General features: G+C 52.7%; 11 protein-coding genes and 2 long non-coding RNA genes across 29 annotated transcripts in view; 7 read left to right on the top strand and 6 right to left on the bottom strand.

Moving 5' to 3' along the window:
• STX1B (syntaxin 1B) overlaps positions 1-9,079 on the bottom strand; it is a 14,236-nt gene extending 5,157 nt beyond the window's left edge. The window contains exons 1-4 of the mRNA XM_034670092.1: positions 9,019-9,079; positions 846-920; positions 533-632; positions 333-407 (exon numbers count right to left, since the gene is read on the bottom strand). Of these exons, the coding sequence (XP_034525983.1) occupies positions 333-407; positions 533-632; positions 846-920; positions 9,019-9,048 (280 nt within the window). The 5' untranslated portion in view covers positions 9,049-9,079. The remainder of the gene's footprint in view (positions 1-332; positions 408-532; positions 633-845; positions 921-9,018) is intronic.
• Positions 9,080-20,904: 11,825 nt separating this feature from the next.
• On the top strand, positions 20,905-25,941 carry STX4 (syntaxin 4). Of its 2 annotated transcripts, none has more exons than XM_034670088.1 (11): positions 20,905-21,194; positions 21,382-21,483; positions 21,574-21,695; positions 21,831-21,905; positions 22,408-22,478; positions 23,920-24,028; positions 24,101-24,177; positions 24,394-24,531; positions 25,298-25,408; positions 25,504-25,602; positions 25,698-25,941. In XM_034670088.1, the coding sequence occupies exons 2-10, from the start codon at positions 21,386-21,388 to the stop codon at positions 25,582-25,584; spliced, it is 882 nt and encodes a 293-aa protein (XP_034525979.1). In that variant the 5' UTR covers positions 20,905-21,194; positions 21,382-21,385; the 3' UTR covers positions 25,585-25,602; positions 25,698-25,941. The 2 variants fall into 2 exon arrangements, with proteins under 2 accessions (XP_034525979.1, XP_002924802.1); XM_002924756.4 differs by having other exon boundaries at positions 20,909-21,194; positions 21,596-21,695; positions 25,698-25,923.
• An 11,925-nt stretch (positions 25,942-37,866) lies between these two features.
• On the bottom strand, positions 37,867-47,210 carry ZNF668 (zinc finger protein 668). Of its 2 annotated transcripts, none has more exons than XM_011231741.3 (3): positions 47,094-47,210; positions 40,534-41,214; positions 37,867-40,027 (listed from the first exon to the last, which is right to left on the bottom strand). In XM_011231741.3, exons 2-3 carry the CDS (start codon positions 41,190-41,192, stop codon positions 38,815-38,817), a joined length of 1,872 nt encoding a protein of 623 aa, XP_011230043.1. In that variant the 5' UTR covers positions 41,193-41,214; positions 47,094-47,210; the 3' UTR covers positions 37,867-38,814. The 2 variants fall into 2 exon arrangements, with proteins under 2 accessions (XP_011230043.1, XP_034525973.1); XM_034670082.1 differs by having other exon boundaries at positions 40,534-41,209; positions 47,094-47,178.
• Positions 47,211-47,231: 21 nt separating this feature from the next.
• Positions 47,232-56,185, top strand: ZNF646 (zinc finger protein 646). Of its 4 annotated transcripts, none has more exons than XM_011231739.3 (3): positions 47,232-47,357; positions 49,331-54,747; positions 56,039-56,185. In XM_011231739.3, exons 2-3 carry the CDS (start codon positions 49,413-49,415, stop codon positions 56,152-56,154), a joined length of 5,451 nt encoding a protein of 1,816 aa, XP_011230041.1. In that variant the 5' UTR covers positions 47,232-47,357; positions 49,331-49,412; the 3' UTR covers positions 56,155-56,185. The 4 variants fall into 4 exon arrangements, with proteins under 4 accessions (XP_011230041.1, XP_019660999.1, XP_002924801.1 ...); XM_019805440.2 differs by lacking the exon at positions 47,232-47,357 and adding an exon at positions 47,572-48,047; XM_002924755.4 differs by lacking the exon at positions 47,232-47,357 and adding an exon at positions 47,572-48,136.
• A 196-nt stretch (positions 56,186-56,381) lies between these two features.
• Positions 56,382-62,094, top strand: LOC109490483. The gene is made up of 5 exons (XR_004628399.1): positions 56,382-56,519; positions 56,930-57,164; positions 60,371-60,568; positions 60,680-60,769; positions 61,305-62,094. It is a non-coding gene; the product is annotated as an uncharacterized LOC109490483 (long non-coding RNA).
• PRSS53 (serine protease 53) lies at positions 56,827-63,009 on the bottom strand. Of its 5 annotated transcripts, XM_002924776.4 has the most exons (11): positions 61,679-61,752; positions 60,729-60,749; positions 60,460-60,622; positions 59,865-60,130; positions 59,584-59,738; positions 59,212-59,431; positions 58,265-58,415; positions 57,934-58,178; positions 57,696-57,841; positions 57,251-57,467; positions 56,827-56,966 (listed from the first exon to the last, which is right to left on the bottom strand). In XM_002924776.4, exons 1-11 carry the CDS (start codon positions 61,734-61,736, stop codon positions 56,947-56,949), a joined length of 1,662 nt encoding a protein of 553 aa, XP_002924822.3. In that variant the 5' UTR covers positions 61,737-61,752; the 3' UTR covers positions 56,827-56,946. The 5 variants fall into 5 exon arrangements, with proteins under 5 accessions (XP_002924822.3, XP_011230038.2, XP_011230037.2 ...); XM_011231736.3 differs by lacking the exon at positions 61,679-61,752 and adding an exon at positions 62,588-63,009 and having other exon boundaries at positions 59,584-60,130; XM_011231735.3 differs by having other exon boundaries at positions 59,584-60,130.
• Positions 63,010-63,155: 146 nt separating this feature from the next.
• Positions 63,156-65,353, bottom strand: VKORC1 (vitamin K epoxide reductase complex subunit 1). Of its 2 annotated transcripts, XM_002924754.4 has the most exons (3): positions 64,971-65,277; positions 64,107-64,216; positions 63,156-63,614 (listed from the first exon to the last, which is right to left on the bottom strand). In XM_002924754.4, the coding sequence occupies exons 1-3, from the start codon at positions 65,141-65,143 to the stop codon at positions 63,406-63,408; spliced, it is 492 nt and encodes a 163-aa protein (XP_002924800.1). In that variant the 5' UTR covers positions 65,144-65,277; the 3' UTR covers positions 63,156-63,405. The 2 variants fall into 2 exon arrangements, with proteins under 2 accessions (XP_002924800.1, XP_034525977.1); XM_034670086.1 differs by lacking the exon at positions 64,107-64,216 and having other exon boundaries at positions 63,509-63,614; positions 64,971-65,353.
• A 4,708-nt stretch (positions 65,354-70,061) lies between these two features.
• On the top strand, positions 70,062-74,367 carry BCKDK (branched chain keto acid dehydrogenase kinase). 4 transcript variants are annotated; one of them, XM_002924753.4, is made up of 12 exons: positions 70,062-70,204; positions 70,781-71,160; positions 71,282-71,350; positions 71,442-71,552; positions 71,866-71,913; positions 71,994-72,113; positions 72,196-72,294; positions 72,489-72,562; positions 72,872-73,000; positions 73,092-73,181; positions 73,663-73,821; positions 73,913-74,367. In XM_002924753.4, exons 2-12 carry the CDS (start codon positions 70,966-70,968, stop codon positions 74,055-74,057), a joined length of 1,239 nt encoding a protein of 412 aa, XP_002924799.1. In that variant the 5' UTR covers positions 70,062-70,204; positions 70,781-70,965; the 3' UTR covers positions 74,058-74,367. The 4 variants fall into 4 exon arrangements, with proteins under 4 accessions (XP_002924799.1, XP_019660997.1, XP_019660996.1 ...); XM_019805437.2 differs by lacking the exon at positions 70,062-70,204 and adding an exon at positions 70,234-70,531; XM_034670085.1 differs by lacking the exon at positions 70,062-70,204 and adding an exon at positions 70,510-70,624.
• Positions 74,368-77,538: 3,171 nt separating this feature from the next.
• On the top strand, positions 77,539-87,788 carry KAT8 (lysine acetyltransferase 8). Its single transcript, XM_034670081.1, has 11 exons — positions 77,539-77,766; positions 79,082-79,156; positions 79,235-79,410; positions 83,095-83,148; positions 83,249-83,413; positions 84,199-84,288; positions 86,475-86,615; positions 86,714-86,807; positions 86,903-87,053; positions 87,193-87,347; positions 87,609-87,788. The coding sequence occupies exons 1-11, from the start codon at positions 77,556-77,558 to the stop codon at positions 87,671-87,673; spliced, it is 1,377 nt and encodes a 458-aa protein (XP_034525972.1). The 5' UTR covers positions 77,539-77,555; the 3' UTR covers positions 87,674-87,788.
• Positions 87,789-88,472: 684 nt separating this feature from the next.
• On the bottom strand, positions 88,473-91,756 carry PRSS8 (serine protease 8). The gene is made up of 6 exons (XM_011231732.3): positions 91,672-91,756; positions 91,373-91,390; positions 89,739-89,901; positions 89,143-89,414; positions 88,886-89,052; positions 88,473-88,781 (listed from the first exon to the last, which is right to left on the bottom strand). Exons 1-6 carry the CDS (start codon positions 91,754-91,756, stop codon positions 88,473-88,475), a joined length of 1,014 nt encoding a protein of 337 aa, XP_011230034.1.
• A 2,677-nt stretch (positions 91,757-94,433) lies between these two features.
• On the bottom strand, positions 94,434-105,007 carry PRSS36 (serine protease 36). Of its 2 annotated transcripts, XM_034670079.1 has the most exons (15): positions 104,795-105,007; positions 104,493-104,528; positions 104,250-104,285; positions 103,863-104,025; positions 103,171-103,451; positions 100,567-100,733; positions 97,783-98,032; positions 97,545-97,674; positions 96,945-97,201; positions 96,703-96,863; positions 96,087-96,324; positions 95,816-95,957; positions 95,299-95,564; positions 95,102-95,223; positions 94,434-94,936 (listed from the first exon to the last, which is right to left on the bottom strand). In XM_034670079.1, exons 1-15 carry the CDS (start codon positions 104,829-104,831, stop codon positions 94,658-94,660), a joined length of 2,565 nt encoding a protein of 854 aa, XP_034525970.1. In that variant the 5' UTR covers positions 104,832-105,007; the 3' UTR covers positions 94,434-94,657. The 2 variants fall into 2 exon arrangements, with proteins under 2 accessions (XP_034525970.1, XP_034525969.1); XM_034670078.1 differs by lacking the exons at positions 96,945-97,201; positions 97,545-97,674.
• LOC117804142 lies at positions 103,065-108,060 on the top strand. Of its 3 annotated transcripts, none has more exons than XR_004628397.1 (4): positions 103,065-103,117; positions 104,254-104,319; positions 104,725-104,861; positions 107,178-108,060. It is a non-coding gene; the product is annotated as an uncharacterized LOC117804142 (long non-coding RNA). The 3 variants fall into 3 exon arrangements; XR_004628398.1 differs by lacking the exon at positions 103,065-103,117 and adding an exon at positions 103,194-103,306; XR_004628396.1 differs by lacking the exon at positions 103,065-103,117 and adding an exon at positions 103,308-103,442.
• A 19,737-nt stretch (positions 108,061-127,797) lies between these two features.
• Positions 127,798-132,883, top strand: part of FUS (FUS RNA binding protein) — a 12,675-nt gene continuing 7,589 nt past the window's right edge. The window contains exons 1-6 of the mRNA XM_034669551.1: positions 127,798-127,931; positions 129,479-129,503; positions 129,597-129,748; positions 130,651-130,795; positions 131,007-131,197; positions 131,385-131,510. Of these exons, the coding sequence (XP_034525442.1) occupies positions 127,919-127,931; positions 129,479-129,503; positions 129,597-129,748; positions 130,651-130,795; positions 131,007-131,197; positions 131,385-131,510 (652 nt within the window). The 5' untranslated portion in view covers positions 127,798-127,918. The remainder of the gene's footprint in view (positions 127,932-129,478; positions 129,504-129,596; positions 129,749-130,650; positions 130,796-131,006; positions 131,198-131,384; positions 131,511-132,883) is intronic.

Below are 132,883 nucleotides of genomic sequence, written 5' to 3'. Positions count from 1 at the left end.
AGCCCACCTACTGGGTGCTTAGCGCTATGCCCGGCACCTGTTCTGGAGAAATCAGGATTTAATGAAACTGAAGCCACTTGGAACGTTGTGGTTTCTGGTGGACCTTCGTGCCAGTGGACTCAGCAGAGCTCAGACGCCGCTTGGACAGAAACCCTCGTCTCCCTCATTTCTTTGTCATGTATCTTTCTCCAAAGCATCTGGGGTTTTGTGCTTTCTCACTGTTTAGGAATCTGGGTCCTGGAAATTTGTAGACAACTCCTGATAGAAAGGCATGTTTGGTCCAATGAGGGCAGAGTTGTTTTTCTCCTTAATCTGGGGATTGCATTCCTCACCTTTCAACTTGGACCGAACCTTGTTGGCCGTCTTCTTGATATCGGCAGTGAGGTCCTCCAGCTCCTGTTTGGTCTCTGAGGGGAGAGCCACAGCAGATGAGAGGTCTGGATGGGAGCCCAGACCCCATCCCTCCCCTCCCCCCACACATGCACACCGTCCACCCCCGTCCCCCTCACGGCCTCGCAGGAGCAGAACTCACTCTCGTCTGGGTTGGGGGCAGCCAGGATGGCACTATGCTGTTTTTTCACTTGCTCCACATCCTCTGACAGCTTCTCAATGCAGCCCCGGATCTCTTCCACCTGGGGCAGCAAATCAGCCATGCCCAGCCAAGTCGCTGAGCCAAGCAAGGGGCCCTGGGGGCTTAGTCAGGGCTCGGGTAAACGGGCCAGAGGTGAGGGACGGGTAAAAGGCCAAGAGGGCGTAGGAGTGGAGAGCAGGGGTGGGAAGAGGGCGAAGGAAGTCGGTGGCTGGGGGCCAGCTTCTGGGTCTGGGAGCATGGGAAGCTCCGTTACCTGTTCAAAGAACTCATCCATGAAGTGGTCCCGATCCACATGGACCACCTCCTCTTCATCATCACTGTCTTTCGCCTGGGAAGCAAGGAAAGGGAGAATCCATGAAAAGTCCCTAGCCTGAGTCTGATGCTCCCAGCTCTAGGCTCGGAGCAGAGGTCTGGGGAGAGGGTCATCTGCAGGGGGCAGGTTATTCGCAGGTCACATGCAAGGGCCCCAAGCGGTCGGGTCCAAATGAACACCGCAAGTCTTGTGGAACAGGGTCCTGGAGGCCAGGTAGCTGACAGCCCAAAGGACGCCTCCCACCTTGGAGGGAATGAGCAGAAGGCAACCTTTCAAGGGCAGAAGTGGTCCTGAGAATGCAGTCACCCTGGAGGTGCGTGACACCCAGGACAGCTGCGCCTTCACCGGTATTGTACCCACCAGCTAAATGTCAACCCTGCAGGAATGGGCTCTGGGCTCCCAGAAGGGGTCTGGAATGCAGGCCCGGGAGGCTGACCCTGGCCGCTATCTCCCCAGCCGCTCCTGTCCCGGCCTCACTTTGCTTCCCTTCTCTTCCCTTCCAGCCTCCGCCCCACCGGCCACGTCCCCGGTGCAAGGTGACTTCGCTGCCAGCAGCGGGGGCCAAGTTGAGCAAGCACAGTCAAGCCCAGGGAGGGCTGGAGGAGAGACACGGGCAGCACCCCGACACCCCCTCTCCCCGGCTCCCCGCGCCTGCCTCCTCCCGCTGCTTTCACCCCCTCCTCTGCTCTGCCCCTCTCGTGTATTCACTTGCTTTCATCTAGCCTCTCCCAACTTCACACCCACCTACTCTCACTTGCCTGGATTTCCCAGTTGCAACCAGCAGCTGCTCAGCCCTCCACCCCCAGGGCTCAGAGACACAAAGGGATTTACCCACCCACACCGCCACCGCCACCGCCACCGCCAGACAGACCAGTGACACAGACAGAAGGGCTGACACACAAGGCACACAGAAATAGGCCCACTGACACCCACGCGGAGATACACTGACACGCTGACGTTCACCCACACACGGCCCCATGGCAAAGCTGCTTGCTGCCACGCGTGGCCACCCAGACGTGCACCCGCACCCCCGGGGACATTCGAGAGGGCCCTGTGGGCCTGTTCTCCCAGCCTCTCCAGTCAGGAAAGAAGACAGGGGATGGAGGGGGCTCCCCACTGCTACACGCTCCTGACTTGAGCCTCTTCTCCGCTTGGGGCCGAAGTCTGAGGCCAAAAGCTAAGCCCATCAAGCTGAATTACATGCAAGCCCTCATCAGCCCCCGTGGAAATTTAAGGAGACTTCACCCCGATTTCCGGAAAGAACCTAGCTCAAACAGCACAGACTTGGACGCCCAGAGCCTGAACGATAATCAGGACAGGATCCGAACGTGTCGGCCTGGAGCACAGCCAGTTGGGATCCGAAGAGAGGAGCTCCCGTGGAACCTTCCACAGGGTCCGAGCAGATCGCAGACAGGACCCGACAGAAACCAGACAGGCTCAGACCCAACTTAGACTCAGGGCAGACAGATCCCAGACAGCTCAGATCGAACCGAGACACAGCCAGATGGGACCAAGAATCTAGGCAGCCAAGTGAACTCGGAATCAGCAGAGCCCCGACAGCCCCGGGAGGAGCCCGCAAGCCTAGGGGAGCCCTCCAGCTGCACACTCTCCATGCACCCCCCCACCGGCTTCCTGCCCAAATGGAACGCAGGGGATTCTCCCCACAGACGCTGCACCCCCCATGTCAGAAAATGTTTTCAGCACTTCCATAGAATTTCCAGACAATCCCAAACATCCCCTGGGAAAGGGAGGCTCCTGCCTCTGCCCACAGCTGCCCCCGGAAGGAGAGGTGGCACGGGTGGCATGTGGGTACTCTGACAGGACTTCTGGCTTCTCGAGTCTCCACCAGACCAAGGGCTGCCCCGATAGACCTTGGCTCTGGGAGGCTCAGCTCATCTCGGAGGAGCCACCGGCTTGTCCTGATGCCCTGTCCTCAAGCCAGCTGCCCCACGGGGTCTCCTTCCCCCAGAGCCAAAGCCGTTCCTCTGACCCTTCTCTGACTTCGGCCGCCTGACCAGCTGCCCACAGGTCATGGGGCTTCTCTCTGGTCCGGATGCCTGCGAACTTTCCTGTTCTCCGTCCCTTCCCCAGGCTGACTTTGGGCTTTCTAAAGTCTGATTTCCCTCTCTCCTGTCAGTACCCAGAGCCAAGTTCCCTTAGCTTCTGCCCTGGGGCATCGCTGGCTGCCTGTTTACTTGTCCTTGACAGAGGAAGAAAGGTAGAGGCCCCACTATGACTTATTGGGTATAATAATTACAGGGAGCTGAGAGCTGATAATCCTCTCCAGTTCACCAGCACTTTTACATCCATAATCCCTTTTGATCCTCACCACACAGCCCTGAAAGAAAGGCCGAGCAAATATCATTGTCCCCATTTCACAGATGAGGGAACGGGAGGTCAGAGAGGGGGAAAGCGAAGTGACCTGTTCAAGGGCGCCTAGCCTGAATGGGCTAGAAATCATGAGCATTCTAAGACAGACTCCCCCACAGCCCCTTCTGAGGCTCGAGGCCAGGCCACCTCCTTCCAGGGGCTCTGCCCCTAGCTGTTTTCCCTGTCAGCTCAGCTCCTGCGAAGGCCCCATCTGGTGGGGCTCCATGCCCCGAAATCCTAGGAAAACATTATCTCTTAACAGCATCTTCTATGTGGGTCTTACATTCTTGTTATCTCACTGAATCTTTATTTAAACCCTGTAAGGGCCACTGGCCAGCATAATTATAATTATGGCAAACATTTACACAGCATGTGTTAATGAGCTGGGCCCCGTTCTATGCCCTTTGTGTAGATTTGTCCATTTAATTCTTATAAAAGCCTCCTGAGGTAGGTATTATTATAGCTCCGTTTTATAGATGGGGAAACTGAGGCACAGAGCGGCTAAAGAATTTGCCCAGGCTAGCAGCTACAAGGCCACACGATTCCTGGCCTCTGAACTTCAGCCTCTGCCTTGGCCAAACGGCAAGGATGTCTGCCCCAAATGCTGGGCAGGTGGAGGCAAGGAGGCCAGGCAAGCAACATGCCTAATTCTGCCAGAAAGACGCAGTGTGTAGACAGGGTTGCCTAGTGCCCCCTGCCCCTCCCGGGTTACAGATGAGGAAATAGGCTCAGAGAGGTTGCCTGACCTGCCAAAGGCTTCACAGCAAAGCAGGACAGAAGTGGGACCTGAACTGCCTAGTGCTGAATCCCAGGCTTCCCCCCACCCCCACCCCATCCCTCTCAGCTTGTCCCCAGTACTGCCGAACTCCTGTGGCCCAGAGAGAAAACCAGGCGGACGGGGCCAGGCTGCAGGAGGAGCCCAGGTAGGAAGCCAGGCGTTCTACCTCCCCTCGCTCTGCTCTGTGATCCGAGGCAAATCTCAGCCCTTCTCTGTGCCCCAGTTCATCTGCGGGAAGGGCAGGCTGGTGCACCGAGGGCCGTCCCTGCTCTGAGGGCTGCACGTTTAATAATGAGCGCGGCCTCCATTTCTGGAAGAAGCTGGCCAGCCTAAAAGAATGCAGGCTGTGGGCAAATGAGATCATCCAGAAAAAGATGATCACATGCGCCCAATCCACTTTATGGACAATTCAAGCCTCAGTTTCCTCATGGGCAACATGAAGAAGAGAAGAAATCTAACATGTATGTACTGATTACCGTGAGCGGGGCCCTGTGACAAGTGTTTTGTGTGTCTCATGTAAGCCTTATTAGCACTCCTTGAAGCAGACACTATTCTTACACCCATTTGACAGAGGAGGAAACTAAGGCATGGAGCGATTAAGTAACTTGCTTCAGATGATACAGCGGGTACTGTATGGGGCGCTGGCAGGGGGGCACCTGGCTTTGAACCCAGGCCCCCTGCTCTTCCTGCTTGCCAGCTCCTCAAGCCCTTGCGAGGACTGCGTGAGAGACTGCAGGGGTCCTGGGCCCCGTGGGGTTCTGCCTTGGGCAGCGGGGGCATCCGATCCAAGCCTCCAGCTGCAGTCTTTCCCATCAGAGACGCCGGGGGCCCTTGGGCGCGTCGGCGCGGAGGGACAACACAGACAGATGTGTGGATGGAAGGAGAGGGACACAGTGAGCCTGCAAGTCAGGGACCAGAGACAGATGGTGAGAAGGTGACTAACACAGAGGCGGAAAGAGCCTGGTGTTGGGTGACAGAAAAGTCAGAGAGTGTGTGCGTGTGTGTAAACACACACGCACACCCATGCACACAGCACGCACGTGCTCATGCGTGCTCCTCGGGGGTGCAAGCTTCATTTGATCTAGAGGCTGTAGCTTCTCTCCACCGCACCCCGCGCCGGTCCATCTGTCTCCCTGACGGGGCCTTTCCGCCCTCCCGGCACCCAGCCTTGCCCTCCCATCCGCACCTTGCCACTCTGCCCTCCCTCCTCACCCACCTACTCCCTTCCTTGTCCTCCCTCCGCGCCACTGAGTCATTCATTCACCTAGTGGATCCAGATCCGAGTGAGCGGAGCCAAGTTCTCTGGCTGCCGCTGAGAAGACAGTGGTGGACGAGACAGGAGGAAGGTCCTGCCTCCGAGGAGCGAGGAGCGGAGGGAGGTAAGAATGAACAGGACGGATTCAGCCTGTGCTCACTAGCCTAAGGGAGAGGAACCTCCAGAGAAACGCCTATCGGGGCTGGCTGTTTACAGGATGGTCTGGGAGGGTCTTTCCGGGGGTGGGTGACATTCGACGACACAGAATTTAAAGCACAGGAACAGCGGTCCGGGTGGAAGGAAGAGCATTCAAAGCAGAGGGACCCACAGAGGGACTGGCAAGGGCCAAGGCCTTGCTGCAGGGGTGAGCTTGGTGTGTTTGCAGGGCAGAAAGGAGCCCTGCGCAGCTGGGGGACAGCAGCCCGTCACCAGCAACCATCTGCTGGGCCCTGCCCACTCACAAGGGGAGCTCTTCCCCGCTGTCATTCAGGGGTCCCATCTAAAGCCCTCTCTGTGCCTATCCCATACCTGAGTGCTCCCCAGATGACTCAGTCCCTGCCATCAGGGTGCGTGGCTTGTCCCATAACGGCCCCGACACCCACCCGGCCTCAAATTTGAGCCTCCCTTACCACAGGCCTCATCTCCACGCCCCCCCGCAAGGCCACGCCACAGTCCACAACACGACCCCACATGCTTCTCTCTCTGTGATCCTCCTCTCTATCCTTCTCTCTACCCCGCTTGCCCCCCTTCTCGCCTCTTGAGCCCCGTCCCTGGCCCCGCCCCCTTGGACCCCGGGACACCAATCCGGCTGATGAACTCCACTCCAGCCCAGCACATCCCAGCTCGCCCCCAGAGGTGCTTGCTGAACTGGAAAACAGAAAACCCTGGTTCAACACCAGCTCTGCCCTTACCAGCTGCATGACCTTGGTCAGGTTGCCTCTCTGGCCCTCAGTCTACTCCAAAATAAATTAGGGGTCACATCCCGCCCATCCCAGGGCACTGATGTGAGGTTCAAGGGAAATAAGCAAGTCAGTTGTGGAATAACAAACACTCATGCTGTGTCCAGGCGCCTTCTGGGCACTTTTTGCAGATTACCAAGTTCCAATCCTTAGGACAACCCTGCGAACAGGTACTATTATTACTCCCAATTCACACATGCAGAAACTGAGGACCAGAGAGGTGAAGAAACTTAGCCAAGGTCACACAGGAAGTAGCAGCTAGGATTTGAACCCAGACAGTCTGAGTCTCAAATCTGTGCCCTCACCGGCTATGTGATAAACAGATCTGAGAACCCTCGCGGAACTCTGAAGTACTTCTGGAAAGATGATCGGGTCCCTCGAGCTGACATCGCCTCCCGCCACTGCCCCCCATCCCTCTCAGCATCTCAGAGACCTCTTGAGCAGGCCTCTCCCACACCCTGCCTGGTCTCTCCCGCCTCCCAGTCTCCTCGCTCTCAACTCTGGTGGGGAGACCCTTGCACTCCTTGCATCTGGCAGCTTCTTTCCGCCCTACCCACCCCCTCCCAAATCTCCAGTCTCTCTGAGCCGTGACTAACACCAAAGCCATTTACCCAGCCCCCTTTACCCCTCTGTGCCACCTCCTACCTCTCCACCTGACTGCCCAGCCCCTGAAGCCCCAGCAGCCAGGACTCCTTGCCTCTGGGCAGGGGTTCCCTGGTCCTCTCGGAGGAGGACGCCATGCCCTGCCTCCCCCTCCATCCGTGTCTTCGAGTTTTCCCTCCCTCTCTCTAATTATACCACAATTTTGCCACCACCTCACCTCCGCTGCTTTCCATTTCTCTGGGTTTCGGAGCCATGGAATAGTCTCGGCAGCAGGGGATCTGGGTTCAAATCTGGATTCCTCACTTGAGAGCTGTGTGACCTTGGGCAAGTTATTTAACCACTCTGGGCCTCAGTTTCCTCAGCTTTAAGATGAGGTAGTCTCTCGGGCTACAAACCTTACCAGGAGGTCAGTGAGGGTCTAATGAGATTATGGATGGCAACCTGCTTTGAAAACCACGGTGAAAGAAGGGGAGTTTAGAGCACCAATGCCGGAGCCAGCCCGCTGCTGGCCTTTTACTGCCTACATGACTCTGATCAAGTTACTTAACCTCTCTGGGCCTCAATTTCCTTACGTATGAAATGGGACCATACTAGTACCAGGGTGGCAGTGAGGACCAAAATGAGTAAATATGAATAAAACACTTAGGACCGTTCGTGGCCCTGGAGAGTTGATTCTTTTTATTATTGGCATTTAGTGGATGCCTGGCCCCAGATTCAGTGAAAGCTGAATACAGAAACCTTCAAAATTCCCTCTTTCAACCACCAGTTTCTCCTCTCTTCCCATTTGCCAACACATCTTTCCCCCGGAGACGACAACAGTCACTTTATCTTCCAGCCCCTTCCTCCTGTCTTTCTGTAGCCAACAGTCACTTTATCTTCCAGCCCCTTCCTCCTGTCTTTCTGTAGCCGGGTTTCCCACGCTCATATCCCCCGGGGGCTCTGCAAGGACGGAGTTTTTTTACCCCCAGCTCTGTTCCAAAGATCAAAAAAGCAGAGACCCATGTCAACTTGCCAGACTGGAAACCCAGATTCCAGTCTGACCCTCCCACCCACTTGCTTGGTGACCTTGGGCAAGCTCCTGCTATCTCCAGACCTCAGCTTCCTCATCTGTCAAATGGGGTAATAACCTGGAAGCGGGGTGGGAGCGGGGAACAGCCAACAGGCTCTTCGTGGAGAGACCCAGGGCATCTGGATACATGAACAAACACCACAGGCCCTGGGCACACAGCAGGCCGTCAGCTTCGCCTCCTCGGCCCCCAGGTCATTTCTACAGATCCCCCAACATTCTCCCTACCCCAGAAACCATTCTCATCGAGCCCCCTCTCGCCGGCCCCTCCAAATGGCAGCCTCCACTGCGGACATCAGTGCCGCCCTCCTCCCCCTGTCACCCAAACACAAACTGCCTGGCCAGACTCTTGGAGCTGGGCCTCTCCGGGCCTGCAAACCGGGGGGCCACATCAACCCACCCCTGACTGTTCAGGATGCCCCACTTCCCCCCAGCAGAGCACAGCCCATGTCACACAAACCAGTTCCACGGCCCTGTGCATGACCTCCTCCCCATCTCCTCTGCAACCCATCTCCCACCTCTGGGGTCACCCCATCTCAAACCCTGGCCCTCTGGCTGTCTCTGAGAGGCGCCCCCTCCCCACAGGGAGCAACACACGCGAGTGCACACACACACACACACACTGGCAGGTGTTGGCATCACTGTCCCAACCTGTGTCCTTCCCCATAGCACCCCCCAAATCTTGGTCCCGCTAGACTCAGCCTGGCCCAGTAACCGCCCCCATCTTCCTAATTCCGCAAATCTGCCCAGGGGATGACAGTACCCTCCAAATCTCTCCTGCTATTCACTCTTCCCCAACCCCGGATTAGACCCAGGGGCCCTCCTGGGAATGTAGGCATCCAAAGCCCCTGAAACCTCTCCTGCCCCCTTGAGTCTTAATGGCCTCCCACCTCTTCCAGCCACTGTCCCCAAAATGCAGGTTCATTGGAGACATCAGGTGCCTCCAGATACCGAGGTGCCCCTACCACCAACCTCCAGTCCCATCATTTGCCCCCATGTCCCAGCACCTCCCCCACTCCACCCCCATGCGCTCCCCCAATATTGGGGTCCCGCCCCCCCATTTCCCCCACCCCCAAGCTCACACTCCGCAGCTCCTGAGTCCGATCCTTCATCCTGCGACGGCTCCTCCTCCTCCTCGTCCGCCTCCTGAAAAAAAAAAAAAAAAAAAAAAAAAAAAAAAAAAAAAAAAAAAAAAGAGCCCCATGGTGCCCAGCTGCGCAAGACCAAGGACCTGGCCCGCTGCTCCCTGCGCAGAGTGCGCTCCTCCCTGCGCTCCCAGGCTCTCCCCAGGGAGCAGGTAAGTGCCCCCGTCCTCCCGTCCACTCCCCCGGTCCCGCCTTCCTTCCCTCCTCCTTTCTCAGCTCACCCCCCTGCCCCATCTACAAGTCTACATGGTTAGTCCCCTCCTTTCCCTCTTCCTTCCTCCTTCCCTCCAAACTCCTCTGCTCCCTCTGCCGCCTGGNCCGGCAGGTACAGGTAGATTTTGTGTTTGGTGTCTGCGAGTGTCTGTGTGAGCCTGTGTAGACCACCTCTGTGTGTGTCACCGGCAGGAGAACCTCTGGACGCTAGAAATAGCAAAACTGACCCTCTAGGTGGCTTTTGTGAGGCAAGGAATCAGCCAAGCCTGAGAAGGACAGGGACTTGTTTGTTTGGGGGTTTATTTTGCACAGCCTTCCCAACTCTGTGACAATCTCTGGGCAGCAAAGGGTCTCAGAGCTCTGCTTGTCTACCTCCAGGGACAGGGGGCTCACTCCCTTTCCAGACCTCTTGGCCTATCTTTACATGACTCTGACTGTTGAAAAGGAAATTTGTCCTTATTGGGAGACAAATGCTGGTACACCAGAGGGTCCAAGTACCCTCCATCCCTCTCTTTGATGCCCACCTCTCCTCTCCGCATCTCCATATTTTAACATCACATCAACTACTCCACCCCTGCAATGGGGCTTCGGCCCCCAACAGGCCTTGAACCTGCTACTGGCAACTTACCCGATGCCCTCCTGGATGCCAGATCCATTGGCCACTGGTCAGGCCTTACCCTTCACGATCTTTCAGCGTCATATGACCCTGATGACCTCTCTCTTCTTGAAACCCTCCCCTCCCTGGCTCCCAGCCAGCCTCCCTCCTCCCTTCCCCCTCCCCACCCCCAGGCTCTGAATGTTGTTTTCCAGCCTCCTTCCAGACCTATCCTTTCTCCCACAACCGCTCTATATCAGGGTTCCCTGGGCCCCACCCTGGGTTCTCTTCTCTTCTTTCTTTGCCTTCTCACTTCCCAGGGTCAACTGCACCTACTTGCCCACAATACCCACACGTATACCTACTCTGAGCCTGAGCAGTGAGCTGGGCACTGAGAACACAGAGGCAAAAATGTCATCAGAGACTTGAGTAAACCCATAACTAGAGTGAGGGAGGCCAGGGCTCTGATGGAACTTCCGAGACTGTGGTGGCCTTGCCCACTCCTCCCAAAGCCCTCCTTCCTGTGTTCTCCATCAGAGCTGGCATCACCGTTAGCCGGTCATTCAAAGCAGACAGAAAACTGACCTTGGCCCCCTCCCCCGTCCCCATAATGCTGCCATGTTCTGAGCGTCCACTGTGTCTGAAGTGCCATGCTGAGTAACTCCTGGAATCTTCCCAACCACGTAGCTGCTACGGCCGTTATGCCAAGTGCACAGATCAGGAAACTGAGGCTTGGAATGTTTAAATAATGGACCTAAGTTCCCAAGGTTAGTAAAGGACAGGGCTCGGGCTCTCGCAGGCATCCTTTGATTACAAAGCCTATTCTTATAAAACCACAGCGTTACAGCTCTTCCCTCAACTGCCAAACCCAGAGCCGCCTCCTGGGTCCTCTCCCTCCTCACCACCTTGGGTCAGTCTAGGCCCTCATTGGCTTTCACCTGGACCATCACAATAGCCTCCTCTCTGCTCCCCCCACCCGCAGCCCCTTCCCTGCATGTCCGGTTTTCTCCCCAGGTGTCAGTGTGATTGTCCCCTAAACAAATGTGATAATACCCATCCCTTGCACCAACGACTCCACCTCCCCCTCATGGCCTCCCAGATTACACTCAGTAGCTGCTCTGGCGTTTGAATCCCACCACCCCCACCTCATCTCTCCTGCCACTTCCCTCCCTGGGCCGCAGACCCCAAGCCTTAACCACACCACGGGATCCCGGACCCCGGACCCTCCGAGTCTTTCACTGTGCCATCTGTCCTCTGCCCGGTACTCTGTCTTGCCCCTTCTTGGATAGTCAGACTTCCCATCCCTCAAGCCTCTCCCAGCAGTCTAGGCAAACAACCTCATGAGGTGTGGGCTGAGTCAGCTTCTCCACTAGACCAGACCGGGCCTGACTCATGTCTGCTTCTCTCCAGCAACCAAGGTCAGGTGCAAAGCAGATGTTCACTAAAAATCTGAATGAAGAAATGAACGGATGAATGAATGAATGAATGGCATATTCCTTCACACCCTTACCCGGGCATAAGGATAAAGGAAATAAGGTCCACGAAGGGAGGGACTTTTGTTTGTTTTGTTTATGGCTGGTTCTCCAGGGACAGGAAAGGCACCCAGCACATAGAAGGTATCCAAATATTTGTGAAATAAAGGAATGAGTGAGAGGTGTGCATCTCTAAACCGGCTGCAGCTGTAAAGATGGACATAGAAACACACAACCTGGTAACAATCAGAATTCCTCTCGTTGTTCAGGGATTCTTAAAGCCCACCCGATAACCCTGTGAGATGGGCCACGTGGACCATGGCCCGGCCTCCTGTGCCATCTCCCCACCTGACTGGCCTTTCTAAAGCATCAGCATGACCAGGCTGGCCCCTGCCTGGAAGGCCTCGCCATGTCCCCTCTGCTCATGAGATAAAGCCCAGACCACCTACCCTTGACTTCCTGCGTCAGCCCATACCCCCGTCACTCATGGACTCCGGTTCCAGTGACATGCTGTTCCCTGCATTTCCCCGCCCCCGGCTTTTCCTCATGTTCCTTCCGACCCCTAGAACACCCTTCCCTCTCACAACCCCAAGCCCCACTCCTACCCTTCCTTCCAGGTTAGCTGCTCAGTCTTTCTCGACCCTTCCGAAGATGGAGGGGAAAGTCTGTTAAATGTACAGGGAGCTTGCCTGGAAACTCTGATTCGGCAGATCTGTGTTGCAGCCCAGGAATCTGGGTTTTGAGCAACTACCTCTAGAAATGCTTACATTTGGTCAAGTTTGGGAACACCAGTGTATCTAGGCAGTGCCAAGGCTAGGTTATGCTATGTAACAAACATCCCCCAGAGCTCAGGGATTTAATGCGACCGAGGCTTGTTTCTGGAGTGTGCTTGGGTTCCTTCCTGTCCTTGAAGGAAGATTCAGTACTTCAGGTAGAGAAACTTCTATAAGGCTATCAGCCCAGTGGACTCAGAGTGCCTCATGCTCAAGGACCCCATCTGATTAATCTCTCCCCCCACCATGGTCCCTGGCACAGGACCTATCTATCACACCGGCTGTGCTCAGGAAGGGAAGAAGGAATACCCATTTGACCTATTCATCCATTAACCAGTGAGTAGTTATGGAGACCCTATTCCTTGTGCCGGGACTATGGTCCTGCAGGGACAGTGGTGAGCAAAACAAACGTCAACCTGTCCATTTCCATGGAGCCAGTAACCTAATTTCTCTAAGCCCTAGGTCCCAAATCTGTAAAATGGGCCGTAATATTCACCACCACCCCCTCCCCAAGGCACAGCGTGAGGATTTACTGAGAAAACGGGCATGGAAGCCATTTGTAACTAGAAAATCTCCATTCAAGCAGATGTGAAAGAACATTGTTGTCCCGTTCTTTATCCCTCACATCCAGCTTTCAGGTTTTATTCTTCACGGCCCTGGAATTTGGCCGCACGGCCTTCTCCCTATTTCCACTGTCCACTCAAACCATCGTGAACCTGTACAGTGAACATGTCAATAACATGGATAATAGTAGTGACGGTGATAGTTAAATCTGACATAGTGCTGATCATGTGTGAAGCCCTGTTTTACCTGTTTTATTTGTATTATTCGATCTTCACAACAACCTTCTGAGGTTACCACCATTATCTCACAGACAAGGAAACGGAAGCACAGAGTATAAGTAATTTATTCAAGGTGGAGCTAGGATCCAATCGCAGCAGAAATCCTGGACTTTCGAAACATTCTCTTAGCTGATTCGTATCTGGCTGCCCGAGGGCCTCATTCCAGCCCTTCTCTTCATCAGAACCAGGGTCCATGTCATGCAGCAGAAACTGGGTCATGGCGCTGACTTTGGAGATATATTTTGGAAGAACTGATGTCGTTACAATATTGACATCTTCCTGTTCATTTACATGGTATATCTACACATTAGCTTTGGATTACTGTAAAATCTTTTTCAAAAAGATTTTATCGGGGCGCCTGGGTGGGCTCAGTCGTTAAGCATCTGCCTTCAGCTCAGGGCGTGATCCCAGGGTCCTGGGACATCAGGCTCACTCCTCCGCTGGGAAGCCTGCTTCTTCCTCTCCCACACCGCCCGCTCGTGTTCCCTCTCTCACTGGCTGTCTCTCTCTCTGTCAAATAAATAAATACATAAAATCTTAAAAAAAAAAACCAGAAAAAAAATAAAAAGATTTTATCCATTTATTAGAGAGAGAGAGAGAGTGCTCGCGGCAGGCAGAGGGAGAGGGCGAAGCAAGCTCCCCACTGAGCAAGGAGCCCGATGAGGGGCCTGTCCAGACCCCTGGGCTCATGACTTGAGCAGAAGGCAGACACTTAACGACTGAGCCACCTGGGTGCCCCTGGATTTCTTTAAAATCTTTTGATAAAATGTAAAATGTTCTCTCATGGGGCGCCTGGGTGGTTCAGTTGGTTGAGCGTCTAACTCTTGATTTCGACTTGGGTCATGAGCTCAGGGTCGTGAGATCGAGGCCCAGCAGGCTCTGTGCTCAGCAGGAGTCTGCTTGAGATTCTCTCTCCCTCTCTGCCCCACCCCCCTCTAAAATAAGTAAATAAAATCTTTAAAAAAAGTAAAATGTTAAAGATAGTAACACATTTTTAAAAGGTTTACTCAGGCATTATATATTTCTATAAATAGTATTTTTACATTTCCTAATAGTCTGTTGCTGTGATTTATAAAGGCAATTTATTTTAAACAATTTCTCTTACTCCAGCAAACTGGCCTCCACATATAGCAAGAGCCAGATATCCAGGGGTGATCTAGGGCCCTCATCCTCCCTTCCCAGTTTTCCCAATCCGCCATCATGTCTGATAGATTCCGTCTCTTTAATGGATGTTCCATTCCCACCTCCAGGCCTCATTATTTGCTACTGATTTCCCAATCAACCTTCACCTGGCCAGGGCACCTGCCGACCGACCGACCGACCGTTACTGCGCCTTTGTGCAAATAGAGAAAGGTGTCCCTTTCACATGACACTCTACCTCCATCTGTCAGACAATTGTAATAAATATTCAAATATGCAGATTTCCACGATGCAGTTGGTGCCTCTCTCGTGTGATAGAGCCCATTGTGCCCGCAGTGCACAGCCGTCTGTCACGTGGGCCACCAAAAAGTTCGATCACAGTATTCTGTTACAGGCTGAATGTCTGTGTTCCTCACCACCACCAAATTCATATGTTGAAGCCCCAACCCCCACTGTAATGGTATCAGGGGGTGGGGCCTTTGGGAGGCAAGGAGGTTTAGAAGAGGTCACAAGGGTGGAGATCCTGATGGGATGGTGCCCTTATAAGAAAAGAAAGAGACACCAGAGCTTTCTCTTTTTGCCTGGTGAAGATGCAGCAATCCATCTGCAATCCAGGAAGAGACCCCCAAGAACCAAATCTGCGGGCACGTTGCTCTTCTTCTTCCAGCTTCCAGAACTGTGAGAAAAAAAATGTCTGTTGGCTAAGCCGGCAATCTGTGGTATTTTGTAACAGCAGCCCAAGCTGACTATGACATATTTCTTTGTTTGAAATTCTTCAAAGGTACCTTCTTTCTTTGATACAGTTATTTAAAATAGGTAATACTTTGACATGGTTCAAAAATCTAAATAATATGAAAGGTTCACAGTGGAAATTCTTAACTCTTGACAACTGGGCTTACCATCTTGTTCTCAGGAAACATCTGGAGGGAACCAGTTTTATTAGTCTCTTCGGCAACTTTTCAGGATGTGAGGATACGAGCGCACACACACGCACACACACTTTTTTTTCTTTTACCACAGTACTCATTCTACACCTTGATATTTGACTAACAAGATATTTTAAAGCACTCCCGCATTTGATGTAATGAACATTTTCTGTTTTTTGACAGCTGCTTACCGGCTGATTGACAAATTTGCTCACAAAATCAACGAATAACAGTGATGTATATGTCATTTCATACATGGGCAGATAGAGTGAGTTAAAATTCGGTTTCTCTCCTCCTTGGCAGCTGGCATGGACTAATTGAATATGGCAGAAGTCATGTCACCCAACTTCTGAGCAGGGCCTCAAGAGACCTTGCAGCTTCTCCTCTCCCCTTTTGGAACCATGAGGACACTATGCTATGAAGAAACTCAGGCTGGGGGCACCTGACTGGCTCAGTCAGAACATGCAATGCTCGATCTCAGGGTTGGGAGTTCAAGCCCCACATTGGGCACAGACAGACAAACAAATTCAGGGTGATGTGCCACATGGAGAGAGTGACTCAGCCCTCCCAGCTGACTAGTGAGCATGGCAGCCATGACGGGCCATCCAACCGCAGCTGAGGTGCCAGGTGACCGTCATCACTAGAGCAATCTCCGATCAGATCAGCAGAAAAACCACCTGACCGTCCTTAGAATCTGGAGAAACAATAAATCATTGTTGTTTTATGCCACTGAGTGTTAAGGTGGCTTCTTGGGAAACAAGAGCTACCTGATACAGGCAGATGTTCAGATAGATTTTCACCAGCGAGGATGCTGGCTCAAAGTGCATAGATGTTTATAATTTTGATAAATACTGTCTGGTTTGTATCATTTTGCATCCCTACCAACAAGGGGTGAAAGTCCCTGTTTCCCCACAGTTTTGCCCAAAGAGTGTTTTGACAGACATATGGGTTATTGCTAATGCAATAAAGGGGAAAAGGTATTTCAGTATTGTCTTTTCATTTCTCTCATTATGTGCGAAGCTGAACATCTGCATATGTGTTTAAGGCCTTATGTATTTTCTCTTTTGTGATCTGGCGTGTTCTTCACCCATTTTTTAAATTGAACCGTTGGTCTTTCTTATCAATATGAGGAAGCCCTTTAAAAGTGGAGAGATTACCCTTTGTGTATGATAAGAACTGCAAATACAGGGGTGCCTGGGAGGCCCAGTTGTCAAGCGTCTGCCTTCGGCTCAGGGCCTGATCCCAGGGTCCTAGGATCGAGCCCTACATCAGGCTCTTCTATGAGCCTGCTTCCTCCTCTCCTACCCCCCACCCCCGCTTGTGTTCCCTCTCTTGCTGGCTGTCTCTCTCTCTGTCAAATAAATAAATTAAATCTTTAAAAAGAAAGAAAGAAAGAAAGAAGAACTGCAAATATTTTTTCCTAGTTTATTGTCTTTGGATTTTGCTTTGATGTTCTTTTTTTTGCCAGGCAGAACTTTTTCCATGTAGACAAATGTATTAATCTTTTATAGCTTCTGAATTTTGAGTTGGAGTTGGAAAGGCTTCCTCACGCCAAGAGTTATAAAGGATTTTGCCCGTATTTTCTTCCAGTATTTTAAGGGGAGCTTATCCTGACACATTGTGTGATCCATCACTTTTAAAATGAAGCTCAAGGCCAAGGTTATAGCACACGTGATCAGAAGCAACCCACACGGAGAGGCAACAGGAGACATAGAAGCTTGTTTAAGAGATTCTCGGGGGGCGCCTGGGTGGCACAGCGGTTAAGCTTCTGCCTTCGGCTCAGGGCGTGATCCCGGCGTTATGGGATCGAAGCCCCACATCAGGCTCCTCTGCTGTGAGCCTGCTTCTTCCTCTCCCACTCCCCCTGCTTGTGTTCCCTCTCTCGCTGGCTGTCTCTATCTCTGTCGAATAAATANGGCAAGGGATATCCAGGAGACATGTGGATTTAGGGATCTGGAGCTTGGGAGAAATTTTGGGCCTGGAGATACGAATTTGGGAGTCAGCATATGCATGCCAGTTAAAGCCACAAGGGTGTGTGTAGCGTGTGCAGAGAAGAGGTTCTCCGATGGAACTCTAGGGAGTGGTCAAGGTCAGACCACAAACACAGTCATCAGGAAAGAGCTGTGGGGGCTTCGTCTCTGCGGGCCCTGGGGCTTGGCACAAAAACCGCCTCAGAGACTTGCAGGATCCACAGAGGCTCTTTATGTAAAACATGCATGGATATCTTTGGCTCCTGGGGGCAGAGCAAACAGGGAGTGGGAAGAGACAGACGATCTCCCCTCAGTCAGCTCCCCCCCAGGCAAAGTCTTCCCCCTACTCCCCACAGATGACTTAAAGCAGGGCATCAATACGAGGCAGCAAGTTCNAATACGCGGCAAAGTTCCTAAAAGTAGGTAGACACAGGGAGCCTCCCCGGCCCATGTTTTCCTTGGATCACAGAGGAGTGGACAAGAGACTGAACTGGGTTCAAATCCCAACTCTCTCCTTCGCTAGTGTGTAAACCCTGGGCAAGGTTTACACCTTAACACCTCTGTGGCTGTTTCCTCCTCTGCAAAATGAGGACAATGACAGTACCTGTCTCATAGAACTGCTATGAAAATTAAATGAGTTAATATTTACAAAGTGCTTAGACTGGTGCTTGGCACATAGTAAATGCTATATAAATATTAAATTAAAAAACAATAATTTCATTCATTCATGAATATTGATTGGCCAGCTACCATCTGCCAGGCCCTGTTGGAGGTACCGGGGACACAGCAGTGAATAACGCAGGTGAACATCCCTGTCCTCATGGAGCTTCCATTCTGGTAGGTGGAGAGGAGGGGTGAAGACAGACAATCTATAAAATAAATATAAATAATATAAAAAATGTATGGTGTGTCAGATCCAGATGGAGACATGAGAGACGTGAGAAGCTGGCAAGGTCTTTAGCCTCGTACCTGACGCACAGTGGGGCGCAGGAGATGGAAAGCAGAAGGAGACCTTGGACAAGCAGCAGAGTGTAATCCCTGCGGAGACACTAGGGCTGCTCGCACCCTCGGGGTAACAATCATCATCATCATCACTGCCCTATAATAGCAGCAAACGCTTATACAGCATTTTTTCCGTACCAAGCCCTGTTCTAGTCACTTTATATGTATCATCTCATTTAATCCTTCTGGCGATCCTATGAGGTTGGTACTGTTATTGTTCCCATTTCCCAAATGAGGGAACTGAGGCATAGCAAGGTTACGTAACTTGCCTTACAGAGTTGTATGATGAGGTGAATGAGCTGGGATTCCAGCCCATGGCGTCTGGCTCCGGTATAGGCAGAATGTTGGTAGGACGGACCAGCAGGTGGAGGGAACAGGACCAGCTGCCATGCCTCGGGACTGGGGAGGGCCTGACCTCCTCACAGACTGGAAGGAACACACACAGCCCTAATGCCTACACATCCAAGACCCAACATACTTAACACACACTTCAAGGTTGTTCAGAGGGCCCAAAAGGAATAACCCCCAAACCATGAAATAGAGATAAGGACTCAGCTCTGGAGAACTCCATCCCCAGAGCCATTCTCCCTATGTGGCCCCTGCTCACCACTCCACGAGGCTTGAAGCCCAGCCTCCTGTGACCTTAAGTGACCATTCCGAAGCCCTGTGATCCCACCCAGAGACCACAAACACAATAATGAATATCGTAATCCTGGGAAATTTAACAAAGGTGCCAACAATTCCAGACCACAACTGGGAACCACGAAGGCAAACCATCAAGGGCTAACAGAGAGGCAGGTGGGACTGGTGACGCGAGAGAGCGCTGGAACCCACAGTCGTACAGGCCCACAGGGGGGCAACTCTCGACAGTCTGCAAGACCCTTCCATAGTCTTTCTCACCTCACTTGATATTGTTCAATTCTTACCTTAGACAAGGCAGAAATTACCAGACCAAGTTGTCAAGTGGAGAAACTAAGTCCCAGAGAAGAGCAATGAGTTCTTCAAGACCACATGCAGGACTGGAAGTCAGATGTCCAAAAGCCCTTCCACTGTCCCACTCAGAGAGACAGGGTATGAGAGAGAGAGAGAGAGAGAGAGAAGGAGAGGGAGGCAGGGAGGCAGAGGTTGATATAGAAGACCCAAGAGTGGAGAAATCCTTTTTCGTGATCTCCAGGAGACCCCAAGGGGGCAGAGCTGGGCCTCCTAAAAAACCCTCCATTCCTTCATTCCTCCCGTAGGTTGATCAGAGCAGCATACCATCTTCACTCCTTCGTTCCCAACCCCAGGTGAGCTGGGTTCTGAAGGGAAGAAAAGAATCAAAGCCCTTCGAGTAGAATCAGACAGCCTTTTACAGTTTACAACCTCATAACCAATGAACTTTAGAATGGGGAATACCTATAAAGATGATCTCCCCATCCCTCTATTACACCCATTGTATAGATGGGAGATTGAGGCCCAGAGACAAGGAAGTCATTTCCAGAAATCCACAGCGACTCGGTCACAGGAATCTAGATTTCCTCACCGGAGAAGGGCTACTCTTTCCTTTGCTTGAACCTTCATGTAAGTCCCCTGGAAAAAGCCCTGGAATCCAGGAGAACTGATTTTTATTCTGGCTATGCTGAGACTCACTGAGTGGCCTTGGGCACACCTCTTACATAATGTTAAGTTTCATAAGTGAAAGGTGTTTTGTCTATTAGGCCCTGATTTATCTCTGACCCCTAGAACAGTCTCTGGCCCATAATAAGTGCCCAATAAATATCCATTGAATGAATGACCGTCTAGAGGGCTAGGGCAGTGTCACCACGAGAGGCTGAAGCCTGAAAGACAAAACCAGGGAATCACGAGCTTTATCCTCAGATACACGAAAGGCTAAAGGTCTGTCCACAGATATTTACTGAGGGCCCATATGTGCTGGGTACTTAGACACTGGAGATTCGGGTAAGAACAAGACTGCCCTGCCCTGCCCTCAAGAGCTCACAGTCCACTATAATGTGGAATGTGAGCAGATTTTTTTTTGTGGGCTTCAGGGGGTAGACCCAGATGCTAGGTAGGGAGTTAGATGTAAGTGGCAGACTGCTCGATGTAATACAGACACTTTTCTCAGCTTTAGTTGCCCTGAAATGGTCTTATGCTCAGAAGGTGGTGAGTGCGGCGGAACTGCAGTGTTCAAGCAGGGCGCCAGCCGCCCACCTGTCAGAGGCTGCGCCAGGAGTATGCGGGAGAAGAGATTTCTGCCTTGGGTGAGGTCACTTTCCACCCCCAGATTCTCTGCCTACAAAACCCTGCAATTCTCTGACGCTGGATCTTATTATTTTCTGAATTTCAAGGTCCCATGATGCTGACAGCCATGAATTCTAAGTTCTCTGTCTGCCCACAGCCCCCGACCCAAAAGAAATGAGGCCGAAATCAGCAAGGGTCCTACCACCCACTGCCTCAAAAGGTCTCTGGGAAAAGTCAGCAGCCCCCTCCCCGCTTCGTGGGGGCTGGAAGGGTGTAGCTTGGGCGCCAGGGTTCCGGAGACGTCGTGGGGAGAAGGGTGTTCCAGAGACGGAGTTGACAGCGCCGAGACACGTGACATCCAAAGCGTCACGTTCTGTGGTCCGCGAAGGTGGGACCGGGCCGGTCATGTGACGTGGGGGGGGCACCATGGGGTGATGTGAGATGCAGGGCCTCTCAGATTACGCACCAATGACGCATTCCCACCCGGTTTGGCAACTAGATTTCCGTTGGAAGATGCGACAGTTCCGGCAAAGGGGGCGGGTTCTCACGTCCTGGCAGCTTTGCTTCCGTTCGGGGCGCTACAGCTTCCGACCTCAGCCTCTCCCTCGGGCGAGGAAGAGACGCGACCCCGTGCGCATGCCCCGATCATCCCAGAGGGGCGGGGCCGAGGCTAAGGGAGCGAGAGGGGGGGCAAAGAAAAGGGAATTCCAACCTGTGGAATCTTGGGGGGTCCCCGAGGTCAGGTTCTTCCCATTGACTGTGGATGGTGCCCGGGACAGAGCCTCTGGTGGCTCGTGGGGGGCTTGGGGGTCCGCAGGGTGAAGGCGGAGGGGAGTGTCAGTGTCAGAGTGTGAGTGGGGTACGGGAGTTCCAAACTTAGTCTTGAGGCCCTCGGGGCTCCGGCGCCGGGGAGAGGTAGCTCGGGCCGCCATGCGCGACAGGACCCACGAACTGAGGCAGGTGAGAAGTGGGGGCTGCAGGGTTGGGGCCGGGCGGACGGGTCGGGGTCTGGCTGGAATACAGGACTCCGGGTCTTCGGGCAGGGACGGGTGGCTGAGGGCTAGGAAGGAAAGACCCGGAAGTCTGTGAGTCCTGCGGGGAGAGAGCAACAGCAAAGTACTGATGCTAGTGACCCTGGCCCTGGCAGGGGGATGACAGTTCGGACGATGAGGACAAGGAGCGGGTCGCGCTGGTGGTACACCCGGGCACGGCACGGCTGGGGAGCCCGGACGATGAGTTCTTCCAAAAGGTAAGAGGCTGGGGTCTCTGCCTGTCTTCGCGAGGGGGCTAGATGACCCGAGGAGCAGCGCGGTCTGGAGTACCCCCATATCTCCTTTAGCCCTCTCGGTCACCTTTCCCAGGTCCGGACAATTCGACAGACTATTGTCAAGCTGGAGAATAAAGTCCGAGAGTTGGAGAAGCAGCAGGTCACCATCCTGGCCACGCCCCTTCCCGAGGAAAGTGAGTGAAACCCCAAGTGCAAACGCATGCTCAGCCAGAGGGATTGTGGGGATTGTAGTTCCATGCAGGTGGTGGCCAGGGAGGTTTATTGAGATAGGGGCTGCTGTTTGGGAGTCATGGCTTTCTCTTGTTCAGGTATGAAGCAGGACCTGCAGAACCTGCGTGAGGAGATCAAACAGCTGGGGAGAGAGATCCGATCGCAGCTGAAGGGTGAGCTCCTAGGAACTCAGACATATCCCTGCGGTCCTGACCAGCTCCTGGCATATCTGGGGAGTATGTGGCCCAGAGAGGCCAGTGATGTATCTAGGTCACACAGCAGGCCTAGGCCTAGAATCCCTTTCTTCATAGTACTTTCCACAGCACGTGTCTGCCTCTCAAGTTCCTTTATTTGTAAGGAAACCATTTACTCCCACAATTCTTGCTGCCCAATGTGCATTCTTTGGACAGGCAGATGGGGGTTTCTCAAGAGGCCTCTGCATACCTGTGGGAATTCTCTGATGAATTGCAAAGAAAAATACACTTTCTCCCATCAGAGGCTCGGAATTAGTCATTTATGATAAATTATAATTCCCAAAAGAGTCCCATGGAGATAAGCACCTCTCTATTTTATGGAAGGGGTATGGCCCTGGCCCTGTGTCCTGGCCTCCACACGATTTTCTGAAGCCACAGATCAGATCCCCTTACCCACCAATACCCTTGTGTCTTCCCACAGCCATAGAGCCCCCGAATGACGAAGCTGATGAGAATTATAACTCAGTCAACACACGGATGAGAAAAACCCAGGTGGGTTATTATTCCCAGAACTAAGACATTTCGCAAGGGTTTCACAGATCGTTAGATGGCAGAACTAAGGAGGAAGGGCCGTTAGAGATCAAGTCCAATCTGATGATTTTCAAATGGGAAAACTGAGGCAGAGAGAAAGGAACCACCCAAGGTCAAGACTCCCAGTCCACTTAACATCCTGTCACCTTCTCCATTCAGTGAGAAGTTGCTGAGTCCCCAGATATGATCTGGGCTTGGCTGTGGAAGTCATGCTTTCTAGAAACCAAGATGGGGAGTCAAGCTTGAACAGGTGACAAAGACATTACTCAGGTAGGGTTTGGTAGCTAATATCCCTGCCCAGGGAAGAAGGGGGAACAGTCATAAATGACTGGGAGGTTTCCTGCCCATGTGACAGGGATATCCTCTGCCCCATGGGCAGAATTCAAGAAGTCAGGAAGAGGAACTTCCCTGGAGGAGGAAGGTCACTGAATCAACATCTTCGTAAGGAGATTTGAGGTCATCTAACCGCTCCCCTGTGGGTGCCCAGTGAGGAGTAATTTGGACTTCTTGGAAGTCAAAGTTGGAGTAGGTGGGCCCAGAGCTCAGCGAGTCCCCAGGTTGAAGATAGGGCAGTTTGGGCATCTTGTAAGGGTGTAGCTGAAGGCAGGAGAGCACATATGTCTCTGAGGAAGGAGCTCCAAGGAATGAACACATTGAAGGTGGCCGGAGAATGGACAAGATGAGAGGACATTTCAGGGGGAGCCTGTGGCGGTCATTGGAGTGAGAGGCTGAGGGCCCAGCTGAACCTGTAAGATAGGCAATGGGCTGACCTCCAGGCATACCAGCACACCTTTAGTCTAAGCGGTGAGGCAGGTGTTCAGCAAACATTCATGGGTATTTATTGAGTGCCTGCTGTGTGCTAGATCCATTTCTAGCTGGGAAACAGCAATGAACCAAAGAACCCTATCCTCATGGAGCTTACGTCGTGGTGGGGAGAGACAAACACCATAATAAATACGTACATTATTTTAGAACACAGTTAAGTATTAAGGGAAAAACTAAGGAGAGGAGGGATTGAGAGTGCTGGGAGAAGGCAGCTTGCAGTTTTGGTAAGCTAGAGAGAACTTCATTCAGAAGGTGACCTCTGTGGGGCATGAGCATTCTAGGCCCAGGGAGCAGTGAACGCAAAAGTCTGAGGTGGGGTGGCTTTGGTGTGGGAGGGGGGAGGAGTCCACCATGGTTAGAGGGAGTGAGTGAGGGAACAGCTGGAGGAGGTGAGGTCAGGGGGGGATGGGGGAAGGGAAGGTCATGTAGGGCCTTATCAGCCCTGGTAAGGGCTTTGGCTTTTACTTCTAGAGAATGGGGGTCAAGGCGGCAGGCTTATGCTGTTTGCTCACTGTACCCGTGGGGATGTTGAGGCCAAATCCTTCCAGGGTGCCCAGCCTCTATTCTCTACCACCAGCACGGGGTCCTGTCGCAGCAATTCGTGGAACTCATCAACAAGTGTAACCTGATGCAGTCCGAATACCGGGAGAAGAACGTGGAGCGGATTCGGAGGCAACTGAAGATCAGTGAGTGCTGGTGTCTGGCCTACAGCCTCCGGTGACCCGACCCAGCTCTGAGTCTGGCCTTTCCCTTCACAGCAAATGCTGGAATGGTGTCTGATGAGGAGCTGGAGCAGATGCTGGACAGTGGGCAAAGCGAGGTGTTTGTGTCCAATGTGAGTGGCCACAGCTAGCCTCCCTCGTCTGGGGCTCTCGTCTTCTCTGAGGCCTGGCCCTTTGTGATGGAAGGAATCTGGAGGCCCGGAGGGGGAATGAGTTAGCATGCCCAGAGGCACTCTAGGCCCTAGGGCGCTAGTCCCAGTTCGACAGGAACTTCTGACCTGCTGGCGGGTTCCCTGTGACCTGTCTGTCCCTTCCTCTCCACTCCCCAGATACTGAAGGACACACAGGTGACCCGACAGGCCCTAAATGAGATCTCAGCCCGGCACAGTGAGATCCAGCAGCTTGAACGCAGTATCCGTGAACTTCATGAGATCTTCACTTTTCTGGCTACTGAAGTGGAGATGCAGGTGGGCACCCGAGACAGCCGGCTGGGCTTGATGTGAGGCCGTGTTCAGCCAGAATCCCCGCTGTGACCGTCAGCCCGTCTCCACGCTCAAGCTTCTCTCCCCGAGACTTTCGTCTCCCCCCTCCCCAGGCTGGTCCGTGCCCCCAGGTTGGCCCTCACTCCTCCAAGGTCCTGCCTCTGCAAATCTGCCTGAGGTTGGGCTGGGAGGTGGTGTTCTTCCGCTGGCCCTGCTCGTGTGGGGTGAGGTAAGCCTCCGGCCCATCCTGGAGGAGCTGAGTCACTGGTGCTGGAGCCAATGACCTTGTGCAGCTGGGAGTCGTGGGGAAGGGATTCCATTCAGTAGGAGCAGCAGGACCTGAAGGCTGGCGGTGCCATGAGGAGGCAGGGATGGGGAGGGCTTCACAGCTGTTGAGAGGCAGGCCTAGAAGAATGGGCAAATTCAGACACATCTACGAAGGGACAAAAGTTCACCCTCTGTGGAAAGGTACGAGCCGCTCGAGCACTCGGCTCCAAGCCACCACTGCAAACGACGGGTACAGGGGGTCGGGGAGCAGGCCAGAAGGGACCACGTGAGGAAAGGGAGCCTGGAAGCCGCCCTCAGGCGTTGTGAACTCCTGGCAGAGGTGGTCCTGCCCCACAGCTTTGTTAGTGCCGTGTTTGCGGCTGGAAAGCGTCCTGCGGGCGGCTGGGCTGGGCAAACAGAGGAGCTGCTGGGCCTTCCACCCGAGTCATCCCTGCCTGCCTGAACCACCCCCTCCTCTGAGCAGGGGGAGATGATCAACCGGATTGAGAAGAACATCCTGAGCTCAGCAGACTATGTGGAGCGCGGGCAGGAACATGTCAAGATTGCCCTGGAGAACCAGAAGAAGGCTCGGAAGGTGAGCCTCTCCTCCCCTCTCTTCCCCTCCCGCCCCCTGCCCTGGTGGCCTTCCCTCTACTCTTAAGTGAGTTTCTCTGAACTCTTCCCCCACAGAAGAAAGTCTTGATCGCCATCTGTGTGTCTGTCACCATCGTCATTCTGGCAGTTATCATTGGTGTCGCCACACTGGTTTGAGAGCATCGCGCGTTCTTGGTGAGATACTGTGGGCCTTCCCCCTGGCCTGCCTCATCCCAAGCCCCAGCCTTTCCTCCTCCCCTCAGACCCTCTTCTCCCCCCTTCCCTTGCAGGCACTAAGAGACCCAGGTCTGCCTTCTCTCCCAGCAGCTGAGGGGGGAGGGCAGGACAGAGCCTCCAGCTGGACCCCCTTCCACACACTGGCCCTGTGCAGAGGGGCAGATGGTTTTGCTGAAGTTGGCAGCCGCTCATTCATGGGGGCTTCCCTACTCAGGCCACAATGCCTGGGGGAAGGCCTGCAGCATCCTGTTTGGCTGGGACACACGGTTTTGTAAGAAATTAAAAAAAAAAAAAAAAGAGTTTGGAGACTTCCCTGTGCATGTGCGTTCCTGGAAGGGCTGGCCCAGGGCCTTCAGGTACCCAGGCTCCCCTTTTCCTGGCCATCCTTGGGGCCAGACCCAGCCCAGGGAGACTCAAATCAGACTGTTCTAGGTGCTGTGACCACAGCAAGTTGGTACTACCCTTCTACTGTCCCATAGGAATAGGTGGGACAGGGAGGGGCTAACACCCACATCTGGCTCAGTATTGCCCAGTAAAGCTGGGCCAGGCCAGGCTGGGACATAGGTGAGATGTGTTTGGGCATCGGTGGGCATTCCTGAGGCCAAGAAGAGGCACTGTGGGTAATGGAGGCTGTTACTTCAGATACAGTGAGCAGGGAAAGGCCTGTCTCAGAAGGGGTGACATTTGAGTGGAACATTAATGAGGAGCCAGTTATGGGCAGAAGCAGGGGCCGAGTTGCCAGGCAGCGGGAGCAGCCCTGTGCCCAGAAAAAAGCATAGCCTTTGACATAAGAGTTTAGCCTGGAGAGCCAGAACTCCGATCAACACACCTGCTTATTAAGGGGTTATGTGGCGGAAGCAGTGGAAGAGGCAGGGGAGCCTGACCCCTGGTTTCTATGAGGCACCTAAGCTCCAGGCCCCAACTCTAAATTTCTAAGAGTTCCGAGTCCAGAAGCCTGGTTTCCAGAGCTGGGTGTGGCACCTGTCCCCAGACACCTGGTTTCAGGGGTAAGCTAGCTCCTGGCTCCGAAGCCTGGTTGGAGTCGGGCGGCACTTGACCCCCACCAAGGTCTGGGGCCCAGGTTCCAGCCACCCTGTCCCATCCCACTTTCGATCCCGCAGACCCCTGCTGCTGCTGTCGTTGCTGCTGCTCCAAGATGCCCCTGCCCAGCGCATCCGACCGCAGAACCGCTTGCTTCGGCTGCCGGGTGTGGGGCACACACGTGGATGCTGGGGTGATGCGAGTCATACAAAGGCTGGACGGGATGTCCTTGGTGCAGTCTCGGACCCCGCCCCTGGACCTGGCCTGGGGGAAGAGCCAGAGGGCGAGATGAGGCCCCAGTGACCCCTGCCTGCTTCGCCTCTATCCACCTGGGCACCCGCCTACAGCGCCTCCCAGTGGCCCTAGAGGGACTCTGGCTTGGCAGTTGCAAAGCGCCTGCGCCAGGTCCGAGTGTTCGCTTGGCCCCGAGTGTAGGGGGCGTGGCCTGGCCGCAAGCGGAAAACGATTGGCCCGCGGAAGTAAATGTTGCTCCTAAGGAGCATCAGGATTGGTCTGTAGGAAGTCCCTGGAACTCCTGGGGAGTGAGCACTGGGTATTAAGCCACAATTAGTTTTGTGCGGATATGGGAGGGGCCTCAGCGAGTCTTCAGTCGCACCCGAAAGCGATTGGATCACAAGGCGGGGCATGAGCAAACCTCTAAAAGAGACGGAGGGGGCACGGGGTCGCGAAAGCGTGACCAGAGTCGACAGGTAGAGGGTGAGTCAGGGACTTCACCCGAGAAGGCGAGGCGGGGTCCCTGTCCCTAGCCGCTGAACTTGGCAGCTGCACGAGTCTGGGAGGGTACCCACGCCTTCGTCCTGCCTGAGATCATGTGTCGTGTGTACAGACGAAGTTCTAGATACCTCAGGAAAGAGCTCCTCATTCTCACCAGTGTGCAAACACAATCTGGACGTCCAGTCGATGGGAAAACTGCGGGGCCAGACGGATCCTGCCCCAGTAGAAGACTGATTTGGATACGGGGCCTCCGGTCTTCCCTGTTCTCCGTCTTTTCCCCTGCGGCCTGCATCTTTAGCGGAATTCTGTCTTATTGGTCGCCTTTGTCCACCCCCTCACCTTTCTGCCTTCAGAGGAAAACTGCACGACCCGTGGCACCTACTGGGATCTGATAGACTATCAGGTCTATGCCGAGACTCCGTCACATCTACGCACCTGGGTGTCAGTGTGCGGTATGTGACTTCGGATTGGCTTTGCTGGACGGCGCCACCCCTGAAAGCCTGCTTACCTGCCTGTCTCACCCAGGAAATGGTCCAGAACCTCCTGAAAGACCTAACTAGATGGCCGAGTGAGGCCTTGGATGCCAGGCCCAGTAGTTTGAACTTCTCTTTTGGGCAAGGGGGCACATGGAAGGTTTTTGAACAGGTGAGTGGCAAGTTTGGGGCAGACCTAGCAGTCAGGTGGACCCACGCATTGAAGACTTCACAGGCTCCCCTGTGGATACCCTTTCCCTGGGGGAAACGGACCTGAATGAGGAGTTAAGGGCAGGTTTTGGGTACATCTGCATGAAACAGAGAAGCTAACCACGGCTTAAACAAGGTAGGAGTTTATTTCTTTCTTGTATAAAAGTCCAAATTAGTATGGTGGTTCTTTGCACGAAGTCATCAGGACCAATGCATGATAATTAAAAAATAATAATAAATTCTTTTTTTTTAAGATTTTATTATTATTTTTTAACACACAGAGAGAGAACACAAGCAGGGGGAGTGGCAGGCAGAGAGAGAGGAAGCAGCAGGCTCCCCGCTGAGCAGGGAGCCTGATGTGGGGCTCGATCCCAGGACTGTGGATCATGACCTCAACTGAAGGTAGATGCTTAACTGACTGAGCCACCCAGGCACTCCCATAATAAATTCTTTTATTTATCTTTTTGCTGTTCCATCCCTGGGATATTGCCCTCACCCACATAATCTAAGATGGTCCACCAGCACTTCCACAGTTTAGCCCTTGTGAAGCAGAAAAGTGAAGGAGATGCCTTGCCCTTTACCTTAAATTGCAGAAGTTGTACCCAGAATTTCCGCTCTAATCCTATTGGCCAGAATGTAGTCACATGGCCAAGAAATAGACTCTTCACCCTGGGCAAGCTTTTTGTCCCAATAAAAGTTCTAGGGAAACTGGGGAACTAGTCCCAGGAAACAGGCTAACTTTGGAAGGATGACTATTGGGGGACATTCAGCAGTTACAGGCACACACTACCAGTGTAACCCATCCCGATTGTATTAGTTTCCTATTACTCCTGTTACAAAGTACCACAAACATAGTGGCTTAAAACAACATGCATTTATTCGTTTACAGTTCCGGAGATCAGAAATCCAAAATTAGTTTCACTGGCCTAAGTCAAGGAGTTGGCAGGGCTGGCTCCTTCTGGAGGAACCGTCTGCAGGCATCCAAGAGAAGCCTTCATTCCTTGACGAGTGGCCTCATCCTCCACTTGAAAGAACATTATTCCATTCTCAGCTTCCATTGTCACATCACCTCCTGCTCTGATTTGTACCTTCCTGTCTCCCTCTTAGAAGGATTCTTATGATTACTTTGAGCCCACCCAGATATTCCAGGATAATCTCCCATTTTACAATTCTTAATTACATCTGCGAAGTCTCCTTTGTCCTATAAGGTAATATTCTCAGGTTCTGGGATTAGGATATGGCCTTTGTTTAGCCTCATTCCACATTTAAGTCATTCATTCATTTATTCGTAAAATATTAAGCAAGAATTACATACCTGATATTTTGTAAAGTGCTGGAGAAAAAGAGGTGAAAATACAGACAAGGTCTCTGACTTTCATGGAGTTTATATTATAGTGAAAAGGACAAGGAAATAACTAAGATATTCTAAAACCATGACATGTATTATTAAAAATTAATCAGCATGCTGTGACAAAAAATGACAAGGAGTTGGAGATGGCTGTGCTAATAGGTAGTCAGGAATGGCTTCTTAGAGAAGGTGACAAAGGACAGACCTGAGAGCTCAGGGCAGAACAGAGCCATGGAGGATTCCTTCTAGGCCTGGAAACCTAAGGGAATTTACTTAGCTGGCTTTTGGAATCACTTTGATCAGTGACTCCTTTTTACCTTCCATTTCTCCCCATTTTTTAAAAAAAGATTTTATTTATTTATTCAACAGAGATAGAGACAGCCAGCGAGAGAGGGAACACAAGCAGGGGGAGTGGGAGAGGGAAGAAGCAGGCTCATGGCGGAAGAGCCTGATGTGGGGCTCGATCCCATAACACCGGGATCACGCCCTGAGCCGAAGGCAGACGCTTAACCGCTGTGCCACCCAGGCACCCCATTTCTCCCCATTTTGAACCAGAATGTCTGTAACTATTATCCTATGTATGTCCCACCATTGCATGTAGGAAGCACATGACTTGTTTCTTTAGTGTCGTAGGTCCACAGATGGCAGGAATTGTGCTCTAGGAAGGATTATACCCAGGGCCTCATCAACATCTACTTTCAGATAATGAGACTTAGGACTTTGGACTTGATAGGATTTGTATGAGATTTTTTTGGACTCCAACTTGATGCTGTAATGGGATGAAACTTTTAGGGACCTTGGGAGGAAGTGAATGTATTTTGCGTGTGAAACAGACATAAATCTTTGAGGGCCAGAGGGCGAACTGTAGTAAGGAGAGTAATGGCCCCCCAAGATTCCATGCCCTAATCTCTGTCAATACGTGACCTTACATGACAAAAGGGATTTTACACAGGTAGTTAGGTTTACTAATTGGTTGACCTTAAGATAGGGAGAGTATCGGGAGTTATTCAGATGGATCCAGTGTGATGGCATGAACTCTGAAAAGCAGAGAATCTTCTCCAGCTAGCAACAGAAGAGGAAGACAGGAGTCAGAGAAATTTGAAACAGGAGGATTTGATGTGCCATTGCCAGTTTCGAAGGGCCCGCAGCCAAGGAATGTAGATGGTCTCTAGAAGCTGAGATCAGCCTCGGACTTACAGCCAGCAAAGAAACCAGGGACTTGAGTTCTACAGCCAAATGGAACTGAATTCTGTTAATAACCTGGATAAGTCTGGAAGTGGACTCTGAGAGAGCCTCCAGATAAGAGCCCGGACTGGCCAAGACCATGCCTCCAGTTTTGTGAGACCCTAAGTAGAGGACCCCGCTGAGTCAGCCTGGACTTCTGACCCATAGAGCTATGAAATAAGAAATGGGTGGGACGCCTGGGTGGCTCAGTTGGTTAAGCATCTGACTCTTGATTTCAGCTCAGATCATGATCTCAGGGTCCTGAGATCGCACTCAGTGGGGAGTCTATTTCTCCCTCTGCCCTCCCCCCAAGCTGGCATGCTCTCTCTCTCTCAAATAAATAAATAAATCCTTAAAAATGGGTGTCATTTTTAAGATGCTAAGTTTGTGGTTATTTAATATGCAGGAATAGAAACCCAATACAGTAGGACTGGAGCTGAGACTTGAATGAAGAGAAAGATCATCGTGGGTGGGCAACTCTGGGGTAGTGTGTTCCATCCCGAGAGAGGAGCAAGTGCAAAGGCCCCAAGCCTGGGAAGAAACAAACAAATGTGTTTGTTTGCTAGAGCCTGCTGAGTAGCAGTAGGTAGATTAGGTCAGAACAGGGGATAGGGACTGAAAGGAAGGCAGGCTCCAGGTGGAGAGATTTCTGTTGAGAGGGGACTGTGTGTAGATAATTGAGAACTGGCCTCCAAAACTTGGTTGAATCCAGCATGACTGCCCCACCTACAAAGCTTGCTGCCTTCCCCTATCTACGCCTCAGCCCTGGCCCTGGAGCATTCTTCTGCGAGAAGCCCATCATTTATCCAGCCATTTGGCTGGGAAGGGGGGGATGACTGTAGTCTATGGTACAGACTGACGAGTACCAGCTGCTGCTCCAGCAGCAGGGCATGCAATCTGGCACTCCCAAGATGTACTCACTACCTGGGACAGTCCTGGTAGAGAGCCAGGGAGGTAAAGGAAGTTAGAGCAGAAGAAAAGTGAAGGCCAGAAGTTAGACCAGACATTATCCAGATAATCAAACTGGAAAAAGACATCACAAGAAAAGAAAACTACAGGTATATTTCTTACAAAAATCCTCAACAAAATAATAACAAACCAAACCTAGCAATATATAAAAATTATTATACAGCATTACCGAGTGGGATTTTCCTCAGGAATGCAAGGTTGGTTTAATGTCCAAAAATCAATTAATGTAATTTTTTAGTTTTAATTAAGTAATCTCTACACCCAATGTGGGGCTTGAACTCATGATCCTGAGATCAAGGTTGAATGCTCTTCCAGCTGAGCCAGCCAGGCATCCTTCAATTAATGTAATTCTGAATATTTTAAAAAGATTTTATTTATTTATTTGAGAGAAAGAGCACAAGCGGGGTGGGATATAGGAACAGAAGGAGAGGGAGAAGCAGACTCCTCACTGAGCAGGGAGCCGGACCCAGGGCTCAGTCGCAGGACCCTGAGATCATGGCCTGAGCTGAAGACAGATACTTAACAGACTGAGCCACCCAGGTGCCCCCTAATTCTGAATATTAATAAATAACAAGAACCATATAATCATGTCAATAGGAGATACATTTGACGGAATCCAACATCCCTTAATTACGACAATTAAAAAAAAAAGCTTAAGAAACTAGGAATAAAATGAAACTTCCTTAACTTGCTAAGTATCAAAGGGCATCTACAAAAAATTCACAGTTAATATCATACTTAAATGGTGAAAGACTGGATGTTTTCCCCCTGAGATCAGGATGTCTGTTCCCTTTCTCATTGTACTGAAAGTTCTAGCTGGGGCAATTAGGCAAGAAAAAGAAACAAAAGTCATCCAGATTGCAAAAGAAGTAGCCAGATGACATGATGTTGTATAGAGAAAACCCTTCGGAATACACACACAAAAACTATTAGAGCTAGTAAAGTAGTTTAGTAATGTTGCAGAATGTAAGAATGATACACAGAAATCTGTTGTATTTCTCATTGCTAGCAATGAAACAATCCAAAAATGAAATAAGAACAATGCCATTTATAATAGAAACAAAGGGAATAAAATACTTAGATATAAATTTAACAAAAGAAGAGTAAGATTTATGTGCTGGGGGGCGCCTGGGTGGCACAGCGGTTGGGCGTCTGCCTTCAGCTCAGGGCGTGATCCCGGCGTTATGGGATCGAGCCCCACATCAGGCTCCTCCGCTATGAGCCTGCTTCTTCCTCTCCCACTCCCCCTGCTTGTGTTCCCTCTCTCGCTGGATGTCTATACCTCTGTCAAATAAATAAATAAAATCTTAAAAAAAAAGATTTATATGCTGGAAATGACAAAAACACTGTGGAAAGAAATTTAAAATCTAAATAGATTTTTTAAAAAGATTTTATTTATTTATTTATCAGAGAGAAAGAGAGAGCACAAGCAAGGGGAGTGGCAGGCAGAGGAAGAAACAGGCTCCCAGCCGAGCAAGGAGCCCGATGTGGGACTGGATTCTAGGACCCTGGGATCATGACCTCAGCTGAAGGCAGATGCTTAACTGACTGAGACACCCAGGTGTCCCTAAATAGATTTTTTAAAAAAGATTTTATTTATTTATTTGACAGAGAGAGAGACAGCCAGCGAGAGAGGGAACACAAGCAGGGGGAGTGGGAGAGGAAGAAGCAGGCTCACAGCGGAGGAGCCTGATGTGGGGCTCGATCCCATAACGCTGGGATCACGCCCCGAGCCGAAGGCAGACGCCCAAACGCCGTGCCACCCAGGCGCCCCCCTAAATAGATTTTTTAAATCCCAAGTTCATGGGTCAGAATATTTAATATTGTTAAGGTGGCAATACTTCTTAATTTTATCTACAGATTCAATGCAATCCCCATCAAAATCCCAGCTTCTTTTTTTTTCCCCACAAAAATTGGCAAGCAGATCCTAAAATTCATATGGAAACACAAGGAATTCAGAAAAACTTGAAAAAGAAGAAGAAGTTGGAGGAATCACAGGTCTTGATAAAACTTACGACAAACCTACAATAAGCAAAATAGGGTGGTACTAGCATAAAGAAAGTAGAGAGAGAGAGAGAGAGAGAGAGAGATCTTCATGGAATACAATTGAGATTCCAGAGATAAACAATGTGTATAGTTTATTTTCAACAAGGGTATCAAGAGAACTCAATGGAGAAAGAACATTCTTTTTAACTAATAGTGCTGGGATAATTAGACATGCATGTTCAAAAGAATGAAATAGGACCCCTCTCTCAAACACATACAAAGATTAGCTCAAAATGGATCAAAGATCCAAATATAAGAGCTTTTACCTATAAAACATTTATAGTTTACAAAAAAATGTATATATTTTTTAAAAAGGATTTATTTACTTTTAGAGAGAGAAAGAAAACATGGGGGGGAGGGGCAGAGGGAGAGGGAGCGAATCCTCAAGCAGACTCGTGCTGAGCAGGGAGCCAGTTTCGGAGCTCCATCCTAGGACCCTGAGATCATGACCTGAGCCAAAATCAAGAGTTGAACGTTAAACCGACTCAGCCACCCAGGTGCCCCATAATTTTTCTAAATTTTTTAAAAAAGATTTTATTTATTTATTTGACAGAGATAGAGATGGCCAGCGAGAGAGGGCACACAAGCAGGGGGAGTGGGAGAGGAAGAAGCAGGCTCAAGCGGAGGACTGATGTGGGGCTCGATCCCATAACGCCGGGATCACGCCCTGAGCCGAAGGCAGACGCTTAACCACTGCGCCACCCAGGCGCCCCTAATTTTTCTAAATTTTAAGCTGATAAGTTTATAATTAGGTTGTAAACTTTATAAATGTTTCTAACACTCTTAGATAAAACCATAGGCATTAATCTTCATGACCTTGGGTTAGGAAATGGTTTCTTAGGTATGGCTCGCAAAGCACAAGCAATTAAAGAAAAAAATAGAGAACCAAGATATCCTCAAAATTTAAAACTTGTGCTTCAAAGGGCACCCAGAAAGTAAAAGGACAAGCCACACAATGAGAGAGAATTTTTGCAAATCACAGGAAACTTCTGTCTAGAATACAGAGACAATTTCTGCCACTCAACAGGAAAAAGTCAAACGGCCCAATTAAAAAACGGGTAAAGAACTTCAATACACATTTATCCCAAGATGATGCATGAATGGCCAATAAGCACACAAAAAGATGTTTAACATCAGTTTCCATCAGGGGAATGCAAATCACAACCACAAATTCACACCCACTAGGGTGGCTATAATAAAAAGACAGATAATAGCTGCTGTCGGTAAAGGTATGAAGAAATTGGAACCGTCATACGCTGTTGGTGGGAATGTAAAATGGCGCAACCACTTTAGAAAACATTCTGACAGTTCTTCAAACAAGAGAATTGAAAAACATGTCCAGGGACACCTGGGTGGCTCAGTCGGTTAAACGTCTGCCTTCAGCTCTGGGCATGATCCCAGGGTCCTGGGATCAAGTGCCACATCCCGCGCTCCCTCTGCCTGCTTCTCCTGCTAGTTGTGCGTACGCTGTCTCTCTGATGAATGAATAAATAAATTAATAAATAAGAAAAACATTTCCACATAAAAACTTGTACGTGAATGTTCATAGCAGCATTATTCACAGTAGACAAACAATGGGAACCCAAATATCCATCAAGTGATGAATGGATTAGAAAATAAATCTCCATGAGGTGCCTGGGTGGCTCAGTCGGTTAAGCGTCGGACTCTTGATTTCGGCTCAGGTCATGACTCAGGGTTGTGAGATCAAGTCCTGGGTTGGGCTCATGGGCTCATTCACTGGGCATGGAGCCTGCTTAAGATTCCCTCTCCCTCTCCTTCTGCCCCTCCCCTTCCCTCCCTCCTGCTCATAAATAAATAAATAAGTAAATAAATAAATAATAAATGAAAAACATGTATCTCCATACAATGGAGTATTTTCAACAATGAAGAGGAATGGAGTACTGTTGCGTGCTACAGCATGGCTGAACCTTGAGAACATTGTGGGAAGTGAAAGAGGCCAGTTGCAAAGACCACATATTGTATGATTCTGTTTGCATGAATTGTCCACAAGACACAACTCCAGAAACATAGAAAGTAGAGTAGTGATTGACCAGGGCTGAGGGAAAGGAGTTGGGGTTGGGGGCAATAGGGAGTGACAGCTAGTGGGTGTGGGGTTTCTTTCAAGCAGATGAAGCTATTCTAAAATTAGATCGCAATAACCCTGTGAATATGCTAAAAACCACTGAATGGATACTTTAAACGGGTTCATTGTACGGCACGTGAGTTATATCTTAATAAAGCTGTTAGAATAATTTTTTTAAAAAGGCTGTCTGTGTCGTTAGGGAGAAGAAACTGGGGTATGGGATGCCTGGGGTATCAGAGAAGGGGGACCAAGGGATGGGCGTGCTGTCTGGTCTCAGAAAGGGAGCAGAGGCTGTGGATTCCTTCTAAACGTCGATGGGACCCACTTCATCCTTCATTGTAGATAGATACCCATGGGTATTTATTGATTAGGGTATATGGTATCTTGGCACCAATTTTAAAAAGGTGCCCCGTCATTCCTAACATAAACCATCTTGCTCAAGGTCACAAAGCAAGTTGGTATTAACAAAAATCCCCGTTTCCAAAATCCCTGTTTCCAATACCCCAGTCCGGTCTGTTTCTTTCCTGGACCCTGTCAGTCTTTGGTTCCAGCCTGCACAGGCAGAGAGCCTGGGATCAGTGCTTGTCCTGCTTTGGGCAGTGAGTGTTCTTGACCAAACTGGTGTCTCTTCCCGCAGCCATGACACCCTGGTCCCTGCTGTTGCCATGTGGCCCCCTTGTCCTGCTATGGAGAGCAGGAATAAGAACGCTTCTAAAGCTAATGTCTGAGGACCGGGCGTGACCTCAAGGGGCTAATGATACTTCTGTTCCTGGAGCTACCTGGTGTTAACAGTCCTGACTTTGCCAGCTGCAAAGTCCCCTATGACTGGCACGTGGGCCTGGAGAGGGGCTGCACATTGGTCACTGCCTGAGGCTGCCAACTTGGTCTAGAGTTGGTAAGAGTGAGTCTAGAGATATAAGAGCATGGAAAGGAGGATCTGGCTCACTCTGACCTTTGGCTTCATTTTGACTGATAAATTGGGAAGGACCTAGTGGCTGGACTTTATAATCCAAAATCAGTTCTTGAGTGTCCTTCTAAAAACATTCTATAGAAATTTGAATACTAATGTGTAATTAGGCCCAGATGGGAGGATACTAATCACACTGCTTTGCATCTTATTTTTTTCACTTGACATATTTTTGGGATATCTTTCAACATGGGTTAATAAATTTTATTTTTTTTAAGTAGCTATATATTTTACAGTGGCTAGCCTTATTTAATCAGTCCTTTGCTAATGGGCATTTAGGGTATTCTTGGTTATCACAAATTTTGCTGCACTGAAAGTCTTCGATTTTGTTGTGGAAGTGGAAAAAGAACTCTGTGGTGTAAACTCTTTGACGTATGCTTGCCAAGTCATAGGGTACGTGCATTTAACTTTTTAATAAACATGATCAAATCATCTTCCCAAAAGGTTATACCAATTTACACTAAACGTGGGGCTTCATTTTCTCTTTAAAAAGTTGTGTAGCCTTCCAGAATATGGATAAGACTATAGTTTAACAGGATATCTTTCCCCACCGATTTGAAAATTCACATTTATCGTAAGCTAAATTCCCAGAAATAGGGCTGTTTCTAAACCTTTGCCCCCACTCCATTGGCTAATTTATTCTTATGCCCAAAATAACCTGTTCTAACTTCAGGGCATTGCTGTTTTATCCAGTATGTCATAGACATCACCTCCATTGGTTCTTAAAAATCTATTACATAGAATTTTGCGTTTTCAAGTTTTGTTAAAAAACCTTTTTGGGGTGCTTGGGTGGCTTAGTCTGTTAAGCCTTCAACTCTTTTTTTTTTTTTTAAGATTTTATTTATTTATTTGACAGAGATAGAGACAGCCAGCAAGAGAGGGAACACAAGCAGGGGGGAGTGGGAGAGGAAGAAGCAGGCTCATAGCAGAGGAGCCTGATGTGGGGCTCCATCCCATAACGCCGGGATCACGCCCTGAGCTGAAGGCAGACGCTTAACCGCTGTGCCACCCAGGCGCCCAAGCCTTCAACTCTTGATTTAGGCTCGGGTCACAATCTCAAGTTCGTGGGATCGAGCCCCAAGTCAGGCTTCACACTCAATGTGGAGTCTGCTGGAGATTCTCTCCTCTCTCCTTGCCCCTCTGCCCCTTCCCCACTCATGCACACTCTCTCTAAAATAAACAAACAAATTTTAAAAACAACAACAACAACAACAACAACACAACCCCTTTTTGGATGACAGTGAATCTAAGGATTAAACTAGGAAGAATCAACATTTTTAATAATGTCTTTCCATTCAGGTACATGGTATGTCTCCATTCAGTTAGGGCTTATAGCCGTCAGCACAGCAATACCATTTGCTTCATATATGTTTTGCATGTTTCCTGTGAGGTTTATTCCTTTATAGTTTATGGGTTGTGTTGTTCCTATGAATGGAATCCCTTTGTCCTCCAAGTGGATTTTCTAGTTTGTTACTGCAATATACAGGAAATATACTAATTTTGGACCTCAGTGTATTATCTGTAAAAGGAAAAAACTACTCAGTAAAAGGTTTCCATGATGAAATAACAATAGGCTAAACAAAGATAAACAGATTTGTTCATTTTTGGACTTATCAATGACTTGAATACACTTTTGATCACCAGCAATCCCCAAGAAGGGCACAGGGTATTTCCTGTACTTCCTTGACCAGGGAACCCTTCGTCAAGACATTCTGAAAATATACATTGGGAAACAATGCAGCCAAAGACCCTTCTGGTTTTTGATGTTAACCCAGGGGTCTCCACTGAACTTTACCCATGCCCAAACGCCTACTGTTTCCCCCAACCAAAACACAGAAGACAACCCAGTGTCAAAGTGAATGCTTTAATGAGTCTTCCTCAGAGCGACACGTGTCTCTCAACAGCTGCTGCCCGCCTCCATTGTCCCCAGCTCTTTGTTGGCAAGGAGAGCTAGCCGCCTGGGGGGGCAGGGATCTGGAGTCTAAGAGTGAGCTGGGGCAGAGAGGTTCAGGAGGCACCCTGTGAGTGGGAGTGCGCATGGGCTCCTGGGAGTGAGGTGGAGGGGGCTTGGGCCTCAAGCTGGTCCCTCTTCGGGCATTCCTAGCAAAGCCACAAGGGGCTCAAGGGGCGTGGGGGTCCCGATGGGCACGGGGTGGGTGCGCTCGTGCTTGCGCAGGTCGCTGGCACTCAGAAAGGCCTTGGGGCAGTGGGGGCAGGTATAGGGGCGCACAGAGCTGTGGGTGCGGCTGTGTTTGCGCAGCCCCGCTCGGTCAGAGAAGCTCTTGCCGCACTGGGTGCAGGGAAAGGGCCGGAGCTCTGGGTGTGAGCGCTCATGCCGTCGCAGCAACGTCAGTGTGGAGAATGACTCCTTGCACTCCCGGCACACAAACTGCGGAGGCTTCTCATCAACCTCCTCGCCCCCCACCTCGCCCGCTCCCCCCAAGGGACCAGGAGCCTCCCCAACCCCAGCCTCTTGGCACTCCACATGTTCCACCGTCATGCCCACCACTTGCCACTGGGTGGCCATCACACCACCTGATTCCGGGGGCAGCCCTAGCAGCCCTGCTGGGGCATCCCCTAACCCTGCCCCTGCCGCCGGGGCCGTGGAGCCCTCGCCTGCCACGCTGACTGGCAGTGCCAGCCCCACGACCAGCTCCTGCTGTGGGGGAGCCCCTGCGGCCTCGCTGCTTCGATGGGTCCGCTCGTGCTTCCTCAGGCTTGATGATACCACGAAGGACTTCCCGCAGGCATTACAGTGGAAGGGGCGCTCGCCCGAGTGCACCCGGCTGTGCTTAGTGAGACTGGCTCGCTCGGCGAAGGCTCGCCCACACTCCTCGCAGCGGAAGGGCCGCTGGCCCGAGTGCACCAACGCGTGGCGCTTGAGGTCCCAAGACGCCACGAACGTCTTGTCACACTGCAGGCACTTGAACGGCCGGTCACCCGTGTGCACCCGCCGGTGCATGGCCAGGTCTGCGGGCTGCCGGAAGTCTTTGCCGCACTTCTCGCAGCGGTAAGGCTTCACGCCCTCGTGTGCCCGCTGGTGGCGCCGGAAGCTTGAGGGATCGGAGAACATGCGGCCGCAACGCGGGCACAGGAAGGGCTTCTCGCCGGAGTGAGTGCGCTCGTGGCTCTGGTAGGAGCTGAGCTGCGTGAAGCCCTTGCCACAGGCTGGACAGCGATAGGGCTTCTGTGCCGCGTGGATGCGCTGGTGGCACGTGAGCGAGGATGAGCGCGAGAAGCTCTTCCCGCACTCGGAGCAGAGGAAGGGGCGCTCACCCGTGTGGGACCTGCGGAGTACAGAGGACCAGACATGAAGGTGGCAGGCCTACCACCTGAGCCCTGGTGCCTGTCTACACGGTACGGTAGGGGCTCCTAACATCCCTGGGGACCTCAGGGCTGCACCCCAGAGTAGAGAACCTTCAGGCGGGGTGTCTAGATCCCAGAGAAGACCCCTCTCTGCACACCAAAGGCCAGAGATCCTCTGGGGGGCACAACTTCCAGCCCTGCCCCCTTTCCAGCTGTCCAGGGACCCAGGCCAATTGGATCCCAGCGCAATCCTCCAGGGCTCCCTCCCAACGCGGTCTGCCCCGCCCCCACCCAAGAGGGGGTGTACCCGCTTCTCGCCTTGGCTCAGCTCTCCCTACAGTCCCGCCCCCCTCACTTTCCCATTAGCTCTTTTCACTGTTTGAGACTCAACCCCAGGTGCCATGGGTCACAGGGCAGCCTTGGCCTGCCTCCGCCCCATTGCCCTGCTCTTCCAAGCCAGGATCCCCCCACAGCGCAGCGCGCTCACCGCTCGTGGTTGCGTAGGTCCTTGAGCTCCGCGTAGGCCTTGCCGCAGCGCTCGCAGCCGTAGGGCCGCAGGCCCGCGTGCGTGCGCCGGTGTTTGCGGAACACCGACGGGTCCGCGAAGCTCTTGCCGCAGTCGGCGCAAGCGTAGGGCCGCTCGCCCGTGTGACCACGCTGGTGAATCTTGAGCTTGGAGAGCGCGCCGTAGGCCTTTGGGCAGTGAGCGCAGCGGAAGGGCAGCTCTCCGGCGTGCGAGGCCAGGTGCACGCGCAGGCACACCGGCTGCATGAAGCGGCGGCCACACTCGGGGCAAGGGAAGGGCTTTTCGCCAGTGTGGCTGCGACCGTGACTGCGCAGCTCGGGGGCCGTTTTATAGGCCTTGGGGCACAGCGGGCATGCATAAGGCCGAGGCTTAGCCGATGCACCTGACACCTTCTCCCCGCCAGCATCCTCTGCTTTGGGGTCTGTCTCCGGCTTCAGCTTCGCTTCCGCTACCTCCTCTGTGCAGTCTACAGGACCATGTGTGGCAGCGTGACGCGCTGCCCTAGGTGCATTTGGAAATGTCTTAGTACAGGACAGGCACTTGTAGCGGCGGCCGGAGCGCTTGTAGCCGGGAGCGGGGGCGGGGGCGGAGGACCGGGCCTCCGGGGACTCCACCTCCATGGCTTCAGTGCACGGAGCTTCTCTAGGAAAGAGCCAAAGTTAGACACAAGCCACATCCCTTGGTGGTTCTCTAAGGCCTCGCCTTGCTAAGGCTTCAAAGGGGAACTGTCTTATCTGCATTTATCTCATCAGGGATGGCCATATCTTTCCTTCCAAACATTCCTGGCTCTTACACTCTGTACTCGAGTTTCCGCTGTCTGTTCATCGTGAAAGAAGTTGGCCCAGGTAACCTCAGAGGGGCCAAGAGAGGAGATTGGCGTCATCAAAATGTCCACCTGTACTTCTCTCCCTGGCCTCTGGGCTTCTCTAAACGCCGTAGCATTCCCAGAAGGGCCGGGTTCCATCCATCTCACCATCTTCCTTCTTCGGCTTAGTGTCTAAGGCCCGTGCCAGAGCACAGGGTCCTATGCAAGGCTGCGGACACAGAGGCTACCTGGATGTGGGTCTGGCCTGAAGGTTGCCAAGTGCCCAGGGAAGACAGAGGTCGGTCCAGGAGAAGGCAGAACTAGTGGGCTAACTGGTGACTGGCACTGTCTGTCTGAAGTGTTAAGTCGTCCCCCCCCCCCCCCCCCCCCGTTAGTCAGAGGCAGCAACTGTTTGCACAGAATTCTGGCCTTGCACGGCTGTAAGGGACTCCACCCCAGACAGGAATCCTGGTCCACCCTCTGCCCTGGAATTGCTGTTGGGCTCCTGTTCCATAGCTCTGGCAATGGGGAACTCATTACCCTCAGGGCGGCTTGAGAAGCGTCTCAGTCATAATCAATATATCTGATTTGGCCTGGCCTCCTGGGGCACCCGCTCTAGCTGAGGCCCCTTTATTCTCATTCAGTGCCAGGACACCCTCCACCCAGCTGCTCCTGGGGATCATGGCTGGGAGGAAATAGGATTAATGGCTGCATTAGTCTTAACACCAGCTCATCCTCCCCAGGGGATGAAAAGAAGAGGATTAGAGGCAGATCCACTTAGGGAGTACTCAGCAGCAGCTGCTGGGGGCGGCCAGTGTGAGGGGGTAAGGATGCTGCTATAGGCTGGGGGCGGGGGGAGCTAGGTGGGTCCAGAAACTGGGCTGGGAGGAAGGAGGCCTGAGTCTTGTGCTGCTTTCTAGGCCTGTTTCCTCATCTGTATACCTCAGGGGTTGGTGGCTTCCAAGTAATGACCCACAGGAGCCCTTGGGGTAAGTGGCAAGGGCTGCATCTTTAGAGTCAGTACCCTTCTGTCTAGTGGCCCTGCCCCAGTCCCCTACCCCCCAAGACATATAATATGTTATGTGTACAGGCAGCCAGAATCTTCTCCACAAAGTATCATGTCATACTTTTCCCCTGCTCAGTAACTTTCCATGACTTCCATCACACCATGCAAGCTCCCAGATCCTTCTTGGCTGTTACAAATCCCATCAATCCTTCCTTTGAGCCCCCACTTCCCCAGGAAGCTCTTCCTGCATCTCCCCTGTGGTTTTTGGCCCCAATCCCACACAACTCTGTTCCAACCTTAGCTTGTTCCCCGCCCCCCCCACTTTTCCCACTAAATGCTGGGGCTGGAAGGTTGAGTTAAAGGGCATGAGGCCTAACCTTCCCTGTGGCTTGAATTCCCCCTAGAATTTCCAGGAGATCCTTCCCTATCTCTGGATGAGGCAGTCACTACCTCCTTTCCAGACCATCTCTGGACAGTCTGACTAATAAAGTCCCCCTTTAATCAAAATGATAGCTCCTATTTACTGAGCACTTGCTAAATAAAAGGCAGTATCCTAAGCTCTTTACATGTATTAACTCAAACTCCATGTCAACGCCACGAGAAGAGTTCTATTATATAGATTCCTTTACAGAGAAGGAAACTGAGGCCCATGGAAACAATGTAACATTGTGGTTAAGCGTCCCATCTCTGAAGCCAAACTGCCTGGCTTCCAATCTTGCCTCACTCACTTCCTAGCTGTGACCTTGTGCCATTTACTTTATGCCACAGTACCTTGGTTTTCTCATCTGAAAAATGGAGGTAATAATAGTATTTACTTCACAGTGTTGTTGAGTTATATCAACAACTGCCCTCAATTACTGAGAGTCTTCTTAGAGCCAGACCCTTTGCTGAGCGTGCTACGTTATTTAATTCTCTCACAGCTTCCTGAAATAGAGATTCTTGTCCTCGTTTTACAAACAAATGAACTGGGGTTCCAGGAGGTGTAGTGACTAGCCCGTGGTCACCAAGTTAGGCTCACAGCTGGGACCTGAATCCAGGTGTTTTACTTGCCTTGAGTTGCTGGGCTCTTGCTTAGTTGTCTGCACCCTCCCAGACTTGTCTGCTGCCTGGGCCCTACACTGACCAGAACCCAGAGTTCAGGCCACATCTTCATGTTCTCTCATCCCTGTGGGGCTGCCTTGAGACCACAACCAGCACACTTTACCTTTCTGTTTCCCTCTCAGAGGGCTCAAGCCCTGGGTTCCAAGCTCTGGGCTTCAGCGTTCCTATCTGTGAACCAGAAATCACACAGCTGGAGGTAGACATCTCTCTCCCTAAAGCACTTCCTGGGGGGGAAAGGTGGGGGAGCACCAGGTCAGGGGCAGCAGGTGCCCAGCTCCATGAAGAGCAGGGGACCATGAAGGCGAGGCCCCTATCTAAAATCCCACCATTAGTGCCTCACTTCGTTGTCTACCAAGGACTCTTCCAGCCACCACTCCCTAGGCAGATGTTTCTGCAAGTCAGGTCTGTGAACCCCCTGCCTGAGAACAGTCATCCAGGGAGTATGGGGTTGGTCTCAGAAGTCTGTACTTTAGAGGCGCCTGGGTGGCACAGCGGTTCAGCGTCTGCTTTCGGCTCAGGGCGTGATCCCGGCATTGTGGGATTGAGCCCCACATCAGGCTCCTCTGCTATGAGCCTGCTTCTTCCTTTCCCACTCCCCCTGCTTGTGTTCCCTCTCTCGCTGGCTGTCTCTATCTCTGTCAAATAAATAAATAAAATCTTAAAAAAAAAAAAAAAAAAGAAGTCTGTACTTTAAACATGCTCTTGGGGTCATGACAGCCAACACTTAACACTCAAGAACCACAGACACATCCTTAGGTCTTCACAAAGCTTCTAGAAGAGAGGCATTTTACTAGGCCTCTCTTTCAGATATGGAGATTAAGGCACCCCTGTAAAGGAAAACACCTGTGCAAGGACCCCTAGCTAATCAAGAGGCCCAGACTCAAATCCAAGTCTTCGGGCTGCTGGGCTGGGTTCTGTCTCGACCAGTCTGTATTTTCTTCAGGTTTATGAGTCAAATCAGGAGACCTTCCACGGCTCCTAGGACAAAGGCCTGTAGCTTTCCCATGACTAGCAAGGCTACCTCACCTCCCACTCCTCTTTATGGTCTTACGAAGCTCCACCCACACAGGCTCCCTTTCCTTTCCAAAAAGAGCTAAATTCCTTCCCACCTCAGGGCCTTTGTATTAGTAGTTCCTTCTGCCCGAACCACTGTTCCCCAAGGATTGTTGCGTAGCTGTCTCTTTGATTTCATCTGGGCCTCAGCCCCCTGTCACCTCCTCAAAGAAGGCTTTCCTGACCACCTTTCTTTTTTTTTTTTTTNTTTTTTTTAAGATTTTATTTATTTATTTGACAGAGATAGAGACAGCCAGCGAGAGAGGGAACACAAGCAGGGGGAGTGGGAGAGGAAGAAGCAGGCTCCTAGCAGAGGAGCCTGATGTGGGGCTCGATCCCACAATGCCGGGATCACGCCCTGAGCCGAAGGCAGGCGCTTAACCGCTCTGCCACCCAGGCGCCCCCTGACCACCTTTCTTAATGTTGTTTACATTCTTGGTAATCACTATCCCCTCCTCTTTAGTTTCCCATGTGGTACTCATCTGGATAACATTCCTTGCAAGCTTACCATGGGCCAGGTATCGTTCTATGCATTTTGCGGGTACTGCTCAAGCTAAGCCTCACAACTGCCTAGAAATTTCTTACGAACTGAATGCGCGCATGCCTGGAGAAGGCCATGTGAGGATATAACAAGAGGGTCGACACCTACAGGCCAGGAAATGAGTCCTCACCAGGAACTGGATTGGCCAGCATCTTGATCTTGGACTTGCAGCCTCCAGAACTGTGTGAAATAAATTTCTGTTGTTTAAGCCCCTCTGTCTGTGTGGGGTTTTTTTGGTTGTTGTTGTTGTTGTTATGCTTAGTCTGAACAGACCAAGTTAAATAGTATTATTTTCCCCCATTTTACAGACAAGGATACAGAAGCACGCAGATAGGAAGTCGTGGCCACAGCTAGTATTCAAAGCCAGGTGGTCCGGCTCTCAAATTTCTGCTTTTTGTCCTGATTGTGGCTTTGGGAGCACTTACACATTTTATGGCTGGATTATTCATTCTCTGTATGCAGCACCAGCGTCTAGACTGGCAAAGAGCCAGGAACCTTTATTATTTTGTATCCTCTCCACCTAGAACTGTGGCTGATGCCCCAAAACAAAGTGAATGAATCAACCTCTGAGACAGAGTTCAAACCAGGTCCATCGCCTCTGACTCCGCCATAGTAGGGGTTTGTGAGAATATCTATCAACAACTATTTATTAACTGAACTTCTCTGCCTTTCCAAGTTCACAAGGTCCAGATATCACCAGTATCCCACAGTGGGTTCATTGCTCTGGTGAGGGAGGTTTACCTTTGCTTCTCTACTGGCTTAGGAGGGAGATGCAGGCCTGCTACCGGAACAGGCTGTAAATGCCAGAAATGCACTGCTTTAATTCCCAGACAGCTCAGGCTAGGACCCAGAGAGCTGGGATGAGGTAAAAAAAAGGAATTCCCTCTTTTTATCCCCTCTGCACCTTGGTCTCCTCATGTGTCAACACGTAGACATCAATAAGGCCTCACCGGCCACGGGACCTGGTGAGCTGGTGAATGGGGAACTGGAAACCGTGCAAAAGTGAAGGCTGATCACCTAGGCCTCCAAGCTGGTCAGTTCACAACCTAATCCTAACCTACTTTTTCAGCCTCCGCTCCAGCAGCAGTGCCCCCTCCCAACAGCAAAGTAAGCCCCAGCCTCAATTCTCAAACTTTCTCACCTAAATGCATCTCCCTCCACTTGCAGTTCTCTCTGCCTCGGGAGCCCATGCTTGCCTTCCCCCACGGGAAAACTCTTTTGCATCCTTCAAATACCCCCTTCCTCGGAGCCCTCAATACTTAATAGGCAGTAGAGGTAAGGGCGCCACGGCGCTCTGGGCCTCAGTTTTCTCATCAGTAAAATGGGGTCTCTGAGGTACGTGGGACTTTGAAGGGCTTTAGGGCCTAGGAGACGCGCTGAGGAAGGGGCCTAGAGCTGCAGAAACCCTGCGCCTCCCGCTCCCAGCAACTATCTACACGTCGGCGCCCCCACCAGACAGCCCCGCGGGGCAGAGCCCTGGGCCGACTCATCTCGGAAGGCTGGGAAAACGTGGCCTCGGAGAACGAGTCGAGAAGGAGTGAGCGAAGAATGAGAGAATGAACAAATGAATGGGCCAAGGGCCTGACGCCGGACAAAGGCCTGCAAGATGGCGTTCTCTAGGACCGCGGGAGGGGCAACCAGGACCTCGGCCGGGGAGGGGTGCCGCAGGCGCCGGGGACCTTGTTAGGCGGGCCGCGCGCCTGGGACAAAAGCCCGCAACATGGCGGGCTCTAGGACCCCCAAGGGCCGCACCGTGCGAGGCGGGCAGCCGCGCTGGCCGAGCCCAGGAGTCCGCAGCAGCCGGCCCGCGGGGACAGCCGGCGGGTTCTAGGACCCGCTGGGCCGGAGCCCGCCGGCGCCCTCCCGGGGCCGCACTCCTCCCGCCCCGCCCGCGCTGCTAGCGCCAGGCCAACCCCATCCGCCCTCTGCACCCACAGGGAAACTGAGGCCCCTCGGACTGCGTCCGCGCTTGGGCCGCCCGGTGGTCCCCGCGGCTTTCCGCCGGCATTTCCTACCTTAACGAACTTGGGTTGGCTCCGTGGCGTCAGCGGCAGCTGCTCTCGCCGACGGAGCCCGGGATACTGCCAGGGAGGGGCAGGCGCTAGGACCCAGCGGGGGGGAGGGGGTAGGCGGGGCCGACAAGCGGAAGTGGGCGGGAGCTTTGCGCGCCCGGGAGGAAGGCAAAGTTTACCCGAGCAATGCAGGCGAAGGTGGAGGAGAAACATCTTGCAAGGGTTCTCTGTGGGTGCTAATGACAGGGGACGCCAGACAGGTTAACGGTATATACCGGGCTATTGGTAGCTTGGGGCCAGATCACCAAGAACTGGAAGGCGGGGGGACAGAAGGGCCATGGCAAGCTTTGTAGTACCCAAATCCGCTTATATTCCACCAGATTTCCCTCCATAGCAAGGAGTGAATGAAACTCCCTCCATCTGTCTTGGGAAGCTTTTCAGGGAGCCCCACGAAAGGTGTCGCTAAAGTACCGAGGCCAGAGCAGCAGAACGCTTTTTTTCCTCTTCTGCTTTCAGCCAATATGTGCCGGAGCAATTTTTGCAGCTCTTGCCGGAAGTGTGGCTAAGACTAGTGCAAAACAACGCCGCCTTTGACCCTCCTGGGCGGGGTCAGAGTCGCTTTCGGCTACCTCTCCCTTAGCCCCGGAAGTGTGTCTGTGTAGAACTGCTGCTTGGAGGCGGCACAGGAAGTGTTCTGGAGGCAGAGGTTTCGAGGGGAACCTTTTGCGGCTAGGACACTTCCTGTTTCCTAGTAACAATAGGAAGTGTCCGCGGAGCTGGGGGTAGACTCTGGCTCCGGCCAGCTGCGCCCTCTCTCCTCTACCTCTGTCCTTATTCCTTTTCTCCTTTCCTTCTTTCCCTCCCTTCCCGCCTCCCAGGAGCCCTGGCGAAGTGTGCGTGTGTGGGAGCGCGAGAGCCCCCCACAGCCACCCCTTGGGGCGCGCGGCTGCAGTTAGGGTGAGGGTCCCAGTGCGCAGGCGCGCTCCCGTTCGCGGTCCCCAACGGACTCACCCGCGGCGGGAACGAAAAGGGGCCACCCGAGCGAGGTAGGGGTCCTGAGAGGAAATTGGCCGAGGAGATGAGTGAGGCGAGAAGACCTGGTTGGTGGTTGATCAGGAGAAGGGGGTCGAGCGAAGGGGCTTTGTGAGGCGAGAAGTCGGGGAGCAGGTTCAGTGAGGGGGTTTAGATCCGCAGATAGGAGTTGTATGGATAGAGTTCCCATGGGAGTGAAGAATCAAAGTCAGCGACGGCCAAGGTGATGGAGGAGGCATAGGGGTCTGCTATGGAGAGAGTGAGGGCTTCGGAAAGAAGATTGCCCGAGTCATCGGGTTTGCTCCTGTGTAAACTGGGGTAACAGGCGCTGCAGTGTGTTTCGAGGATTCAGTGACACAACGAATATTCTTTACTTAGCACAGTGCCCCGCACATGGTAATGCCCACTTAGCATGCGTTGATGCCATCTTAAATATTTTAAGAGGAGACAGGAGAAAAAATGAGAAAGGTATAATGAAGAGGTGTAAGAAAGAAAAAGGTAGGGGGTGAAGAACAAACAGAAACGAGTTGGAATTTCCAAGATTGACAAGATAATGGTTCAGGGGAAGTAGGTGAAGGAAGTGGCCAAGAGAGTCTTTTAGAAAAGAAACCTTGTGACCCTGAAAGGAATAGGGGAGGTGGGGGAACAAGCCAGCCCTTTCTCTGAAGAAGGCTCTAACCCTACCTCTCAGGTCCTCAGCTGTCAACTGGAGAAAAAGGCTGCTTTTCAGTGTCTCTAGGCTACTCTGTTTAGCTGACGGGTCAAGGAGAGAGGATTGAACTTCTCACATTGAAGGTCCTAGAAAAGGTTCAGGTTTCCTTTTAAGAGGTCACAGGAGATAGGCTGGTTGGTTGTTTCAGAATTATACAGAGGAGAGGGTTAGAGACAGCAGATTTTTTGAATCTGGTCTGTTGAATAGAGGTAGGTAGGTCTGTGATCAGAGATAGGTTGCATTCCTCTAGACTTTAGTTCCCTTATCTATATCTCTAGGGATGAGTTAGGCCTAGGGGAGCTTCCATATTTGGGGAGCTTGTGTGCAGCGAGGCCTTAAATGATGGGTGCTTTCAGATTAGATTTAACAGCAAGCAGGTCCCTGGGTATTACTACTTGGGGAACATCTCTGTGACCTCTGATGAGCTTGTTGCTTACAAAGCCAAGAGGCAAAGTAAACTCAGGCCTTCCTTCTGACCACCGCCTCCTCTTCCTAGGCCTTGGTCCCACCACCAGAGGAAGATGCTGCTGCCACCTGCCTGGTCTTCCTGAACCTCCAGGTCTCTGCCACACTGCCCCATGGAGGACACGCCCACCTCACTCAGCTGTTCTGACTGTCAGCGCCACTTTCCTAGTCTCCCGGAACTGTCCCGGCACCGCGAGCTGCTCCATCCATCTGCCAAGCAGGACAGGGAGGAGGCAGACGGCATCCCTCGGCCCTACCGCTGTCAGCAGTGTGGGCGGGGCTACCGTCACCCAGGGAGCTTGATCAACCACCGTCGGACCCATGAGACTGGCCTTTTCCCCTGTACCACCTGTGGCAAGGACTTCACCAATCCCGTGGCCCTCAAGAGCCACATGAGGACTCATGCTCCTGAGGGCCGCCATAGGCGCAGGCCTCCCCACTCCAAGGAAGTCATTCCACGCCTGCGGGGGGAAACAACATCTTCTGACTCTAGGGACCAGAGGCTCAGCCCTGGGGAAAGCTGGACGAGCCAGAAAAAACATGCTGAAGAGACATCTGGCTGTGACTCTGGGCCTGACCCTAGGGCAGCTCAGAGCACCTGGGAAGATCCACCCACCAGACAAAGAGAAGGCTGGGAAAGCCAGCCAGATTCTGAGGAGGGTGCAGAGGGCTGGGGGCCCACTACCAATTCTGCCAGAGCCACCCCGCTCCCCACCCCAGCCAGCAGCCTCCTTAGTAATTTGGAACAGTATTTGGCTGAATCAGTAGTGAATTTCACAGGGGGCCAGGAGCCCACTCAGTCACCTCCTGCGGAGGAGGAACGGCGGTACAAGTGCAGTCAATGTGGCAAGACTTACAAGCATGCTGGGAGCCTCACCAACCACCGCCAGAGCCACACCCTGGGCATCTACCCTTGTGCCATCTGCTTCAAGGAGTTCTCTAACCTCATGGCTCTGAAGAACCACTCCCGACTCCATGCCCAATATCAGCCTTACCAGTGTCCCCACTGTCCCCGTGCCTTCCGGCTCCCCCGAGAGCTGCTGGACCACCAACAGTCCCATGAGGGTGAAAGGCAGGAGCAGCTGTGGGGGGAGAAAGGGATGCCCACCACCAATGGGCACACAGATGAGAGCAGCCAGGACCAGCTCCCGACTACACAGATGCCGAACTGCTCCGGGGAGCTCAGCACCTCTGGGGAGCTGGAGGACAGTGGCCTGGAGGAGTACCGGCCTTTCCGCTGTGGGGACTGCGGCCGTACTTACCGCCACGCTGGGAGCCTCATCAACCATCGCAAGAGCCACCAGACAGGGGTCTACCCCTGCTCCATCTGTTCCAAGCAGCTGTTCAATGCAGCTGCCCTCAAAAACCACGTGCGGGCGCATCACAGACCCCGGCAAGGGGCTGGGGAGGATGGGCAGCCATCAGTGCCACCAGCTTCCCTGCCCGTGGCTGATACCACCCACAAAGAGGAAGAGGTCCCCACCGCTACCCTGGACCACCGCCCCTATAAGTGCAATGAGTGTGGTCGGGCCTACCGCCACCGGGGGAGTCTGGTGAACCACCGCCACAGCCACCGGACAGGAGAGTACCAGTGCTCACTGTGTCCCCGCAAGTACCCCAACCTCATGGCCCTGCGTAACCACGTGCGGGTACATTGCAAAGCTGCTCGCCGCAGCGCAGGCCCGGGGGCTGAGGGTCCTGCCAGCCACCTCAAGGTAGAGCTCCCTCCCAACCGCGTGGAAGCAGAGGCAGCCCCACGTACAGACCAGGGGCAGGGGTGCAGAAATGACGAAGGGGCTGCTGATGTCCCCCCAGCAGCAAATAGGACGGCAGTACAGATCTGTAGCATGTGCGGGATGCTCTTTGAAGACCCCGAGAGCCTTGAACGTCACAGGCGGACCCATGGGCAAGGGGAAGACAGCAGACCCGAGACCAGGGTGTCCCCGCCTCGGGCATTTGCCTGCCAAGATTGTGGAAAGAGCTATCGCCACTCAGGCAGCCTCATCAACCACAGGCAGACCCACCAGACGGGGGACTTCAGCTGTGGGGCCTGCGCCAAGCACTTCCACACCATGGCCGCCATGAAGAACCATTTGCGACGCCACAGCGGGCGGTGGCACAGGCAGCACCGGAGGCGGACTAGCAGTGCTGGCGGTGGGGGAGAAGCCAAGCTCCCGTCGGGCGTGAGCTGGGCCCAGGAGCTGGTGGAAAACAGTGAGGGCCTGGGCTGTCCGCAAGACCCTTCAGGGGGAGGTCCTAATGGAGCCGAATGCAACTTGGAGAGTGATGGGAGCTGTTTGCAGGCTGAAGCTGAAAGGGACAGATGTGGGCTTGAGCAGGCCGAGGCCCAAACCCAGGGTGACAGAGAGAGCAGGGGTACTGAGGAAGGGCTGGAAAGGAAGGAGGCCTGTTTCCTAGACAACTTGGACATCCCAGGCGATGGGGAAAGCGATGGGACTCGCTTCTGTGATGGTCTCACTGGGGTGGATGAGGATCAGAAACCAGCCACTGCCCAGCACGGCTCCCCTCGCCACTCTCCCGACGCTGTCACTGGCTGGCAGACTGAGGTCTCCCACACGTGTTCTGACTGTGGACATTCTTTCCCTCATGCCACTGGGCTGCTGAGCCACAGGCCCTGCCACCCACCGGGCATCTACCAGTGCTCCCTCTGCCCGAAGGAGTTTGACTCTCTGCCTGCCCTGCGCAGCCACTTCCAGAACCACGGGCCCGGGGAGGCAGCCCCAGCACAGCCTTTCCTCTGCTGCCTCTGCGGCATGATCTTCCCGGGACGGGCTGGCTACAGGCTGCACCGGCGCCAGGCCCATGACTCCTCTGTCCTGACGGAGGGCTCGGAGGAGGAGGGGGAAGAGGAAGGAGCCGCAGGGGCGGCCTCCACCCAGAGCCCTCCCCTGCAGCTCTCGGAAGCAGAGCTGTTGAATCAGCTGCAGCGGGAGGTGGAGGCACTGGATGGAGCTGGTTATGGGCACATCTGTGGCTGCTGCGGTCAGACCTATGACGACCTAGGGAGCTTGGAGCGTCACCACCAAAGTCAGAGCTCCGGGAACAGCACAGACAAAGCTCCCAGCCACTTAGGAGAGTCAGGTGACTCCCTGGGAGGGGTTGCAGGTGGTGACCGTGTCTTTGAGGGCACGGGGACCTCTCTCTCTGGGGACGGTGGGGACACAAAGTCTGGAGAGGGAGCAGGTGCCATGGTCGTAGACAGCCTCTGCATGCTGGGTGAGGAGAGTCCACCGGAGGCCCAACCCCGCCCCTTCCGCTGCAACCAGTGTGGCAAGACCTATCGCCATGGGGGCAGCCTGGTGAACCACCGCAAGATCCACCAGACCGGAGACTTCACCTGTCCTGTCTGCTCCCGCTGCTACCCCAACCTGGCTGCCTACCGTAATCACCTGCGAAACCACCCGCGATGCAAAGGCTCTGAGCCTCAGGTGGGGCTCGCCCCGGAGGCCACAGGCTGCGGAGAGCCTCCGAACGGGACAGAAGAAGGGCTGGGGCCCGCAGACGTGGGAAAGCTCCAGGAAGAACTTAAAGTGGAGCCCTTGGAGGAGGTGGCAAGGGTGAAAGAGGAGGAATGGGAGGAGCGCACCGTGAAGGAGGAGGAGGTGGGGCCGCCATTGGAGACTGCGGAGAAGAGCGGCCAGACCGAGGCCAGCTCTGAGAGGCCCTTCAGCTGCGAGGTGTGTGGCCGCTCGTACAAGCATGCCGGCAGCCTCATCAATCACCGGCAGAGCCACCAGACTGGCCACTTCGGCTGCCAGGCCTGCTCCAAAGGCTTCTCAAACCTCATGTCCCTCAAGAACCACCGGCGCATCCATGCGGATCCCCGGCGTTTCCCCTGCGGCGAGTGCGGGAAGGCCTTCCGCCTGCGGAAGCAGCTGGCCAGCCACCAGCGGGTGCACGCCGAGTGGGGCGGGGGCGCCCGGAAGCTGCCTCGGGAAGATCCACCCTTCAGGTGTGGGCAGTGTGGGCGGACCTACCGCCACGCCGGCAGCCTCCTGAACGACCGGCACAGCCACGAGACGGACCAGTACAGCTGCCCCACCTGCCCCAAGACCTACTCCAACAGCATGGCCCTGAAGGACCACCAGAGGCTGCACTCAGAGAGCCGGCGGCGGCGAGCAGGCCTCTCCCGGCGGGCAGCCATGCGCTGCGCCCTGTGCGGCCGGGGTTTCCCTGGCCGGGGATCTCTGGAGCAGCACCTGCGGGAGCATGAAGAGGAGACCAAAAGTGGTCAGAGGGGCACAGAGGGCAGTGAGGGGAACCTGGCCGATGACCAGGGACTAGAGGACAGAGCGGAGGGTCCTGAGTCAGTTCGCCAGCTGGAGGATGGAGCCAGGAGGCTGGGGGAGCAAAGTCAGAGCCCCATCAAGGCAGCAGGTTCAGAACCCACAGGGCTGGGATCCGGGGACACAGGGAATACAGAAGGGAGGCAAGGAGAAGGGGGACCAGTGAATCATGAGGGAGACTGGGTTTCTCGGAGTCATGTGCTGACCAAGCCAGAAGATGAGTCAGAGGACAGTATCCCCAAGAGTCCTTGCCATCTTGGCAACACCCAGTCCAATGGACCTAGTCTGAGTCCCATGGATAGCTGGGACAATGGAGACAGCCAACCTCCGCTCCAGCCAGAGAGTCCTCCCTTTTCCTGCAGCCCTTGTGGCAAGACCTACTGCCAGTCGGAAGGCCCTTTGAACCGCCACAGCACCCCCAAGACAGACCGCCACCATTGCCTGCTCTGCTCCAAGGAGTTCTTGAATCCTGTGGCCACTAAGAGCCACAGCCACAACCACATAGCTGCCCAGACCTTTGCCTGCCCTGACTGTGGTGACACCTTTCAGTCCCGTCATGAACTGGCCAGCCACCTGCACACTCATGCCAGTGGCCTTGGTCAGATGCCACCCCAGATACAGGAAGCCACGGGTCCTGAAGGTGGGGTTGTGGAGGACGAGGTGGATACCCCTGGCCGAGGGGAAATCCAGAAGTCCCCATCAGAACCCCCCAAGGCCCCAGGAGAGAATGCGGGGAGAGCTAACGGGGGCCAAGGAGTAAAGTCCACAGTGGCTGAAGACGAGGAACGGCCCTTCCGCTGTGCCCAGTGTGGGCGGTCCTACCGCCATGCCGGTAGCCTGCTGAACCATCAGAAGGCCCACACCACTGGACTCTACCCCTGCTCCCTCTGCCCCAAACTTCTGCCAAACCTGCTGTCCCTTAAAAACCATGGCAGGACCCACACAGACCCCAAGCGCCACCGCTGCAGCATCTGTGGCAAGGCCTTCCGGACAGCTGCCCGGCTGGAGGGGCATGGGCGGGTCCATGCACCTCGGGAGGGGCCCTTCACCTGCCCTCATTGTCCCCGCCATTTCCGCCGCAGAATCAGCTTCCAGCAGCACCAGCAGCAGCACCAGGAGGAATGGACAGTGGCCAGCTCTGGTACGGGGGCATGAATGGCTTGGGCAGAGGACCGAAAGGTCCCAGAGGAGGTGGGCACAGAGTGGCGGGGTGGGGGGCAAGGAATGACAGGAGAGGGTCACATGGCTTCCAAGAGGTATCAGGTGGGCGGGGGGGCTTGGATATGAAGAAAACTCATTTGAGGATGCTGCCTTGTGAGGGCTGAGATTGGAACCCTGGGTCCGGTCAGCAGCATGGTGGATTGGACAGTGGGCAGGGGGGTAGGGTGAGGGCAGGAGCAGAGGAAGCTGTTCTCAGGAGCCAAAGAGGAAGGTGCTTTTTATTTGGGGAAGGGAGGCAGCTATCTGGAAACTCCCCTGATCCAGCCAGTAAAGGAATGATTTCCAGAGAAAAAAGTGGTCTAGATGGTGCTCTTTCCTTGAGGCAGGGAGCAGGAGAGTGAGGAATGGGGTGTGGGAGGCACCCCCAGACTAGACTGCCCTGTGGCTTTTGTGCTGATTTGGCCAGGGAAACCTGGGCCACTCGTTGGCCCCCAGCTCCCTGTCCCTCTTCCCCACGTCTTGTCTCTGGTCCCCCTCCTCGTTTCTTGGAAACTAGACCTTTGGGCCTTTGCCGCTAATGCTGCCCCGTGTCTCTTCTTCCCCTCACTGAACCCTTCCTTCTCTGATGCGCGTCTCCCTTTTTAGGAGCCAGCCCAACCACTCTTTGTACCTGAGTACCCTCCTTCCTGCCAACACACCTTTAACTGGAGGACTGAGTCACAGACGATTGTTTCTTTGAAGCCAGGCCCAACTGTAGCAACAACAGTCATTAGCCCCTATCTCCCATCCTCTATCAGGGGTAATCTCCATGGAAAGTCACTCCACCCACCCCAGCTGGAGGACGAAGCTGCGGGGGAGTGGGGCAGCCTGTTTCCTCAACCTGTTCCCGAGCCCTGGGCTCACGCCTTCTGCCTCCCCGAGAAATCTGCAGGCTGCCTCCCAGGACCCATTCCATTTAGTGGCCCCCAGGGGTGGATGTCCCTGAGATGGCGGGCCCCTGACCAGAGATTGTCAGGGAAGGAGGGGATGGTGGGTGAGAGTCCCCTGAGAGAGCTGATGAGGTGGCTTTCAGGATAAAAGATTTCTTGTGACCTCAAGGGAATGAGCAAGAAGCCAGTTAATCAGGCCTGGTAAAATAATGGGGAGTTCTCATGCAGGCCTCTGGGGCAATGGGGGGTGTGGCAGTGGATGGCCTGCAGGGCTAGGGAATGGGGTGCAAGCTATGTGGGGTTTGCAGCCCTCAGTCAGTGACCTCCTCTCTTTCTCCCCAGGAGCCCCAAAGGCACCAGCGGCAGGGAGAGGGGACTTACTGCCCCCTCCCACCCCCACGACCTCACTTCTGGATCCTTCATCCCGGTGGCCTGCAGACCTCAGCTTCTCCCTCTAAACTTCAAGTCTCCAAAGATCAGAATACGGGCGGGGGGGGGGGGGGTGCAGNGGGGGGGGGGGGGGGGGGTTGCAGGGAAAGGCTTGATCTCCATGTTTTGCTCAGGAGTAGTTAGGCGTCCCCATCTCTTACTCTCCTCTCCCACTGTGCAGAGGACCCAGATCTGGTTTCTTGCCCAAGGAGGGGGTAAGGCATTCCTCATGTCCCTGTCCTTGAAGGCTCTCCTTTCCCCAGCCTTTGTCACTATGCTCTTCCCTATGACCAGCCCTGCAAGAAACCCGGTGCCAGGCTCTGCCATGACGTGGGGCCACCGTCACCAGCCAGATTCCAACACACCAGGGAGAGGCCGATTCAGAGAGCCACAGGTGGGGATGTTGCCTGTGGAAGGGGAGCCTTTTGCTACAATTTGTAACTTATTTTCTAAAGTCTATTTTGTAACAATTTATTTAAGTTTTAAAAAAAGGAAAATTGCTCCCCCCGAAAAAAACGAATTTTCAAAGTAAGTGGCTGGTGTGATCCTGTCTGAGGGGATGAAGACTAGGGAAGGCTGGGGACGCCTGCGTCGGACAGCAGGGCTGGGCATGGGGGGCATCCACAGGCGACATCTCCCTGTCCTGCAGGGTGGGGAGTGAGGGCAGCTGCCGGTCCCAGCAGGCTCCTTCCCAGAGCCCACTGGGCTGTTGGACCTGCCCCAGCGCCTGGAATCATGTGTGGGTGGGGGGAATGGGAGAGGGATAGGGGCGGTGACGCAGGAATTGTCTCACTGTGTCTGCAGCATCCCAGAGCCACCTGTCAACAGCCAGCTGGTTTGCCTGTCAGGAAGAGGAAGGAGGGTGGGGTTGGCCTCATCCCCAGAACTTTCCTCCCTCCCTGGAAGGAAGAGGAAGAAGGTACTGTTTAACCCCCATGACAGATGAGAAAACAGGTCTGAAGAAGTTGAGAGGCCTGCTGCAAGTCACACTGACGAAGAACCAGAATTTTGTCCACTACCCGACCCAGGTCAGCTAGAGGTGGGTCAGAGCAGATCTTTCCCTGGATTTAGAGAGCATGGGTCTGGAGAGGCAAGTGTCGGCAGGGAGGCCCTAGGGCCACATACTCGTGTTGGCGGAGCACCTTCCAGTCTCGGCCTCGGGCTCCGGCTCCTCAGCAAAATAGACCTGCCAGTCCAGACTGCTGACCCAGCTCTCATAGGCAGGAAGTGCCACGAAGACTGCAGGCCTTGCGGGGCCTTGGCAGGCATCTCCAAAGCTCTGTAGCCCAGCCAGGAACCATGTGCCCCTCACCTCGTGCACCAGTGGTGCCCCAGACAGGCCCTGTCAGGGGTCAGGTGACAGTGGGTGACTTCATCTCCCGCAGGCAGCTGTGGGGGCAGAAGGGGCTAGGGGCCGGGCTGAGGCCCTGGCCTTTGGGAGCCAGTTGACAGGCCCCATTTCAAGGGAGAGGCAGTCCTGGAGGCCAAGCCTGGCAGAAGGGCTGTTCGTGAGTTACAGCATAAAGCTGCCGGGGGTCTGTGGGGTGAGGCTCGAGGGACAGGGGCTCACCTCGCAGTGGGGTGGCTCACCCACAACACTGGTACACACCATCCCTGGCAGAATGGGGATGCTGTCGCTCCCAAGAGCTGCATGCAGCCGGCTGCAGGCCCTGGGTCCCAAGAGGGTCACGGGCACTGTCTGAGGGGCGCCGGCGCCTGTAGGGCAAGGGAAGAGACCCCGCTGCCGTGGCCGTCTCTAGGACGTCTAGATGTCTCTAGACGTCTCTAGACATCTCTGTCCTACATACCTGCTCCTTGGTGGGGCAGCCCCAGGACCCAGCCACGTTCCCCATCAGGCAGATGGTGGTCAGAATAGGGCAGGCAGAGTGGCCGAAGGCTGGGGCCTAGTGTCACGGGCTGGGCCAGCAACAGGAGGGCCACATCGTAGCCCCCTTCAGGGTGGGTGTAAGCCCCATGCAGGATGAGTTGCTTCAGGCCCCGCTCCTCTGGTCCGGCCCCCAGCCCGATGCTCCACTCCTCTGGGGTCTGGCGCCTGTGCAGAGGCAGCGTTGACAGCATCGGGTGGCAGGGCTGCTGGCAAGGGCGGGGGGGCACAGAGGCAAGAGAGACATGGCTCACCCGATGAAGCAGTGGGCAGCAGTCAGTACGACCTCCTCTGACACCAGGGCTCCGCCACAGGCCAGCTTCCCCTGGTGCTTCAGCCTGGCATCCCAGGGCCACGGGGAGGGGGCTCCTGCCCGGGGGCCTTCTCCCCTCAAGGATCCACAGGCTGGAACAGACGGGATGACATCACCGGCCTTCTTGCTAAGTGCTCACTGCATGCCTGGCCCTGTGCTAAGCACTTCCCACGTACTATCAAATCCTCACCATATCCTTTTAAGTTGGATTTTGTAACCCTCGTTACCCAAGTAACCAAAGTCCCAGAGAGGTTAAGTGACTTTCTAGCTCAGTAACCACAGGCAGGTGGCCAACTCGAGACTCAAAAGCCAGAGCCTAAGCCTTTAAACCCTGATGGTCTAGCCTCATGGGAGTGGCCCTGCACATCATTCTCCTACCCCATCTGTCTGCACCCCTCCGGGCTTGGACTGGCTCCAGAATTTCTGGCTCTCTAGGATGTCTCTTACCATCAAGACACAGCTTCCGTCCTAAGAATTCTTTTGCATGCAATCTGCATGTTAGTCAGCCCGGCGTCTCAGGGCCATGGCTAGAATTTTGAGTGGGAGCCCTGGGCCTGTCCCATCTCCCTGGGTCCCTGCTTGGAAACGTGCAGCTTACACCCACAACCTTCAGGTGCATCTCAGATTCCTCTTCTTACCTAAACTCCAAATGCACAAAATACTAAAGTGTCTATGCCTCTCAGCCCTAAATGGGGCTGTTCCTATCTTAAGCGCTGAAAGGGGCCTTAAAAGCCCCCTAATTAGCCCCTGACAGTGTGTGAATGCCTTGTCTCAATTCTCTATTCTGAGCTGAAGTTTGCTTCACTGGGCTTCTATCCGCTGCCCAGAAGTCCTTCTGCAGGCCTGGGTGTCCCCACCTGTGCCACTCCTAACGCCCCCTGCTCATACCTACACAGCTGTCCTCGTCACTGATCTCTGGGGTCTCTGGGTTCTGGGTCAGGAAGGCCGCCCCCTGAGCGCGAGCCTGCAGCCAGGAACTGTGAGCAGCCGCGCTGGTCAGCAGCACAGGAGTATCTTCTTGGGCACAGCTTGATGCAAAGCTGATGATCCCAGCCTGAACCCAGTGTCCGTCAGGCTCACGGCACAGCACGGGGCCCCCCGAATCTCCCTGGAGTCAGGCAAAGGATAGACACTTGAGCCCCAGCCATGGGCAGACGCCTCTAACAGCGGCTCTTCCACCCATCCCTATGGACTGAGCCCCGAGCCCAGGGCTAGGCCCCCCTTCCCTTCTGTTCCCTTCCCTTGTCTCCCCCATCAGACCTGACAGGGCCCCTGCACCCCAGGCTGGGCACCCCCACACAGCATCCCAGGCTGAGCGGGGTTGCCCAGCAGCCGCTGGTGCAGCCGGTTGTAGAGACAGTTACACGTGGGACGGCTGATGAGACGCAGGCGCAGATTCCGCAGAGCCCTGGGAGCTGGTAAAAGAAAGGGGGTTGGTGGGGAGTGAGGGAGATTCAGCAGAGGGACCGTTGGCAGCTGAGGCTGGGTGACCTCAGGCAAGCATAATGCCTCTCTGGGCTTCAGTCTGGGCCAGCACTTACCGCCACTGGTGTCCTGAGCCCAGCCAGTGGCCCAGCAGGACGTCCCAAAAGGAAAGCGGTGGGTAGGTTGGGGCAAGCAGAGGGGCGTGTGGGCCATGGGGTGGGCAAGTCGTAGCAGGGCCAGGTCTGAGCCCTGGCTGTAGTGATTATAGGCCCTTGGCAGCTGTAGAGCTGTCACCCCTACCTCCTCGGCCCCCGGGCTCAGCCCCTCACGTTGCAGAGAACCCAGGACAACTGACCAGGAGTTCAGTTCCGTCATTGCTGCCCTGGAAAGGGAGGGACAAAGCCAAGGCATTGAATGCAAAGGGGGACAGTGACACCTTGGGAGACACCACCGGGTAGGTGAAAGATGGACAGAAATCAGCCCAGAGCGTTAAGCAAGGTCTTCCCCTCGCCCAACCTCCGTTTTCTCGCTCGTAAGGCTTCTACCACGAAAGGTTCAGATTAACGTGATAACGTGTACCCAGCCCATGGCACATTCTGTCAATGGTACTTTGTTATTCTAGGGGCAGGGGTTAGTTTTACGGAGTTTGGGGACATGTCACCCACTCCCCCAAAAAGCCAGAAACTCTGCTTGACCCCAGCCATGACTCACTTTTCAAAGCAGTGAGCAGCAGTGAGGACCCAGGTGTCCGCCACCAGGGACCCGCTGCAGATGTGGACCCCCCGCCTCCTCACGCTTGCTTGCCACGGCCACTCGCCAGGTACTGTGATGCCCTCCCGAGGCTCGGGGGGGCCGGGGCCACGCTGCCCGCATACTGTAAAGGGGGGTGGATCAGACTGACAAGAAGGCCTCTGTCCTGCCCCCACCACAGGCCTGAGCCAGATCCAAGAAAGGCCTGACTCCATGTCCCTAGAGCTTACCGTGCTGAGCTGCTTGAAGACCTGGGAAGAGAGAGACACAGGTGAGACGGGGGAGCCTTACCTGCCTGGCCCAGCCTTGGTGGAAGACATAGGTTTTGGGGGACGGGCCCTGGGTCCTTGCCTGTGACTGTGTGGCTACCCTTACCAGCCCCTCCCAGAATGAAAATATATGAGGTCAAGAACCAGCTTTTATTGGAAGCTATTCAGAGCGTACAGCCAGTAATTAATTCTCCTCCTTCAGCTTTGCTCAGCACTCCCAGGCCTGAGAAGCAGGGCCTGGGTTCTGCTTGGGACCAGTCCAACCCTCCTCCAGGCTGCAGAACCCCCAACTCCAGCCCCCGCCACTGAGTCAGGGAGGCGGCCTGTATATGTGGAGAGCATTAGTTAAATTGGGCCCTCAGCTGTGATGCCTAAGAGGAAGGATTAGAGGCTGACGTCATGTCCAAGGGAGGGGAGGGCTCCAGGAGATGGAGACTCACCCCACCCCTGTTGTGATGCCTCAGACTCCCCCACCTTTCCAGAATCTGCCAGAAACCCTACCAAAGGCTCCCCTGCCCTGCCTCTTTCCCATCACAGGCCCATCAACATCTGGGCCAGGAGCGGCCAGGAGAGATGGGACATGGAGACGGAGAGACAGAGCCAGAGGGCTCCCAGAACCTGCCGAAGGTCATTCCAGAAGCAGAGAGGCAGAGAGGGCACAGGGCACAGTGACTACAGACACAGCCTGTAATCTGGCCCAAGAAAATCCCACCCGCTTGGACACGGGGGGCCACATAACACCTCCCCTGCTCCACAGCCAGACACAGTCACAGTCATATCAGCGCAGGCCGAGTGTCGCCCCGCAGGCACGCGCCCTCCCGCACACCGAGCTGCAAGGCTGCTGGGACGGAGGGTGGCCCCTGATCACCCACCGTACCACTTCCCGACCTGCTCAGGCACAGGAGGCTCACCCTCGATGAGGACCGCTGCTCCCAGGACGAGCAGTCCCAGCCCCCAGCTCTGCTTCATGCTGCTCTGGGCCACTCTGCCGCCCGGGCTCCCGTGTTCAGAGAGGCCACCTGGGTCTCCCTAGCCCCACCTCTGCTCCGCCCCCAGCTGGCTAAGAGTCAGGTGTCCTCGCTTTTCCTCAGGCCCTGAAGGGAGCCAGCAGCTCCTAGCTCTGGGGCTGTGACTGTGTGACCCTGGGCGATTCACCACCCCTCCGTGGGGCTCAGCCGTAGCCAGACTGCGTGGGTTCAAATCCTAGCTCCCCCGGTTACTGCCCGAGTGACCTTAGACATTAGCCTGTCTGTGAACTCAGAACTGCTGAATGTGAACATGCTTGGACCAGAGCCTGACACAGAATAAACTCGCTCCCAGCCTGGAAGCTGTCCTCTGGGAACTGGGGAGGGCACCGTGGGCAAAGCCTCCCAGGTCTCACTTTATCTCAGCTTCCCCACCTCTCTCCCAGGCCCACGTGCAGGTGGGTCTCACACAGCTTCTCCCACCTTGCTTCAGAGCCGTGTGTGCAGGGCTGGGTACTGAGGGCCAGGGCTCCTTGCTGCTTGTCGGCACCAAGACTGACAAATCTCAACACCTCTCTGCTGCCTTCCCAGGGACCAGGGTTACAGGGGTGCCCACCTTTCTGGCAGGTGGTGGAACACTCTGTCGGGAGGGAAGAACACACGGGGCACACCCTTTTTCTCTTCCCCACTTCTAACTCAGGCCAGCCCAAACTGCTCGGGACCCCTGACCCCAACACGGAGGCAGCTGTGTTAAGAGCACAGACATGAGCCAGATGGCCCCGGTAGATCCGAATCCCGAGGGCTCCTTAATCCCCTCCTCGGCACCAGCCATGTGACCTTAGGTAAATTACTTACCCTCTCTGTACGGCAGTTTCCTCATCAGGATAGGGAAAAGAGCATCTGCCTCATACGACTGGATATATGAGGGTTACATGAGTTAACGTACGTCATGTTCTTAAGCAGTGCTTGGCATGGGGGTAGGTGCTTCGTATATATTAGGATAAAGAAAACAGAAATACTCAAAATGTGTCCCTGGTCCTCCAGGTTGCCAAGACTGGCTTGGGGTGGTAGATGAGGCAGCTGGAGGGGTTAAGGTTAGACCATAGGAAGAACTTCCCGGCTGGCATGCATAGAACTGGAAGGGTAGTTTGCCCTTGAAAGTGTGTGCTTGGCCCTCCCAGATGAGAAAGTCTGGCTCTCGGTGGGCAGCAAGGACAAGCTGCCAGCCTGTTTCTTGGGGGGTGGGGCTGATGGCACCCCAAGTCTTAACTGACTCCACACGCTGGAGAAGGGGACTAACCATCTTTTCCAGGCAGGCCTTCCACTCTCCTTCTGACTCACATCCTTCTAGTCCAGAGGAGGCAAGACTGGGGGAGGCCCAACACTAAGGTCCCTCGCAGACAGATGGCTCAGACTTAGCCAGTTTATTTAAGAAATTTTATTGCTCAGAACCTTCCCTCCTTGGGCAATGGCAGGAACTTTGGAAACCAGCCCTTGGGGACAGAGCCAAAGGCACTAGCGTGGAAGAGAGTGTGGCACATTTGGTCCATTGTCCTGTGTGGGAGTATGGTGGGGTCAGGTTGCAGACTCTTCTAAGGATCCAGACATGGCCCCCTTGGGCAGGGTTCACATGGCAAAGCAGAGCATGAGGTCAGCCTGGCCTGGGTGAGGGCTCAGTGCCCTTTGACCTTGCCCTGTGGTTCCTGGACCTTCCGGAAGCTGAGCACCACCAGGCCCACATTGATGGCATAGGTGGTGATGCAAACGATGCAGAAATCATAGAGTACGAAGAATAGGATCCAGGCCAGGTAGACAGAGCCAACAAGAGACACCAGGGAACTCAGCACCAGCAGGATAGATGCCCAGCGGGCCCGGAGGCAACCTGCAAGGCAGGCAAGGCTCAGACATGGGCTTCAGGGACTGGCCATCTCTAGAACAATAACTTGACTTCATGGTACCACCCAGACCTCAGGGGCTGCTGGGGAAGACTCTATAAATGAGAGGCTCTGATGGGCTTCAGCAAGCCTTGGTTCTCCCATCTGTTCAATGATCCCTGGAACCCAAATAGTGAATTTTCCAGCTGAGCTCTGCCTGCGATGAAAGAGAAGTAGTCCTTGGAGTCCCCTCAGAGAGTAACTTCTCGGTCTTTTCCACAAAAGTGGAGTCCTAGGAAGTCTTTAAGCCCCCTTCTGTCTCTGACAGTACCTAAACCAAGTGAGACTTGTTAGTTCCCACCCCCAGGGTGCTCAGTGATGAGCAGCTGGCCTCGGCTGTCTGGGTCGCCAAGATTGCAAGGGAAGGGGCTGCGCTGGCCAAGGGGGAGGGGCCTGTCAGGAAGAGGTGGGGCCTGCAGGGAAGGGGCGGGGCCACTCACCCAACAACAGCTGTAAAGTGTAGAAGATGCAACCGAATATGCTATTGGATTGATTGAGGATGCTGTCCTGGCCAAGCACATGTTCCACCAGTCCGAAGCCCCGGCCCCACCTGGTGGAGGGCAGGACCCAGGTCAGGAGTGGCAACCCAACGCCTTGGCCCTGTCCTGGAGGGGTGATTTCCAAAAAGCCACCAAGGTTGTCCTTCCCCCTTCCCTCCCCACGTCCTCCTGAGTCCAAGGGTCGATGTTCCCGGCTAGCCTTCCTTTGGCCACGTCAGGATTCCATGTCACTGTCCCTGTCCTCCCCTATCCCAAGGCCAGGCCATGGCTCCACCATATGCCCCTCTTTTCATCCTAGACCTTCCATAATTCTTAAGATGGCAAGGTAGGTTGAATGGTTGACCTTGCTTTACTGGGAATCAGGTGCAGAATCTCTCTGCCCTGGACCTCTAAATCTCCAGCTCCCTGGCCGCCTACACCGCTCCTCCGTATTCGGTCAACCCCAGGCCCTCAAGAATAGACGTGGCCACGTTATCCCCAGTCACGGCTATCCTCAAGACCTCAAGACCATCATCAGTCCCTATACGCTATCCCATTCCTCCTTCTACCCGGTTACCGTTATTCCTTGGCATCAGGATGTACGCGCTACTCCCCAGAATAACCACCGTGCCCAGCACTACCTGCACCAGCGCGCCGCCGCCGCAGGCCCCACACACCTATCTCGGATACACCGTTTCCCCCAGGCAACGCCCCCCTCGAGCAGCCCAGCCTCCACGCGTCCGATCCCAAGCCCCAGAATCCTCTGGCGACCTGGCAGCCAAGACGAGCAGCCCAGCCGCTCAAGCCTTCCACTCCCGCGCGCACCTGGAGGAGAAAACGCGCGAACAGCTGATGGCGGTGCCCACGTCGCAGAGCGCGCGGTAATCCCGATCCCGGGCGCGCGCCGCCTTCACGTGCAGCGCGTAGAGAGAGAGCACTAGACCCGCCAGGCACAGCGCGAGCCGCACCCATCCGGGGTTCGCCCAGGTAGCGCCCATGTCTCCTGGTCCCGCCCGAGGCACTAGCCCGCAGGGAAGCGGCCACGGAGCAGGGGCGGGGCAGGGTGTGGCCACGCCTTCTCCCGCCCCTCTGACGGCCGATTGACCTCCCCGGTCTCGCACTCCCTGATCCAATCGGTTGTTCCTACGACTCTGATGGGCGTGCTGTGGCAAGGAGGAAAAACAGAGAGGAACGCCGGGATTGGAAATCCAGAGGAGGGGACGGGGGTGATTACAGAGCACACGGCCCGTCAGGCATAATGGGAGTTGTAGTCGGGGCGGCCGCAATGCCTTAAGGGAAATGGAGTCTCCGAGTTTTTAAAAATTACATTCATGTGGCTAACAGGATAGCGTTACGCTATGCCAAGCTCTGTTCTACGCTTTGGAACAGCCAGAAACTAGGGACCGGCGGACCAGGGAATCCAGCGAATACTGCGATCCGATCAAGAACCAGCATTGCCACTGAAATTATTATTGCAGATACTGTTAGGACTATAATCTCCAGTCGTCGTCATAGCTTGTTCAGCTACTCCCTCCTGCCCATCAGCGCCGCCTGCAGGCCAGTGTCTGTCTGTTTGTCTGTCTCTCTCTCGCCCTTAAATTGCCAGCTCCCTTACCGCCGCCGCCATTATCCTGACCCCTGTTCCCTCGTGGCAAAACTGAGTCTGGATCAACCCAACGGTCCCTCTTTTCCAAGCCTTCGGTGGGCTAGCCGCGCTTTCGCTGGCAGACATCGCATCTATTGATGACCCATCTCTCCTATACCTCTGCCTCCTTCTCATCTGCACTGAAACTTGCTTCTCTTTCCCCATTTTAGAAACAGCAACAAATCTCCCTTCACAATCAAGTTTTGGGGAAGATTTTACACTTCCAGTATTTACTTCCTCACTTCTTCCTTGCTGCCCAGCACACCATCAACTAGCTCCTGCCCCCAAACACTCCCCTGATAACTAATGGCTGATGTCACCAGGATGGTAAATCCAAATGGGTATGTATATATATCGTCATCTCTACACCCAACGTGGGGCTCAAACTCAGGACCTTGAGATCAAGAGTCACATGCTCCGGGTGCGGGGATGGGCTAGCGCTGTGATGGGTATTAAGGAGGGCACGTCTTGCACGGAGCACTGGGTGTTATATGCAAACAATGAATCATGGAACGCTACATCAAAAACTAAGGATGTACTGTATGATGACTAACATAACATAATTAATTTTTTTTAAAGTCACATGCTCCTCCTACTGAGCCCACTAGGTACCCCTCCAATGGATATTTTTGAGTTCTTATCATGCTTGACCTCTCAACAGTATTAGTATTGAGCACTCGTGCCTGGGAACTTTCTTTCTCTGGATTCTGTGGTATTTCACTCTCCTGTTGGCTCTTCTCTCTCTGGCTGCGCCTTCTCAGACCCACTCTTCTTCCAGGAAGCATGCTCCCCAGAATAATGGCTCCCAAGGATGCCCATGTTCTAATCCCAGGGACTGGTGGGTATGTTAGGTTCCATGGCAAACAGGAATTAAGATTGCAGATGGAATTAAGGTTACTAATCTGCTGGCTTTAAAACAGATCATCCTATGCAACCAATATAATCACAAGACTCCTTGAAAGTGAAAAAGGGCAGGGGAGAAATGAGAAAGGGCAGCAGAAGAAGGGAGTCAGAGGGAGGTGTGACTATGGAAGGAAAGAACAGAGAGGAGGCAACGTTGCTGGCTTTGAAGATGGAGGAAGGAGGTCATGAGCTAAGGAATGTTGGGTGGCCTCTAGAAGAAGGAAAAGGCAAGGAAATGGATTCTGCCCAAAAGTGTCTGGAAAGGAACTGGTGATATCTTGATTTTAGCCTGGGGAGACTCTTGTCAGACTTCTGAACTGCAGAAGTATAAAAGAATAATAAAAAAAAAATCAAAAAACAAACAAACAAACAAACAAAAAAGAAGTATAAAAGAATAAATGTGTGTTGTTTTAAGCCACTAAATTTATGGTAACTTATTATAGCAGCCTCAGGCCTGTGTCTTATCTTTGTTATCCTATGGGGTCACATCAGCCCTAGTTAGTGCTGGAAGAGACTACAGAGTGCTGTGAATCCCAGAAGGTCAGAATCATTGAGGACATAATGCTGTTCAACAAATCATCACCAAAAAGAATGGCTTGAAACAAAAATGGTTATTTTATTTTCTCTAACATTTTAGAGGTTGGAAATTTGGGAAGAGACTTTTGGCTGAGAATTCCGGCTCCCGTCCTTGCAGTCAGGTGATGGCTAAGGCTGAAACGACGGGAGATTGAAGTAGCTGAAGGCTAACCTTGCAATTATTTCTCTTTCTCTTGTGGTCTCAGGATCCATGTAGTCTCTCTGCAGGGGCTAGTTTGGGCTTCCTCACAGCATGGCAGTCTCCAGGCTACGATAGCCAGCTTTCAAAATTGTGAATGATTCCCATTTTCTAGTATTCATAGCATTCATTGTGTCGTCTCTTTCCACACCAGATAGGACTAACCTGAGCCCGTAGGATAATCCAGAAATTATGGTGGGTCGCTTTCGTGGTTAAGTCATAAAGATATTGTGGCTTCCGTCTTGCTCCCTCTTAGATCGCTGGCTCTGTGTGAAGCCAGTTGCCATGTTATGAGGACACTCAGGCAGCCCTAGGGGACAGACAACTTAGTTAGGAAGTGAGGGCTAGTCCCAACAACCAGCATGAACTTGCCAGGCCTGCGAGAGAGCCACCCTGGAACTGGATTCTCCAGCACCCATCAAGCCTTTAGATGGCTGTGGTTTTAACTAACATCTTGACTGGAACTTCATGAGAGATCCTGAGCCAGAACCACCTAGCTTAGCTGCTTGCAGATCCCTGACCCAAAGAAACTGTGTGAGATACCAAACATTGATCGTTTTGAGCTGCGATGCCACGGGGGTCATTTGTTACACAGCCATAGCGGATTGCATAGCAGCAGAGAGAACAGCCAGTGAAAGGCTCTGAGGCGGAATGTACCTGGTTTGTTTCAGGAGCAACAGGGAGGACAGTGCGGCTGGAGCCATTGCGTTGGGTGGGGGGTAAGGACGGAGAGGAAAGAGGGGGACAAGTCTTGTAATCTTTCTGTAACATGATAATAATAATAGTACCTACCTCAGAGAGTTGCTATGAAGATGAAATTAATACAACATAGGGCTCTTAGAAGAGTGCCTGACCAAGGCTGAACTCTATGTGTTATGAAACCCCTGGGTGCATGCCCACCCTCCGCCGCTGGGTGGCAGCAACGAGTTCAGGCCGATCGCTGGTCAAGGGAGCCGGGGTTAAATGGGGTGAAGTCCTGCCCAGACGCCTCCCGCCTCTGTGCCACTACAGCTACCCTCTCCGGGACACGCCGCGGCCACGTGAGCACCGAGTTCTGGCACGCCGCAAGCACTCCTAGTCCTTTGCTTCTCTGCGCATGCTGTCCTCCCCACCGGAACCAAACACCCACCCCCCCCACCCCCCCACNTCTACACAGACCTTCCCCCACTTCCTCATGCAGGCCAGCCATGGTAAAGGGTCCCACCTCTGCTGAAGTTTAAAGATAGCCTTTGGGCTCCAAAGATGTTGCCTGCTTCTTTTAATCCTTTTTTAATTTAAAATTTAAAAGGGATGGCTGGGTGGTTCCGTTGGTTGAGCATCTGCCTTTGGCTCCTGTCATGATCACTGGGTCTTGGGATCCAGTCCCACATCAGGCTCCATGCTCAGCGGGGAGTCTGCTTCTCCCTCTGCCTGCTGCTCCCCCTGCTTGTGCTCTCTCTGACAAGTAAATAAATAAAATCTTGTTTAAAATATTAAAAATAATAATAAAAAATTAAAATTAAAAAATATTTAGAAAATACATAACCATGGTAAAGAAACATCCGATCAGTACAAATACAAGTACACACACACACACACACACACACACACACACACACTGTAAAGTCCCTCCTCCATCATCTCCTGCCTGGAAAAAGTAAATTGTTTTTTCACTTGTCTCTCTGCATTTGCTCTCACCAACGCCCAGTCTCCCAATCACTGCAGCCACAGGGTTCTGTCTAAGGAGCAGATCAAATTAAAACCCTTCAGTGACTTCCTACTGTCTTAGGACAAACGCAGACCCCTTGCCCTTCATGATCTGGTTCTGGTCACCCCATTCAGCCCCTCTCCTTCCTAGACGCCACACGGCTGTAGGTATATTCTCAGATTATCCGGGCTACTCTCTGTCTTGTCACGCCCTTGCCACTATGGCTTGGGGCCCTGGCCACGTCCTACTCATGCTGCACCTGTACCATTGTCCCAGACCCTATTTGATGCTTCCATCCTGTGCAGCCCTCACCAGGATTTATGACACTGAAACTGTTTTCCTCTGTGGGTCAGAGAAGGGTCTGCTTCTTTGATTCAATACCCAAGCTCCCCTTCTGCCACAGAAAAGTCACCCGATCAGCGTGACAGGCATGAATGAATAATAATAACATACTCACATAGTGCTAATTCCATGCCTGGCACTGTTCTAGGTACTTCACATATATAAACTCATATGCCCACACAACCCCAAGGTTGATACATCCTAATTATACCAACACGGAAATTAAAGCATTGAGCAGTGTCAGTAAGTTGCCCCAGATAGTAAAAGTGGCTGAACTAGGGTTTGAACCAGCAGTCTGGCTTTCCACAAATGAGTCAAGAAATGGAAGGAGAAGGATGGGACCACAGGGAGGGGAACCAGGTAGGCTTCGGATGTGTGCTTCACATCTAAGGGTCTTCCCTGCCTCTCCCATTTCGCTCCCAGGAAGCCCGTTTTATAAAGCAGGAGACAGAGACCCAGGGAGACCACAGATAACTCCGAACGAACTGTAGAGGGAGCCGTGGAATTAATTTGGGGGTCCAGGAGCAGGGGCGTAGCTGGGATGGTCTGGCTCCAAACTACAACTCCCAGGAGGCACCGGGCCCCCAAAGCCCACACGACGTCACGGCGGCAGAGGGCGCAGGCGGCTCGGCTATCCCGGCCCGTCGACTGTTGGGCCATTCCGCTCGGACCTCGGCCCTGGCCCTGGCCCTGGCCCTGGCCCCGCGGTAAGTGGAGCAACCGGCCCGGATCCTGCCTGCGGAGGCTTGGCGGCGCGTGCTGGTAGCCTCCGCCATTGAGCTGGACCGCGGAGTGCGCGTGGACCGGGGTGGCATCTACCATATAGGGGGGATCCGGGCCGAACCAAGTGACCGTGCGGAGGGGGAACCCAGACGGCGACTCCAGGGCCGCTACTTCGATGCAGCCGACCCCCGGAGGGCACAAAGCTGTGTGCCACACACATGCAGGCCACGCTCGTGGGGGGCCCGGGTCTGAAGGCGCTGGGTAGGGGTCAGCCCCGCCCCCTGAACGAGGGTACCCAGGACCACCTGAAGGTGTGTTATTTTCGGGCTGGACGGGTCTGAGGATCCCCTCCCCTCCAGGCACCACAGAGAGCCTCACGTTGAAGAATAGCCCAGGAAAACAAGGTTGTACAGGCTCGGCCTGTTTGTGTTTGGGGAGGGGGTGGTTGAATGGGTGGGTAGAGATTGCCCAGGTTTGATGATACCAGTGTCCACGTAGAGAGATGGTGCGAATTGTCTGGATTCGGATCCTTACAACTCCCCCTTCCCTTTCCCCGGCAGATGGGAGCTGCTCCCTGGGGGCTGAGCTTGTCAGCATCCTTGACCTGCCGTCGCTGTTGAAGTCAGAGAAGAGCCCCTGCCCACCCACACACCTCCTGCCCCGCTTTGGGGTCTCCTCGGTGTATTGGGTCCTCTGCCCTAGCGGCCGCCTAGTCCAAAAAGAAACAAAGGAACAGAGCAGGACGATGATACTGGCGTCCGTGCTGGGGAGTGGTCCCCGGAGCGGACCTCCACTCCGGCCCTTACTGGGGCCTGCACTCTCCCTCCGGGCCCGCTCCACATCAGCCACCGATACGCACCACGTGGAGATGGCGCGGGAGCGCTCCAAGACTGTCACCTCCTTTTACAACCAGTCGGCCATCGATGTGGCAGCGGAGAAGGTGCGCAGCTGGCCCGAGGCCGGGTCCGGAGCTGGAGTGGGTGTCCAGGGAAGGGGTGGAGCTAATGTGGTGGGGGCGGGGTGTTGCAGATCCCGTGCTCAAAGCCCATCTGCCCCTCCAGCCCTCAGTCCGCCTCACTCCGACCATGATGCTCTATTCAGGCCGCTCTCAGGATGGCAGCCACCTTCTGGTAAGATTCCAGCCCCCTATTTCTGTCTTGGTTCCTGGAGCCCTGGCACAGCCACTCAGGCCCTGGCCCTGACGTCCCCCCTTTTTCCTAGAAAAGTGCTCGGTACTTGCAGCAAGAGTTGCCAGTGAGGATCGCTCACCGCATCAAGGGCTTCCGTAGCCTTCCTTTCATCATTGGCTGCAACCCCACCATACTGCACGTGGTAAGGTAGCCTTAGGGGCGTGGTTTCTCTGGAGGGGACTGTACAGATCAATATGCCCCATGCCCAAGGGGCATATTGGGAGACGGGACCAGAGTGGCAGAGACTTGTCTGCCAAAAGGCTTCAGGGCCAGCAGGCTCAGACCCAAGCCTTCAAAGGCTACAGCTGCATATTCACTGAGGCTTAAAAGGCCGTGATGGGGGTTTAAACCCAGTGAATTGGGGTGGCTGGCAATCCCCATGGGTCAGCGTGGGTGGCTGTTCTCTACCCAGTGCCCACAGCATCCCTGTGAATTCCCACACCTCTTCCTTGCAGCACGAGTTGTACATCCGTGCCTTCCAGAAGCTGACAGACTTCCCTCCGGTGAGGGCTGGGCCAGGGCAGGGTGAGGGGCTGAGAGGTCAGGGCTGAAACATCCAAGTTCATGACTCTGTGGCCTGTAGATCAAGGACCAGGCGGACGAGGCCCAGTACTGCCAGCTGGTGCGACAGCTGCTGGACGACCACAAGGATGTGGTGACCCTCTTAGCTGAGGGCCTTCGCGAGAGCCGGAAGCACATAGAGGTCAGGGGCAGCACAGCGGGCACCCGGGCCTATTGGGGGGCCTGGGAAAGGCACGGGGTTTCTGAGGCCCCACTCTTCACAGGATGAGAAGCTCGTCCGCTACTTCTTGGACAAGACACTGACTTCGAGGCTTGGGATCCGCATGTTGGCCACACATCATCTGGCGCTGCATGAGGACAAGGTGGGGTGCTGGGATCTGAGACCTACCAGGTGGGGCAGAGGGGCCTGAGCCAGGGTCCCCCTTGGCTGGGGACCAGACCAAAGGCCTGGGAGAGGCTTGGGGCGGCCGCTTCAGGGGTCCCGAGATTGCAAGCATTTGGTGGCCGAGGTGTGGGTCAAGGTACTGCTTAGTCCTGACTTTCTTTCTCCTGCCAGCCTGACTTTGTTGGCATCATCTGCACTCGCTTGTCGCCAAAGAAGATTATTGAGAAGTGGGTGGACTTTGCCAGGTGAGGCTAGAACAGCTAAGGGGGTGGATATCTTCTGGCTGGGAAGGCTTGCATCTGAGCCCTTCCTTGCCTATGGCAGGGTTTCTCAAATGTGGCACTATTAACATTGTGGGTCGGATAATCCTGAGGGGCTGTCCTGTGCTTGTTCGGATCTGTAGAAGGATCCTGGGCTTCTCTGCAACACAACTCCCACTTGTGACAGGGAAAAATATCTCTAGAAATTGCAAAATTCCTCTGGGGGTGGTAGGGGCAGAATCACCTCCATCTGAGAGTCACCAGTCTAGGTTTGAACTTTGCTTCTATCCACAGACGCCTATGTGAGCACAAGTATGGCAATGCCCCCCGCGTCCGCATCAATGGACATGTAGCCGCCCGTTTCCCCTTCATCCCTATGCCGCTGGACTACATCCTGCCTGAGCTTCTCAAGAATGCCATGAGGTGGGCTGGCTGGGTATGGTGGAAGGGGGCAGACAGGAATGGGGATGAGGCTGGGGTACCGCCACCGACTAGGCTTTCCTCCCCGCCATAGAGCCACGATGGAGAGTCACTTAGACACGCCCTACAACGTCCCAGATGTGGTCATCACCATTGCCAACAATGATATCGATCTCGTCATCAGGTTTGCCCTGAGTGGGAGTTAGGCTGGGATACGTGGGGGTTCCAGGCACTGTTTCTGACTCGCTGCATGACCTTAAGTCAGGACCTGCCGCACTTGGAGACTTGGTCCCTGGTCAGACAAGATACTCTCTGGTTTTGAGAATGCCATGAGCTGGATATGAATGGATCGGGAGGCCAGCCGCGGGTGCCAGGGCCCTGTCCTTGTCAGCAACTGAGGGGCCTGGAGTGGGGAGTTAAGAGTAAGCAGTCCATGATGTTGGGTTGACAATAAGTGTAAAATCCTCTGAGAAGGTATAAGCAGCCAGTGGCCCAGGAAGAAGTAAGGATGGAAGGATGTCGCTTATAAAAACCAAGGCCCCAGGGTCTAGGCGGATCACATTCCATCTTTGGGTGGAAGGGGAGGGAAGGCAGACTGAGCACTGTGTCTCTGGGAGGTAGTGAGGCCCTGCCGAGCCAAGCCCCTGTTGTCGACATCTTGCCAGGATTTCAGACCGGGGCGGGGGGATCGCTCACAAAGACCTGGACCGGGTCATGGATTACCACTTCACTACCGCCGAGGCCAGCACCCAGGACCCCCGGATCAGCCCCCTTTTTGGCCACCTGGACATGCACAGCGGTGGCCAGTCAGGGCCCATGCACGGGTGAGGCCCCACCCGGCCAGGATGGAGGGGTGGGGGGGGCCCAGGAGACGCAAGCCTCTGAAGCCTCTTCCTATCCCCCTGCCCATCCCAGCTTTGGCTTCGGGCTGCCCACCTCACGGGCCTACGCAGAATACCTCGGTGGTTCCCTTCGGCTGCAGTCCCTGCAGGGCATTGGCACAGATGTCTACTTGCGGCTCCGGCACATCGATGGTCGAGAGGAAAGCTTCCGCATCTGACCCCACAGCCCTTGGCCTACTTGCCTGCCTAGCCTGGGCCCCACACCCTGCCAGGACCTTCTGGGTGAGGCAGGGCACCCTGCTCCACATGCTGCTGCATCTCGGGTCTTAGGGCCCCAAATAGATGGAATTACATGGAGCCCGGTGCCACCACTCCTCTGCAGAGGCCCACTGCTTCCCTGCCTCCAGGCCTTGGAGGAGAGGAAGTGGGGACCCTTGAGGCCTCCAGTACCAGCTCCGTTATTCTCGTTCCTGGGGAACCCTTACCTTGACCTGCTGTTTGTTATTAAAGTTCACATTTTGAATGCCCTCTTGGGCCCCGTGTTTGGGGAGGGCCGGTGAGCTTTTCTTTCCACCCTATTCTAGTCTCCTGGGCCCTTGGGTTTAAGTAGCTCATGTCCCAGTCTCGAACTGTCCAGACAGCCTGGCAGGCCAGGTCTAGAATTGCCCCCAAAACTCTTTTCATTTAAAAAATGTTAAATTTCACGTAACAGATGTTTCTGGGTCCCAGGCGATGTCGAAGGCCCGAGCTGGCCCAGCTTCAGGCCTCAGTTCTGACACTTCCCTTACTGGCAGTCACAGGTTCTGGAGATGAAGGTTACCAGACTGGGCAACCTCCTGAGCCACCTGATTCCTGGGCCTGAGTGAGGTTAAAAATCCTGCCTGCCAACTGTGCCTGCTTCTGCCAAGAACAAGGAACATATAAGATTATAATCTGGCAGGCCCCAGGGGACAGTGGGGCCCTGGTAGGGAGGGGGAAGGGAAAGGGCTCCAGACAGGAGGTGGGGACTCAAGGGAGAGGAAGAAAGGCCTGAAAGCTTGCTTGGTGGGACTGGTGATGGAAGTGGGGGGTTGAGGGGAGGAATTGTATCTGGAGATCAAATGGTGGGTGGTGGAAACCATCGTGACTGACCAGGCTGAAAATTTGCTGGCTTTGGTGCAGGGAGTGAGGCTGGAGTCTGGCCAGGAAGCATGGGCTTTATCCTGTAGGCAGCAGGAATCCATGAACGGATTTTCAGCTAGGAAGGGATGTTTCCGATTGGATTTCCCAGAGGCAGACGGTGAAAGGAGGGTTTGTGTCCATGTGATTTGATGAGAAAGTGCTCCGGTTAGGGAGTAGGGGAAGCAGGAAAGGGAAGAGCAGGAGGCCAGACAAGGATGTCATCTCAGGCAAAAGTTCAAAGCTAGCTAGTAAGTTCTGCCTTAGAGTTGGAGGCAAGAGAGCTAAGTTCCACAGTCCTTGATGAACTCTGCTTGACAATTATTAGTTAATATCTGTGTTGTGAAGTAGGGCTGGGTAGGTACTCAAACTTCCAAACTTCCCTTTGCAGCTTTAAAAAATATATATATTATTTATTTATTTATTTGAGAGAGAGGGAGGGGGGGGAGGGGAAGAGGGAGAGAGAGAATCCCAAGCAGACTCTGCCCTGAGCCCAGAGCCCAACGCAGGGCTTGATCTCATGACCCTGAGATCACGACCTGAGCCAAAATCAGAGTTGAACACATCCCTGAGACCATGACCTGAGCCAAAAGTGGGACTCGGATGGACACTTAACCAACTGAGCCACCCAGGCGTGTCCCCCCTCCACCAACCTTTTCAGCTTTTTTAGGCAAAACAGCTCCATTAGCCCAAGGGATAGTTTGACAAAAAGCCTCTGGCTTTTGAAAGCACATCAAAGGTAATCTGGAAATCTGGATCTGAAGAAGCAACAAAAAGAGATTCCAGAGGGTCTGGGTGAAGCATCTACACAGTTCTAGAAGTAACAGATTTGCACATTAGGAGGAGGATTAGAGGGAGAATAGTGAGGAGGTTGGTGTAGTAATCTGGATCAGGGATTTATAAAGTCTAGGCTAATCCTCAACTAGAAAGGACAGCATCCCTGTAACAAGATGTTGGGTGAAGTCAAAAGTGAGGCACCAAGACCCTGGGTAGGGGCGCCTGGGTGGCATGGCGGTTGAGCGTCTGCCTTCGGCTCGGGGCGTGATCCCGGCGTTATGGGATCGAGCCCCATATCAGGTTCCTCCGCTGTGGGCCTGCTTCTTCCTCTCCCACTCCCCCTGCTTGTGTTCCCTCTCTCGCTGGCTGTCTCTGTCTCTGTCGCATAAATGGATAAAATCTTTAAAGAAAAAAAGACCCTGGGTAGAAAGAATGACAGTCTTGAAGATGGGGGGGTGGGATGGAGAGTGGGAGAAGACATTGCAATTTTTTTTTTTTTTAAGATTTATTGTAGAGGGTGGGGAGGGGCAGAGGGAGAGAAACTGTCTTAGGCAGATTCAGCACAGAGCCTCACGTGGGGCTCCATCTCATGACCCTGAGATCATGACCGAAACCAAGAGTCCCAGGCTTAAACTGACTGTGCTACTCAGGCGCCCCAAGGCATTACAAGTTTTTTTCTTGCCTGACTTGCTTATTTCTTCAGATTCTTATGCAGCCAAACACTTGGCATTTACTGCCCACTCTCCCCCAATTTTTTAATTTAACCAAAGCCCAGTTACCAGTGCTTCCCACTGCCATCGCCTCACCCCCAACGAACACCTCTATGTCTCTATCTGAAACCTGAGCCCCATTCTCAGGCCTTGAGCATTCCACCTGGTTAGAACTGCTTTTAATCCCAATAACCAAAGTATAAGTCAAAGAAGATTCAGAGAATGGCCAAAAAGAACGTTTACTAAGCACCTACCCTGTTTGACACTGTGCAACACACTTATTTTATATACAGAAGAGATAGGTAAGTATGTGGCTTACCCTTTATATAGCTATACGGATTATACAGTTAGGTATACTTTAACCTTTACCGGCGCTCTGAGGATGGGCACCCTTGTACAATTTACCCAGAGTAGGGTCAGAACCCAGGATTCCTCACTCACTAAGCCCAAGACGCTCTCCAATACGTCCACTGCCTTTGACTAGTTTAGGGGACGTCTGTTGCAGGGGGCCTGGTCCTTTCTTTAGAAAGGGTTCACTCTGTAAGAGCAATCTATTGGCTTTCCCCGACACAGCCGTCCTGTTTCCCTCACCCTGAACAAGAAGGCAGCTCCTTCAATCTTTATAAAAGGGGTGATCTGGATTAGTCTGGCGGAAATGGGCAGCGCAGAGGTGGGTGTTAATTCCAGGCTCAAAGCCCTAACGCCAGGCAACCGGGGAGGCCGCTCTGGCTCGCCCCGGTACCGGGTAAGGTCGGGGCAGCGCCTCTGGTAAGCAGCACATCCTGATTCCTCGGGTACCAGGTCCTTTAAAAAGGCTGGGCTGAGCCATCACACCAGGAAAGTCTTTCTCCTCTTTCCACTCGGGGTTCAGCCATACTTCCAGACGGAAAAAAAATCCCAGGCCAACGCACAGAAAGGTCGAACTGGTCCCGGGGCCGCTGGATGGGCCAATGAGCTCTTGCCACATCACAGGCCCCACCCTCAAGCCGGCAGGGGCCTCCGCCACGCGTCGCTGACCCGGAACTAAAGGGCTGCGTGGCGCCGGATTCTGGCGTCATCTCCACTACAGCGATGGCGGCACAGGGAGCAGCTGCGGCGGTTGCGGCGGCGACTTCAGGGGTCGCGGGGGAGGGCGATCCCGGGCCCGGGGAGAATGCGGCGGTCGAGGGGACCGCCCCGTCCCCGGGCCGCGTCTCTCCCCCGACCCCGGCGCGCGGCGAGCCGGAAGTCACCGTGGAGATCGGAGAAACGTACCTGTGCCGACGCCCGGACAGCACCTGGCGTGAGGGCGGGGCCCAAGGCCAGGGGGCGGGGTCTGAGGGCGGGTTCTCTGAGGGGCTGGTCGTCATGGGGGCGGGGCTTGAGGGAAGGACGCGGAGTTTCGGGCTCTCCCGGGTGCCGCCTCCAAACCCCAGTAGTCAAGACAGTCACCAAGTTCTTCTGAGAGCTCCCATTCCACTTGCTTGTCCGATCTTAGGCTTCATTGCCTTTTCAGACAAAACCGTGGTTCCTTGCTGGTGTCTCTTCCCTCTGCGACTTCCTCTTCCAGCCCTCTTCCACAACCGCCGGCGGAAAGGACCTACGAAAACACAAAAAAAGAGCTTCCCTTTCCCTTCCCGCCCCTCCCCTCATCTTCAGAATAAACCCCAAATTCCTTAGAATGGCGTGCATCTTTGTGACCTCTCTGGTTTCTAGCCACCCCTAGCAAAGGCCATTGCCAGAGCAGACCACATTGTACCCGCTGAAGACCCATATGCCTTTTACCGCCTGTGCCCGCTGCTTTGAATGCTCTTTCTTCCCTTTCTCCTGGTTCACCTGGCTAGGTGTTACTCAACCTTTTAACATACCCCTAACTCCTGTGATGCCATTACTGACTCCCTTCAGGCAAAGTGAGTCGTTCCCTTCTGTATGTGCCTGCGACATTTTCTTCATACCTGAGTCAGCCATGGTATATGTGACATTATGTTGTCATTGTCTGTCTGCGTCTTCCCCTATCAAAGTGGGAATTTCTGGAGGGCGGGACCTCTTGTGATTCACTGCTATGTTCTCCCTACCCAGCAATAACACAGAATAGGACCAGACACGCAGTGGTTGACTTACTCATTTGTTGAATGGTCTGCTAGTTGTCAGGCACTATGCTAAAAGCTTTAGAGGCATTAACTCACCCTCTGAGGTGGGCACTATTATCCCTATTTTGTAGATGAAGAAACTGAGGCCCAACCAAAATAATTTGCAGTTAAATGAGGGAAGTGGGGAGCTAGGATTATATATAAACCCAGAGCCAGCCCTCCTGACTCCCGAACAGATGAACAACTGAGTATAAAACAAGCATTGAGTTTGGAGCCAGGCTTAAATGCTTCTTAGCACTTTTCAAATATGTGAGCCTGGGTAAGCCTCAGTTTTTCCTCTGCAAAGTAAGAGTAGCAGCTCTAGCCTGGCCCGCATCCCAGGCAGTGATCGATGGAGTGGCAGATGTAGGCAGGTGACGTTAACTTACGTATGGTCCTGGAATCTGGAAACTGCTTCTCGGTGTGAAGGATCCTTCTTGTTCCATCCCTGCCTGCGTTGCTGATGATCCTAGCCTTTTTCTTTCACAGATTCTGCTGAAGTGATTCAGTCTCGAGTGAACGATCAGGAGGGCCGAGAGGAATTCTATGTACACTACGTGGGCTGTGAGTGACTTGGGGGTATCGGGCCTGGGTGGGGGGAGAGGCGTGGAAGGGCAGCACCCTCATGGCCCATCCTCACAGTTAACCGGCGACTGGACGAATGGGTAGACAAGAACCGGCTGGCGCTGACCAAGACAGTGAAAGACGCCGTGCAGAAGAACTCCGAGAAGTACCTGAGCGAGCTGGCCGAGCAGCCTGAGCGCAAGATCACTCGCAACCAAAAGCGCAAGCATGACGAGATCAACCATGTGCAGAAGGTCCGGGCCCCCGCCCCCTCCCCCTCTCCAAGGCCCCAGGAGGCTCGGCGCCTCTGCCAGCTCGCTTGAGTCCCAGTGCCAAAAGCACAGCAGCTCCCATTTCCTAAGCTCCTACGGTGTGTCAGGGCCTTTACCTACGTTTTGTCAAATATTCTTCACAGAGGAGAAAAGTGAGGCTCAGAGAGGGCAAGCACTTGGCTACAGTCTCACAGCAAGGAAATGGCACAGCTGGGCCTGGAAGTCAGGCCTCCTGCACTAGTAGCCTCCTTTTTGTCTCCTATTTGCTGTGCCGCCTTAGACAAAGAACTGAAGTCCGAAAGGAAGGAAGAGAACGAATGATATTGGGCACTCGGCTTCTGCCAGGCACCGTGCTGAGTCCTGCACTTACATAAGCTCGTCATATCCTTCCTGACAATTCAGTGCCACGGGGATTGTGGTTTCTGTAGATGAGGAAACAGGATCAGAGAGGTTAGGTAACATGCCCAAGGTTACACAGCTAGGAAAAGGGTGGGCTGGAATTAGAATAATAATGGCAAGCATTTATTGGCTGGTGAGCCAGAGTTATAGGCTAAGTATTTTAATACATGATCTCACTGAAGTTTCACAGCAGCCTTGTGAGGTAAGCATCATTATTATCTCCAGTTTTACGGGGAAGAACAGATAGGTTTAAGAACCGAGTCAGGAATTGTCTGACTTCAGGGCACCAGCCCTTAACCATGACTTTGCCACGGCCTAGAAACTTGGGCCACTTGATCCAACACCTGGAAGGATCCTTCTTGATCCAAAACGTGGGTATTTTTCCCCAACCCATGCCACCCCTGGGGGTTACTCCACCCCCCACTGTGAGCCTCAGTTTCTTGATCTGTAAAATGGGGATTGCAGATGAGACCAGAGTTTATTGAGTTCTCAGGCACTTAGGCATTCATTAGTTCCAGCCAGTGTGATTTCTCCCTTCTGAGTGCTCATTGTGTGATTTGGGGCACTGTTTTTCCAGCTGGGGCACAGCCACATTAGCTAACCGACTTTTAAATTTAAAAATGAAAGAGGGGCGCCTGGCTGGCTCTGGGCGAGAATGCAACTCTTGATCTCGGGGTTGTGAGTTTAAGCCCCATGTTGGGTGGAGAGATTGCTTAAAAAAAAATAAAAATATGGGGCGCTTGGGTGGCTCGGTCGGTCAAGTGCCCGACTTGATCTCAGCTCAGGTCTTGATCTCCGGGTCATGAGTTCAAGCCCTGCATTGGGCTCCATACAGGGTATGGAGCCTGCCAGAAAGAAAGAAAGAAAAAGAAAGAGAGGGAGGGAGAGAGAGAGCGAGAGAGAGGAAGGAAGGAAGGAAGGAAGAAAGAGAAGGAAGGAAGAAAGAAAAAGAAAAATAGGATAAGATAGGAAATATGAGAATACGTTACACTTTATTAAAGGTAAGTATTGTTTTTGAGAAGCTTTTATTTCACGTACAAATACATGTCCTGTGTATACACAAAAATGCTAACTGCATTTCCTGCTGTGGGTTGTGATCAAAAAAATTGAAATACCCTAAGCTAGAAAGACCCCTCAGGGTCTAAGGCAGCAGTGTCCAATTGACCTTCCTGTGATAAGTGGAAATATATCTGTACTGTTGGATAGAGCAGTGCCACTAACCGTATGTGGTGACCGAGGCCTTGAAATGTGTTTGGTGTGGCTAAAAATTAAATTTGTGTTAAAATTAATGAATTCAAATAGCCACGCGTGGCCAGGTCTAAGTGTCTCTTAGTTCCTTGAGCAGGTTGCACTGGCAAATTAAAGTCTCAGAAATGTACCTGGAAGCTGGTAGTCAGCAGGGTAGATGACAATGGGCCAGTGGTGATAAAATCAAAGGAGGGATAATGGGCGAGCTGATAATCAGCAAGGTTCTTCAGAGCCTCCTTAATGTTTAATTCCAAATAAATTGCAGCATTTAAGAAAAGTAGTGTTTTTGTAGTTCTTTAACGCATTTGCAGAAGAGGATTGGCTTTTGTGAGAGGTGGGAAGTGGGTTTTTAAAGAGGCACGTGAGGAGGAAAATCTTTCTTCCCTCCTCTTTGCAGGGGTTAGGCTCAGAGTTGGACCAGCCGGTGGCCTGTGCTCAATGGTGCTGGGTACCAGTTCTGTAACCTCACCTCTCTCTGCCTCAGTTTCCTCTTTGTGCAGTGTGGATAATGAGCACTCCTGTCTCAGGGTCTTTGTGAGGACAAAAGAAAGTACTGTCTCTGGAGCGTTTGGCACCTGGAATAAATGGCAGCTAGCTAGTCCCCAAGGGCAGATGCCCTCACCTCTCCCTGCCTGTTTACTTCTCTGTCCAATAGAAATAAAAAGGCTACATCTCAGGGTGGCTGAAAAGGTTACACGAGGCTGTCCAGGCAGAGTGCTTTGTGGAAGGGGGTCTGGGTTAAACACTGACTCCTTCCCTTCTCAGCTGCGGGGCAAGGCCGCTGTCCGCCTGGTGTAGCTCCTAGGCCTTCGTGGGCCTATCTCCATAATCGGGCTGTGCGTGGTTTGCTCCTACAGAGTCCGGCTTGGAACAGGGTGTGCCGTGACTGTGACAGAACTTTCAGTCTCTGCTTGCTAAGGACTTGGAAAATCTGGGAAACTAAGTGGGAGCAGTCAGAGGGGATTGCTAACCAGTGCATTCCCAACTGGGAAAGACGAGGGCGTGTTCTGTGTCAAGAATACAGTCCCGAGGGGGCGGGCAGGGCGCGAGGCCTTGAAGGACAGGAAAGAGCACAGTAGAAACAATTAAACACGATGGCTCACAAAACTGCCTCATCTCACACTCCCCTGGGTCACGCTTGGTTTGAGGTCGAGCGAGTGTTTTTTGGTGGCAAAGGAGAGGGAACTGCGCGCGCACAGCGGGAAGGCTGCAAAAAGAGGGGCGTTGGGAGTGGGAGGGGCTGCAACCGGAGGCTGGGGATCTGCGGAGGCTTAGTTAATGGTCCAGACTGGAGACGGTGGCAGTGGCTCTTTGGAGCTGGACGGGGGAGAATTCCAGAGAGGGACCGATTGCAGAGACGTCGAGGAGGTCGAATCGACAGCCCGGGACCCTTAGTGGAATGCCAGGCTGAGAGGAGGAGGTGTGAAGAGCAGAGCTGCTCTTGGTCTTGGGCCACTGGGCCGAGGGTGATGTTCCCAGTGAGACAGGGACCCCAGGAGGATGAATAAGCTCGAGGGGAGGACGGGTTGAGTTCCCTTCTGGACGCCTAGAGTCCGATGTGCCTGTGGGTGGGAGCTCGGGGAGCAGGCGGCTCGCTGGATCTGGTCAGGGAAGTGGTCCAGTCACGCTGGGGAGTCCAGCCCCAGTTGCTGCTGTGGGCGCAGAAGAGAAGACCCGAGATCTGTCTCACGACGATTCTGGCCAAGCCGGGTTGCGTCTTCTGTGTAGCTGGAGCTCTTAGCAGCCCAAGGCTTGGAACCAGACCTCCTGATCCTAGCCCCGTTCATCTGGCAAAAGGTCCAAACTTGGGCAACAGGGGTGGGGGGCGTGGGAAAGCAGGAGACGAGCTTGGCCCAGCCAGCTTCAAAACTGAGGAAAACAAGTCCGCATCCTGTGGTTATTGTCATTCAGGGGATGAGGTCTGGAAGACAGGAGGGAAGCCCTGGGTTCTGCTTCAGGGGAGGGACGGCTTGACCGCCACTTCTGCTCACCTCTGTTCACGGCTCTGTCCTTGCCCAGACCTATGCAGAGATGGACCCCACCACAGCAGCCTTGGAAAAGGAACACGAGGCGGTAAGCAGGGGCCGGGCTTCTGACTGCGGGCCCTCCCTCGCCCGGCTCTCCTTGCCCCGACGGAGCCAGCAACTGCCCTGTACTCCCACCCTGCCCACAGATCACCAAGGTGAAGTACGTGGACAAGATCCACATCGGGAACTATGAAATCGATGCCTGGTACTTCTCACCGTTCCCCGAGGACTATGGGAAACAGCCCAAGCTATGGCTCTGCGAGTACTGCCTCAAGTACATGAAATTCGAGAAGAGCTACCGCTTCCACTTGGTGAGACTGGGCTAGCCGGGCCTGGTGGGAGCGGGGCGTGCAGGCTGAGGGCCGAGGCAGCAGCCATAGGGAAGAGAGACGGGTCCAGAGGAGTCGAGCACGAGAAGCTGCCCGTGGCTCCAGACATCTGGGTTCTAGGCCTGGCCTGGCCTTTGCTGGAGTGGTGACCTTGGCCAACTTGCGGCCTTCCCCCAGGCCTCGGTTTCCTCTTCTGTGGCATGGGGACAGTAATCCCTGCCCTTACCACCTCCTCCGGTCACTCCAGACACTCCATATTTATCAAGGCCAGCCCAGTGCCAGGTTCCTCAGGGCAAAAGAGGAAGCGAGCACAGCCCCCGAGCAATGGGACCGGAAGGTGTGGACAGAGGGAAAGTGTTGGCAGGGGCGGGATGGGTGCGGGGTGCTGGGGTCCTCAGCACTAGCATGGCAGGGCATTCCCCAAGGGGTGTAACCTGAGGCAAATGTATGCGGTTTAGGGGTCGCCACTGTCATGGACGAGAGCCTTCCAGAGCCCTCCAGAGCCAGGCCGACCTGAACTTGGGACCATCTAGCTGTGTGATATCCAAGCCAGTTACTTAGCCTCTCTGCGCCTCGGTTTCTTCATCTGTAAAATAGGCTCTGTGTCCTCAGGTAGTTGGGAGGGCTACTGGATGTGGGTGAAGTATGGAGCCCAGGGTCTACAGATGGGGAAGCAGGAAGTGGAGACCCGTTGCCAGCCACACGAGGTGGGATGGGGGCAGCCGGCAGAAAGCCTCAAGGCCTCAAGCCTTTGTCGCCCCCCCCAGGGCCAGTGTCAGTGGCGGCAGCCCCCCGGGAAGGAGATCTACCGGAAGAGCAACATCTCCGTGTACGAGGTCGACGGCAGAGACCACAAGGTGCGTCCCGGCCAGTGCTGCGGGGGCTGGGGGAAGCACCTCCCGGTGAGCCTCGTTGTCACCGAAGGGTGGAGGCCAGCGTGGGGACAAGCTCCCCCTGGGGAAAGGCCCGTGAGGTCATGCTTAGCCTGGCACTTGGCCTGGGGTTGGTGCCCGGTAAACACACGGCCCTGTGATACGAGCCTTGGGGACTCGGTTTGTTCTGTCCCTGAAGACTTTGCTCCTGACGGGGTGGCTTAGTTTTGGCCAGTTCAGGCACCCAGAGTAGAGACTGTCATGCCTGAGGCTGCTTCTAGAAGTGCTTTCTCTTTCCACCTGAAGGAAAAGGTTTCTTCCCTGGGAGGGGACGGCTTTGTGTGAGACTTGCTGCCCGAGAGCTGTGTGGCCCTGATGGTGGAGTTCCTCGTTTCTGGCAGAAGGAGCGCAGTGGGGCAGAGTGGGACAGTTGGGGCCTTGCTGTGCTGCCACTGAGCCCCTGGCCTTTGCCTGGTCTGTCTGGGAAGCTCTCACCAAATGTCCCTATTTCCCATGGCAGGGGACCGTAGAGGGTAAGGCAAAGAGGACAGGCTTGTGCGTGGCTCCTGCTTGGAACTGGGCTGTCATTGACTAGCTGACCTTGGGCAAGTTACTTAACGTTTGTTCCTATTTCCTCATCTGTAAGATAGGAGTCATGATATGTTTACCTAATAGGATTGTTGGTGGAACAAATGAGACAGCAATGGCAAGCACTTAACACGGTGTCTGGCATCAAAAGGAGGTGCTTAGTAAACATGGGCCTTTGTTATTATTGGTGACCTTCTTGGGTTCAGCCAGCCTTGAGATAAATAGCTCAAGGGGAATATTTGCTCTTACCCCCGCCTGGGCCCCCCCCTTTGCCTTTCTGAGCATGAGCAGGGGGAGTGGCAGAAAGGGCTCCAGCAGGAGGGGTGGGCGTTCTTTCTAGCTGTCCCCTGTTCACTTTGAAGCCTCAGCCAAGGACTTCCCCTTCCCAGAAGCTCAGTTTCCTCCTAGGTAAAATGGGCTAGCAATGCTGGACTTCACAATTGTGATAAGAGTCATCCACTCAAATAAGAGTGGATATAAAAGGTGTCATAAACCAGAGGGCCTCTTGATCTGTGCCATGAAGTCAATGTCCAGGTCTCATTATCCTTCCGGATGTTGGTCTTGAGCCCAGGTGGGTGTCTGGGCCTATGGCCAGGAGGCCGCTAAGGCCCAGCGGGGGAGCACGGCCAAGTGGGCAAACAGCTCAGGCTTTGGAATCAGGCTTAAAGCTCATCCGCTCAGCAAACATTTACCAGGCACCAAGCTTCATGCTTAGCCTTGTGCTGGGTGCTGGGGATACAGCCGTGAACAAGACAGAACTCCTATACCAGTTTGAATCCTGCCCTGGCACTCACCAGCCGTGGGGCCTTACCCACCGGCCACTTACCTCCTCTGAGCTCAGTTTCCGGATCTGAAACGTAAGAGTTAATGGCCCTGAAGATTGCACTCCTATTAAGCACTTGGAAGTGGTACCTGACTGGGACGCCTGGCTGGCTCAGTCGGTAGAGCGTGCGACCCCTGATCTCGGGGTTGTGAGTTCCAGCCCCGTGTTGGGAGTAGAGATTGACTTAAAGATAAAATCTTTAAAAAAAAAAAAAAAGAGCTTTTTCTGCCCTTGAGTCCTGTCCCCATGCTATAACTGAAAAAACACCTTTGGGGCACCTGGGTGGCTTAGTTGGTTGAGTGTCTGACTCTTGATTTTGGCTCATGTCATGATATCAGGGTCATGAGACTGAGCCCTGCATCGGGCTCTGCGCTCAGTGCGGAGCTGGGCTGGGATTCTCTGTCTCCCTCTGTCCCTCCCCCCACTCGTGCACACACTCTCTCTCTAAATAAGTAAATAAAATCTTAAAAAAACAGAACAACTCACGTTTTTGCACTAGGGGGGAGGAGAAGTGGTCACTGATTAATCCAGCTCTCCGGTTTTTAGTTTCCGTGTCCATCAGAAAATGACTGTAAGACTCCTTTCAGTTCTAAATACTCCTGGTCTGGGGAGGAGCCCATTCTCACCGGCCTGGCACTGGGTGCTCTCTGAAGGCCGGCATTTGCAGAGCGGGGTGGCAGCCGCTGCCCAGGCCGCAGTGAACCTGGGTGGGGAGTTACACCTGCACCCTGAGCCTGCTTCCAACTTCCCCACCCCTCAGATTTACTGTCAGAACCTGTGTCTGCTGGCCAAGCTTTTCCTGGACCATAAGACCTTGTACTTCGACGTGGAGCCCTTCGTCTTTTACATCTTGACCGAGGTGGACAGGCAGGGGGCCCACATCGTTGGCTACTTCTCTAAGGTGCTGGATTGGGAAGCCCGGGTTGAGGGAGGGTGGGGACGAATGCACCGGCGAAGGGGCTGAGCCTCCGCAGAGGTCCTGACCACGTACCCCTGTAGGAGAAGGAGTCTCCGGATGGGAACAACGTGGCCTGCATCCTGACTCTGCCCCCCTACCAGCGCCGTGGCTATGGAAAGTTCCTCATTGCTTTCAGTGAGTGGTTCCTGGCCAATGGAGGAAGGGGCAGCTGTGGTGGGGGTGCCAGGGCGGGGCTGGGTCCTCCGAACCCTCCTTTCCACCGCTGCCAGGTTACGAGCTCTCCAAGCTAGAAAGCACAGTAGGCTCCCCCGAGAAGCCGCTGTCGGACCTGGGCAAGCTCAGCTACCGCAGTTACTGGTCTTGGGTCCTGCTGGAGATCCTGCGAGACTTCCGGGGCACACTGTCCATCAAGGACCTCAGGTGAGGGCCCTGGAACCCTCAAAGAGGGAGGGACTCTTCTAAGGTTGGCCATAATCCTGTGTCCTTGTCCCCTTTTGCTGTCCCAGTCAGACCCCGTAAGGGCACACTCCCCAACGTCCGTGCTAACCCCTTTCTGCAGCCAGATGACCAGCATCACCCAGAATGACATCATCAGCACCCTACAGTCCCTCAACATGGTCAAGTACTGGAAGGGCCAGCATGTGATCTGTGTCACACCCAAGCTCGTAGAAGAACACCTCAAAAGCGCCCAGTATAAGAAACCACCCATAACAGGTAGGTGGGGGGCTGCCCAGGGTGCGTGTGTGGTGGGGGGTAGGTGTTAAGATCTACCGGGAGCCAAAGCTACCTTTTGGCTGTTACATGATCCCAAACTAGTCTGACCAGCTCCTGGGACAGAAGCCCGGGGCAGGCTCCTCATTCCCAGGCTTCCCTGCCCCCTCCCCAGGACTCACTAGGTCCTTGTTCTCACCTCGAGGTGAAACCTGGCCCGGGCCCAGAGGCCCAGCCCAGCCTCTCATGCCTCTCTCCCCACAGTGGACTCGGTCTGTCTCAAGTGGGCACCCCCCAAGCACAAGCAAGTCAAACTCTCCAAGAAGTGAGTGGCCTGCGCCCCTGCTGCTGGACCCGTGTCTCCCCGCCCCCCTCCCACCACCCCACCTGTAAATATGTACAGACCTGTTCATCATTTTTTTAATAAAGTAAGTTCTGCCAGTGGTTCTGGACTTTGGAGGCGGGAGGGAGAGGCCAAGAGCTGATGTTCCTCGTTGCACGTCACACACACAGCCAGTTGTGCTCAAAACATTTTACTCCTGCTTGTTCTTTCTAGCCCTCACCCCAGATCCAGGCCCAGTTCCGGGGGGGGCTCAGTCCTCCGGAGTCTAGGAGTCGAGGTTCAGGGAGGGCATGGCAGCCGAGGGGGCAAGATTGGAGCCTTTCCCGTTCTTGCAGACATGCTGCCCGGAGGCAGCCCCAGCTCACAAGACAGGAAGGGGGTGAAGTGATGGGGCTCATCAGGCAGAAATGGGAGGCGCTGGAGCCAGCCCTTCAGCAGCAATGAGCTGGGCAGGTGCCCAGTCTTCTGGAAACAAAGTGGGGAGCCAGGGCTCATTTTCATCACTGAGTGTCCTCAGGGGCTCCCTAGGAGCCCCACCAGCAGGTGGGGATGGCCAGAGGTTCTAGCCGATACCACAGGGAGTCAGCCTCTTGCCTGTGGGCTGTAGTCCCAAAGAACAAACCCAGAAGAGGGGGCTCCCGCAGGCCCGGGGAGGAAGGAGTGGCTCAAGCCCGTCCCCAGGCCCAAAAGAGGTCAGGGAAGGGCCAGGTCCGTTCCTGGGCCAGGCATCTGTCCTCGGGTGCGGTGTGGACATGGAAGCAGGGTCAGCTCCCAGGATGACTAGCTCAGCAGACGAGGCCCAGGGTCAGGCCTAGTGGCAGCAGAAGGATGAGCCCCAGTAAGCCCTGGGCTGGGGCCGAGCTGAAGGCCTGATGGTTGACACACAGATGGCCATCAGGCTGGGACTCCTGGACTTGTGGCACCACACGAGGCTGGAGCTCTGTCACTCGATAGTGAATCCAGGAGGCATAGCTGGAGGTCAGAGTGTACACGCCAGGCCTGTTGGGGGCCCCACAGGCATCGCCCCAGCTCACAATGCCTGCTAGGTACCAGAGGCCCCCGACAGGGCAGGAGAGTGGGCCCCCAGAGTCACCCTGCAGAGAAAAGCCACACACAGTAACTGTCAGGTCAGCCACGCCAGCCCTTTCGGCCCCCACCCGCCAAGAGGCACTTGTCTCACTGGAGCCCCTGCGTTTACCTGGCAGGCATCCTTGCCCCCCTTCACATAGCCGGCACACAGCATGTCCTGCTGGATAAAGTGGGGCTCCTCGGGCTTGGCGTCAATGTTGTACAGGCAGTTACACGTCTCACGGCTGATCAGGGGGACCTCAAGTTGCTGTAGCTGCCGGGGGGCCAGGAGGCTCACTGGAGGAGCAGAAGATGCTTACCCGGGGCCTCCTACCCAGAGCTGGACGCCCCTCCCCCCATGCCGCCTGACCTCAGCGCCCACCTCACCTGAGGGCGCCACGTGGCCCCACCCGGTGACAGTACACTGGAGGCCGTTGGGGAAGGAGGCGTTGGCTGCAGGGAGGCAGATGGGCCGGATATAGCGGGAGAAGGTGACCGGCCTACTGAGACGGAGGAGCGCGATATCGCCGGGTGAGCCCTCCTGGTTGTAGCTGGTGTGGGGAATGACCTCTGCCACCGTGCGGACCTCGGCCTCGGGGCTGTAGGAGTCCAGCTGGTGGGCCCCCAGCTTGATCTCATAGTCTTCCTTGAGGTGCTCCCTGCAGGCGGAGGGGCCGAGGCTGGGACCCAGGAGACCTCTCCGAGTTCCCTGATCCCCGCTGGGGATCCCGGTTCTATCCAGCCCCACATTCCGGTCGCAGGCATAGGGTCTTTTAGATCCCAGAGGGCATCCTCATTCTATCCTGTGACCTGTGACATGTGACCTCTGGCCTTCCCTCCTGACTCATCCTTTCAGACTTAATTATTGCTACCCCTGGACCCAACCCAAGAGCTCCAACCTCTGGCCTAGTGGGACCCCTGAATTTTGACCTTAGCCCACTTTTGACTCCCCCCTCCCCCGCCCCCCGCCCCCCAGCTGGTACCTGGGGAAGCAGTGAGCAGCCGAGAGCACCCACTGATCGGACACGAGAGAACCGCCGCACACGTGGGTGCCGTCGTAAGTGATGCTGACCTGCCAGGGCCACTGGCCGGGGGCTGCACCGCTACCGCCGGTGATGCGGGCTTGGGGGGCCACACCGCAGACGGCTGTCCGGGGAGCAAGGGCTGGGGGTTAGGTCCTTCTGGGGCCCCCGCCCCAGGTCTGAATTCAGGCCTGCCACTTTCTGACAATCTGGTTTGGAGCTTGGGAAGGGAGTTCACAGGAGCCAGCCACCCGCGTGTCCCCGTCCCGCTGCTCAGCGGGCATGGTTAGTTCTGCGCCCCCTACCGTCCTCGTCACCCAGCTCGGGTTTCGTCCAGCTCCCTTTCTCTCGGGTCCTCCTACCTTCCGTTCAGTCCACTCCTTACAAGTCAGAAGATCTTTATAAACCACAAAGCTGATCAGGTCACACCTCGGCTTCAATCCTTTCCTGCCTCCACACTGCCCTTAAGATGCATTCCAGACCTTCCAGGACACTACCACCTATTCCAGCCATCCCTCCGGACACTTCCTGTCACACACACCGGTCACACACTTGTTTGCCTCTAAACCTTTGCTGATCCAGGTCACTCTGCCGAGTATCCTGTTCCCTCTCCCTACTCAGCTCCGCAAACCTATTTGCCAATGGAGGCGATTCAAACGTCAGCCTCTCCTTAAGCTGCCCTTGACCAGGCTGGCTGAGCTGGACGATGCTGGGAGCTCCCGGGGGTCGGGGGGGGGTGGCCCGTGTGTCCCCCAATACTGCCCCATCACACAACTGTTTTGCTGGTGTCTGTGACCACGTTTCAACTGCCCCAATCCGGGCATTCCCTAGTGACAGACACTGGAGCAGATCTCCTTGTCCCCAGCGCCCAGCACAGGGCTGGGCACACAGCTGGAATCATGGATAAGCATCGAACAAACAACAGGACTCCCACACTGAACATCTGGTTCCCAGGACGGCCTCACCCCCACTGAGGCTGCCGCTTGGATCAGGCCCCAATAGCCCTTGACAAAGTCTCCTTCCCGGGAGCAGAGAAAACTGTCCAGCCAAGCTCCTCCTTCTCTCCTCATAATAACGACAATAGCTACTATTTCGTGACGGCTTGAGCCGCCGGGCCGCGAGAGGGCCTTTCACTTCCTTTATCTCCGGGAGTCCTCACTGGACCCCAGGAGCCAAACACCACTGACTTCATTCTTGAGGTGAGGGGACTGGCCAGGAATACACAGCCGGTAGTGTGCGGTCAGGCGGGGGTTGAAAACCAGACTCAGAGTCGCGTGGGGTGCCTTGCAAGAAAGGAAACCCCTGCTTGGTTTTCCTCAAAGGTCGTACCTTTGGAGTCAGACCTGGGTTTAAAATCCCAGCTATGCCTCTTATTGGCTGTGTGCTCTTGGGCAAGTCACTTCTCCGTACCTCAGCTCCTTTCTCCATAGAATGAGGGCTATAATCGCCATCGCACAGACTAGTGGGAGGATTTACATAAGGCAGTAAGGGTGGGTAAGACGGCCCTACCGGAGAGAGGTCAGGCCCTCTCGAAACATTCCATTGGAATCTGAATCCAAATCCCCTTCCTTTCCCCTCCCCCACACAAGCCTCACCTTCATCCCCGTCAGCTCCTGGAGCAAGAGAGAAAAAGGGAAGGGTAAACAGGAAAGACCAGAGTTCCCAGACCCCTTAGCACCTGCCACTTCTCCGGAGGGCTGTGCCCCCCCACCCCCACAGCCCCGAGGAGGCCAAAGCTGAAGGGAGAGGGAGAGGCCCAGAGCTAGGGAGGCTGAAGCCGGGACTTCTTGAGCCCAGGATAAGGGATGTGCCCAGAAAAGGGTTATGCCCTCGGCCTATGTCCACCACCCCTCCCCCCCAAGCCCCACACTCTCTGACCGCTGCAAATACTCACCAAGGCTGGACCGGAATAATCCAAGGAAAAGCAGAATGGCTACAGCCCCCAGCCACCCAGGCCCCAGGCCTGCCCTGTGGGCCATGGCCCAGGACCAGGGCCCCTGGGGAGAGACACCAGGCACCCAAGGGAAGGTACCTAGGGCTGGTTTCAAAGGCAAGTTCCAGGTATCGGCCCCAGTGGGAAGGGATACTGGAATCCGCACTGGGAAGGAGGAAGAGACGTCCAAGGCTAGCTTCGAAGGCAGGGATCAGGCACAAAGCCCGTGAGGATACGCCTCCAGCCGGGCCTGGCTCCGCAGAGACCTTCCAGAGTCGTTGATCTCCAGAGAAAGGAACCTACCTGCCTTCCCCTCCCCTAGCCCCGCCCTCCTCGCTTAGCCCCGCCAGCTTTTCTTGCTCACACACAGTCCTAAGTCCTCCCAGACCCCCAGGCTCTGTGTGTGTGTGTGTGTGTGTGTGTGTGAGGACTGGAAATCCCTGAAAGCTAGACTCCCTAGAATGTGACCCCACTGCCCTCTGTCCCAGTTCTTGCAAGTCTCCCAGACCAGTTATGTCCCCCAGGGCCTGGCCCAGCCTTTGCTGTCCTGGGGCGGCTGTGTTCCTCCTCTCTTCCCTCCTCAGGCCTGGGGTCTGAGCCCAGGACACCCAGGCCTGCTTCGGGCCTGCCGTTCCAGGCCCTTCTATAGTGCCCACAGCTTCATATGTGCGAGGTGAGGTGTGTTGAGTGTGATGGGAGAGCCAATCATCTCGCAAATACTTCCCGAGTGCCTACTGTGTTCCAGGCACAGGGGACAAAACAGACACCATCTCTGCCTTTGCTGAGCTCACCGTGAAACAGGGGTGACAGCTCTGAATCAAGTAATCACACAGCAATTACAGAATAATTTCAAGCTAGGCACGATGATAAAGAAGGGGACCTGTTCACAGAAGCATCACACAGGCTGGCAACCTGAAGGGCTCCTCTGGAAGTTGCTATTAGAACCGAGGCCCGAGGGGCTCTGGGAAGGTGTTAAGGCAGGTGGAGGAGAAGGGCGGTCTGGGGAAAGCGTTCTCGAGTGGAGCAAGCGTGTGGCACAGGCCCAGGGGCAGGAGGCCCATGTGCCCGGGTTGGGGGTCGGGTTTATCCTCTGTCTGTGGGTCTGTGGGCAACTGGGCATGTGTGTTGGCTTCCAGTCTCAGAAACACAGAGCCCCACTCCCCCACTGACTTTGCCTGAGGCTAGGACCTCTTAGCCAAAACATCAGGGCCCCTCCAGGAGGGCAGGGAATTCCTGGAGTGGGTGAGGGGCTAGAGGCTAACTGCTGGGGAGGAGGGGGCAACACTGGACACGGCGGGGGGGGGGGTCTGGGTAGAGGGTGGGTGTAGTAAACGTTTGTGGTGGATGGCATATGGGTGACAGACCCGGTAGGGGACCCAGGTGGGAATGTAATATTCTCTTCGGGATCTGGCAATAATGATAAGCCTGGCTCTTTGAGAAACTCGGCCCATCTCCACGATCTCCCAAGAACTTTCTACCTCCCCTCCCCTATCCTCTGCCCACTCAGCCCAGAGATGGTGACTCCAGCCCCAGAGGGGAGCCCTCTGCTACCCTCACCAGCTGGCTTCCACCCCAAGCACTCCTCCCTCCCCAGGTCTCTATTTGCCCTTTTTTCTGTACTCAAACATCACCTCTTCTGTGACCCTTTGCTAACCCCCAGCCAGGGGGCTCCGTATGTGCTCCCCACTACATTGGGAGCCCTTCAGGGGCTGATCTATCGGACCCCAGACCCCCTTAGTAGTTAGTGGGGAATGTGGTTGAATTCACGCAGGGAAGGGCACTAATAAATGGCTCAGTCAGTTAAGTATCTGCCTTGGGCTCAGGTTGTGATCCCGGGGTCCTGGGATGGAGGCCTGCGTCGGGGTCCCTAACCAGCAGGGAGCTGGCTTCTCCCTCTCCCTCTGTCCCTCCACCCCGTGTGTGCACGCGCTCTCTCTCTTGTGCGCTATCTCAAATATATCTTTTTTTTAAAAGATTTTTATTTATTTGACAGAGATAGAGACAGCCAGCGAGAGAGGGAACACAAGCAGGGGGAGTGGGAGAGGAAGAAGCAGGCTCACAGCAGAGGAGCCTGACGTGGGGCTCGATCCCATAATGCCGGGATCACGCCCTGAGCCAAAGGCAGACGCTTAACCACTGTGCCACCCAGGTGCCCCTCAAATAAATAATATCTTAAAAAAGAAAAGGTGGGTGAGGGAGTGGTTTGTACACTCAAGGACCCTTCAACTCTGGGTGGGGCCACTGGGCAGGATGTAAAAATGGGGGACGGCTGAAGGGTATGTCATGTGTGTCTTGGGGACACTGGAGGTGTATATTCTGGGGCATTCATCACGGTGCATATACGAGGGGGCAGCTGTCTGTGGATATAGGATATGGGGGACCCCGGACTCCCAGACTGGGACCCTTCCTCAACCTGCACCCTCAGTCCTTGCTCTGGGTGGGGAAGGGTAGGAGGGTCTGAGTTAGGGCTGAGGTGTCTAGCAGGTGCTAGGGATGCTGATTCCACCGGGGAGGTGACACACACCCAGCTGCCACCCCACCTCCCCCGCCCTGGGGCAGGAATGAGGGACAGCTGCCACGTTATCAGGGACACATTTCCTGGGAGCCCAAGGCCTGACTCACAGAGGCCCAGTAGGGATGGGCCCTATTCTTGGGCTTCCCCCAGCCCCTCAGCCTGCCCCCAGCAATGCCACAAGGACACGTGTCTGTGTTTACACCTTTATTGTCCCGCTTCCCGCTGCCCCTAAGGATTCCCGTGCCCAAAATAGCTGGGCACCCAGGCCCAATTATCCGAAGCCGCTGCAGTCTGGGTGGGTGGGGCGCTCTGGAGGTTCCGGCAGGGGAACAAAGCCGGTTGGGGCACATTCCGGCCCTACTGGGCGGGAAGTGGAGGGCAGGAGGGGGAGGGGAGAGGAGAAGGATCAGTGGCCCAGAGACCCAGGCCCCCTCAGGCCTGGAGCAGGGCGGTTAGTGGCAGCAGGAATAGAGCTGCCTGAGGGGAGCCTGAGGCCCTGGCCATGTCGGGGGGGCAGAGGTCGCTGCCGTCAGGGGGCCAGTGGGGGTAGCCACTGGGAGGCAGGAAATGGGCCTCCCCCACTATCTGGGAGATCCAGGCCTCTTCAGGGCCAATGGCAGCAAATAGCTCCCGGCTCCCTCGAACAGCCATGCCCACGAGGACCCAGGAGTCTTCCTCGGTCTGGCACAGGAGCGGAGGGGCTGAGGTCACCTGCAGTATCAGAGCCAAGCCCCAAAGGGTCTCTTACCCTTCCTCCTGATTCCCTGCCCCTTCTCAGAGTCCAGCCACAAAGCACTGCTTGTCCCCACCCGTAGGCATCCTGGCCCCTGGTCTCTAAGGTCCAGCTGCCCAGCGCTGCCTCTTCCCTCCCTTTACCTCACATCTGTCCTCCTGACCCTCCGAATACACAACACAGAGAGTCCCAGGGGGCAGAGCGCCCTGATAGAGACAGTGACAGAGTCGCGGCATCAAGATGGAGACAGCTGCAGCCACAGGGACTAGAGAGGAGACAGAGTTGTCGCAGGGATTCTGACCTTCAGTCACTTCTCACCCCCGGGACCCTGGGCTCTCACCTCGGTCCTGCGGGTCCTTCCAGCCCAGCACCCAACAGCTGGCCCCCAGGGGAATACCCCCTGGGTGAAGGCAGATGGGCAAGGCTGATGGGGAGGGTTCCACCCGGGAGCTCAGCTCCAGGAGGGCCAAGGGGGGCCGAAGTCCCAGGTGCCGGGGCAGGCGGATGCCGATGACCAACCGGGATACCTGGTGGCCCTGTGGGAGGGGGCTGGCCCCTGCCCGGCCCAGGTACACTTCAATGTAAGGCACTGTCGTAGAGCCTGGCCTGTTGGAACAAAGCCCAATGTCACCTCCTCCTCCCCCAATTGCTCTAAAGTCCTTCCCAGGGCCGGGGACAGGGCAGAATGAACTCCAAGTTCACATTATTCCTCCTTCCGAATCTCTCTTCTATCTCAAAACATTTGTCGCAGTTCCCTGTACCGTAAGAGACCTAAAGGAGACTATCCCACTATTTTAAGAGTCCTTTTGCCCTTCTATCAATTTTTCCCTCTTGTCCAAGAGATGGGTGAGACCCACCTGAGGACACAGTGAGTGGCTGCCAGGACCCAGCCTGGGGCCACGAGGATCCCAGTGCAGACTCGATCTCCAGCTACGTGGACCTCTGCCAGCCAGGGCCACAGGACCCCCATCACAGCGGGCTCTGGTCTCAGGCCACAGGCTGGGGAGAGGAGGTGACCACTTAAGTGGGGGCTCCACAGCTGACCCCTGAAGGCCTTACCATGGCCCTACCACGTAGGAGCCTCTAAGTCCCAAAGCCCTAAGGAGACTTTAAGCCCTGAGCCCTCACCACCATGTTCTGTGGGGGGAGGACAAGTCTGTGTCTCAGTCTCCTCCCCCTCAGGGCCCCAGTCCCAGGTCAGCTGGTCTTCCAGGTAGGCTCCCCGAGTCACATGGCTGATCCATGGGCCATGGGTCTGTAGGGGGTAGAAGACTCTGGGACGCAAGCAGCCACTGGAAAGATCGCTGATTCCAGCCAGGAACCAGGTCCCCTCCTCCTGGCACAGAAGGCTCTGATGAGAGTAGTTCTGCAGCAAGAGGGTGTGCGCATGGGTAAGAGGCTATCAAAGGTCCTGGAGCTTTCCAGTACTCCACTCTCTCTCCGTACTCAGACATAACAAGTCCCACCTCCTCCAAGCCAGGCTCCAGTACTAATCTGTGTAAATCCGCCCTCACTTAGGATTCTCTTTAAACCTAGGGGTAGCAAGAAGACCAGACATCGCCCAGGGCCCATCTCAGGCCCCTCCCCCAAGTCATCCAGGGCTAGACTCCGCCCCAGCGCCTTCAGGACCCGCCTTAATCTCCGTCCCGCCCCAGGAGCGCTCGGCCTCATTCCCAGGCCCTCCCAGACCCGGCCCCCCAACCTCCCCCGAGTCAGTCCCGCAGGCCCCGCCCCCGTCACTCACCCAGCAGCGCCCCGCCTCCTCCTCCTGGTAGGCGGGGCAGAGCGCGAGGGGCGGGTCTCCCGGCGGCGGCACCGACGCCCCCTGGCGGCCGTACAGGCAGTGACACCACCAGCCGCTCAACAGCTCCGCCTCAAGCTGTGCGTTGGGGCCAGGCGCAGGTTCTGGAAGGGAGAAGAAAGGGAGCCAGCGCTGGGCGGAGTCCCGCCCGACTCAGTCCAGCCCCGCGCGGGCCCCCTGCTCACCCCCGCGACCCCAGAGAGCCAGGCGGCAGCGGCTCCTGGGCAGGAAATAGTGCTCTGGGTGAGGCAGGCACACTGGCCGCGGGGCCGTGCTCAGGTTCACCGGCGCTCGCAGCTGCAGCAGCGCCAGGTCTGAGGCGTCGTCCCACGAGGCATTCTCGTGCGGCACGAGGCGCGCCACCAGCTCTGCGCGGGGACGCGAGGGCAGCAGCACGCGCCAGCTGTCCAGGTCGCGGGGCGGGCTGTCTGAGTTGATGGGGCTGCGGGATGGGGGAAACTGGGGACGTGGGCTGGATCCTGCACACTCGGCTCAGAACGACGCAGGTCTGGCTTGGACTTTGGACTTCCAGAGAACTGTGCGCTCAGATCCCAGCATCCTGGATCGAACTTATACTGCCCCCTCTACTCGCCCCCAGCAGACAAGGACCCCGTTTTGCAAGCTGGATCCTGCACCTGCCAGTGAGACCCCGCCCTCCAGACCGATGTGCCCCTCCACCCCTACTCCTGCCCTACACAGGGGGAGAACCAGGGACAGGTAGATAATGTCTCAGGCCCATGGGGGGGGAGGGGCAAGAATAAGTCTGAGACTGGGTTTTCACTCACTTCAGAAAGCAGCTGGCAGGTGCCAAGACCCAGCTTTCAGACACCAGCGCCCCATGGCAGGGTCTGGATCCTGGCACCATCACCCGGGCCTCCCAGGGCCAGGCCCCTGGCCTTGGGGCAATCCCGCACTCTGAGGAGTGAGAGGCCTGGGTCAGGGGGCCTCCCAGACCCCCAGCAGTTTCCACCCCAACTCCAATCTCCCGTGTCCAGCCACCATCTAGGCATCCTGCTCCCTCACCTGGCAGGGCAACGGTGCAGTTCTCATCCCTGGGCTCCCAGGGACCTGCCTGGGGCTCCCAGGACTGGGTGGGAAAGGCAGGCCCAGGCTCTGAGCCTATCACCTGTTCCCGTATCCATGCCTCATAGGGAGCCACAGCAGTGAAGATTCCAGGGCGGTTCCTTCGTCCACAGCCAAAGCCAAAGCTGGTGATTCCTGCCTGGAACCATCGGCCGCCTTCCTCACAGACCAGGGGGCCCCCAGAGTCTCCCTGGCGACAGATAATTCATTGTCAGGGGATCAGCCCAGGGTCCCACCAGTTTATACTGGGTCACCTCACAAAGGTGCTAGACCTCTTCTCGTTGCCCAGCATAGAGCCACCTTCTAGAAAACTGCCCTGTCTGAGCCTTGTCCTCCGCATTCCCTACAACTTTAAACAGAGGAAAGCCTTGTGAGGCAGAAAGGCTGATGAGCAAAGCCCAGGGACCAAGCTAATGCATTAAAGGCCGTGCTACAGAGACCTGCAGCCTCACTCAGAGCCAGATGATTCTTGTTCCATAAATGGCTCAAATAAACCCTGTCTGGGGTTTCTAAGTGCACCCAATTGTTAATGTAAATCAGAGACGCCAACATTCAGGAAGAAGCGGCTGCTAGAAATAAACTGTTAGAAAAGCAGCAAGGGGGTGCCTGGGTGGCTCAGTTGGTTGAGTGCCCAACCCTTGGTTTTGGCTCAGGTCATGATCTTGGGGTCATGGGATCGGGCTCTGTGCTCAGTAGGGAGTCTGCTTGTCCCTCTCCCTCTGTTTCTCATCCCGCTTGCATGCTCTCTATCTTTAAAATAAATAAATAAAATATTTTTTTAAAAAGGCAGCAACAAGAGATAGCTTGAAAGCGAGTAAGCAGGATGAACTACAAGGAACAAACACTGAAACAACATTGATCCTAAGACATCTTCTGTAGTCTAGGTCAGGCATCTCTGTGACCTGAGGAAGTCCCAAAGAAGGCTCAAACTCGTTGAGGGGCGCCTGGGTGCCTCAGTTGGTTAAACGTCTGCCTTTGGCTCAGATCATGATCCTGGGATCGAGACCCACATCAGGCCCCCTGCTTAGTGGGGAGACTGTTTCTCCTCTCCCTTGCCTACCACTTCCAATGCTTGTGCGCTCTCTCTCTGCCAAATAAATAAATAAAATCTTTTTTAAAAAAAAGTATTATTGAGAACTGTGCGATATGGCAGATGCTATCCACGTGTGGCTATTTAAATTTAAATTTAAACTAAATAAAATTAAAAATTCAATTTTTCAATCACACTGAAAATATTTCAAATATTCGCTAGTGACTACCATACTGGACAGCGCATGGTTTAGAGGAATTTGAAGTGTTTGCAACCTTGTTCAACATGGCAGGGGATTATGTCCATAGGTCCTGGAACCTCATAATTGGGAGGGACCCTGAAAACTATCTAGCTTGAATCCCCATCACCACCATGCATTCTTGAGCGCCCTCAAAAATGTGTGCCATTGGGGGCACCTGGGTGGCTCAGTCGGTTAAGCATCTGACTTTTTTTAGAGAAAAAGTTTATTTATTTTAAGGTTTTATTTATTTATTTATTTTTGAGAGAGAGCAAGCATACGTGGGAGGGGGGTGAGGGAGAGGGAGATGCAGACTCCCTGCTGAGCAGGGAGCACGAGGTGGGACTCGATCCCAGGACCTGGAGATCATGACCTGGGCCCAAGGCAGATGCTTAACCGACTGAGCCACCCAGGTGCCCCTATTCATTTATTTTAGAGAGTGAGTGAATTCTCGCAGGGAGGGGCAGAGGGAGAGGGAAAGGGGAAGCAGACTCCAGGCTGAGCAGAAAGCCCAGATCTGGGGTGATCTCCCAAGCAGATGATCATGACCTGAGCCCAAACCAAGAGTTGGACGCTCAACAGACTGAGCCACCCAGACACCCCAAAGTATCTGTCTCCTGATTTTGGCTCAGGTCATCATCTCAGGATGGCGGGGTCGAGTGTAGAGTCTGCTTGTCCGCCCCCCCCCACCCCGGCTTGTACTCTCAAGTAAATAAATAAATAAATCTTAAAAAGAAGTGTGTGCATTGGAAGGAAGTTTCTAGGGAAAATGGTTAAAATATACTATGTGTTGGCTTTCAGCAAGGCATCTGGAAACTTCTGTAAAGGATTCATCCTTCTACTCTTTAAAATTTTATTTTTAAGTAATCTCTACACCCAACGTGGGGCTTAAACGCACAACGCTGGCATCAAGTGTCCCACACTCTATGGGCTGAGCCAGCCAGGCGCCCCAGATTAATTAATTAAAAAAAACTATGTGCTGTAAGTAACAGGTGCTGTGGGCTGGGATGTGGGATAATAATAATAATAATAGCTAATACTTATTTAAGCTCTTATTAAAGACCAGGCACTGTCCTAAGTATTAGAAATTCACGTGGCCATCATAACCACCCTATGAGGTAAGTCATGCTGTCACCTCCATCTTCCAATGAGAAAGTCTGGACATGTGGAGGTTAAAGAATTCAGCCAAGGTCACACAGGGAGTAAGCGGCGGTGCTGGACTTCTCACCAGGCTGACTCGCTCTAGAGTCTGACCGTAGCCTCAGCACCACACTCCGCTCTAAGCACCAACGCCCTCTCGTCTGGCTCCCAGTTCCGTCCATTTCTAATCCCCTTATCAATCCTAGCCACTGGTAATCTTGCCCCCTTTTTTCAGATAGGAGAGGTGAGATTGGTCTATTCTTCCTGTCTCCTACTGGTCAGGGCTCCACCTGGCCCTGCTGGGGCCTCTCCTCACCTGGCAAGTGTCCCTGCGGCCCTTGGGGTAGCCGGCACACAGCATCCCCGGCAAGAGCTGGAAAGTGAGGTTGAAGGGGCCAGGCTGGCTATAGAGACACCGGCAGGTGGCCTCTCCCAGCAGCCTTAGCTCCACTTCTTGCAGCACCCACGGCAGAGGCAGGCGGTCTGTGGGCAGAACCGGAGAGCAAACGCTTAGTGCAGATGCGAAGTCACCTGGTCCCCAGCTCAGCGCTGTGCCCTCCAGGCGCCTCCTGGACATCTGTCTAGATGCCTTGTGACACCCCGGCCTGCTACATTCCAAAGCAGTCATTGTCACCTCCCGTTGCTCTCCGTTCTTCCCACATCCTCATCACAGCCATGACCCCAGCAAGCACCTAGTGACAGCTCCTGCGGAGGGTTGTGCAGCGGAGAAACGTATGCAGAGGACACATGATGCATGCGGGGGCGAAAATCACTAAGCTCTGAGCCCCAGGACGGGTTGTGTGGTCTTGAGAGGGCACCCTTTTCAACGAATATGCCATACAGACTAGCATGGTCTCCTACCAGGTTGCCAAGCACGGACTCTGGGTGTCAGCTTTGGCCCCCGTCTCAGCCTCCCCTCCCCAATCAGTTCCCTGAAAACCTCTCACTTGTGACTTTTTGGAATTTTCACTGCAACTGGCCTAGTGCAGGAGACACAACTGTGGGCCTGGATGATTGGCCCAGGCTCCTCACAGTTCCATTCCCCAACCCACCCTTCGCTTGTTGCTAACAGAGGAAAGTTCTTTTTTTTTAATTTTTAATTTTTAATTAAAATTTAATACAATTTTAAATTAAACTAAAATTAAAATTAATTTTTAATTTAAAAAAAAAACAGGTTTCATGCCCAGTGCAGAACCCAACTTGGGGCTTAAACCCATGACCCTGAGATCGAGACCTGAGCTGTGATCGCGAGCCGGATGCTTAACTGACTGAGCCAGCCAGGTGCCCCAGAACAGAGGAACGTTTTTAAAGCTCAGCTCTAATCGTACCAAGAACAATCAATGGATCCCACTACATCTGAGGCCTCAGCCATTTCCTGAGGTGAACCTGCCTTTAATGGAAACAAAGTCTCAGAATCCAAGAACGGGTGGGGTAAAGTTGTGGACAGAGCTCCCCGCGTCCCCAATCCTGAGACGTCAGGTGATGGTGAGTCCGACCCTTCCTGAGGGTCATCCAAGGAGGTTTGGGGATTGTCCTAGGGATCCTGGGAGCTGGTGGGGTCCTCTGGCCCTCTGTTTGCCCTTAAGGCTTTCACGGTCCACCCTAGCAGCTTTTGTGGCCTCTGTTGTCTTGCCCCTTCCACTCCAGCCTGGCAACCTGGCCCTTCTCCATCTAGTATGTCTCATGTGGGTCCCCAGAGTGGCCTCCATCTCCCCCCACTTTTCTGTAATGCTGACTTATGTCCTCTTTGCAAAACCTCCCCCAGAATCTCCTGTTCGGGCCGCCCTTTGTCGGGATGGTCTGGGCCCATCCACACAGACTTCCTAGGTGCTCAGAGTGACCTTTCCTTGTCCTCTCCTGCCCTGATGGGGCCCCTCCAAGCCCGGGCGGTGGTTATCTCCTCCTCAAGCACCCTTGCCCAAGCCCTGGGCACTACACGGATCTGATCACAGCACATGCAGAGAAATTGCGGGGGCCTTGCTAACACGGATAGCATTGGATAACAGGGATGATGGGGAACGGGAAAGTGGTCTATTTCCCCCTACACCTCCTAACATAGTGTTTGCTTATCTCCTGCATTTACAGCTTGTCTACCTACTAGAACTTCAGCTCTGAGAAGGCTTGTTATTTTCACTGGTGTATCTCTAATGCCTAAGTCAGTGCCTGGCACAAGAAGGTGGTCAGGAGATACCTGCTGATCGAATGAAAGACAAACTGAAGGAATGCGGGTGAGCTGGGAGAAGACAGGAGGTGGGGTAAGTAGAAGATGAGCGAGGGGAGGGGAGGACGGGAGGAAGAGGGACAGGGGAGAGGAGGGCAGAAACTGACATATGCTGAATGCTTACAAAACTCCCGGTGTTGTGCTTTTGTGCACAATTACCTAGGGCAAAAATACCTCAAATGCCTTAATTGCTATGTTAGGCACCGTGCTATAAACTTTACGTGGGTTTTCTCATTTAATCCACCCAACAACCCCAGGAACTGGGCACTGTGTCCCTCAATTTTCAGAGGAAACGGATTGCGTGAAGTGCTTTATCTCAAATAGCAGAGACAGGATGGGAACCCTAGTCGGATCCTAAATCCAGGAAAGAAAAAAAAAAAAACAACTGGAAGGAAAGGTGAGAACGGAATCGGGGTGGATGAGTCAGTAGCAGAGTCAGTAGTCTCAGTTTGCGAGCCCTCGGGGAATAAAGTAGCCGGAGATGGGCAGAGCCCTTAGCCACCGCCTGCCAGAAATCGGCCCTCCAGGCCCCCGCCCAAGGCCCCGCCCGTGGGTCCCACCTCCCCGAGTCCGGCCCCAAGGGCCCGCCTACCCCGGGCCCCAGCTTTTAGCACTCGCCCCCAGGTCCCGGCCCGAGGACCGATCGGTAGGCTCCATCTCCCCGGTAACCCACCTCCCGGGATCCCCCACCTCACTCACCCGCTTCCTGGATGTCCCCCCAGCCGGTAGCCCAGCAGGACGCGCCGGGAGCGAAGCGGTGCGAGGCGCGCGGCAGGCAGACCGGCCGCACCGCGGGGCCCAGGCGGGCGGGCGAGGCCAGGCGCAGCAGAGCCAGGTCGGCGCCCAGTTCCACGCTGCTGTAGTTGTCCGGCACGAGGACGGCGGCCACCGCGCGGACCTGCGCGCCGTCCAGGGGCCCGTCCTGGGAGTGCACGCCCAGCAGTACCGACCACTCGGTCTCGGGCTCCAAGGTCCCGTTCCTGCGCCGAGGCCCAGGCGGGAGGGGGTTAGGTTGACCCTAAGAACGGGGCGGGGGGGCGGGGGGAGGCTCAGAGGCCAGGGAGAAGGTGGGATCAGCGGGAACCCGGGGGGGGGGNGGGTCGGATCCGGATTTGGGGCTGGGGCGATCCAGGTTGAGACAGGTTCCCAAAAGGGCCAGGAGTGGATCCTATTTAGAGGCCACTGGACAGACGGAATTCAGATTCGGATATTTGGTGGAGTGGTGGGGCGAGTCTGCAGGCGGCGTCAACCACATTCGGAACCAGGATGCCCCCGCAGAGGGGCGGAGAGACGCGCGCAGCTCGGTTCCAAGTTAGCGGTTGAATACACCAGTTCAAGCCGTGGGGCAGGCCTGGCTTTTGGGGAGGGGTCGGACGTGGGCGAATACTCACGTCACGAAACAGTGAGCAGCCGAGAGCACCCAGGAAGGCGCGATGAGGGAGCCCCCGCAGATGTGGCCCCCATTCTGATGCAGGCTCACCTGCCACGGCCAGCTGCCTGGCTGCGCGTCTGAGCCCCCCACGATTCGGGCAGAGGGCTCAGGGCGCCCGCAGTCTGCGATGGGGTACAACGGAGGTCATGGCCTGCCGGGTCCCTGACGCCAGAGGCCCAGACAACTCAAGACAAGGCCCTGTCTCCCACCCGACTTCGGTTTGCCCCTCTGAACAAAGAACAAAGAGCACCTAGGCACCGCTTATTGTCCGGTGACTTCCACCTCCCTCCTCGCCCAGCCAGACTTCACTTTCTTTAAGATCTGAGGAACTCCCGCTCTTCCTTACCTAGATCTTCAGGTTCCTCCTGCGTGGGACCGGCAGCTGGGAGTTGGAGGGTAAAGCAAGGAAGGTACTGGTGAGTTCCAGCCCCTGACACTGCCCACCCCCCATCTTCCTGTTCTTCATCTCCCACCCTCTACCTTTCCTTTCCCCAGTTCCCTGCTCTTTCAGACCCCCTGCCAACACCCACCCTACCCCTCCTGTCTGTTCTGCCTCCTACGTGACTTTCCCCCAGTCCAGCTGCCTTACCTGAGTCCTGGAAAGCTCCTGGGATGGGGCTGATGGCTGGAGAGAGGGAAGCAGGAAGAGGCTGGAGACGTACACTTTGATACACCCTCCCTGACCTCCCCCTCGCCAATCTTTACAGCTACTCCATCTCCCCAGGCCCCCCAGGGCCCCTTTCCCCTCCCTTCTGACACTTCACTCCCTTTTTCTGATGTCCTCCTCCCCTTCCTCCTCTGACACCCCACTACCCACACAGAACCCAGGAGTCCTGCTTTCCGGCTCCCCAGATACTAGGACCCAGGCCATCTTCTGTCCCCTGAAGTTACCGAGGATCACAAGTGGAAGGAGCAGGTGCTGGGACATGGCACATTTGAGTCAGCTGGAGGCACGGAGGTGGGTGAAGGAAGGTCTGCTCCCAGCCACAGCACTGTCACTGCCGAGGTGGCCCGTGACACCTGATGGTCCCAGGAGCAGCCCCACCCTCCCTGGCTGGAGCCCATCTCTGGCAATCTGAGAGGATCTGGGGCTGGAAGGGGGAAGTAGGGAGCCTAAAGGCCCCACCCAGAGTCCTGTGAGCATCTCACGTCTCTGGAGGCCCAAGGTGGGGGTGGGAGGCAGATGTCCTAGCTCCAGGACACTGTTGGGTGGGGGACGGAGGAGTGGAGAACCCTGTGGGCAAAGGTGGAAGGAGAGGACAGCCAGGTGCTGGGAAGCGGATGTACTGGGTCCTTGGTGAGGCGAGGCTGTAGGTGAGCCCAGGCCCTTGGGACAGAGGAGGTGGCCCCTTGGTGGCGTGACTCACCTGAGACCTCACCTCTGTTCCGGGTGTGGCTTACCCCAAAGGCTTGGCCTTTTCTTCTCACACAGCTCTGGTTACTGGAATTGCTGGGAAGGGAGCTCTAGGGAATTCAATCCCATCCCAACAAAAGGATCACAGATTCCGTCAGGTTGGGCAGGGCCAAGGATTCTGGGAGGGGGCTGAGCAGGCTGGCAAAGCCAAAAAGGACACCACCCCTTTCTGTGTTTTTGAGTACTGTCACGTGTTGTCACTCTTTGTATGACCTTGGGAAAGTCACTCAACCCTTGAGTGTTTAGCAGTAGGAGGCCACTAAGAAACTTACAGTGACTCAAAGAGGAATCGTGGGGAGTTTCATGAGGGAACTGTTTACAGAGGTATAGACAGAGTTAAGGGAAACCCACAAGGGATCGTGAAGGACCCTGGGGCTAGCAGTAAGGAGAGCCCTGCCCTGCCCTGTCAGGAGAGGCAGAGAGAGGGAGCACGTACTAGAAACAAAAAGGGAGAGCTGCAGCTGGTGGAGAGGAGCTCCTTCGATGGAGGAATGCAACCTTTATCAACCTGTGGCTCAGCAGGGAGGGAGCTGGGAAATAAAAGTCTCCATCTCGCTTTCCTCCTACCCTCTGATCACCTGCCAGCTCCTCCCATCTCTGAAACTTCCCAGAAGCCAGAGTGATAGGGAGCCCATGATGTGGCCCATAAAGGTCACTCTGGGGGAACAGATCAAGATGGAGAAGGGGTGGAGGAGAACGGAAATGGAGCATCAATATAGCTACACACAGGTTCCCCTGCTACCCATAAGGAGAACATTTCTCTGAAAACTTTGGGAAGTGGAAATGGCATAAAGCAAAGCAGCCATTACTATCAATTTATATGGAAAAGATTCTTAGCGTTCCCAGATCCAAAAAGTCACCTCTCTTAGGTTCTTCTTTCTTTCTTTTTTCAAAGATTTCATTTTTAAGTAATCTCTACACCCAACGTGGGGCTCGAACCCACAACTCTGAGATCAAGTGTTGCATACTCCACTGACTGAGCCCGCCAGGTGCCTGTTTCTTAGGCTTTTCTGGCACCTTAGGATATGTCTTGCTAACAAATGCACAATATAAATTGAGATCAAGCGTAGTTCGACGGTATGACAGCTTGCTACTGGGACTGAGTGTGGTTTCCAGGGAGGTGGATCTCAGGGTGTTTGCTGCCCCCATAACGGCTGCCTGAAAAACAAACCACTATTTTCCCTTTCCACCTTTTTTCGAGAAAGTGAAAATCCTCTGGATTTCTTTCGGTTAGCGAAAACACATACTAACGTAGTCCTTTCCTGAAACCAAAGTAGCACCATGAGAACCTTTGAAAACCAGGGGATACCTGTATATCTATTTTCTTATCAATACTATGGGCTAGTAGTAATATACAACTCTATTAGTCCAGTTTCCCTAGAAAAGAAGCCTGGGCAAAGCCCACATGTTTGTGCTTCTTTGAGAGATACGATCCCAGGGCAGCAAGAGCAGGGGAAAATGAGATGTGATTAGGAAGGGAGGAAATGCATGGGGCGCCTGGGTGGCACAGCGGTTAAGCGTCTGCCTTCGGCTTAGGGCGTGATCCCGGCGTTATGGGATCGAGCCCCACATCAGGCTCCTCTGCTGTGAGCCTGCTTCTTCCTCTCCCACTCCCCCTGCTTGTGTTCCCTCTCTCACTGGCTGTCTCTATCTCTGTGGAATAAATAAATAAAATCTTAAAAAAAAAAAAAAGGAAGGGAGGAAATGCAAACACAGGGACCCAACAATCGACTGGAGTTCATTGATAAGCTTGCTAACCTTAGCTAGTTCACGGACACAATGAAGGTAAACTTGGAGGAAACAGCTTCAGATTCCTTAACACAATCCTGGAGTTTCAGCTTGTTTGTTTGTTTGTTTCAGGAAAGCTCTACACCCAACGTGCGGCTGGAACTCACAACCCTAAGATCAAGAGTCGAAATTCCTGGAGTTTCTAAGTCTCCCCGGACACTCATTTGCAGGCATTTGCCCCTCCAATGATGAAGACCCAGTCGTGTATACAACACACACTCAGAAAAAGGAGGCAATGGGCAAACAAAGGCGGGAAAGAAGAGAGAGGGTGTAGGTTGGTTAAACCAAAACATGGTGCCACGAACACCCTCCCCTACCCCGTTTGCTGCAATTCCGTAGTTCTCAAACATTTCGGTTTCAGGACCTCCTTACGTTCTTAAATATTATTGAGGGATCCAAAGGGTTTTTGCTCTCGTGGGTTATATCTATCAGTATTTACTGCCTTGGAAATGAAAACTCAGAGACACTTAAAATTACTTATTAATTCGCTAAAAAATTAGTCTGTTACATGTTAATGAGGGTAACATATTTTTTATGAAAACGATATAAAAAATAGTGAAAAGAATGACATTGTTTTGAAAGTGAAAAGAGCAGACGTTTTTGCAAACCTCCCTGCTGTCTGGATGACTAGACTACAGCTGGATTCTCAGATCCGCTTTTGCAGCCAGCCTTCTGGAATATCCCTAGTCAAGTAGCCTTGGAAAGCTGTATGGTACACTTGACATCATGAAAATAGTTTTGGCCTTGGGCAGCCCTTGAAAGGGTTTTGGAAACCCTTTCAGGAGTTCCCAGGTGAGGGGCGTCTGGATGGCTCAGTCGAAGCGGCTGCCTTCAGCTCAGGTCAGGATTCCAGGGTCCTGGGATGAGCCCCGCGAGAGTGGGTTGGGGTGTCTTTCCTCAGCGGGGAGTCTGCTTCTCTCTCTCCTTTTGCCTGCTGGTCCACCTGCTTGTTCTCTCTCTCTCTGTCAAATAAATAAATAAATAAATAAATACATCTTAAAAAAAAAAAAGGAGTTCCGACACTATATTTGAACACTGCTGCTCTAAGACAATAATTTTTTAAGTATTTGACATCCAGTGTGGGTCTTGAACTCAAGATCCTGAGATCAAGAGTCACGTGATCTACTGGAGCCAGCCAGAAACCCCTCAGGCAGTAATTCTTAGCCCTTTCTCCAACTCAATAGATCTGAGAAATAGGACTTGCTCCATTAAATGTGTGGATGCCAAATGAACGCACCTTTCAGAATCCCTAAAAGAAAGTTTTATTTGAGCGCAAGTTAGGACGGCTGCCTCGGAAACGCGGTCATCACAGGGAAGAAAGTGCTCCAGAGAGCAAACAGTTCTTACAGACTCCCATACTTTTTTGTATCTTATGAAAGTCAAAAGATTCTAGATGAACGTAGAGGCAGGAATCGTAAGTTTTAATGGCAAGGAATTCAGGGAGTAGGAGCATCGACCAAATCTTGAGGATAAGACGGCTTCCCTTTAACTACTCTTTTACAATGTATGCTTGGTGGGCCATACATCAGGCTTCTGGTGTTTTGTTTTAATCTTTATAAAGATTTTACTTTTTAAGGAATCTTTACCCCCAATGCAAGGCTCGAAATTACAAACCTGAAATCAAGAGTCACATGCTCAGGGTGCCTGCGTAGCTCCGTCGGTTAAGTTTCCAACTCTTGATTTCAGCTGTGGTCACAATTTCGGGGTTCTGAGCTCGAGCCCCACATCAGGCTCTGTGCTCAGTGGGGAGTCTGCCGGAGATTCTGTCTCCTTCCCCTGTCCTCTCTTGCTCTTTCTCTCTCTCAAATAAATAAATAAATAAATAAATTTTTAAAAGGAGTTGTTTATTTATTTGAGAGAGAGAGAGAGAGAAAACTTGAGCAGGGGGTGGGGCAGAAGGAGAGGGAGAAGCAGGCTCCCTGTTGAGCAGGGAGCTGGACATGGGGCTCGATCCCAGGCCCCCGGGATCATAACCTGAGCTGAAGGCAGATGATGCTTCATGAACGGAGACACCCAGGCGTCCCAGTAAATAAATCTTAAAAAAAAAAAAAGAAAAAGATCTGCATGTTGTACTGACTGAGTGAGCCGGCCAAGTACTCCCTGGCTTTTAGTTTAAATGAAGTTTACGTAGTCATGCTGACTTAGAAAGAAATGTAGGGGCGCTTGGGTGGCTCAGTTGGTTGAGTGTCTGCCTTCGGTTCAGGTCATGATCTTGGGGTCCTGGGATGGAGCCCTGCATCAGGCACCCTGCTCAGCAGGGAGTCTGCTTCTCCCTCTCCCTCTGCCCGCCCCCCACTCCTGCTCTCACACACACACACACACACGCACTCTCTCTCTCTCAAATAAATAAATAAAATCTTAAAAAAAAAAAAAGAAATCTAAAATGGTTCCCTTATATATCAGGCCTTTAGAGAGTTTTGTCTGTCATCAAATAGCACAGTGGCTCACCAAAGCAAGGGATCTTGTGGGAGGAAGGGGTAACACTTTCCTCTAGGGAGACAGATTGAAATTTCTGGGGGGGGTTGCAAGTACAGTTTGCAAAAGCTGCCCCCGGGGGGATTCTGGTAGTTCTCCCAGCCCAGGATGTGTTTTCTTGGAAATCACTGCTCTAAGCTTCCTAACAGCCAACAAACACAAAGAGGGAAACCCAAGTGGAGTCTCTCTTCTGGGTACCAGACAGAAGATAATTTTCTCCTGCAGGTTCTAATGGAGAGGAAAGTTGTTAATGAATTTGTCCTCGATAACACCATTACGGCCAAAGCAACAAAGAGTGTCACGAGGTTGATTTTTATTGTGCTGCTAATGGCAGCCAATAACACCATAATCAAACCACAAGTCAATAAAATAATTATATGGTGGTTGCCTCTGGGTAAGAGAGGCCAAACAGACACACACAGTTCTCTGCTGGTCTGATCAGTGGATGGGGAAATTACAGATCATTTTCTATTGGCGATGAAACAAATTATCATACGATTCATGGCTTCAAACTACACAAACTTGTTATCCAATAATTCTGAGGGTTAAAAATCTGACAAGGGTTTGCTGGGCTAACATCACCCTGGGTGTCAACCGGGCTGAGTTCCTTCCCGGAGGCATGAAGGGAAAGCCCATTTCCTTGCCTTTTCAGCTGCTAGAGGCTGCTCTCGTTCTTTCACTCCAGGCTCCCTTCCTCCATCTTCAGAGCCAACAAGCTTACATCTCTCTGGCCTTCTCTTTTATATAAAGCCCAGCATGGGGCTTGAACTCACGACCCTGAGATCAAGAGTCGGATGTCCTACGGACTGAGCCAACTAGGCACCCCTCTCTGACCTTTCATCTGTCTTCTCATCTTTCTGTCTGACCAAACCAGGGAGGGTTCTCTGAGTTTAAGGATTCGCATGATTAATGGACCCTCCTGGATAATCTATGATTCACTCTCCATCTAAAGATCCATACTCTTGGGGCGCCTGGGTGGCACAGAGGTTAAAGTGTCTGCCTTCGGCTCAGGGCGTGATCCCAGCGTTATGGGATCGAGCCCCACATCAGGCTCCTCTGCTGTGAGCCTGCTTCTTCCTCTCCCACTCCCCCTGCTTGTGTTCCCTCTCTCACTGGCTGTCTCTATCTCTGTCGAATAAATAAATAAAATCTTAAGAAAAAAAAATAAAGATCCTTACTCTCAATCACATCTACAAAGTCCTTTTTGCCTATAAGGTAAAATATATTTTACAAATAAATAAGTAAATAAATAAAATGCTAAAAAAAAAAGAAAATTGGCAGTATTGACTAAAGCTAAATGCATACCTGTATTATGATTCCAAGATACTTCTAGGATTAGACACAAGAGAAACGAGTGCACCAAAAGACATGAGCATAGCATGGTGCCCACGGCAGCTTTATTCCAAGAGCCAAAACCCAGGAGCAGCATAAATGTCTAATAACAGGAAAATTGACAATTTATACCACAACTTATGATTGTGGTGTGCTGATAAAATGGAATGCTATGCAGCCATAAAAAAGAATTACTGACCTGTGCAACAATATGGATGAATCTCCGAGAAATTATGTTCACTGACGAGAAGTATCATAGTCTATGACTCCAATTGTATGCAACTTAAGAATAGGGCCCCTGGGTGGCTCAGTCGGTTAAGTGTCTGCCTTTGGCTCAGGTCGTGATCCCAGGGTCCTGGGATCGAGTCCCCCATCGGGCTCCCTGGTCACTGGGGAGTCTGCTTCTCCCTCTGCCTCTGCCCCTCCCCTCCCTGCTCCCCCCGCCCCACTCATGCTCTCTTCCTCATTCTCTATCTCAAAAAAATAAATAAAATCTTAAAACAAAAAGAACAAACAAAACTACTGGATATTGATGGAAGTCAGACTAGTGGTTACCTCCGTGGAAGTACTGACCAGGAAGGAGTACAAAGGAACTTGCTAGAGTGCAGGAAAGTTCTATATCTTGATCTAGGTGGTTGCAAACACAAATGCAAAATTTCATTAAGCCGAACCTTTAAGATTAGTACATTCTATGCACTTTACTGTATGGTCATTACACCTGAATGAAAAGAGACAAGACCCATTTTGCACGTAAATGAATTCCAGGGTCAGTTAAGGATAAACGAACTGAACCAGATCCAAAAATGCTTTCCTAGACCACAGATTTCGCTAGAAGGTGGAGCATGTCATCAGATACACCAAGGAGTACGTTATGTAGTTTCTGAAAGTTGAGCCAAAATAACGAGACCCTTTAGCAATTGGAGAAACAATAAAAGCATGCTTAAGCAAAGTTGTTGCTATAACATTCCTGACAAAAAAGATAATTTCTTTTAAGAAAATTTGGTAACAGCTTACTTATTTTCTGAATTGGCCTTCTCAGATTATCACTGACCTAGAAAAAAAGACATCCTTCTGATAACCCTTTAAAAATATTGTTTCTCTTGTCTGTCAATTACTGGAAAATATTGTTTCTTTCAGCCAAGCTTTTGAAAGGTGCTGAATGGAGGGAGCAGGAGATGGTTTCATAGGTCAAGGGCAGAGCTGCGTACGTGTCACAGAAGATACCATGGGTCAGCATTGCATCTTCTTGCCAAGAGAGGATGTGCACTAATCGGAAGTTACTCCACTTCTGGTCAGGGCTGCTCTGTGATCTGTGTGCAGGACCATATGTCTCCTCAGAGAAGAATCTGGAATGTCTGCTCTAATGCGCCCCAGAATGGGTGCCGTTACAGAGCAAGCCTGCAAATATTTCAGTCTAGAAAACGTTAAAGCAGATGTGACCCCTCGTAAGGTTGCTAGATAAAGCAGAGGATGTTCAGTTCAACCTCCCGTAATCAATGAATAATTGTTTTTGTATAACTACGTCCCTTGCAATATTTGGGATATTCTTCTACTAAAAGATAATTTGTGTTTATTAAGATTGAGATTCAATTGGGTGTCCTGGATTTTTATTTGATAAATCTGGCAACCCTATGACCTTGGCCATAGTATTGTCTTGCTAAGTTGCAGTGTTGTCGCCTCTGCTTGGAAAAATGAGACTTTCGGGAGTGAGCTCCAAAGTAACTGGAGGTACGGTCTAACATGCACTGTCTATGTTACTTGATGGACTGATCCTCTGAATGGGGATATTTGAGAAATCGCTGATGAAAGTTGGGGACATATTGACTCCACTCCGTAGGAGAAGCCTAGTTAACTGGTAGGATCGAGACAAGCCTCCTAGTGCTCCCCCTTGTGACGGGAAGAGTAACTGCTCCTCCCGTTTCATGGGGAGACACCAGCACCACCTGCTTCCATCACCTGGTCTCCGGGGACCATGCTCACCAGGAGTCTCCCAACCTTTCTCTCAATATAGCCCCTGAGCAGCTGAGGCGTATTGGAGCCAGAAATTGCCCCAGGAGGCGCCTGGGTGGCTCAGATGGTTAAGAGTCGGCCATTGGCTTGGGTCATGATCTCCAGGTCCCGGGATGGAGGCCATCGTTGGGCTCCGGGTTCTGCGGGGAGCCTGCTTCTCCCTCTCCCTCTGCCTCTCCCCCTGCTTGTGCTCTGTCTGCCTGTCTCTCTCAAATGAAGAAATAAAACAAAAATCTTAAATAAAAAAAAAAAAGAAATTGCTGCAGGTCTCAGTACTTTGGTCTCAAATGAGCAGCTCTACTTTAAAAGTACCTCACTTTATTTATTTTTTTTAAGATTTATTTATTTTAGAGACGGGGAGTGGGGGGAGAGGGAGAGGGAGAATCTCAAGCCGACTTCCTGCTGAGCACAGAGCCCGGTGCTGGGCTTGATCCCACAACCCTGAGATCATGACCTGAGCCGAAATCAAGAGTTGGTTGCTCAACTGAATGAGCCACCCAGGTGTCCTAAGATTACCTCAGTTTAGTGAGATGTGTTAAAGGCCATTTGGAGGGTGGTTCTTGAGACACAGAGAGAATGATCTGGTTGGTGTCTGGGATGGAGACCCTCTGCCTCTGAGGAGAGCAGATGTGGGCTTCTCCTGCACAAAATGGATGAGTGTGGCTGGGCCAGTGCAGTCCCTGCGGGTGAGACAGGAGACCAGGAGAGGATGGAGGTGAGGGCAAGATTTTTGAGAAGCCGCTAGAATTCAATAGGGCCCCGGGGCGCCTGGGTGGCACAGCGGTTAAGCGTCTGCCTTCGGCTCAGGGCGTGAGGGCCCTGACTTGGAGGCCTGAGCTAGGAAGCTTTCTGGACTCCTCTGGTCCACAGAGGGCATGGGGCATGGTAGGAGCTTGGATATTCATGCCACAGCTGTTATTTCTCCTGTGGGTGGTTTTTGTTTTTTGAATTCTAAACATCTCAAATGAGTGTATGAGGGGGCCCCTGGCTGGCTCAGTGGGTAGAGCATGGGACTCTTGATATTGGGGTGGTGAGTTCAAGGCCCACGTTGGGCATAGAGTTTACGTATAAATAAATAAATAAATAAACAAACAAATAAATAAATGAATAAACAAATAAATAATAAATAAATAAAGCGAGTGTATGAGGAAGAAAGCTGTAGATAACAGAAACCCATTCACACTATCTTACTAGAGGAACACATTCATTATTATCAGGATATCGAGGGTTTCTCATTGAATCTCAAGAGATCTCAAGGGGCTAGAGCTATGTGTGCTGGCCTTCTAAACCTGTAGCGTCCACTGCAGAGGTCACTAACCACATGTGGCTGCTAAAATTAAAATTAAGGGGGCGCCTGGGTGGCACAGCGGTTAAGCATCTGCCTTTGGCTCAGGGCGTGATCCCGGCGTTATGGGATCGAGCCCCACATCAGGCTCCTCCGCTATGAGCCTGCTTCTTTCTCTCCCACTCCCCCTGCTTGTGTTCCCTCTCTCGCTGGCTGTCTCTATCTCTGTCGAATAAATAAATAAAATCTTTAAAAAAAAATTAAATTAAAATTAAGGTTGACTAAGCAGAAATTGAAATTCATTTCCTTAGTCACACTAACCGCATTGCAAATGCTCAATACCACGTGTTGGTGTAGAGACACTTAAATAAAAAATAAACTTTATGGGATCCCTGGGGGGGCTCAGTCGATTAAATGTTCAACTTTTGGTTTCCGCTGAGGTTGTGATCTCCAGGTCATGAGATCGAGCCCCGCGTAGGACTCTGCGCTCAGTGCGGAGTCGGCTTGTCCCTCTCTCTGCCCCCTAAAACAAATAATTTTTTAAAAAACTTAAAAAGAGTGGCGCCTGGCTGGCTCAGCTGTTAAGTGTCTGCCTTCAGCTCAGTCGTGATCTCAGGGTCCTGGGATCAAGCCCCGCATCGGGCTCCCTGCTCAGCGGGAAGCCTGCTTCTCCCTCTCCCACCCCTTGCTTGTGTTCCCTTTCTCGCTGCCTGTCTCTGTCAAATAAATAAATAAAATCTTAAAAAAAACTTAAAAAGATAAATAAATTTAAAAAAAATCTGTGGCTGCTCAAAGCTCTTCTAATTAAATTGAGCTCCTTAATATGGCCTGCAAAGCCCAGAAGAAACGTCCTTGAGTCCTTTTTCTAATATCATACTATCAGCCATTTTGAAAGGCACAAACTCACTTTCCTGGCAAGTTCTTGGTCCAGAACTATTGACTCAAGTGGGGCGGATCAGGGTGTTAGAATGGATGGTGGCCCTGCCCTCTGATAGACCATTATTTCTCATAGTTCTTTACAGAGGAGTACCTGCTTTGTATCTTGGTTTTGGAATTGGGTTAGCTCCTTTGGTAGTTGACCTTTCCTAGAAGTGATCTTAAATTTCTGATCACTAAAGTCCATTGCTTGGGTTAGGTTAGTACACGAACTGTCTAGGGTATGACAGCTGATTTGTACTTAGTCCCAATCAGCTCATAGAAAAAACTATCATTTTTTGCTGGGGATCATTCCACAGAGGCGATCCCTTAGGAGATTTGGCTCTAGCCAGGGATCTCCAACTTGATTTTTACCCTGCTTTCAGGAAGCTTTTTATAATAGACCGTAGTTCAGTGGTTTTAATTCTAATTCAGGAGTTGGCAAACGGCCTTCCGGCCAAACCCAGCCATCAACCTCTTTCTGTAAGTAAAGTGTTATTGTAACCCAGCTACTCCCATTCATTTGTCTACTGCCTATGGCTGCATTTGTGCTACAAAGGCAGGGTTGAGTACTTGTGACAGAGACCTTTACAAAGCCTGGAATATTTCCTATCTGCATTTACAGAAAATGGTTCATTGACTCTTGTTCCAGATGGTCAACTTGTGGACCAAATTCCCATTTATTTATTTTTGTTATTTTAAAGATTTTATTTATTTATTTGAGAGAGAAAGAGAGAGAGAGAGAATCTGGAGCAGGCTCTGTGCTGAGCGCAGAGCCTGACTGGGGCTCAATCCTATCACCCTGAGATCATGACCCGAGCTGAAATCAAGAGTTAACCAACTGAGCCACCCAGGTGCCCCTCACATTATATCGTTTCTAAAGTTCATCAATGAATAAAACAAAGCTTGCCAAAGTTTGAAACAGCTTTTTTAGCTGAATGTGTTTGACAGAAGAAGAAATTCACTGGGAGGGTTGCTGAGTGGGAGAGGTAGAGAGTTTTGAGTATTAGGAAGGGGTTTTCATGGTAATATGCTAATTAAGAATGAAACCTGAACACTTTGGATAAAATGGAAAGAATCATAGGTCTGACCCAGTTGGTTAAAACAAGGCCCATTGTTCATTGGTCAGGAAGGAGTTTTCAATTCGGTCCCATAAGGGTCTGGCATTGGGAAGTCACTCAAAGTTCACACCTGCTTATTAGCTCAACTGGTTGGAACCAGTTGTGATGAAATACAATATTCAGCTTTGCTATCTCTTAGACAAGTATTGCTCTAATAGAAATCTTCCCTTTTAAGAGATACACCTTGGAGCCCCTGGCGGACTCAGTCAGTAGAGCATGTGACTTTTGATCTCGGGTCATGAGTTCGAGCCCCAGGTGGGGTAGAATTTACTTAAAAAAAGAAAAAAAGAGAGATACACCCTAAGTATGTTTCCTGCCTATTTCAATATACTATTTGAGATTGCGAGTGTGAGAACAGACCGAAACAAAAAAGAAGGGGGAAGATGGTGATAGCTATGCTTTTCCCTCTTTCTTGCTAATCAGACCCCAGTTTTGTTCAGCCACCGGGTGGGCAACAATATGTTCACGGATGTAGGTTTCCTACATTCTGCCCAGGAGTGCATAATGATGATTCTGAGCCCCTTTGGGTTAACACTGCTCCCCTTTACCAGAAATCAGTCTAATTCTGACCCATGGAAAGTCGGCTGGGGCTTCGGAGAAAGACTTTCTTTCCCTATTGAAAACAAAAATCTTTTCAAGGAGAAAGGATCATTTTCACAGGGCAGAATTGTACTTCCCGGCCCCCTGCCTTGTAGTTAAGGAGAGCCATGTGTCTCGTTCCGGCCAATGAGTTGTGAATGGAAATGAATGTACAACTACTGGACCAAAGCTTTAATTCGGAGACCTCTCGTGCTTGCTTTTTCTCCCTCACTCCAGTAACCAGCAACGTTTGGCCCCATTATGAGGATGCTGCCGTGCAGAGATCTCAGTAGATGTGAAGCATAAGCAAGAATGAAACCCATGTGTGTTAAACTACTGAGATTCTGGGGTTGTTTATTACTACGACATAATAATCGAATCCAGCAGTTCTCCAAGTGAGGTCTGGGAACCTCTCTGGGTTCTCAAGGGCTTTTAGAGGGGCTGTAAGATCAAAACTATTTTCAGAAAAATACGAAGAGGTCATTTGCCTTTTTCACTCTCTGGAGTTTTCCAGATAACATGTAATGATAATTAAAAATTGATCAGTTTCTAATATGGTAACTATAGATAGCGGTAACCTACATGAAGAAAAACTTTCTTCTTTCTTCTCTTCCCTACTTTCTTTTCATACATATATACATTTCCCCCAAATATTTGTTTTATGACATGTCTTATCGCACAAAAGTATATCTTTAAATTACTGTGTTATCAAGAGCTTTGGATTTTACCCATCGGGGAGCATCTTTGCCCATTTCGCTTTGGGCTTCTGAAGTACCAACATAATTTACAAGCAGAGTAGCTGGCCAGCACATCTGTGGAAGCAGGTGCAATGGTCCCTGTGGCCTGTGCATCCTGAAACAGCCTCTGTAGCATGCAGGACCCAGTGGTGCTCCCAGCTGGCCTGTCCAACACTTCCGGCCATAAGGTCCCCAGCATGCCAACTGGAATCCACACTGTTGGAACCTAATTTTTAAAATTAAAAAAAAATAAAGTAATAATAATAATAAATAAAAATTGTTTAAATTATTTATTTATTTATTTAGTTTTAAAGATTTTATTTATTTATTTGAGAGTGGGGAGTGGGGGGAGAACACAGAGAGAGAGTAAGAGAGAGAAGCAGACTCCCTGCTGAGCAGAGAGCCTGACACGGGGCCAGATCCCAGGACCCTGAGATCATGACCTGAGCTGAAGACAGATGCTTCACTGACTGAGTCACCCAGGTGCCCCTGGAACCTAATTTTATATTATTTGACTTATAATATCATAGGCCCTCTCTGTTCCAGGAAGTTTCCTTGTTGTTCCTTTCCCTACATTAAGGGGGGAACAGCTTACATCCCCTTGTTTTATTTTTCCATGTCTAAGTCCTTCTTCCTCTGTTCAACATCAACACATGTTTTGTCTTCAGGCCTGTGCCCATTTGCCCTCTGTGTTTCCCGAGCACAGAGATTAAAGATTAAAGGTTTTACTACTCAGACATTGTAGAAGGTGAAGTAAGGGGCATCTAGGTGGCTCAGTCAGTCAAGCATCTGACTCTTGGTTTTGGCTCAGTTCATGATCTTGGGGTTGTGGGATCAAGCCCCATCTGGGGCTCCAGGCTCCATGAAGTCTGCTTGAGATTCCCTCTCCCTCTGACTCTCTCTGTCTCTCAAATAAAATAAACAAATAAAATATTAAAAAAAAAGAAGGTAAAGTAAAAGTCTGAATTATTGAGAATTACTAGGTAAAGCAGGTCCTGTGCATCTATTGGCTTTTGGTAATTATTAAATAGCTCAGGGCAAAGCTGGAACAAAGGTATCATTGGGGCGCTTGGCTGGCTCAGTCAGTAGAACACGTGACTCTTGATCTCTGGGTTGTGAGTTTGAGCCCCACGTTGGGTGTAGGTATCCTAGATCACCCTGAGGTTTTCCTGATGAGTTCCAATTACTCGCAGGTACTTGGGTATATTCAAAGGCGTATTACATTCCTTAGGTAACACCACTGAATAAAGTTCCGGAAACAAATTCAAGATTATTCAGGAAAACTCTCACCCAGGGAGTTTACTTGGAACATGTCAATGTAAATACTAAGTGTGGTCTTAGACGAGTAGAAGGAAACACTGAAATACAGAAACTCTGGTAAATTACAAACCCATTAACTCCCCTACATTTGGGTACATTTTGATACGATTATCAGCAAATTTCCACACGATTTTGGTACCGGTCCAGAGGGTTTTGCCTATTGTCATAGAAAAGTAGTGAATAATAATTACATTGAGCAGGGGTATGTTATTTTTCTCTGTGGACTAAAATAAACAATATCTGTATCTCCAATCTTACACTCTCCTACCACAGAGAAGAAACACATCTTCCACTAAAAATTACTAAGGCCAAACTTACCCCTAAAAATGTCTTCTTATTTCAGTAAGGACCATCAGGTAAGAAAACGTCTGAAATGAGAAGCAAATCTTCCAGTTTATTATGCCATGTTTTTCAGACTTATTTTTTCAAACAAAATTCCTAAGTTATCTCATATGAAGCTTTCATTAAAGAAAGGAGTTGCGAAATTCTCTGGTTTCTAATCAGTTAAAAGGTAGGAGCCTTAGGACAAAATTCTTTTTTTTTTTTTAATTTTTTCAAAATTCTTAACAACAACCACATCAGAAAAACAACTGTTTAGTGGGAAACAGAAAAAGCCGTTGTGGAAATTGCCAGGGGTGTTCTTCTAGGCGTGTGCGTGTATCTGTCTGTGACTTTTTGGTGTGTGCAGTCTTTTCAGGCTCATCCTGGTGGCTCACCTGATTTCAGAGACTTACTAGGGAGAAAAAAAATCATATAAACTATCTCACTGATTTGTTTTCCTTTTTTTTTTTTTTTTTAAGATTTTTTATTTATTTGAAAGGGAGAGACAGCAGGAGCAGGGAGAGAGGCAGAGGGAGAGGGAGAAGCAGACTCCCTGCTGAGCAGGGAGCCCGATGTGGGGCTCGATCCCAGGACCCTGGGATCATGACCTGAGCCGAAGGCAGACGCTTAACTGACTGAGTCACCCAGGCGCCCCCATTTGTTTTACTTTTTAAAATAACACTTCTAGGGGCCCTTGGGATCCAGCCCCTGCATCAGGCTCTGCACTCAGGTCAGAGTGTGCTTGTCCCTCTTCCTCTGTCCCCCACCTCCCTGATCTCCAGCACTGTCTCTCCAAATAAATACATACAGACATAAAATCTTTAAAACAAAGTAAATAAAATGTCACTCCTAGAAAATTTAAAGTATGCAAAGGGATCACACTGCTCTAGATAGTTCTCTTGAGACAGCCATTCAAAAAAAAAGTTTTCTTTTTTTTTTTTTTTTAAAGATTTTATTTATTTATTTGACAGAGAGTGACAGCCAGTGAGAGAGGGAACACAAGCAGGGGGAGTGGGAGAGGAAGAAGCAGGCTCCCAGCGGAGGAGCCTGATGTAGGGCTCGATTCCAGAACGCTGGGATCACACCCTGAGCCGAAGGCAGATGCTTAACGACTGTGCCACTCAGGCGCCCCCCCAAAAAAGTTTTCATATTTGTAATTTTCCTTTTAGTTGCCCCACAGAGAAAGTCAGAACTCTTCTCTATAGTTTTACTTGTATCTTCCTGTGAAAATAAGCAAATGAATCTGAAGTATATATATTTTTGGCATGTGAGGGTTCAAATTTTTGCATGAGCAAGTCAAGCATAAACAAGTTGTGTCAGATTCTTTTGCAGATTTGTCAGGAAGCCCCAATACTTCTACTCTTGCTTGGCCCTTCTTCATTTTCTTTTGTCTGTAGAGCTGAAGGCCTTCGGGTCCCAGGTCCTTGAGAAAGGCACTGATGCTGGAATGCCACCAGAGCCTTTCATGTTCCATCTTTCATGAACCAGGTACCAGAATTTGGGGTTGCCCCGTTTATTTCCCTGGGACATCTAACCTATTTGGAAGTGATTGTGGCACAATGATGGGACAGTTTCCCACTGTCCCCAGACTCCTCACCCCGTGCCTGTTCAGTTTTCTGGCCCTGCCTTCGGGGAGGCCTTGCCCGTCCTGCTGAGACCCAGTGACCTGTGTGACCCTTGACCGGCTGGTGCAAGCAGCTTTTCTCTTAGCGCAGCCCAATTATCTGCCCAGGATTTACTTTCCCAGTTCTGTTTACCATGACAACCTCTCCTAGAGACAGAAAACCTGAGGGGGGAGGGCATGGGGGCACGTCCTATCCTGCCCAAGGAAATAATAAAGCAGTTATTTCTTTCTCGAAGCCATATATCTTGAAGGATAGGTGAGAGAGAAAAGGGCATTTATTCATGCCTACTGTGTTCCCAACCAGGTTACAGATGATTTGCAAATGGAAATATCATTTGATATTCACAATCGATCTACAAGGTCACTTTCTTCTATTCCTGTTTCGAGTGATATGAAGCAGCAGATCTGGTCTTTTCCTGCTTTGAGGACTCTGCTTAGGATGGCGTAGGTCGTGTCCTACAGAACAGCTAATTGGGGCTGAGCGATACTCAGCTCTTGGGGTGCCTGGCTGGCTCAGTCAGTAGAGTGTGCAACTTGTGATGTTGGGGTTGCGAGTTTGAGCCCCAGATTGGGAATAGAGATTACTTAGAGAAAATAAATTTAAAAAAAATGAAGAAAGAAAGAAGTTCAGGGGCGCCTGGGTGGCGCAGTTGTTAAGTGTCTGCCTTCAGCTCAGGGTGTGATCCCAGCGTTCTGGGATCGAGCCCCACGTCAGGCTCCTCCACTGGAGCCTGCTTCTTCCTCTCCCACTCCCCCTGCTTGTGTTCCCTCTCTCGCTGGCTGTCTCTCTCTCTGTCAAATAAATAAATAAAATCTTAAAAAAAAAAAAAAAAGAAAGAAGTTCAGCTCCTGCTCCTTTCCCCAAGCCTTGAGCCCTGCATCGGCTGCATTGGCCTGGAGGAAGGGATGCCTTTCTCCACTTAGCACTGCAGGCTGGAAGTGGCCCAGGCCTGGCCTAATGCCAGAATACCATCCGTCCACACTGTGCCTCAGGCTCAGTAAACACTCCGGAGAAGAGGGACATTTTCAGCTCTCCCTTCTGGGCCTTGCAGACAGGGACCCAGCCAAAGTGCAAGGCCAGGACAAGAACTCAGTCAAGCTGTCTCCTCCCTCCTTCTTCTGTTCTTGCTGATCTTGGGCTGGGAAATCCTTTTTCGGCTGGTAAACTCCCAGCTGAAATGTCATCACCTCAGGGAAGGATGACCCAGGGCATTCCACTCACTGTAAAACTAGTCACCCCTCCCACCCAGGTGGTCCCACCCTGTAACATCCTTTTACCACCTTCCCTGTGCTGTTTTGTAAGAGTCAGTTTCTTTTTTGAATTGGTCGATATGCATTCATAGGAAGAAATTAAAATATAAAACAGGACCTGGGGAAAAGTGAGTTTCCTTCATACACTTGACCCCAAGTCTCTCAGATTCCTTCCCCAGAAATAACCACTGTCACTCGTTCTTCTCTTCTTCCGGAAATTTTATGCGTAAAGACACACACACACATATATGTATATCAGTTATTCACGCCCCCCCCTTTAAAACCCAAATAATAGCATAGTACACACCTTGTCCAGCAACTTGTTCCCCCTTCCCATTAATAATAGAGCTTGGATGTTCTTTGTATCTGTGGATTTAAATGCACTGCATTTTTTTAACCTCATGGTAGCCATATCACGGTGCTTCTCGTTCTGACGAGATTGCGTTCCGTTCCCCTCCTCCTTCCCCCAGGGACATTTGGCAATGCCTGGAGACAATTCTAATTATCACAACTGGAAGTTGTTACTAACATTGAATGGGTAGAGGCCAGGAGCGCTGTTAAATATCCCTCAATACGCAGGGCATTCCCCCCCAACAAGGCCCAATGTGCCCATGATGCTGAGATCGAGAAACCTTGCTGTATGATAAAGTTGACCAGATTCCCTAGGGGTAGGCCCTTAGGTGGCTTCTAATATTTTTATAAATAGACCATGCTATAATGACAGTGGTATAGATTGGCGTTCTTCGTTGCAGATGATATAATCCACTTCGCTTTAGGCAGAAAGAGATTATGATAGGTGGTTACCAAATTTCTGATAGGGTCAAAGTCAGGCTTGGATGTGTCCCAGCCAGGAACACATCCCAGGCCAAAGGTCCAAAGACACCACAGAACTTTTCTTTTCTTTTTTTAAAGATTTTATTTATTTATTTGACGGAGAGAGACAGCCATCGAGAGAGGGAACACAAGCAGGGGGAGTGGGAGAGGGAGAAGCAGGCTTCCAGGGGAGGAGCCTGATGTGGGGCTCAATCCCAGAACGCTGGGATCACGCCCCGAGCCAAAGGACTGAGCCACCCAGTTGCCCCAAGAACTTTTCTAACAGAAGTAAATTCCAGTGCTATGCCTCATGCCATTGACATAAATTATACTGAGGATGCTATAACCTTGGTAAGAGCCACCTGTGAAGGGCCGAAGGCTTGGGCTGCTATGCCGGCCAGAGTATCTAAACTTTCCACACATGGTTGCTATCTCCAATCTTGTGTGATGCATCTGCTTGACAAAATTGGACTGGAGATGATTTTTTTTTTTTTTTAATTTATAAGACAGAGATAGAGACAGCCAGCGAGAGAGGGAACACAAGCAGGGGGAGTGGGAGAGGAAGAAGCAGGCTCATAGCAGAGGAGCCTGACGTGGGGCTCGATCCCATAATGCCGGGATCACGCCCTGAGCCGAAGGCAGACGCTTAACCGCTCTGCCACCCAGGCGCCCCTGGAGATGATTTTTTTTCCTAAAGATTTTATTTATTCATTTGAGAGAGAGAGGGAGACAAAGACAGAGAGAGCACAAGCAGGGGGAGAGGCAGAATCAGACTCCCCGCTGAGCTGGGAGTCCCGTCCCGGGACTTGATCCCAGGACCTGGAGGTCATGACCTGAGCCAAAGGCAGATGCCCAACCATCTGAGCGACCCAGATGCACCTGGAGATGATTTTTTAAAAAGATTTTATTTCTTTATTTGAAAGAACAGAGGGAGAGAGCAGAGGGAGAGGGAGAAGCAGGCTCCTTGCTAAGTGGGAGCCCAAGGTAGGTAGGGCTCCATCCCAGGACTCTGGGATCATGACCTGAGCTGAAGGCAGACACTTTTTTTTTTTTTAAATATTTTATTTATTTATTCGACAGAGATAGAGACAGCCAGCGAGAGAGGGAACACAAGCAGGGGGAGTGGGAGAGGAAGAAGCAGGCTCATAGTGGAGGAGCCTGATGTGGGGCTCGATCCCATAACGCCGGGATCATGCCCTGAGCCGAAGGCAGATGCTTAACCGCTGTGCCACCCAGGCGCCCCTGAACGCAGACACTTAACCAATGGAGCCACCCAAGAGCCCTGGAGATGATTTTTTTTTAAAGATTTATTTATTTATTTGAGAGAGAGAGAGAAAGAACGAGTGGGAGGGGCAGAGGAAGAGGGAGAGAGAAACCTAAGCAGACCCCACATTGAGTGCAGAGCCCCGCGTGGGGCTCGACATGGGGCTCAATCTCACGACCCTGAGATCATGACCTGAGCCAAAACGGAGTCAGATGCTTAACCAGCTGTGCCACCCGAGCACCCCGGACTGGGGATGATTAAGAGACAGGCATGAAACTTGGGAGTGTCATGGCTGGACATACACATCAGGGAGTTGAAGGCATGATGTGGATATGATTATCTCAACCCATTTTTTTTTAATTTTAATTTTTTTAAAGATTTTATTTATTTGAGAGAAAGAGAGAGAGAGAGCAAGTGAGAGAGAGAGAGAGCACAAGCAGAGGGTGAGGAGCAAAGGGAGAGGGAGAAGCAAAAGTCCCCGCTGAGCAGGGAGCCTGACATGGGGCTCAATCCCAGGACCCTGGGATCATGACCTGAGCCGAAGGCAGATACTTAACTGACTGAGCCACCCAGGCACCCCTAGAGCCAGTTTTTAACCTGTAGTACCCACTAGGGGTCTGAGAATAGCATCGAGGGCTTAACAGATTCAGACAGGAAAATATTACATTTTTATTTTTACCAACCTCCAATTGACACTCAGCATTTTCTCAGTATGCTGTCTGAGATATTAGGGAGTGAGGGAGACTATGGTTAGCTGCAGGCACATGCCCCAGTGGGTTCTTTCTCCAGCTGACCCTTGCCCTAATGGAAAGTGGGCCCAGGATGGCCAGAGCCTCTTCGGATTTTTGCTCTACTTTCAGTGTTGGCAAGTAGTTAAAAAAATGAAAAACAACATGTAGCCTCCACAAAACCTGTCTGCAGCCTGCATTGCACAACATTTCTCACCTCGGGGCTCCAGGTGAGCAGAGGAAAAGTATACAAGGGGAAGGAGAGAGATGCACAGTGGGAAAGGTGGGAGGGGACAGAGCAGGGATGTCAAGTAAGGAGACTTTAAGGAGGCATGAGAGAGATCTCCGTGTTATGTGACTCAGGAAGGGTCCTCTCCGAGAAGTCATAATTTCAGACTGTTACCCCGTGCCGCTCTGCTCCATAGGTCCTCTCTCCCACCCATGCCTTTGCCCTTCCTTCTTCCTGTTAGACTCTTTCTTCTCTCCGCTTGGTGGACTCCTTCTTATCCTGTAAGGCCTGGCTTCAGTGTTCCACCTCTCCTTCCCCGTCTGTGGTTGCTCACCTGCTGGATGACTTGCTGTCCCAGCAGAGTTTCCAGAGTTCTCGATTCCTTGTTATAGCACTTACCACGTTTGATTCAAGTACACCCTGGGGTCTGTGGGTCTCGCCCACATCTCACCCACTGGCTGTAAGGTCCTGTGGTTCAGGGACTGGATCTTTTTCAACCTCCTCTCCCCAGGTCTGGCCCATGCTTGGTACATATTATGCAGTGTGTGAGCCATGTTTGCTAAAGCATAGAAGTTAAAGAGAGGGAACTGTGAGCCAGGTGGGAACCTGGCTCTGCTACCTTCTGTATAGCTCTGGGCATAGCTTTGGACCCTTCTGTGTCTATATGCTCATCTGTAAAATGTAATCCTCACATCAACTTTTTATTGTGAAGAGTATGATTAAATTATAATCAAAGCATTCAGAACAGTGTTGATACTCAGTAAGCCTTATCATAGTATTACACTCTTATAAATGTTATATATGGTATACATAAAATTATCATTATTAAATATGTTATGTTATTAAATTGCTTGTTTTTACACTAATGCATCCTCAGTGCCCAGAACAGTGTCTGGAACACCGTAGGTGCTTAGTAAATATATGTTGAATGAATGAGTGAATGAATAAGTCATGGACTTCCCTTTGTCTTACTCCGGAGTCACTCCGTCCTTCCAATGGGGTAGGTGACAAAGTGTTCAAGAACCAACAGGGCCTAAATCAGGAATTTTAGAAGTTTGTGGGCAGGCATAGGGCATAGCCCTCAATTGTTTCTCTAGGAAAAAGTGTCAAACCTACAAAGGAACCTCTGGAACTCAGGTCAAAGGTAGTTTGAGAAGGAAAATCTGCATGGCAGGTATAACAGGAATAACTTTGTCTTGTTTTATTTAATACTTTAAAATGTCCTTCTCTAGACCAGGCTGATGAGAATGCAAGTTGCAAGTTAATTTGAATTTCACTTTTTGTCCTTGTTCTCACAGGGAGTGAACAGGCTTCAGAACACTGCAAAGTGTTCATGTAACCGACAAAAACAGTGTTTTGCAGCCACACAGACCTGGACTGGAATCAGGCCGAACCCTTAGCCACTCCATAACCCGGATTGCACTTGGTTTTAGTCTCAGGTTTCTTGTCTACAAAATGGAGATACCTTTACTTTCTTCACAAGATAGTGATGGGAAAGCAATCAATTATCCTTTTTTGTTTGTTTGTTTAAAGATTTTATTTTTTTTAAGTTTTATTTATTTGAGAGAGAGAGAGTGCGAGAGAGCACAAGAGCAGGCACACGAGCAGGGGAATGGGCAGAGGGAGAGAAAACCTCAAGCCGAGTCTGGCTGAGTGAGGAGACAATGCCGGGCTTAGTCTCACCACCCTGAGACCACCACCTGAGCCGAAACTAAGAGTGCAATGCTTAACCACTGAACCACCCAGGCGCACCTAAAGATTTTATTTTTAAGTAATCTCTACCCCCAGCAGGGGCTGGAACCCATGACCCCTAGATCAAATAACACGCTCCACGGACTGAGCCAGCCAGGGGCCCCTGATTGTACATTTTGAAACCACTTAAACTCTCCATAAATATGTCATTACTGAATCTCCACATTGGTTCCTTGGTAGGGCTTTAGGAAAATAAAAAGCTCCTTATCAGTATAAGGAGTAAGGAAGACCCCTAATCTAATCTTAACGCTGAGGTCCAGAGGGCCTGGCCTTTACAGTCCCACCGTTAGTCAAGAGCGAAGCCGAGAGTGTTTGGTGGGCGATCAGTGCTGGAACCAGATTACGGACCCAGGGGACCGGGCTAAACTCCATGTTTTCTTTTAGGTCAACCGTCACAATCCACAGTTCCTGGTAGGGACTAAGGAAACGCAACCCCGAGAGACGATGAAGTGGAAACCGAGACACAGGGTGTGTGTTGTTAGGGGGAAGAACGTTTGAGCCAGAGAGGGAGGTTGGAGCCGGAGGGGACAAGCGTCTGGTGCAGTAGAAGGGCAATAGGGCGCAAGAGCTTGCCATCCTGAGTGAAAGTGGGGCCCAGGGAAAGGGGCCAGCCAGAAGAATTTCGGTTCCCGCCCCGCGACTCCCGGCTTTGACTACGGTTGCGTCCGCAGACGCCCTGGGCCCCTCGCTCCGCCCCCAGAGGGTAATCAGACCGTACCATACCTTTATAGGGGTGGAGGTGAATCGTGGGCTAGTCCTGCAGGGCGATTCAGAGACTTTACTAGAAAAAATGGGACTATATATATTTCTCGCAAGGTTATTAGTTAATATGCTTCCCTCTATCTGTTAGGATTCTCTATAATCCCTGAAGCGTTGCAGGAGTCCGGCCATGCTCCCCCCTTTCCTTTCCACATTTGGTGCATTCCTCCGCGGTACGTAGGCGGGGAGGCGTACATAAACCCCGACGCAGGAGGCGGGGCTGCTCAGTCCTCGAGGCGTCGGTGCTCTGTGGTGTTGGAATCTTGTTGCTTGTCGGCCTGTGCGCGCGTGCGCGAACATGGCCTCAAACGGTATGTAAGGGCGCGAGGCGGCGATGGCGTGCCAGCCTGGGGCTTCGTTACCTCCCAGCTGGGTTTTTATTTTTCGGTGGGACCTGGGCGGCGATCGCGTGTAGGGTCTTCTCGCACCACGGTGGCGGGAAGCGGCGAGAGGGGTGGAAGGGGGAGGCCCATGTCGCCATTTTGTTTCGCTCCTCTGGCGCCTTGCGCGGGGTGGGGGGATCTTGCCTTCGCAGCCCCTTTACTTGAAATGGGATTTGAGAGGGACGCTTCTTGGTGATTTGAAACGTGAGATGCAGATGGAAATGCTCGGTCCCGAAGCCTTTTTTCCCCTCGTTCCCAGCCGGGATCTCGGGCCCGCTTTGTCGCAGTGCTGCATCCGGGTACTCGGTGCGCGCACGCGCTCTGCTGGCCCCTCCCCCCTTTCTCACGGCGCGAACCCCCTCCCGCCTCGTGTTAGACTTGCTTTTTGTCGCGATACCCTCCGCTGGAGACTCCGCTGCGCGCGTCTGGTGTGGGCCTCGCTCCCGGGGTCCCTCGGGAAGGGGCGGGATCGCCTGGTTCCCGCCTCGGTTGCCACGAGGCCGGGGGCGGAGGCTCGGGATCGGGGCCGTGCGCCCGCTTAACGGTTTGGGGGAGGCCCTAGGGGGTCGTCTAACGGACTTGGGACCGGGCCCGAGGGTTTTCCCGCCGAAATTTCCGCTTTCTGAGGTGGGAACCGAAAGGAACGGCCGCCCGAGGCCACACCCTCTCCCGGTCCTTTGCCCTTTTCCTGCGGGGGAAGCGCCTTGTTTCCTGTACTGGGGAGATGAGTTGATCTGGCTGGTGCGCCTTCAGTGGGGGCGATTTAAGAGCGCTTTCGCTACCTTTGCTTTGCCGAGACTCCCCACAGCCCCGGGGAAGGCAAGGTAGATGAGAAAACGGAATCGTTTGGAGCCAACGGGGCTCGGGATTTGAGTACCAGTTGATGGGCCTCCCAAGGCGAACTCTGATCTCTGTCATTTGGGTTCAGAGAATTCTCTTGGTTACCTGGCTTTGCATTAAAAGGCCACTTTGCCATTCTCCGAGATTGGGCAAAGCGTGAATGGCCTCATTTGAGACGCATCTGTTTTTTGGACCTTGATTGAGAGAGTGGAGGCCACATCCCCATCATTGCTGCCTTCTGCTTGCATTGAAATGTCCTACTTAAGTAAGTTTGTGATTTTAGCTTGACTGTTGGTGATACCTTTCTACGGAGTGGGTAAGAAAATAAATGTGTGGATTTGTGCAGTTCCTGACATCAGTTGAATTTGCAGAAAATTGTAGTTTTCCACCAAGATTCCATTTTTTCCCCCCAATAGTAAGACTTTCCAGGGTCTGTAAAAGTTTGGTTTTTCTTTCATTGTAAGAAAACTTGATTATGACCTGCCAGCTTGGCCTTCCTCTCATGAGGGAATTTCTGCCTTTCTTGCAACATAGTTGATATTATCTGGAGGGCTCAGGGCTTGAGTTAAGAAATTTAATTCTATTCTCTCTCAGGGATAGTTGAAGGTAATGTGATTGTGTATTTTCTTTTGCAGACTATACCCAACAAGCAACCCAAAGGTGAGTGTCATTTCAGGGCTTCCAGTTTGTAGAGTGGCAGGGGGTGGCTTAGGTATCTTTTCCTGATTGCACCGTTTTTCTTTTTTTTTCCAGCTATGGGGCCTACCCCACCCAGCCTGGGCAGGGCTATTCCCAGCAGAGCAGTCAGCCCTATGGACAGCAGAGTTACAGTGGTTATGGCCAGTCAGACACTTCAGGCTATGGCCAGAGCAGCTATGGTGGTTCTTACGGACAGACCCAGAACAGTGAGTCTTTTTTAGTGGGTTACCCCGCCTCTTCCTGTTCTTCTTGAATGTAGCTTTTCTTAATCTTAAGCAGTGCTGAAATGTTAAAACTTGCTTTCCCTTTAATTAGTCTGTAATTCTTAAAACTTCTGTGGAATCTGAATCTTTTCAAACATACTTAATTGGTTTTTAATTCTTTTATTTTTGACTATTTATTTTTCTGTTTATGCTCTCCTTTTCCTCATTTTCCCTTAGCATGACAATGAAATGTGGGGGAGAGTATTCCCTGAGGGGAAAGTTTTAGGCTTTTCATACAGGGAAGGGATGATTTGCTTTAAGATGTTTGAAGTTAGGCTACTATGTATCACGATGGTACACAAGGGGGGGAATTTGCCCTGAAATCCTGATATGTAAATATTGTGGGTTGTCCTGTTTGTTCTGCACACCTGTGAGCAGGTTAAAATGCTGTTAATGAATAGGACTCTCGGTTATGATTAGTAGTGGTCCTGGAGACTGGCTTCGGGATAGGTGGGATGAGATCGGCACTCTGAAGTTGGTAGTTAAGCCTTACGGTGGAAGGGGAAGGGCATCTTTGACCCAGATTTAAAAGATTTTTTTTTTTTTAAGATTTTATTTATTTATTCGACAGAGATAGAGACAGCCAGCGAGAGAGGGAACACAAGCAGGGGGAGTGGGAGAGGAAGAAGCAGGCTCATAGCAGAGGAGCCTGATGTGGGGCTCGATCCCATAACGCCGGGATCGCGTCCTGAGCCGAAGGCAGACGCTTAACCGCTGTGCCACCCAGGCGCCCCTAAAAGATTTCTAAGCAGCTTCTAGGAGGCTGCCTTTTCAAGTGGGTATTTTCTTCAGCTTGTTCTCTGCCTTTCTCATAGTCTTTGTGACTTCTTTTCTTTTCCTGGTAGCAGGCTATGGCACTCAGTCAGCTCCCCAGGGATATGGCTCAACCAGTGGCTATGGCAGTAGCCAGAGTTCTCAGTCATCTTATGGGCAACAGTCCTCTTATCCTGGCTATGGCCAGCAGCCAGCTCCTAGCAGCACCTCGGGAAGGTAAGTTTTGTGGGGAAGGCCTGGAATATGGTTAGGGCTGAATTGATAAGGAATGATGTGATTAGCAACAGGAGCAGTTAGGGAGTAATGGTGGGGGGAGGGGGGAGGAATCTTTGTAATGGGGGTTGGGTACGAGAATGGGATGTGCCAAACATGAAGTTTTAGACCTGCTGGCATTATGATTCTGTTTTTTTTTTTTCTTTTTCCTTAGTTATGGTGGTGGCTCTCAGAGCAGCGGCTACGGGCAGCCCCAAAGTGGGGGCTATGGCCAGCAGTCTGGCTATAGTGGACAGCAGCAAGGCTATGGACAGCAGCAAAGCTCCTATAATCCCCCTCAAGGCTATGGACAGCAGAACCAGTACAACAGTAGCAGTGGAGGTGGTGGCGGAGGGGGTGGTGGAGGTGAGGGGTCTTCAGCTTTGTTTCATCCCTGTTTTCTGTAGAGGTTAATATACACTGCTTGCACTTTGCCCTGAAAATTTTGCTTTCTTGTTTCTTAGCTGTCTTTATTTTCATTATCTTTTCTCTTTTGGCACTGCTTAATGCCATGTGCGTTTTTTTCTTTAAAGAATCCTTTCTCTTCTGACAGGTAACTATGGCCAAGATCAGTCCTCCATGAGTGGTGGCGGCGGCGGTTATGGCAATCAGGACCAGAGCGGTGGTGGCGGTGGCTACGGGGGAGGCCAGCAGGACCGTGGGGGCCGCGGCCGGGGCGGTGGCGGTGGTTACAACCGCAGCAGCGGTGGCTATGAACCCAGAGGTCGTGGAGGTGGCCGTGGAGGCAGAGGCGGCATGGGGTAGGTGTTCTTGTGAGCTAGGGAGTAACATCAGTGGGGAGCGTGGAGGGTTGCATGGATCTCCCTTGAAGCTCAGTTTCTTAGTGCATGGTTAGTTTTACTCTGGGGATCTGTGAGGGCTTGGAGTTGGGGGCATTGATGATTTCTTTGTACATCCCCATTTTTTTGTGAGAATTTGGGAGCCTGAACTCTCACCCACATCTCTGAATAGAGACTTGAGTACTGACGCTTGCATTTCCAAAGAAAAAGGAAAAAATACGTAGGCGTATATGGATTGGGAGTCATTGATATCCTAGGCAGGAAACACGGAAGTAAAGTCTTCTTTCTCTGCAAGGGAAACCGATGATCCCACTCCTGGTAATACGGAAACTTGTTACATGTATTCCCATGTGTCCTGTAAAGGAGTTGTTAATGCTTAACCAATGGCTTCAGCTTCCAGGAGTTGGCTACTCTTCCTGTATTCTGTAGTCATTTGAATCCATGAGCTTGATTTGCAGTAATTTGACTGGCAGTAATGATTTTGTGTGTGACTTGGTTTATGGGGCTGTCTGAAGTGTGCAGACCTTTTGGACAAAATACGCTTGACAGTGGTATCCGATCTATTTGCTCCACTGTCCCCCTCCCCTGGTTTCTTGCCCAGCTGGACCTTCTCTTTCTTCCCCTTCCCGCTGTAGTAGTTTTGAAGTAAAACCTTAGATTTGATGTTAAAGCATTGGTCAAATCTGTTGGTAAATATGATTTGAAGGACCCTCCTCTGTCTCCCTCTGAAAAGGGGAGGAACGTCAGTGTGTTACTCCTTTTTTGGAAAAAGTAGGTTTTTTAAATGAGAGTTTGTACGTGGTAAGTATTTCACAGGTGGGTGGGGGCAATCTCAAAAACCGTACAAAAATAAGGAAAACTCTGTTGTGTGCGTGTGTTTAATGCAAAACTTTAAAAAAGAAAAACAACTGTTATGTGACTGTTAACTTGCTCTGCATTTTATGTGCCACAGGTATGAAAGGTGACATTGCAAAATACTCCGCTCTTCTCGCAGTGTAGAAGGGGTGACCCCGGGGGTGGGGGGAGATCAAAAACAGCTCAGTAGTTAGGATAGGGCTTAGCTAAGTTTGTCTTGCTTTAAGGGGAAGTTGCCTTTGGTTTTGACTTTTTATGGAATGGGGTTGGGTCTGCTTGCTGCTTTCAAAGCAAAAACCACAAAAATGTGTTCAGGGCTACCCCAGCCTGGTGTGAAATGTCTTCTGGGTGAATTGGGGGTAGGGTTTTTAAACCAACTACTGGGTTGTCAACCACT

This window comes from Ailuropoda melanoleuca, chromosome 10 (assembly GCF_002007445.2).
Source record: "Ailuropoda melanoleuca isolate Jingjing chromosome 10, ASM200744v2, whole genome shotgun sequence".
NCBI classification, from domain to species: Eukaryota; Metazoa; Chordata; class Mammalia; order Carnivora; family Ursidae; genus Ailuropoda; species Ailuropoda melanoleuca.
The sequence above is the reverse complement of the archived record's forward strand: the minus strand, read 5'-3'. Positions and strand labels throughout refer to the sequence as shown.

Bases quoted from the DNA above. Each gene is read 5' to 3' on its own strand.
- PRSS36 (XM_034670079.1), bottom strand. From the start codon at position 104,831: ATGTCCCAGCACCTGCTCCTTCCACTTGTGATCCTCG. The intron at 98,033-100,566 runs GTGAGGAGAGGC...ATCTGTCGCCAG, and splicing joins GCCGCAGGGACACTTGCCAG to GGAGACTCTGGGGGCCCCCT. The intron at 97,202-97,544 runs GTGAGTGAAAAC...CCCATCCCGCAG, and splicing joins CCTGCCAGCTGCTTTCTGAA to CCCCATCAACTCAGACAGCC.
- BCKDK (XM_002924753.4), top strand. From the start codon at position 70,966: ATGATACTGGCGTCCGTGCTGGGGAGTGGTCCCCGGAGCGGACCTCCA. The intron at 71,161-71,281 runs GTGCGCAGCTGG...CTGCCCCTCCAG, and splicing joins TCGATGTGGCAGCGGAGAAG to CCCTCAGTCCGCCTCACTCC. The intron at 73,001-73,091 runs GTGGGCTGGCTG...TCCCCGCCATAG, and splicing joins CTTCTCAAGAATGCCATGAG to AGCCACGATGGAGAGTCACT.
- PRSS53 (XM_011231735.3), bottom strand. From the start codon at position 61,736: ATGAAGCAGAGCTGGGGGCTGGGACTGCTCGTCCTGGGAGCAGCGGTC. The intron at 60,623-60,728 runs GTAAGCTCTAGG...CCCCCTTTACAG, and splicing joins TCTTCAAGCAGCTCAGCACG to TATGCGGGCAGCGTGGCCCC. The intron at 60,131-60,459 runs GTGAGTCATGGC...CTCCCTTTCCAG, and splicing joins GCTGCTCACTGCTTTGAAAA to GGCAGCAATGACGGAACTGA.
- STX4 (XM_002924756.4), top strand. From the start codon at position 21,165: ATGCGCGACAGGACCCACGAACTGAGGCAG. The intron at 24,029-24,100 runs GTGAGTGCTGGT...TTCCCTTCACAG, and splicing joins TCGGAGGCAACTGAAGATCA to CAAATGCTGGAATGGTGTCT. The intron at 25,409-25,503 runs GTGAGCCTCTCC...CTTCCCCCACAG, and splicing joins ACCAGAAGAAGGCTCGGAAG to AAGAAAGTCTTGATCGCCAT.
- ZNF646 (XM_011231739.3), top strand. From the start codon at position 49,413: ATGGAGGACACGCCCACCTCACTCAGCTGTTCTGACTGTCAGCGCCAC. The intron at 54,748-56,038 runs GTACGGGGGCAT...CTTTCTCCCCAG, and splicing joins ATGGACAGTGGCCAGCTCTG to GAGCCCCAAAGGCACCAGCG.
- PRSS8 (XM_011231732.3), bottom strand. From the start codon at position 91,756: ATGGCCCACAGGGCAGGCCTGGGGCCTGGGTGGCTGGGGGCTGTAGCC. The intron at 89,053-89,142 runs GTGAGGTGGGCG...CTGCTCCTCCAG, and splicing joins GGGCCACGTGGCGCCCTCAG to TGAGCCTCCTGGCCCCCCGG. The intron at 88,782-88,885 runs GTAAACGCAGGG...TTTTCTCTGCAG, and splicing joins GGGGCAAGGATGCCTGCCAG to GGTGACTCTGGGGGCCCACT.
- ZNF668 (XM_011231741.3), bottom strand. From the start codon at position 41,192: ATGGAGGTGGAGTCCCCGGAGGCCCGGTCCTCCGCCCCCGCCCCCGCT. The intron at 40,028-40,533 runs GTGAGCGCGCTG...TGTACTCCGCAG, and splicing joins GACCTACGCAACCACGAGCG to GTCCCACACGGGTGAGCGCC.
- VKORC1 (XM_002924754.4), bottom strand. From the start codon at position 65,143: ATGGGCGCTACCTGGGCGAACCCCGGATGGGTGCGGCTCGCGCTGTGC. The intron at 64,217-64,970 runs GTGCGCGCGGGA...GCCCTCCACCAG, and splicing joins TCGCGCGTTTTCTCCTCCAG to GTGGGGCCGGGGCTTCGGAC. The intron at 63,615-64,106 runs GTGAGTGGCCCC...CCTGCCTTGCAG, and splicing joins CACTTTACAGCTGTTGTTGG to GTTGCCTCCGGGCCCGCTGG.
- KAT8 (XM_034670081.1), top strand. From the start codon at position 77,556: ATGGCGGCACAGGGAGCAGCTGCGGCGGTTGCGGCGGCGACTTCAGGG. The intron at 83,149-83,248 runs GTAAGCAGGGGC...CCCTGCCCACAG, and splicing joins TGGAAAAGGAACACGAGGCG to ATCACCAAGGTGAAGTACGT. The intron at 86,808-86,902 runs GTGAGTGGTTCC...CACCGCTGCCAG, and splicing joins AAAGTTCCTCATTGCTTTCA to GTTACGAGCTCTCCAAGCTA.